The 104,689-nt window shown below is 34.1% G+C and overlaps 1 protein-coding gene and 1 long non-coding RNA gene across 4 annotated transcripts; one reads left to right on the forward strand and one right to left on the reverse strand.

Moving 5' to 3' along the window:
* Positions 1 to 8,950: 8,950 nt before the first annotated feature.
* Positions 8,951 to 15,996, forward strand: LOC149786098 (uncharacterized). Its single transcript, XR_016424875.1, has 3 exons — positions 8,951 to 9,295; positions 11,206 to 11,427; positions 15,712 to 15,996. It is a non-coding gene; the product is annotated as an uncharacterized LOC149786098 (long non-coding RNA).
* A 1,037-nt stretch (positions 15,997 to 17,033) lies between these two features.
* LOC149786099 (coiled-coil domain-containing protein 81-like) lies at positions 17,034 to 95,217 on the reverse strand. Of its 3 annotated transcripts, XM_089976407.1 has the most exons (17): positions 95,032 to 95,217; positions 92,743 to 92,804; positions 91,505 to 91,661; positions 90,599 to 90,855; positions 88,751 to 88,830; positions 81,738 to 81,949; positions 72,368 to 72,496; positions 68,550 to 68,576; positions 56,196 to 56,394; positions 47,882 to 48,164; positions 43,391 to 43,498; positions 41,400 to 41,483; positions 40,656 to 40,741; positions 37,439 to 37,517; positions 33,138 to 33,299; positions 27,561 to 27,781; positions 17,034 to 21,184 (listed from the first exon to the last, which is right to left on the reverse strand). In XM_089976407.1, exons 1-17 carry the CDS (start codon positions 95,111 to 95,113, stop codon positions 20,920 to 20,922), a joined length of 2,493 nt encoding a protein of 830 aa, XP_089832533.1. In that variant the 5' UTR covers positions 95,114 to 95,217; the 3' UTR covers positions 17,034 to 20,919. The 3 variants fall into 3 exon arrangements, with proteins under 3 accessions (XP_089832533.1, XP_089832534.1, XP_089832536.1); XM_089976408.1 differs by lacking the exon at positions 68,550 to 68,576 and having other exon boundaries at positions 95,032 to 95,216; XM_089976410.1 differs by lacking the exon at positions 33,138 to 33,299 and having other exon boundaries at positions 95,032 to 95,216.
* Positions 95,218 to 104,689: the final 9,472 nt, after the last annotated feature.

Here is a 104,689-nt window from a genome sequence, read left to right on the forward strand (position 1 = left end):
AAAACCACAAGGCATTAACATATGCTTTATCGAATCTCACCTCAGACTAGATCAACAATTAATCATCAGATAAGGCTATTACGGTTTCTGTCACGCATGCGTACACATCGAAATTCCCACACACTTCTTGCAGGGTAAACAATGGCGTAATAACACGGTATAAGCGAATTGTCATACAGACATCAATACATTGCGTCACATCAGTATATACACATATATATTTTAATCTCATTGTACTACAATATGACAACAATCAGACGCATGTTTGTACATTACACTCCCACAAGCGTACACAAATATTCAACAATGGCAAAATCTATAATCACATGAACACATGTGCTAGTCTACTATAAAATACCGACATAGCGAATTACGATATTAACTCTTACGACGGCTAGCAGGCTATATAATTCTTTACAAATATCAACTCATTTCTTCAAAATATGCAAACATATTAACACCACAAAGTAATTCTTCGTACTACGATTCTAGTAATAATAAAGTATACATACGACCTACAATTAAAAATGCAGTCGCATTCCGCAAAGACCGAACAACTAGCTCAATGACCTTATTTGAAGCTGTCTGTACTTAGAATTTCCTGTTCTAAGATATTCCCGCCAATAACGAATGGCTGTTCGGAGTTACTCTATCCTCTTCTGGGCAATCTCTCTAGCGAACTAATTCTTGCCGGAAGACGCGGAGATCTCATTCTAGCTAAATCAGGGTCTCTCCCTTATCTCGATTCTGATTGGGTGGCGCTGTGACCCTGTCCAATCGTCTTAGCGGCCAGTTCAACCTGGCTGTCTGTCTGCATGGAAAAAAAGTTAAGACACTCCCACTTCTTCGGGCAACTTCTTTTGATCTGGACAAACGTTTCCACATCTAGGTGATAATTGACTATCTGGCGGCCTCGCAGCTCCTATGTCTGGCTCTCCACTTCTAGCCACGGCAATCTTACCTAAGGGATTAGTGCTAGCCTGCGGCAATGTTTAACATCAAACAATGGCTTGTCAGAATTACCTTGATTATACATGTTTCAAACTGGGGCTACTCTGGGTCGGGGTAAACGTGACACTTTGGCCCGAATGAAAACGGTGCCAGGCTGACAGCCCGTATGTGTACCACATAAGATAATTTGAAAATCGTGTGACTGTTGATGGTTTCATTATTAAACAGTTAAAAGGAAAAAAATGGTCCGTTCCAGTGTCTCTTGTTTACACAATACAGCCATTATGTCGAAAATGAAACTGGTATGAGTTGCGTAGAAATCATTTCCCTATTAGCATCCCACTGGTCTATTGCCTGTTTGAACCATGGTCGTAATACCAGTTCGTCTTGGATCAAATTGTAATATGAGTTTTGCACTATCTACTAATGATCTTGGGGCCCCGAGTGGTCTAAAGCGCTCTCCGTTACGGATCACTGTCATCTCACCTCTATCTGCGTCGGTTTGAGTCTCGAATTCAGCCAACGTGGGTATGTGAGAAAGCTTGCCAGCTTGCCAGTAGCTTCTCTTGGATCGGTGGTTCTTTCCTGGGTTTTCCCGGGTTCTTCCTCCACCATTAATACTGGCCGCCATGTATAGCCTATCGTGTGCTGAAAAATGGCGTTAAACCCCACAACAACAACAACAACTACTAATGCTCTTTGCAGAACTAGTATGTAAAACTTGTCTTAGATAATCAGTGTTCAATTACAACCATATTTCTCCTTCGAATACATTCACCGATAAGCCCTAATAACTCCCGAATCCAGCTCTTTCAAAGTCAAAATTTCGTGTTTATATATATATATATATATATATATATATATATATATATATATATATATATATATATATATATATATATATATATATATATAGACGGGGGGGGGGCAATAGCTCATGTCTATTATCTCACTTGCCAGCTACAGGTGGCACTAGTATATGCTTTTGCTAGTGAACTGACAGACGTCGTTCACTTCGCCTCTCGAAACCATGAGGATATTATTTTAATTCCATCTATTGAAGATTACAATATTTTAGGATACTGCGTCTGATTCTAGGGCCCCGAATGGCAGAGTGGTCTAGAGTGCTCACCGTTCCGGATCACTGCCATCTCACCTCTCTCTGCGTGGATTCGAGTCTCAGGCTCGGCTAACGTGAAAACGCGAGAAAGCTTGCCAGGAGATTCTCGTGGGTCGGTGGTTCTTCCCGGGATTTTCCAGGGTTCTTCCTCCACCAGTTATACTGGCCGCCACGTATAGCCTATCATGTGCTGAAAAATGGCATTAAATCCTACAAGAACAACGTCTGATTCTACAGGTCGCATGCTGTATTTCTTTTTCAACTTCGACCACATTTATGTGAATTTTCTTCACCTTCGTGGACATCGGCTTTACGTTGGTCCCCACGTAATAGAAAAACGTGTTTATATTTTGTGTTCGGTGCACGTTATTTAACAACCCTGACAAAACGGGTGTCTCTGACATTATTAACATAGTTAGCTATAATTATTTTTACTTCTTTCTTTGTTCCTTTGTCGTTTCAGAACATAAATGTGGACTAAATGAAAAAGGTCAAAGCCAGCAATGATTCTCATGATCCATGCATCACAAGTACCAAGTCAACATCATCAAGGAGCTATGTGAAAAATCAAAGGCTGAAAATACTGATTATTGAGGATTCATTCTAATACGGAGTCTGTCCAGCCTGGCCGGTGACGCCATTGGCCACACCCTTTCCCCCAACGAAGAAACGTTGAACCTTACCTACTGTTAATGGAGAACTGGATAAAGCTGCAAGGTCTCTGTCTATGCAATAGCTTGAGTGCATCTTTTGGTACAGCATGCAACGACAGAGTTGATTCGTTCTCGCCACCTTTATCCCTTCCTTCCATCTTCATTCGTAGCTGATAATTTCAACACTATGGGGAAGTTTCTTCTCACTTCTACGCAGACCAATGGATGTAAGTTTCTCCGCGTGTCTGAGCATAGCTTTAGGGGAAGTCCGGCGCATGGGTGTTTTAATGATTTAAATGAGCTGCACCTGTTTGATGCAATATTGACTGCCAGACATCCGGGCCATGATCCATACCGAGCAGTTCCATCGTATTCCATACCACGTCTCATGATGTAGAGCCTTGGAACGCTTTGTCATTGATCTTATTGATAAATCCGGCGTACACTTGTCAGTACCACTTCGCTGGCAATGCCACTGTCTACACTACCGACCATACGATCGAGTCCAGTATCGACCGATTTTGATTTTGGCAAGCCTTCCGTAACGATCCGACAACTCCTTCTAACGGATACGAAGTCATTTACTTGCGGATTACCCTCTGGAACGATATCGTGATAGCCTTAGAGAAGACGGTCACACCTTGTGTATACCTCCTGGTAATGGTATACATTATACAGATGTAGATCTTCATCACGACCAGAATGACCCACACACTGAATGTGGGGATAAACCTGATGATAGTTCACATTCACATCCCACCATGGAGAGGACTGAGTAAAGCTTTAAAGCGACTATAGAGAGAAGTGATCGGGTGTTGTCGTACTCATTATGTCCGACATCTTCCACTTTACACCGACATATAGGATCAGGACCTAAATCGATATTGACAACGGCAAAAGTTAGCTCTTCCCTTCGTCTTCTCCCGCAGTCGGGGAAAGCAATCAAGGAAATTACCGAGAGACTTTCTGCAAAGATCAGTGACCCACGTAACTCTAAAGGCTTATTAGAGTCAAATGCAGGCGTCCTTTATAGCTCGCTGCTATAGGACTCATTCCAACGTCTTCCCTACGGTTCTTCCGAAGTTAGCCAAGAACTACGCTGAGGAGTTATGCACGACACTTCGAAGCTCGTTCACAACATCGTGGCCACGTCTTCGTTGGCAGACTTGGCGCTGCTGAAGATTTTCCAACAGGCAGACAAAATCGGCAGTTAACACGCCTGTGAGTCAACGGCTAGAATATCAAAGTATTTTCACGGTGTTTCTAACGTCTGTCTTAAATGCATTTTAAACATTCGTCGAAGCCATCAGTGACTTTTCTACCAGTACAGGAGGGAAATCAGGATACCTCTTCCCAACCTATGGCCTCTTGGTTCAAGTGGTTTTATTGTACTTGGTATATTTGGAGACCTCACTGAACCAGATATATTTCCTGAAGATACCGGCATATGAGATCATAACCATCCATGCAAATTTTGTATTCAACACAACTGTTCAATTTTTAAATTATTATTGATGCTGTCGGCTGGCATGCACATTTGAGTATCTTCAGTTTTTTCCATTGGAGTTGGCATAACAGAATACTGTCTATCTTGTGGGCCCAGTGGAGGCTGCCATGTTGATTTACAGTACAACCTCATCACATCCTCAGTGGCGTTACTTTGAACTTCCCTCTGGTATGCTGCTTCTTTGTTAGGAGAATGGTCTAACCTTTATATTACTTGGCCAATTACATTATATCCTCCCACACTTTTCCAAATATCAGATTCCTCATTGATGCATCATGCAATTCTAAACAATGAAAGTGTATCACTGTAGTTTAAACTGATGAACACCTCGTATTTGGGTAGCGACCTACCAGAGATGGGGGTAATTATGCATACCTTCCATATTCCCAGACAGGTGTTGGACGATTGCTGACACTCAAAAGTGTTTTGTGGTCCCAAGGGTGGTCAGTGCGCTTGACACATACCCCAGCCCACCCCCCAAAAAACGTAAAGCTGAGAATAAGCAGTCCGTTCATATAAACCACTATAAAATTATTGGAAATTCAAATAGAAGGACTTGATTGTTTTCTTTTGAGCATTTACTTCACTTTCAGACTTACACGTATAGACTACGCATTGTCAAATACCTATGTGCAAACATTCACATAATCACACTACCAAACTGACATTAAATAAAATAAAACATCAAGTGTCTGTCCTTAAAATCCATTGGATGGCAAAGCAAAACATAGGCATAATCTGATGCAGTCTTTGCTGCTTTCAATAGTTCAGGAAGCGGTTTGAAGGTAATGCAGGTGTCATTAGTGTTCATCTTTGCACTCACTAGAGACTAGATGGTAATATTGTTCAACTTCCCTGATTGATTCTCTAAGCGAATCATGGTCGGAACTGAGCTACTCATGATGACCATAACGTTAGCATTGTCATAACTATATTTGATGCAGTTTGACCACGAGATAAGCATCTCTCTCTCTCTCTCTCTCTCTCTCTCTCTCTCTCTCTCTCTCTCTATATATATATATATATATATATATATATATATATATATATATATATATATATATATTCATATGCATACATTTTCGACTGACCATTTCATTGCGGAATGTGGGAGAACATAATATTTAAAGTTTAATGAGGCCTTTACGGTTAATATAGCAGCAATAAACACTGCCCATTTAGGTGTTAATGCTTATGAACACAAATCAACTGTGAAATGCTTAGTATTACCTTTCAATCAATCTACTTCATGGGTAAAATCACCATGAAAGCATTGGTCAATTAATTGTTTGGATTCTAACAAGAGTAAGAAAACAAATAATAATAACTAATCTGAATGTTCAATTCAACGTGCAGGTGGTGCTTATATTTCGACGGACGTGGTCCACTTATATCAGTATGTTATTTGCAAAATGTGCAAAGAATTAAATGTTTCATCTTGTTGCCGTGTTTGACAAAGTAAAAACTCTATCAACCTACAGTTTTGAAATTTATTTTTGCTGGGGTTTGCTGATAGACTGATGCTTCCTGAATCAAACTCATCAGAAATGAGTTAGACTTAAACACTATTTCAACAACTGAAATAATCGTGTTTTTCATTTTATATTTGGAGTAAATGTCCGACTTCAAAGAAATGTTGCCACTATCACAAATTATATCCAAGTTAGTTTCAACATTTTCATGCAATGCTACGATCTGATATAACATTAGTATTCTCCCCCACGTCTCTTTGATGTCTGAAGATAACGTCAGACAAAGTAGCTTGTTATATTTGTGTACTTCACATATGCAACTAAGCTAAGTGGACTCTTTTATATACCTTTCTCAATCGGGAAATACAGAAAATACAATTAAATTAGAAGACAAATTGGGACAATAAATCAAAACACTCGCATATATACACGGAAAACACAAATACTAAGTAAATTTACAATAAAATATTGAACTATATTTTTTTTTAAATAATGAATGAAAGAAAGGATTATATGTTTCATCACGCCAACGAAAATAGTTAAACTTGTGAAAGCAGGTACCTGAAAAGGAAGCTTGATAAAAATACACAGGGACCCTGGTCACTAGGGTGACTACCAAAACGAGACAGGAGAAGGCGAGACCTATATCTCTTCCCCAGAGATACCCGAAAATGAAGAAAAGGAAGGTACTCTGTCTTTCTCAAATTATCTGTCTCTATAAGAAGAACTAAAAATAAATCAAAAACATGGTTTTAATTATGTCCACGGGTACTAAAACTAGATCTACAAGTATATAAGAATGACGACAACCTATTAATACTGATAGTGATGCAGCATCTCAGAATAAATAGCAATACCCTTTTATTGCGACACTAAAAAGAAAGCGATAAGGTATGACAATGATGGTTAACTACCATGAAGAAGGAGTGACCTTAAAAAGACCCTCAAGTCATACCTCATTGATGTATGGCAACTCTTAACAGCTAACCTTCTCGTTAGTTTACAACTTTTCTTTATTCACAAATGGCCTACAATACAAATTTCACAGCTCTGCTACTTTCTGCTAGTTACTGCTCGACCACTGCTACCTCAAAATGTTTTCTACGGACGATAGGATACGGGTGCACAATGACCCATTCCCACGAGGTCTAAGATGAACACCATCGGAACCCAAATAGATTCGATGGAACCTAGAATATTGTCAAAACTTCACATAGGGGATGCTGCCTAATTCTCTCGCAAGCATTCGGTTAACGCGCCCTGCAATTCGACGTCCTGACGACACTCACATATCGTGGATTTGATCGGAGCAACATTGAACCCACACAAACTGCTGAAACTCCTAAAGTTCTATGTCATAAGTCAACGATTACACGAACAACCACATCTGGTGCATGAAGTCCAAAGTCATTCTCACCAGACTGATAACAGATCACACGTGAAACTGTTGCCGAGATGGGTGAATTATCAAAAAAGTATGAAACTCTACACCTTCATGGTATATCTGGAGCTACACCTCCATGGTATATCTGGAGCTAAAGTTTCATACTGATTAGACCATTCACCCCATGTTGGGAACAGTTCCACGTGTGATCTTCCACTTAACCCTCCAATCGGGATGCTGCCAACACAAAAAGGCAGTTTGACAAGGCGATTGAGATGTACAATTATGCCATGTATACACAGTAAGAGATGCATCCTCATCAAACTGTGGTAAAAATACTAAATGAAGGAAACAAAAGAAAACTGAAGAATATATGCAAAGGTTTAATTAGGTCTGTGTTAAACGTTAAACCAAATTTCAATCCTCTCAATAACTTTATAATTTTTAAAAATTATAAAAATATACGCTAAGGAGCTAAGACCAAAGCACAGTTTGACAAATGAAATCTTTAAAAACGCAATAAGCACAAGTACATTAAAAAAATTGCAAAGATCGAATTTAAAACCAATGTACAGTAACAGAAACCTTTATACATAAAACATCATAAGAAATGGATTGGAAAAGATAATGATGTTTTCAAATACGTCTGCGTGAAACGATATTTTAATCTCAAACGTCATTAGGTCTACAAATGAGACTAACGTGTGCACTAAGATGCACAAAACAAAACTAAGGATGATCTAGAGAACTCGTATGTTTTCTGGTTGTCACGTTCCTTGCCCGCGATGACGTAAGTCAAGAACAAAGGAATTGGTTAGAAGCCATGTATATATATATATTAGACCCCGCGGCTATAGTGGTCCTGTTCGTAATTATTATCAAAACCAGCTTTGTTGGGTGTCAAAAATCACATGTGGAAGTTGAAAGCTTTGTTTAAGAACAAAGGACCCTTTATGGCGTCGTAAATCTCACCTCGTTGACAGACGGCCGGAGCACTGTCTGCTAAGTTGAATAGAACAGGTTAGAATCTATATCCAATCGGAATTGAGAGAGAGTGAGGTCACCAATTCAACCCAAATTTAACTGAGTAATTTAGACTAGAAACTTCAGTAATTGTGAAACATCGCGCTGGAAGGTTAAATCAATAATTCCGGGAAAGCCATTCGTAAATTGGCTGGAAAACTTAGGAAATTCTAAGGAAAGAAGAAGTTTCGTAATGGTCAGTGAGCTATTTGCTCGATTATTGCAGAATATTACGTCATTGTAATGGTAATTATTTGCAGTATCTATACTTCATTACCAGAATCGTTAGTACGTAGAATTACCTTTGTAGTGTTTAATTTACATGCGTATTTGAGAAATGAGCTATGATTATGTAAAGAATTATGTAGATTGCTAGCTCTTGGTTAGAATTAATATTGTAATTCGCTATTTGGTTACTTCGTAGTAAACTAGTGCATTTATTCGTGTGATATTCTAGATTTTGCAACTGTTGAATCGAATTGTAACTTTGGAAAATGGTTGCAGTATGTAAAATTAGTTAATATGGACATTTAAATATTCGTGTACACTTGTGGGGGTGTAATGTACAGAAATGCGTCTGATTGCTGTGCTATTGTTCAGTATAATGAGATTAAGAATATATATATATATATATATATATATATATATATATATATATATATATATATATATATATATATATATATTGTAATAACCTGCATTTAGGGAGTGAGATATGCATATATACGGTAAACACTATTCATACAAGCCGTCCAATTCGGTATAGATTTTTTTTTTAAAATTATAAATCTGTGCATTAGCAGTGAATTGCTCAAATGAGTCGACATTACTATTTTCTAGGATCCTGTGTTTTGTTTACTTGTCGACTAATAGTTAGCTGGTATAGTCTACGTGTTTTTGTGATAGCGAAAATAGGGAGTATCATGCCGGCGGCTGGCATCCTTGATAATTCGATTAATGGCTATTTCTAGTTAACAGCTTAAGACTGTACACTACATACTCAATGTGTTTATAGTCCCTGGGGTTTCATTTGTATACGTCATCGCATTTAAGTTTGTTTTTCCTCTTCTTTGTTTCTTTGGTACATATAACTGTTGACTACCCTTTCATGCGGTCTACCTCGGTAATATTGTAAGAGTGCATAACACGGTTTCCGAACCATTGCTATAGCGACAGGCTAACACGGTATGTGCCGCGAAATGCAAAACTGAATTTTTTTCTTTTTCTATTTTTACTTATGGCAATTCATTCGCAATGTAGCAATGTGTAAAATATCCCGCTGGTAATTTCCATAAATAATCACTGTGAAAATTAACTAAATATACACATTCAATACTAGCGCATGATGGTTTGAACATTCCAACAAGGATTGTGGGTTTTGTGGGCTTTGTGGGTATTGTGGGTTTTGTGGGCGTTGTGGGTTTTGTGGGTATTGTGGGTTTTGTGGGCGTTGTGGGTTTTTGGGGTTTTCTCAGGAGTATATAAGGCTTTGTGGGCTGCTTGAGGGGGTTCAGTCATCTAGCAGCCATCAAACTAGGTACATCACAGTTATTGTGAGTTTTATTTTTTTTAATTTTTTTTATTATTTTGTTTTGTTTAGTTTATTAGAGAATTATGTAACTTTAGGCAATATTTTGGACAGTAAATATTTTTTTTATAAAGTTTATTTAAGTGCAAATCAATTTTTATTTAAGTTATTTTTTTATTATTTTTAATTCCTTTCTCTCTTCCAACTTATACACATTCTAGTCATTTCTAATTTATTTTACAAGCAACATAGATATTGTTTTATCATTTGTTATTTGAAATTCAGTTATATGGTCAGGTGAGTGTTGTCCTCACAGACCAGTACTTTTATTCATTTCTTTATTTATTTTCTTTATTTAATTAGTTTTATGAAGCTAAAGACACACAGAAAAGTTCTGCTACACTACAAAATATATAATTCTTTTTTTTCTTTTTTTATTAAATTATAGGTCCAACAAAGTTCTTAGGGAAATAAAATGTCTAAGTCATTGTGAGTGTTTTCCTCACCAACTTGACATTCTAACTTCAATTCAACAATACTTGATTATTCTAGCAATCTATAAAACACAAGTTATTTGTCGATTTTATAATTTACTAGTTGTCTTTGTCATTGTGAGTGTTTTCCTCACCGACTTGACATTCTAAATTCAATTCAACAATACTTGATTATTCTAGCAATCTATAAAACACAAGTTATTTGTCTATTTTATAATTTACTAGTTGTCTAAGTCACTGTGAGTGTTTTCCTCACCGACTTGACAGCCAATTTACTTCCATTTATACCAATACACTTCAAATAAGTATTACGCGAAGGTTGAAGTGTAAAGTCAAGCAAGTGTTTTCCTTGCAGATTTTTACATTTCACGATTACAATCAAATCATAGTTTCTCTTCTGTAGTAACCTTTAATGCAACTAAATTCACATATGGTAACTCTAATATAATCTTTACTCATCAGAAGAAATAATATAATGAACTAATAGCATAGTGCTAATGTGTATCCTGACCTTGCATGAAATTATCATATACCATACAGTACCTTCAAACAATGATAATATTTTGGCTTAGGACAAAACAACAAGACTGTCATGGTCATGAACTGGCTTTATTCGCTGTTTCTTAATAAATGAATCATCTTGTGTTATGGTTGAAAAGAAATCAAGAGTTCGAGTTTACTTCATTCTCCCCCTCCTCAGTCAGCTGATAAGAAGCATACTCATCCCTGGTGCGATACTCCAAGATAGTATAATCAGGACCTAGCTTGGCCGTTACAATATATATATATATATATATATATATATATATATATATATATATATATATATATATATATATATATATATATATATATATATACTGAGGTAACGCAATTTATTGCTGTCTGTATGATAAGTAGTTGATACCGTGCTTTTATTACGACGTTGTTTACCATACAAGAGCTTATGGGTATTTCGATGTGCACGAATGCGTGACCGGAAAATGTACTAGCCTTTATTTGATGATTGATTGTTGGTTTAGTGTGATACAAGATGGCTAAGGAAATATGCTAACGTCCCTGTGTTTTCACAGGAAGCTTTTAGGGGACAGACTTCCGGTGTGGTTTAGTCCCGAGTCTCTAGGAGAGAGACGGAATAGAGACTAGTGGAGAAAAAGTCGATTGTGAATCGATGGCTAGTCGGAGAGCAGAGTCAATGAGGAAGAAGAAAATGAGTCGATGAGGAGGAATTGGGAAAGGAGCAGTCTAGGAGAAAAAGTTAGATGGAAGTCGAAAGAGAAGAAGAAATTGACGAGGTAAGATACAGATAGGCAGAAACAAGGACAGGTGGAAAAGCGATCTCACACTATAAATCAAAGGATGCAATAGGCTATCACTTGGTCGAGAGGAATGAGAGTGATTGGGAAATTAGTATCATCTGAATATTGAATTGCATTAAATTGTTATTCTTTTGAATTTCACCTTTTGTGATCTCAATAATTCAACCGTCAGCACTGCTGACTGGGGGCTCAGAGCCTTACCTCTCTCTAACACTAATTTCACTCCCTACAAAATCGAGCCCAGGGTGGGACTTATATGGTAATTTAAATAATATATTGGGAGCACCCCTCCCCAACCCTACCAAACGCCACACTAGATAATGGACGATATATTCAATTAAGTACACGCTACAAACTATTTCGATCCCTTTCTACCTACGAAAATTGAAACGGGCACAATATATTTTGTCTAGAGACAAATAGATGTTCATATAGTATCCAGTTTGGTATAAACATAACAAGAAGGAAATGGATGTTTACATTTCCGTCTGCTTTCTAGAAAATACTAATCCCATCTCGAAAAGTAAGCATGCATTGATTAATTCTATACATTAGCAACTCTACAATCATACTGCTTAAGATGTGCACTAATGTCAACAAAACAAATTAGGTCTAAGCTACAAAATATTTAAATCCATTTCTACCTATTAAGATTGATTTTTTTTTAAGTACAACTACACAATTGAATGATTTGGTAAAAACATAACAAGAAGGAAATGAATGTTTATATTTACGTCCGCTTCTTAGAAAGTTTCTATCCTGTTTTAAGTAGTAAGCCATATTTGGAAATTTATATTAAAGAAACAGACTAAATCAAAACTAGAATAAAAAAGAAGTTTCACAAATATGACATAAAAAAAACTTCCTAAAGGGGTGGGGGAGGGAAACACACATGCACACAAAACAATAACATAATCACGCTTAGACGCTTTCTTTATTGTGTTTTAAGGCCTTGTTTTATAAATCTATGGGTGAAGATTGCCTTTTTCCCCAAAAATGATAGGAAAGCAAACTGAAGAAACATGATCTAGATAGTGCCAGTCCTCATTATAGAAAAAGCTCAAGCAACACTAGCATACTTATATCTTACAACACTAGGACAAAATGAAAATAAAGGCTGACAAAAGTCACTAAAACCAAAGCAACTCGTATAAGGGAAAAGGGGCAAGAAACTAGCCCTAATGGTTTTGTGTCCGAAGGGAGGATAGTACAAGCCCAGATTCAATTATGCAAGGGCTCGGGGTTGGGAAATCGTCACAATAGTGGCAGTATTGATCAAAAGTACGAACCCAGGCCGGAGCAACAATAGGGATAAAGACACTCATTCATATGACTGAATAAAACAAAGAGCAACCTCGACAAAATTATCATAAAAATGTCACAATAAAAACACAAAAAGAATGGACAATGGAAACACTTTTTTTCCTAACATTTAAACATTAGAAACACTAGGAAACATCTTCTAAGTCCTAACCAATAATATATGCTGGGAAGTGGCTAAAACGGTTTTCTGTTTTTGAGATAACTTTGGGGTTAAGATCCTGAAAATCGTTGTTTTCTAAACACGCCCCCATGTTGGGGTACGGGTGGAGTCCAAAATCATGTTTTTTGTGTGACAGCGTGTTATGGCAGGTGTGATTACACATCACATCTGAAGAATGTCTCTTCATATATGCTATAATTAAAGTCTATATGGGATACAAATGAGAAATACAGAATGTTTAATCTTTCCGGGAGGGCTGGATTCGGAAAGTAATATAAATGAATTCCTCTAATACATATGATTGGATAAATATTTTCAGAGAACACATTTTATGATAAAATTTCATTTCTAGTAAGGTCCGCTGGAATGTCTTCCATTACCTTATGAGATTGCTTAAAACATGTCATTGCTACTTAATTTAGCAAGTAGTTAAACATTTTTGACTGGATTTAAGTGAATCATGGGATTGTGTAATGCTTCACAATAAGGTCAAATACCGTTATTGTTCACAGATGAGAGAGCCAATTAATGACTTCAATATAATTAGAGTGCAGACTCTCTTGTTGCGCATGTTTGCTGCCAAGCTACTTGCTCAGTTACCTGGAAATTAATTACCTCTTAGTCTCCATTCATGTGAAGAAGGAATGGAAAGCTATTGGAAAAGGTTGTTTTTCAAAAACCCAAAACTGCACAACAATGCCTTTATTTACTTTTGTCATCACCAAGTGCTGATACAGGTAAATGTGATAAAGTTTACAAAAATGTCAAAAACTTATCTTGTTGAAGAACTAATGATGCAAACCTGAAATTGATGATTTATTTATCTGCCATTTTTGTAGCCTCTTATTATTTTGTACTGAGTTAATTTACAACAAAATCTTGTATACTAAAACTTACTTCGTCATTGCAAGAATTCGGATATATGGCTGTGGCATGGCTCCAAAATGTTAACAACCTCCTCAATGATTTCTCCCAGTTTATTGAATTACTACAAAGTGTCATTGCTACAGTAAACACAAATTGTATTTGTTAATCTGGCAAGATGTATTTTATATATATCAAGTAAGATTTTATTTTGTTTAAATTAAGATACTAAATGTTACTATCTGTTGAATGTTAGTGAATTCGTGCAAATCTGTCAATAGGATGTCACTAGACTTTGTTGTTAGTCGTGTCATTTAAAAAAATGCCAGATCTTAAGATACCTTATAATTGTTATTCTAATTTGAATGGGACTATTAACAATGAAGTCAATCATTCTTTTTGTGTTTGTCTTTATTGGACCGTATGTAACTGTTGTTCACTCCAAGTCAAACAATAGACTACCAAAGCTAGTTCACTCAAAAGACGTACACACCCATGTACCAAACAATGCAATTATTAAAATCATGGTATCACTCACATTGATAAATAATGATCAGATATTTATTTCCTTTCATTTTTATATGAGAATTTCAAGATACAAGTAATGTCACTGTAGGTCACATGACTTTAGAACACATCCATTTAAGTTAAAGGGTCGGATGAGTTTGCTGCTATATTAAACATGATACTCTCAGTTTCAGCTGTATGACAATTCAAAGCCATATATTTATCAACATATTTTCAGTTAATATACTGGGCTAAGTTAATTCTATACTTCCTATTTCGTTTAGAAAATAACTGTTTGTTATAGATATCTTTCTACCAATGTAATTTAATGGTTACTTAAAACTGGATACAGTGATTACGTTGTACTGTTTACAAGGATAAGTTTAAGCAATTTCACCCCTGTTAAAATGAAACTCTTAACTACAATATGAGGTCAATACCCACATATGAGTTTCAACCATAACAAATAATTTTCTTGTTAAAGTCTCCCCATGTCCATTTAGGTTACCTTACTGTTGATAAACATTCAGTTCCATCAGGCATGTGCAGTATATATGAATATTTTTAAAAGACCTGATTTGCAGTGTTTCATAAGTTACTCTGTGTTTATTAGCAGGGATACAAGTAATTAGATTCAAATGGAATATAGCAGAAAAAATTCTAGACTACATTTATTACTGACCTTGAAAAATATCCATGTTCCTACTGAAATCTATGTGTGCAATATATTTCCTTGTTATTCTAATAATAGAGTGTGTATTAAATTCAAGTGCTTGATGACCCCTCATAGGATGATTCAAATGTTGCTTCTTTGTGCATATTTTTAAAAGAATTATTAAGGATTCATTGTTTCTGTTAGAAATACAATGATAATGTTGATAAGTACACTATTCATACTATTCATTTGCCAATTTCTTAAACATGTATGTACCAGCACATTATTCTCTGAAAAAAACATTCAATATTTAGCATGCAATTTTTTTTCTTCTAATTATTTTTCAATTAATATGCATAAATTTAATTTCATAGCTGTGTCTTGTACAGCAAGATGATAAAAATGCAACATTTTTTTCTCAGTTAACTGACTTGTTTCAATATTGCATGATATTACCTGTACAAGCATCATTCAATACTTACTAATAAAAGTGTGACATATGGGTGGCCACCTAAATGGGATGGTGGAGGTAATTATATGGCAGTGATGTGTTGCAACTGGTCAGCCTTGAGATAGCTGCCTAGATGTCCACCAGACCTTGTTCATTCCAGCAAAACCTCACCACAGACATTGGTTTCCAACTGTTCATGGATTCACCCTGAAATAGTTTTCAGTGAGGAAACCTCATAAATTTTTTGCCATCTAGTTAAAGATTTATGGAGTGTTGCACAATTTCATATTTATTCCACAGGTGTGCGGCCTCTACATTAGAATAATGATCTCATCCTGCAGATGAGGATCCCTATTATCACCCACCCACCCCACTTGGTTACCAGGATGAAAGCTGGATGCTGTTACATGATAATCCTCCTCTTCTTACCAATTCTTCTCTCACAAATGTGATTGAGTAATGTCTTTGACAGAGAAAGGAAATTTTATTGCAAATTATAATTCTTCATGAATATAGCCAATCACATTAAACCCTCCCTCATCTTTTCACAGATGTGTGCATCCTCTTTAATGCATATTACTTTGTACTCTAAATATATTTTATTTTTGTAGATACTACTTTCATAGTTCACGCAATCTTAAAAAAATCCTTGAATTTATGGACTGTCTTGAGGACTCTGAATTTTCAAAACTTATCTTTATTCTTTGTTTTTGAATTTGGCTCAAAACTCCTTAAATTTATGTGGGAATACAAAATGGTCAAAATAAAAAACTTCAAAATTGCTTTATATTTTTTGTTTAAAGTAATAAATAAGTAAATTGTGATAAAACTAGATGGACAAAAATACACAACACTGGTAGTTACCATAGGGAGTAGCATCCCTTTGCTGCATTATGTATTTTACTTCTACTTTTGTACTTATTTATGCATAAATAAAGTAGCTTTTAGAAAAATTCAATATCCATAAAGAAAAAATACTCATTAAAAACTTTCAGAAAATCCTTGAAAAGTCCTTAAAAACTCTGCAAAAAATAAGTATCCACCCATATTAAATCAATTCATGAATTGGCTGAAGGGGTCCACTACTTTTCATAAAGGTATCATTGTTCATTGGTATATTTAAATTTGTGGCTTGGAGCAACTTTAAAATCTATGAAAATTGGTGCTTGCCCCCTCACCAAAACAAATTGTACTGACAAAAAAATAGCAAATTCACAGTAGTTTTCTTCTAGTTGAATTTTCTGTACATGAATTTTTGTAAAAAGATTTGTCTATTCTTATAAAATTGCTAAGTTTTGTATAAAGAATTTTGTACTCTTATAAAGAATTTTGCAAACTCATAAAATTGTCAAATATTTGTACCAAGAATTTTGCTTTGTCATAAATTTCCCAATTGTTTGTGGAAAGAATTTTGCATTTTCATAAACTTGCCATTTTATGTATAAAGAACTCTGCAATAACATAAGATTGTCACTTCTTGTACAAAAAATTAAGTATTTTCACAAATCTTTAAGCACCCCCAATAATGTCAGCAATACAGTTCTTTACAAACTTAGAACTACTGACTAAACACAAATGCTTCCTGTATTGTTGCAAATTACAAAAACAAACAAAAAAAGGCATTTGAGTTCAACATTGTTGTTTTATTCATCATTCTGCATGTCAAATGAAGAATTTATATACTTCACAAGTTAGTTAACAATTTCTTCATCTTGCATAGCACAATCTAGGCTGTATCTACATTAACTCTACTTAAATATAATAATGTAACTGGTCCTATGCACAAACTAGGCATAATATATATTAATTATATTTAAATATTGTAATGCAACTCATCCTAAACACAACAAGAATTAAACAGCTAACAGTTATCATTATATCACAGGTTACAGCTTTAAATTGGGCTGTCTATCACATCAAGATAAACCATCTATTATGAGATTTTGAAACTTTTGAACCGCTTGAAAGTTTCCATGTGAAATAACAACAGATAGGTCAACATTTTAAAACATCTTTTTATATTGCCTAGAAATACCAGCTTAGATTGTTTTATATGTCGGAAACAAATGAGTCTCCTGGTGTTCATAAGTAAACATCATAAAATTGATTAGACAGAATGTTACTCATGCTAAGTATGCTTCATTAATTTCATGTTGAAGGCATACTCTGGCTTGTTCCACAAAAATTCACAAACTTTTGGGTATAGAATATAAAACGACAAAAAAATAAGAATCATCACAAGAGATCCATAAGTACTGTAAATATGTTTAAAAGCAGATGTGGTTATTATAAACAACATTTAAAGAAGAGTTATTTTTTCTCTTAAAAAAATGGTAAGGTTTTGTACAATGATTTACAATTATAGCAATATTCTCTTGTGCATACAATGTACAAAATTTGGAGGAAAAAAAAGATCTCAACAAAATGGTACAAAAAGTTCCTTAGGGCTGATTATTATTATCTGTAGTTGATGGATATAAATAAGATATGCCTTGAAACTAAGTATTCCTAAATTTTATATTTTTTTGATCTTGATTATATATTAACTGAGATTGGAAAATACAATAGAGGAACTATGAACTCAAAATTCATTTATGTAAGACTAGGGCTGCAGTGTTTACCAAAATATCTAAACATGTACATGGTGTAAGAAATTAAAATCATTATAAACTCAGTCTTTCCCCTCTCTACCCATTAAGTTTGCTTAGCTTACAGAACAGCTGACAGCTATTGTAATGTGCATACTGTACTTCATTCTAACTGCACTTGTTTCATTGCTGTACATCTTTAACTGCATATTATGACAGAATTAATTTTGTAAGACAAGTTTTTGTTGAATGTATCTGACAATTTTATTATGATGTCCCTAGAATCACTGTGATACTGTTTCCAGCTGTTACATGTATGTCCTTGATTAAACAAATCAATAATGCAATAGGACATGTGCATGGGATACTTTGGTGGCAAGCACAATGACTAAGAAACTATGTAGTGGCTTACAATTGAAATGGTATTCATTAAATGAAACATTCCTAATCAAAGGATCTGTTAGCAAAAATTGTTTTCAAAGGTAGATTATATATAGTTTTTAAAAAGTCAGCATCATCAGTAAACCAACCTGATGTGCAATGTTGTTTAATGTGCAGTGCAACCGTCATCTACATTTGCTTTTTCCCCAGTGATACCACATTCAATGTGAAAATCATACATGCTTCAGAAAAAGAATTAACAGAAAAATCCCACTCATCCATCCTCTTTAGTAGGATGTGGAAATATAAAATTATATTGAAATCAGTAGTTCTGTCACTGACTGCCACAAGCATGTTTGTTTATATGTTTACTGATTTTGTAAATATTTAAAAGCAATAAACTAAACTAAGCCATTTATATGTGTAAATGTTGTGGTCTTACTTTAATGACTAAAAGTATTAAGAGTGTAACAATGTATAGATTTACTGGTAAATTGCAATACAAAGTGCTGTATATTGTATATAATGATATGAGAATAATAATAGTGGAATACTGTTGTTTTTTTGTCTTGAACTATATCTATGTATTAAGAACTTATTTTGAGTGCATCTCTATGTCTCGTTAGGCTTAGAATTATATTCACTACCTAATGTTATGAAAAACCCTTGATGAAAGAGCTCAATTTGGAAATCTTTTTCAGTGGAATTAGTGACCGATACATCTGACAAAGCCTGAGATCTTTCTGATCTATGCAAAACAATAATCAATACATCTGCAGGAGAGATGACAAATTGGCAACACATTTAAGGTGTCACCAGTCATCAGTAGTATCCTAATATGAACACAAATCCCAGCACAACTGTGAAAAAAATGTCAAATGTTGCAGGTTGGAAACTTACGATCATAACCATACTAGGTGTACAGAATAAATACAAATCTTCATCATGTAAGCCATAGCCAATTTTGTTATTCATGATTTACATCCTTGCTCTGACATGTCTAACAAGAGCTTCATAACATGGTGTCGGTACTTAATCTATGACAGACTGTACCAACTAGACACATCTTTGAGAATCATCACAGATATGTACTTACATATCACAGTAGATGTAAAATCATGATTTTTCCTTTTTCATTCATCTATTGACAAAAGACTTTGGTCATAATCACACATTATTGTTTATTTTAATCCCTTGATATGGTTTGCTGCAAGATTTACAGTTTTGTATTATTTTAATTGTAAAGTCCGTAAAAAGCTGGCAAAATCATCTTGATTTGTTTTCTCAATTTTGCCCCACTGCTGGCATTTGTTTTCACTCATGTTCATATTTATTTTTTTCTAAATCAAGGATGTGATTTATTGTATTCAGTGTTTGTTTTTGTGAAATGAAAAGCAATATGTTTTTGTTTTCTTGTTAATTTTTATTACTTGTAAGGAATTTGCTATTATTTCAATACATAATATGCAAAAACAACATTTGGAATATAAATGCTGTAAACGAACAATGTGAATTAATGTGTACTGCAATACATATATGCCATATTGCAATAAATCACAATTCAGTTTTTGCAGGCAATCCCCACCCCTAACAAGTATACAAATTCATGACTGGAGTTTAGAGTGCCTTATAGTACTATATAGAAATGAAAATGTCAACTTATGTCTTGTTAACACATCACTGTGCTGTACAGTCTATATAGAAGTGCAAATGTCAACTTGTGTCTTATGTACACACCACCTGTCCCTTAGAAGCCAAGTAAAAGAAAAATAGGAAAATAACAAAGAAAATCAATAAATACAAAACTCACAGGCATACCACATTAAGCAACCTATAAGCAACAACACTGTAATACTGGAAGGGTCAAGAGGGAAATTCCAGATGTAAATTCATATACTGGTAGGGTCAAGATGGAAATTCCTGATGTAAATTCATTGACTGGTGATGTCAAGATGGAAATTCCAGATGTAAATTCATAGACTGGTAATGTCAAGAGGGAAATTCTTGATGTAGATTTATATGTTAGTAGAGTCAAGATGTAAATTCCAGATATAAATTCATATACTGGCATGGTCAAGATGGAAATTCTTCATGTAAATTCATAAACTGACACTAGTACATAATAGTAAAGAGATCAAAATTCCCTCTAATATCACAGTTTTATGCTTTTAATATCATTAATCTTCATGGAATTTGTTGATGAACTAAAATATTAAAATACATCTTGGGAATTGTAAGTTTTGAAATATTTTCTGTTGAAAACATGAAATTATGCTGGCAGTATCTGAACAACATCTACAAATATATATGTTTCACTTCCTCTATAAATAGAACTTGGAAAAAGGTAAGTTGAAAATGCATTATATATATGACTAAACCTGAAACACTTCAAAACATAACATGCATAAAAATAAATTAGATTGTCAGATCAGAAAAATATGTTGACTTGAAAAATATCAAACTTGTTTCCATATTGAATGTAGGGTAGGTGAGAAAGACAGACTATGCACATTTAAATTTTCATCCTCAACTATTTTATTCACACCATTAAACGAGACCCTGGTATATATCGAGATTCACTCCAGATGTTAGACTCTCCACAGTTGTTTATTTTTCGTTGACACTGTCGACAGCGATGGTATTTATCACACTGCTCATGCAGTAAAATTCCTGGGCTCATAGCTCGGATTCTTTCTTCCATTTCACGATTCTGTCGGTACAATGCAGCCTGTGCCCACTCATTTTCAAGGCGCTTTCTTGCATCAAGCCGTCTTGAGTATCTGGCTGCCCTATCTTCAAGTACACTGAAAGAAAAAAGAAGACATTTTATTATAAGTGCAAAGTAATTCCTAATGTCTTTATGAAATACTACTGGGTTTTTAAGATTACAAACCAAATGTGGCAGTCATTTTGTATCAGCTATCCTTTGTTAATAATCAACTAAAGTTGATGCCATTTATAATTTGGAAAATGCATCTTTTATTTGTATGCCAATGATTTTTAATTGACCTAGATACTAACATTTATCCACATTTGCAAAAACTTCTTGAAATGTAATTGGCTTTAAAATAACCCCAGCAAATTTTTCCATATTCTGATGAATATGGAATTTAAGAAAAAAAAGGAAAATAATATGGCACCCACATTTGATAAACTCTTTATATCATACTTCTTGTTTTGGAAGCAAGAAATCAGAAGCTTTATTTGTCACTCACAAATGCATCTGTATCTTTTGCTGTTTCCTTTTTCAGTCATAACTGGCCGCAGTAGGGGATTAATATTTCTAGGAGAGGGGTTCAGTCCTAACTCGCCATTGTGGGGATAAATATTGCTCTGTTTTTCTTCAGTCACAACTGGCCATGGTTGGGGATTAATATTGCTGAAAATTTTTACTGTCACAACTGGCCATGATTCCAGTCATAACTAGCCAAGGTGGGGAATAAATATTGCTTGATTTTTTCAGACCTAACTGTCCATCATAGGGGATAAATATTGCTGGCTTTTTACAGTCATAACTGGCCAATGTGGGGGGATTAATATCTCTGGCATTTTTTTAAGTCAAAACTGGCCATGGTGAGGGATTAATATTGGATGGGGGGTTTCTCAGTCAAAACTGTCCATGGTGGGGATTAATATTACTGGGGGATTTTTCAGTCAAAACTGTCCTTGGTGGGGATTAATATCACTGGGGGATTTTTCAGTCAAAAAACTGGCCATGGTAGGGATTAATATTACTGGGGGATTTTTCAGTCAAAACTGGCCATGGTGGGGATTAATATTCCTGGGGGATTTTTCAGTCAAAACTGGCCATGGTGAGGGATTAATATTACTGGGGGATTTTTCAGTCAAAACTGTCCATAGTGGGGAAATAATATTAGTGGGGGATTTTTCAGTCAAAACTGGCCATGGTGGGGGAGTAATATTACTGGGGGATTTTTCAGTCAATACTGTCCATGGTGGGGGATTAATATTACTGGGGGATTTTTCAGTCATAACGGGCCATGGTGGGAGCGGGATAATATTGCTGTATTTTTTTTGTTGAGTCATAACTGGCCATGGTGGGTGATAAGTACTGCTGTGTTTTTTCCAGTCCTAACTGCCATAATTGTTACTGGTTTGAACTGCAATCACAAACCCTTCTGGATCAATTAGTCCATGTTAGGATCACTGAACCTGCATTCATTCAAACCAATCTTCAGACATATCTACACATCAAATTTTATAAAATTCCATTCATACTTGCTTCTGTTATAATGTGCATTTTGCCATGGCAGATAAAGAAAACTCAATTAATGACCTTTGATCTTGAAATCAATGTCATGATGGCAACCTGTTTACTGAAATGAAGCCAAATAAAGGCTGCCTAAAATCTATTAGTATATTTGACAGAGGCATGATCTTCATAATTTTCATTTAGAACCTATGTTTTCTTGTCATATGTCCTTCAGTGAAAATTCCATGACAATAAACTCTTCTTCAGAAGTAGCAATAACACCATTTTCAAAATGTCTATCATCGCAAGTATGCTGGAGGTTACATGATCAACAACTGTTTCCAACTAATACCAACCGCACAATGAAGTTGGTGATATAGCAAAAGTCTGATGTCAATACAACCATGTGTTTGAGAAAAGTAACTATAACACGATTTTCAAGATGGGCAATAATACATTCACAATGTTGGAGGTCAAATTGGCACAATTTTTATCTATGACCTACTACACACATTAATATAAAAATGTTTTAGTGAAAACCCCATGTCAATGTAACAATCAATTCAGAAGGAGTATTGACAGCAATATTTTCAAGATGGCTACTATGTCGGCCATTTCACAGTTCATTTTAGCCTTCTTCTTTTGTAGTACACCAAGTGTTTTCTTGAAATCTTCATGTAGACATGACATTCCATTTAGATAGAATAGTGAAAACAGCATTACAAAGATTGTTGCTATGGTAGCCATGCTGGAGATCAGAACAGAACCAAATTCATGTAGGACAAATTATATTAAAATTGTTTTCATGAAAATTGCATGTTGACATTACCATCCATTCAGGAGTAATGATAATAAGATTTTCAACATGGGTGCAAAGGTGGCCAAGTTGAAGGTCAAATTGATACCATTTTAATTTAGGACCAATTAAATAAAATAAAATGTGTTTTATCAACAACAACAAAAACATTTCAGTATCACCTCTGTTCTGGATACGTAGCAATAAAAAGATTTTCAAGATTTTCACAAAGGCTATTGTGGTGGCCATACTGGACCCATTCTGATTTAAAACAAACTTCATATCATTAATATGTTCATTTTATGATAGCTCCATGCTGATATGACTTCTATTAAGCATAAAAAGATCTTCAAGATGACCTCTGTGGTGGCCATAATTGACTTTTGAAGGGCACCAATTTCAATTAAGACCAATAAGACCTCTATTTAAATGTGTTTGCGAAGTTTCATCACTTTTCTCCATGTAGTTTAGAACAGCAGTGATGAAAATGAATGAATGATGCAGTCTTTAACAAGCAGAAGTGAGTTTATACTGTTTTAGCATCAGGCAAGATAGTCCAAGATCAGGGGTAGCCTCCCTTTATATGTTCTCTCTAAAGTGGGACAAAGCAGTTTGTCTCATATTGAGGGATGAAATTATACCATTTAGGTGGCGCTATACAGTTTCGCATTTTGCATAGGGTTAGGAATTTAAAGAAAAAGAATGTCCCCGGCTTTCCTCACTGGTTATACTGGCTATTTAAAAAAGACCTTGTATATCTTAGGTATAATGCAAAGAACCTTTAATTCCCTTTATTTTGGTGTATGATTGATGGGTGTACTATGGGTTATAGAGTATACAGCTTGGCCTTACTTCAAATGTGCACCTTTCAAAAAAGTGCTAGCTCTACTTGGTCATTTTCACTTCCTGAACTTCAGAGGTCAATTGTATAAAAAAGAGCCGATAACTTTTTTTACATTTTATATATTTGGTAATTCATTCATTGCACTTTCAGACGCTGGTATTGTCTAGTCTGGCAAAATTCATTTTCCCTATTTTAATAGCTGCTATGTATAGTGTACTTTAGACTAATTCAGACTGATTTTTTAACACAAGGGAGCAGTCATTTTAGTTAGCAGTGTGCTTAAATCATGTAAAATTTCCAAAAGTACAATATCCAAAAGAAATATCATCCACATTACATTAATGTAGCATAGAGGTATGCAAACATTCTCTCCACTGTGCATGTTTTAAATGCGAACTACTTCACCTTACATACGTCACTCTCTCAAAAGTACATATTATCTGGTGAGCGCCACCATAAAGAAGATGTAGGTATTATTTTTTTATGATTTAATTATGTTTATATGGCTGAAACATTTAAGTCGCAAGCATCAAAACAATCCTTATGAATAATTCTCCTGCCTTTTTCCCCACAGAACAGTATTTATGAGTGTCAGAGTCTCTAACAAGTCCAGCCTACCCACCCCCATGATAAAAGTGAGCTATTTTAAGAATGCACATTACATTTTGTAAACATAGCAACCAATGTTATGCTGAATGATAGGAACATGAAACTAGCCAGAATTATTTCTGAGATATCAACAACGAATTTTACAATTAGAAAAGGGAGGTAACTCATCAGCTTCATAAAGGTCAAAGGTCAAAGTGTAAAATATTTGCCTATTGTTTAATATGGAAGAAGCGAATTCACTTTCTCATCATTTATTTTTTTATTTCATTGCAAATAAATGAAAAGAAACATTTTCACCATATATTTCTGTCACTTATTGCAACAGTTTTAAATTTAAGTTGACTCTATTCCTATATTCTAAGTCTTCTAATTTCCCCATAATTAAGGTCACTACTCACACAAAAATACCTCATGGCAAATTATGTAAGCAAGAGAAAAATGATCATAATTAGCTTATTTTCATGCTTAAATGCAATATGAATGTACCATTTTATTCAGAACATCATACATAATTATATGAAAATAAAAAAAAATAATTGCAAACATTTTTTTATTTTCTTTAAGGTGGTGCTATACAGTTTCGCATTTTGCATAGGGTTAGGAATTTAAAGAAAAAGAATGTCCCCGGCTTTCCTCACTGGTTATACTGGCTATTTAAAAAAGACCTTGTATATCTTAGGTATAATGCAAAGAACCTTTAATTCCCTTTATTTTGGTGTATGATTGATGGGTGTACTATGGGTTATAGAGTATACAGCTTGGCCTTACTTCAAATGTGCACCTTTCAAAAAAGTGCTAGCTCTACTTGGTCATTTTCACTTCCTGAACTTCAGAGGTCAATTGTATAAAAAAGAGCCGATAACTTTTTTTACATTTTATATATTTGGTAATTCATTCATTGCACTTTCAGACGCTGGTATTGTCTAGTCTGGCAAAATTCATTTTCCCTATTTTAATAGCTGCTATGTATAGTGTACTTTAGACTAATTCAGACTGATTTTTTAACACAAGGGAGCAGTCATTTTAGTTAGCAGTGTGCTTAAATCATGTAAAATTTCCAAAAGTACAATATCCAAAAGAAATATCATCCACATTACATTAATGTAGCATAGAGGTATGCAAACATTCTCTCCACTGTGCATGTTTTAAATGCGAACTACTTCACCTTACATACGTCACTCTCTCAAAAGTACATATTATCTGGTGAGCGCCACCATAAAGAAGATGTAGGTATTATTTTTTTATGATTTAATTATGTTTATATGGCTGAAACATTTAAGTCGCAAGCATCAAAACAATCCTTATGAATAATTCTCCTGCCTTTTTCCCCACAGAACAGTATTTATGAGTGTCAGAGTCTCTAACAAGTCCAGCCTACCCCCCCCCATGATAAAAGTGAGCTATTTTAAGAATGCACATTACATTTTGTAAACATAGCAACCAATGTTATGCTGAATGATAGGAACATGAAACTAGCCAGAATTATTTCTGAGATATCAACAACGAATTTTACAATTAGAAAAGGGAGGTAACTCATCAGCTTCATAAAGGTCAAAGGTCAAAGTGTAAAATATTTGCCTATTGTTTAATATGGAAGAAGCGAATTCACTTTCTCATCATTTATTTTTTTATTTCATTGCAAATAAATGAAAAGAAACATTTTCACCATATATTTCTGTCACTTATTGCAACAGTTTTAAATTTAAGTTGACTCTATTCCTATATTCTAAGTCTTCTAATTTCCCCATAATTAAGGTCACTACTCACACAAAAATACCTCATGGCAAATTATGTAAGCAAGAGAAAAATGATCATAATTAGCTTATTTTCATGCTTAAATGCAATATGAATGTACCATTTTATTCAGAACATCATACATAATTATATGAAAATAAAAAAAAATAATTGCAAACATTTTTTTATTTTCTTTAAGGTGGCGCTATACAGTTTCGCATTTTGCATAGGGTTAGGAATTTAAAGAAAAAGAATGTCCCCGGCTTTCCTCACTGGTTATACTGGCTATTTAAAAAAGACCTTGTATATCTTAGGTATAATGCAAAGAACCTTTAATTCCCTTTATTTTGGTGTATGATTGATGGGTGTACTATGGGTTATAGAGTATACAGCTTGGCCTTACTTCAAATGTGCACCTTTCAAAAAAGTGCTAGCTCTACTTGGTCATTTTCACTTCCTGAACTTCAGAGGTCAATTGTATAAAATAGAGCCGATAACTTTTTTTACATTTTATATATTTGGTAATTCATTCATTGCACTTTCAGACGCTGGTATTGTCTAGTCTGGCAAAATTCATTTTCCCTATTTTAATAGCTGCTATGTATAGTGTACTTTAGACTAATTCAGACTGATTTTTTAACACAAGGGAGCAGTCATTTTAGTTAGCAGTGTGCTTAAATCATGTAAAATTTCCAAAAGTACAATATCCAAAAGAAATATCATCCACATTACATTAATGTAGCATAGAGGTATGCAAACATTCTCTCCACTGTGCATGTTTTAAATGCGAACTACTTCACCTTACATACGTCACTCTCTCAAAAGTACATATTATCTGGTGAGCGCCACCTTAAAACCCCATAAGAAGATTTTCACTCTGGTGGCCATATTGGAGCTTAGATAGGGACCATTTCCATCTCTGAACCAGCTAAAGATCATCAGAGTTTTGTCTGAAAATGTGCTAAAAGTTAAAGTCACACATACTCTTTCTTTGTTTGATCCAGCACATCCTCTTCTTCTCTCTGTTCTGCAAGTCGCTTTAAGATTGCCTCCCTTTTCTTATGTGCTACCAGGTCCTGCTGCTCTTGGAATAAATCATATGCTCGCCTTCTGCGCTCTGCCATTTTTTCATTGGTCATATCATTCTTCCCAAAGACCTCATTGTCTGGCTCACGGGGTGGAACTTGCAGAGGCTTGAAACGCAGCTAGGAAAAGTATAAAAGTATTACAATGTATTACTAAATTACATGAGAACTACAAATAAAAACAAACAATATAAAATTGTACAGGATCTAGCCATACTTTGGATTTAGAAAACTCTGCTTTGCAATTTATTAAAAACATTTTTTGAAACTAAAATCATCATCTTTCTGTAATTAATTATGATGATGGAAAAATAATGTCAGCAACTGCAATGAAGTTGAAAAATTGTAAATGAATGGACATTTTTATATGATACAGCTTCAATAAACAGGCTGATGTGTTAATCATGCTAGCTATTGGAATTACAAGTATTTAACAAACACTTATTACAGTTTATTATCAATCTTCAAATTGTGGGTGATATGTAAATAATTCATTCATTTTGTGATTGAGCATACAAATAAGCTCAGATGTTAAGCACTTTCCAGAATACATGGAAAAGACAGAGTTCTTGTGCTTTACTGGGGCCTTTATTATCTCTTGTGGAACTTAGTGTGTTGTGTTGTGCTTTTCTATACCTCCAAGATATATATTAAGATCTATATAAGAAAAAAGAGGATATATATATATATATATATATATATATATATATATATATATATATATATATATATATGTATGTATGTATGTATGTATGTATGTATGTATATATATATATATATATATATATATATATATATATATATATATATATATATATATATATATATATATATATATAATGGACTCTAATACCAGGTAATTCTTACATGTGTTGCTGAAGTTTAGAGTCAGGGAACAGTATTCTTTCCCATTTTTGTGTTTGTATTTACCATGCAAATGCTTCTAATTTTGCCAACATTTTTTGACAATAAAATACAGCAAATTTCTAATGATAAAAAAATAATAATATGTGTTGGATATTACATATAATTTATGTCAACTGTCTGTAGTCAACTGCCTGGATTCAAGATAAAAACAACAACTGTAAGTTTTAGACTAAAACTTGTTAAAAGTCTTGAGTTCCACTGAGAATACTTGAAAAATGAATACTAAGCAAATGTAAGTATATATCACTATGATCAACACTCAGAAAGTTAATTGATCTGGGGCACAGGAAAATGGATAGAATTATTAGTTACATGGCTTGTCAGTACTCTAGTAAAGAGTGATGCTAAGTCAGTGGTAAATGTAATGGCAAGGCCTCTGCACCAAGTCCAAGTAATTTTTCTACTGATCCAGATACATTCCATACCTGAATCACTAACATATCAAGTAACAACTTTACCCCACCTATGACAATTATTTAATCTTATTCCTATTATTTTCATATGATTCTGATGTGGAGGCAACACTGATGAACATCAAGTGACTCAGTGCTGAAATGATATCACATGGTAACTGTTATGGCATGCCTTCCAGGATTTATCTTGCTGGCAGTTTATTGTTTCATACCCAGTCTCCTTAAGACACACTTTAAACAATGAAAAATGCAAGAAACTTGAAAGAGGTAAGGTGAAAATACAACTGAATTATCACAGCAATGAAACATAGGAATCTGCTTTTGCAATAAAATCAGAATGCAGGAAGTGGTTTACTGAAAAAGTTAAAATGATTTTTATAAAGGTAAAAGCTATGCTTATGAAAGCTATGGTTATAAAAGATAAAAGCTGACTGGAATAACAGGTTTTGTCAACTAAGCTGAGAGGATATATTTATATCAATACATAGATACAGTGCTATCCCATTTAAATACAGTGCTAACATTGAACCAGTTCTTCAATAAGCCTTTGATAAGAAGCACTTATTGTTCATAAACAGGAAATCAATCAAATTTATCTTGACTATGAAGAATTGGTAAGGATCTCAATGTGAGATCCAAATTCATTTTTATAATGTGCGCCTATGTCCAGTATAATTATGAAGTGAATAAAACATCAAGATACAAAAACTGAGACTGGCTGACTTTGAAATTCTATACTGAGCGCAAAGTACAAATAGAGCCTGGCTCACCATAAAATTCTATACTGAGAAAAAATAGAGGCCTGGCTAACTCAAAAATTCTATTTTGTGTTCAGACAGAGCATGGCTAACAAATGAATTCTATAAAGAGCACAAACAGAGCCTGGCAAACCCTGAAAATTTATACTGAGAGGCATAAACAAATAAACAAGTTCACAAAATTAAAAAGCATGTCAGGCCAAGAAAATTTCTCAGAAATGTTTGATATATATATATATATATATATATATATATATATATATATATATATATATATATATATATATACCATCCTTAGTTTACATGGTTGCTCAGTTAGGCAGCCCTCAACATAAAAGCCAACAATCTATTAAGGTCAATTTAGGCAGTCACAAAGTTGACAACTATACACAACTCTTTCATTGAGTAACTAATAAGAAATTAATAAGCACTTTCCATTTACAGTAATTTTTTGTATGTTCTGTTTATGGATAATTTGTACACAGATTGAGTAAAACCAATCATTTTACCTCCCAGATTGAAAGTAAATCCTAATTATGTTTCATCATGTATCACATTTTAAAATTAGAAAATTCTAATTTCGAAGGATTGCTGGAGCTGTTTTACCTAACATTATATAGGAAACACTCTTATACTCTTAGTACCACATTAGCTGGGATTAATAAGTAGTATTGAAATGTTTATTCATTTTAGACAAACAAAATGACCTTGGAGTTAGTTTCCTGATTGGTAACCTTGAAAATGCAGCTGTTTTTCCTCTATATCTAAACAAATATAAAAATTCTTATATATGTTAGAAAGGACTCATTTTGATTCAATTTTCACCAATCTGAACTCTAAAGATTAATAACAGAAAAGTCTGTAATAATTTGATTGTACAGATATGTAATCTAGAGATGATTTTAATTTTTTTGACAGGAAAACTAATGATTTCATTATTATCATCTTTCACTGTATATTTTGAAGAAAGGAAAGATACATTATGAACAGTCACTGCAGCGTGGAATAGAACTTTCAAATATCTGTCACAAAAAAATTTAAATATTCAAATCTTCCACTTGATATCGTCTTTCAAAAGAGAGGTCCAAATAAACCTGAGATCATGTAATGGCTCAAACAAGAGGCCCAAGAAGTCCTGAGATCACTCAACAGAATCAAGCAAGAGGCTCAAGAAGGCCTAAGATCACTCAGCTGGATCAAACAAGAGATCCAAGTAGGTCTTAGATAACCCAATTCACTCACATTAATCTTACTGCCAAATGTAACAATTATTGGCCAGATAATCTTGGTAGAAATATTTTCCACCTATTTACTATGGAAGTGTAATGGTTGCTAGGAAGGATTAAAATCTCAAACTAGGTAGAATATTAGAACATATAACAAATATTTCCATTAGAATTTGTTGAGATCGGCAAAGTAGTATTAAAAGGTGTTACAAATATAATAATTCACCTGGTTTGGCACAACTCTAGCAAAGCTTATCATGTGGAAAATTTCTACAAAGTCTTAGCAAAACTGGCTAAAGAGCAAAGAGTTTAAGAGAAGTCAAAAATATGTTTAGGACTTGGTTATGATACAAACCAAACAGATACACCATGGGAGGCCATATGCTGCATGAAAAATGTCCACAAACAAGAACAAATCCAGATCAGTACTTTGAAGAAAATGTTTGAAGAAATACATTATCTACCTACTTACTAAATAGTTGCTATGGAGGGAACAAAAATAGTTTAAAAGAATGCATTATAAAAATTATTCCTGGAAAGTCTCATTAAAATCATTCCTATGTTCTTTTTCCAGAACTGTCACAACTATATTTTCCACCTGGATTGCATGGAAGCCCAAACGGTTGCTTGAAATAAGTTCAACAGAAAAATTAAGGAGACATAATCAGCACATTTTAAGCAGACTTTCGTGAAGAACTAACAGAATCTGTGGACTGAAAGCAGACACATGCAAATGGGTTTTTAAAACCCAATTCAAATGGAAAGAACCGAACCAACTGAAATCAAGCAGAGCTCTGAATTAATTGCTTAGTGGTGTTTTAGTAAATATAAGCAGAATTTGTGGAATCTTGGACAGTCATTATGGATACACATAAAATCCTAGTTTTATTAAAGTTTGCTTTGGCACAATTCAATGCTAATAAATATTATTGGGATACATTCAAATGAGATCAATACTGACAGGGGTGAATCTGTTTAGAGAATTCATTAGAACTGTTATGACCATCTATATAAATGAATATTTATTTGTTTTAAATTTTTTCAAAAAGATGTATTGGTATTAAAGTTTAAATTATGAACTAATATAATGACTTTTGTATACACATGTTCTCTCCATAATCAAATGCAACCATTTGCAATATATTTTCATTGATTTACTAAGGTGACATTTCAAAAGGTTCAGGAACAGCCACTTATTTCTAACCGGGACAACACAATGCTATATTCTTCTTGGTAGAAAAAAAACCATAACATTAAATGACATATTCTGACAATACAGATAAGTTTACATTAAAAAAAGACAACATTTATTTGTAGTTTGGTACAAAGAACTTTATAATCTTTAGAAACCACAAACAGTTCCTGAGAGCTAAAAATGTTCAAATTAATGCATGCAAATATATAGATTACGGTTGCTTTATAGTAGCTTTCAATATGACATACATGTACCAATAAATAATGTATCCAGCATTATCTAAGGCACCTGAAAATCAACTTACTATAAAGAAGCTCTCAAATTTCTCAAAGGCAATTTAATGAACTTAAGTGAAAAAGTCCACTTATTATGAAGAAGTTCTCTAATTTCTTTGAGGCAATCCAGTGGACTTTCAATGGAAAAGTCAAACGACTTTAAGCAATCTCCCTAATTTCTCAAAAGGCAATTTAGTGGACTCTCAATAAAGAAGTCCACAGACTGTAAAGAACTTCTCTAATTTCTCTGATGCGATTCAGTGGACTTTCAATTGAAAAATCCAAAGTGTGAAGAAGTTCTCTAATTTCTCCAAGGAAACTCAATGGACTTTCAATGGAAAATAACTGAAATCAAGCATGATAGGACTAATAACTAAATTCTGAATGAAATATGAATTATTACCAGTAAAACAGTTACTTTTTTAGCATTGTACTTAATTTTTGCTTCAGTGGAATATCAGCAGAAAATAAGATGAAAAAAAGATGTGCTGAATCGTGTCAGCATCACTGAATATTTGTATGTGACGTTTGAAGGAACACACTTACAAAGTTTGAAAATATACCTCCATTTATTTTGATTTTTTTAAACATACAAAAAATGTCAACTGTTGACAGAAGTATAATGCATTGGCCCATGCCATAAGGAAAGTAGTGAAAACAAAATGTAACAAAAAAATGATACCCTTCCTTGAATGGATTTAAGATTCTCATTTAATCTTTGCAACTTCAAGTCACCAAATGGCTGCACAACAGTGGAGGTGGGAATTATGGGTAATCGCATGGGCATCTGGGATTGCAATTGGTGGTATTCAGCAAACATATCATATTTGGCTTTAATAAGTCTCTATTTCACACAGCAATAGATGGTGGGAGAAAGAAAAAAAAATGCATTAATATGGCAGAAAAATATATGTATGAGCATGCTTTGAACTAAAAGAAGAGATATATGCAATCAAAAGCAAATTTTTAATTCATGATTAAAGATGCAATCAGCATATTTTCTCCTGTTTTTTTAAAAAAAAATTAGAACAATTCTTTTTTTAAATAAGTGTCTCTCAAAGAAACTGACACTCTAATTCAAAAAAACACCATTTCTTATTTGTAGCTGTTGAGTGCTGAAACCATCTCTGATGTTCTTGAGCAAAAGGGTTTTCAAACTGGTGAATGTGGCAGCCAAACTTGATGTAAGATCTGCAACATCTTCAGTTAGATAAAACTAGACACCATTTGAAGACTTTTGATGAATAATCCATGCCAATATGACCATTTATTCTGGAGACCTAGTAGCAAGATTTCAGTATGTTCACTGTGGTAGCCATACTGGATGCCTGCATGGCACCATTTTGATTTAGGGCCAACAAGATATAATAAAAAGTCTTGGTGAAAATCCTATGACAATTCTGAGAAGTAGGAATAACAAGGTCTTCAAGATGACCACCACTGTGTCCATATTGGATTTCAAATCACAAATAAATTTCTGCCAGGACCAACCAGACACCCTAAGAAATATTCAGTATAAACCTCATATCAATATGACTTTCAGTTTGGGAGGTGTTCAAGTTGGTAGCCATTGTGGTCATATAGGATGGTACTCTTTTCATTTAGTGCCAACCATACAGTGTAAGTATTCTGGTGAAAACCCAATGTTGATATTAATTTCAATCTATGTGGAGTAGCAATAAAATGTTTGAGATGCCAATGTGATGGCGATAGTGATATCAGATAGGCACAATTTTATTTAAGATCATCTAGACTTCATAAAAAGTCTTCAAGTGAAAACCCAACTAGACTTCATAAGAAGTCTTCAAGTGAAAACCCAACTAGACTCCATAAGAAGTCTTCAAGTGAAAACCCATCTAGACTTCATAAGAAGTCTTCAAGTGAAAACCCAACTAGACTTCATAAAAAGTCTTCAAGCAAAAACCCCATGCTGATAGGACTTTCCAGAGGAGCACCAAGAAGAAGATTCTCAAGATGGCTGCTTGGTAACCATACTGAATGTCAGATCAGCACTTTTTTCATTCTGAATCAATAAGACATCATAAAAGTCTTTTCCTGGAAATCTCATGTTGGTTTTGTTGACACTCCCTAGTTCCATCCCAGCATGTATGGCTGGTTAGAACTTAGAAGTGACACCCTGTTGGTATCACCATCTATTCACACTAAGCAGTGATAGAAAGATTTTCAAGATGGCCACTGTATGTGTCTACATGGCACCGCTTTCATTTTAGACTAACTAGACATCATAAGAAGTCTTCTGGTGAAAACTATGCACTTATGACTTTGCTTTCAGGTGGAATAGTGATAACAATATTTTCAACATGATTGCAGTAGGAAGCCATATTGGACATAAAATTGGAACCATTGTCATTTAGAACTTACCAAACACCACAAGGAGTCTTTTAGTAAATACATTATGTTGATATGTCCAACCATTCATGATGAGTAGTGATAACAAGATTTTACAGTTGTGGCCATATTGCGTGTTCAAGTTTGTGCGTGTGTGTGATTTGGATTTTTAATGTAGCTTTAACAGTTTTTCAGTCATATCACTACGATGTCTGCAGTGTGGCAGTTTATAGTGACATCTAGCACTGGGGCATCATGCCGCAGATGTGTAGCATGATGTCCCACCTAGTCACATTATCCTGACACCAGGCCAACCAGGCCTAACACTAACCACTTAATGCTGAGTGCCAAGCATGGCAGCTGTTAGTACCTTTTTTAGAAGTCTTTGGTATGACTCGGCCAGGGTTCAAACCCATGTTCAAGTTTAATAATTTTCTTTCAGGACCAATTAGACATAATAAGAAGTCTTCAGGTGAAATCTCCATATCAAGATGACTTTCTATTCAGGATGAGTAATGAAGACATGCATTTAATGATGGCTGCTGCATTGGCTCTACTTGGTTTCTGAGCAGCACCATTTTCATTTATGACCAACTAGACAAAGGGATAGGTGTATGTGTAAAGTTTCAGGCAATGCTCCAAGTAGTTTAGGAGGAGGAGCAAGAACAAACTTGTGGCTGGACAGATAACAGAAAATAGATGCTGGATTACAGATGACAAACAATGGACAACAGCCATCCCGTAAGTTTTTCTGGTCTATGACCATCAAAGCTAAAAAGGGTCTATTAAGTTTCATCTGTCAAAAATAAAAGTATTTCCAACAGGAGTCATGGTGATTAAATGCAGAAAAATGGAATGTACTGAATAGTTATAAAGTTTCTGAACTGACAATGTGCTTTTGACTGCCTCTGCATATGTTTATGTTTGGCATTAAACAAAAACATACACAACAATCAAGAATAAAAAATGCTATTAATTAAGCAAGTAAGCAAGTGCAGTACAAGAATAAATAGCAATAAGAAAATTACAGGAATACTGTTAACTTGATAATTATGCTCTCATAAAAGTCATATAATGTATTAATCTTTTGTGCCCCTCCATACCTGTCTTAATCTTGTCAATTTCAGCAAGCTGGTGTGTTCCGAAGGTTGTTCCTTGCTTACGTAACATGGCATGATGCCAGTCTTATCAGGTTAGAAACACTGCATTATAAAGGCTTTTCAAAGCCAATATGCCACAGCAAGATGTCAGTCAAGTCAGGTAAGACACATTGTGTTACACAGGCTATTCAATACCAATGTGCCACAGCAAGATGTCAGTCAAGTCAGGTAAGACACATTGTGTAACACAGGCTTTTCAAAGCCAATATGCCACAGCAAGATGTCAGTCAAGTCAGGTAAGACACATTGTGTTACACAGGCTTTTCAAAGCCAATATGCCACAGCAAGATGTCAGTCAAGTCAGGTAAGACACATTGTGTTACACAGGCTATTCAAAGCCAATATGCCACAGCAAGATGTCAGTCAAGTCAGGTAAGACACATTGTGTTACACAGGCTATTCAATACCAAGGTGCCTCAGCAAGATGTCAGTCAAGTCAGGTAAGACACACTGTTACACAGGCTATTCAATACCAATTTGCCTCATGTCAGTCAAGTCAGGTAAGACACATTGTGTTACACAGGATATTCAATAACAATGTGCCACAGTGAGATGTCAATCTTGTCAGGTTAGATACATTGCGTTACACAGGCTATTCAATACCAATGTGCCACAGTGAGATGTCAGTCTTGTCAGGTTAAATACATGTAAGGATCAATGTACATGGCTATGGTAGTATGCTTCACAGCAAAGTTAACAGTATTCTGCCCACATACTATTAGTGATTATGAAATTATGTTCATACTTAACAGACAAGACCTGACTTTACATTCAAATTAGAATAGTAAGTCATCAAATCCATTAAATTTTAAAACCTACAGTTTGTTTTTGTAAGTTAATTTCCTTCATGGATTTCTATGATCTAAATAAGCTGTATGATTGACGAATTCTTATTAAAGACTTTAAACTTGAGATCAGGATTAGAATTAGCTTTTGTTTAAAATTTAAAGAAACTGTCGTTAGTTCACAAAAGTAATTCACAAAATAAGTCAATAATTTTGTTTACAATAACTTTTTGCCTCACATACAGACTCTGTTATCTCAAATGATGAGGTCAGGAACTCAAAGAACATTATTAATTTCTTTGTATATTTCTCCCATCTAAACAAAAAAGCATTGTCTGGAATTTGTAAACAAACTGAGTGATGTGAAGAAAATTTTTATTTTCTGCAGAAAAGAGGCTGATATGCAATTCATTACTGTTATATTCTATATGTAAATTAATATTTTCTATACTGTTATATTTTATATTTAAATTAATATTTTCTGACTTCAGTGGAATCAGATTAAAGCCTACATCTTTTAATAATGACAGCAACATAGGATCCTAAAAGAGTTAGTGAATGGAACAGCAACCACACAGCAAACATAAAAACAATAAATAATTAGCAAGCAAAACACTTTATAACACAAAGACCTTTCAGCAGATTACTGGCTACATAAGTAAGACATATACTAAATGTTGTAAACAAACCTGGGCCTCTAGTGCCTGTTTGTACTTGTCCATCTCCTCTGCCTGTGCCCTTAGGTACTGCTCTCTCTGGGCAGCCAGACTGTAAGGGAAATAATGGCTACTATAATTTAGTACAGAGAGTATCTTGTAGCTGTATATAATATGTGATGTTTTACTCAAATAGTGTTCTTTATAAGCGACCAAGTTACAAAAATCAAGAAAGAACATTGAATGTGTGGTGATATCTAAGGATATTGTACAATCTGTCAAAATTGCATGTGTAGTGATATCTAAGGATATTGTACAATCTGTCAAAATTGCATGTGTAGTGATATCTAAGGTATTGTACAATCTGTCAAAATTGCCTGTGTAGTAATATCTAAGGATATTGTACAATCTGTCAAAATTGCCTGTGTAGTGATATCTAAAGGTATTGTACAGTCTGTTAAAACTGCATGTGTAGTGATATCTAAGGATATTGTACAATCTGTCAAAATTGGCTCTGTAATGATATCTAAGAATATTGTACAATCTGTCAAATATGACATGCTTTATGATGTATTCCTAATCATTAAGACTCATCAAATTCTAACAACTTCTGTGCCTGACGCAAAAAATATAAAAAGTTCAGATTTTTGTGCATCTTTTAAGTGCTTTAATAGTTATAAATTTAAAATTATTAAAGTCTTTCTGCTTATTCTGGTGTTAAATAGACAATTAATTCCATATTAAAATGCATCCTAATTTCTCAGTACTATCAGCATTTGTTGCCTGTCACAAATGGATCTCCAAACCCTACCTATCTACCAGCCAAATGACATATCCCTAAATTCCATCTATCTACCACAAGCTGCCCATAAACTGACATATACCCAAACAGGACCTATCTACCACCAGTAGTCAGACTAAAAATCCACAAACTCCACCTAACACTAGCTGCCTGTCAACTCTTCAATTTCAAAGTTCCCCCTAACTACCACCAGCTGTCAATCAAATGATGAATATCCAATCTCCCCCAACTGCCAGTCAAATGACACACCCCTGAACTCACTTATCTACCACCAGCTGTCAGTCAAATGATGAATATCCAATCTTCCCCAGCTGCCAGTCAAATGACACATTCCAGTAACTCACTTATCTACCACCAGCTGTCAGTCAAATGATGAATATCCAATCTTCCCCAGCTGCCAGTCAAATGACACACCCCTGAACTCACTTATCTACCACCAGCTGTTAGTCAAATGACAAACATCCAATCTCCCCCAGCTGCCAGTCAAATGACACATCCCTGAACTCACTTATCTACCACCAGCTGTCAGCCAAATGATGAATATCCAATCTCCCCCAGCTGCCAGTCAAATGACATATCCCTGAACTCACTTATCTACCACCAGCTGTCAGTTTGAAAATTCCACAAACTCCACCTATTGCCAGCTGCCAGTCAATTGATGCATCTCTGAATTCCACCTATCTACCATTAGCTGCCAGTAACTGAAAAATACACAAACTCCACCTATCTACCACCAGCTGTCAGCTATTTTTGTTATTTATTCAAAATTCTAATGAACCACTAGCCCATCTTTTCTCAGGCAACAAGATGTCCGCTAAACAATGACAACTGTTGAGCTTCACATCACAAACTAAAAGAACATGCACTGCTTTTGTGATTAGACACCTGAACAGTTCACAGTATATATCAGGTATAAATTCAGTGTGTAATAACTTCATTGTTGCTCATCCAAAATGAGTTAAATTGTTACTTTAACTAACAAATGCATCCGTGAAAAATTTAACGAGAAAAACACCAGCTGTACAGAAAATGCTATGATAATGAATATTAATGGTTATCTAAGTACTGGCTACTAGTCAATTCTTGACAATATTTAGAAACAAACATACTGTAGTAATTCTGAAAGAATAAAGTAACAAGAGTACTGTGAATTACACATTATATGCCCATCACATTTTTAATAGTCCTCAATACTGGCACTAGTAGGGAATGCTTAACTATGGAGATTATTTACTAATGGGTTTCAATGTCAAACTATGGTCAAGGCATGAAGTCTTCAACTGAATTTAAATGTGCAGAATATTTCCTTTTTTTATTAGACTGACCATGACCTCTGATCTTTAGAACTTAGAATCGATAGCTTTCATTATTACCCAAGTGCAAGAAATCTGCAAAGTTTGACCAAGGAAGTTATTCTAGACCAAATGTTATTTTCAAAAGCCCCCTATTCTTCAAGCCACAGTGACCTTGACCTTTGTTATTTGAACCACAAAATCAATAGGTATCTTGTATACCTTAACTGCAAGACCTCTACAAGCATTGGTAAATATACATGGTCTAGAACTCAAGTTATTTTTTTCTTAAAAACATTTTTCTTCTAGTATTCACAGTGGCCTTGACCTTTGACCTGTTGACCCCACAGTCAATTGGATTTATCCTTGCCAAATGTGAACCTCATCCACAAACTTTAGTAAAGGTACATAATTAATAATTTTTTATAGGCTTCTTCTTTACCATATGTGGAAGATATCCACAGAATTTCGTGCCAGTTTGTGATGTAAAACTAATATTATTCTGCGAAAACAAATTTTCTTTTTCCAGTCCTAGTGACCTACACTTTTGACCTTTTAACCCTAAAATCAATAGGATTCTGGTAAATGTGAATTATGGGGGAACTCAAGTGAATATACAGAAGAAAAAGATCTTTCAGTTATAGTCACCTTGATGTTTTACCACAAAATCAATAAGGTTTAACTCTGCTCCAAGTGCAAGTCATCCACAATGTTAGGTATATAAAGATCAGGAAGAACTGGATTTACTGTGCATACACTATTTGCTTTCTTTCAGTTACAGGAATTTTAAATGACTGACCTATATACCCCAAAATTGATAGAATTCTACCATGCCCCATATGTAAGCCTTAGCAATTCAAAATGTTTCATAAATGCTGATGACAAAAACCTGAGTTATTGTGTTCAAACCATTTTTCTTCTTTCACTTGCAATGACTTGGATATTGACCTTGAGACCATAAAATCAATAGGTTTCTTCCTTAGTCCATATATAATTTCGAACTGTAAATGATAGACTACTCTAGTTATATTTCAGAAACAAAACTGGTAACAGATGGATGGATAGACAGAGAGATGGACAGACATATGGACAGACAGGCAACATTAAAATATAAAATATGCTCCACCTTATGGCAGACATACTGAATGACACTTACTCCTCTGCTAACTGCACCTGCTCCAATCTTTCCAGGAACTCATCATCTGACTTCTTCTTTCTCCTCAAATCATCCTTCTCCCTCACCTGCAGGAACAATGACAGCAAGTTCACTTAATCACTGCTGCAAGTCATGAACCATTTAACTATAAATGGTTCCATAATTTATTGGTCATGATTTATGACATGTCAATGTAATACATGTAGGACTAAAATAAAATGGAATAATTCTAAATTATACCATACATATCTAAGCAGATGTGTGGGCAGTGATGGGGTACATACAAATTCATCAGATGGATTATGTATGCTGTATCTACATAAATCAGGTTCAAATGCAAACTACACAGACCCAGATCAGCAGTTCTATATTGAATTGGCAGATCGGCATCTATTAAATTTGTCTGGAGTAATCAGTAGAACAAACAAACAAACATACACTATCTTCCAGCACATTATGTGACAACATATATGGTTCTATGTTGTTTGAAGTTAGATCTCACTTATAACCAAGTATATATGGTACCATCTTGAATGGAAGTAAGGACATAAAAAGGAAGGCACACGTTTCACAGACGTTACTGCTGAAGATAGCACAGATAATAAATTAATATTAACTGATCATAAAATCAACCACAATTTTCAGAGATTCAAATCAGATATGCAATACATTAACTTTCTATCAATGACAGCATTAACACTTTGAAAATAAAGTGAAGAGTTGAATTCTGGATTCTGATCTTACTTGTTTTGCCAGATCTCCTGAATATTCTTCTTGTTTGCGGAACCTGGGTGGTGTAAGGGGCCTTCGTTGAAAAATGTAAGATTTCTGTAAGAAGAAATATTATTAATGCAACATATTAGTACTTGCAACAAAAATGAACAGGTAAATGATAGCAAGTATTCTAGAACTTAAGTATGCCACCTTTCCTTTTTATATTAAGTGATTGCTCATTAAAGACTGAATCATCCAATTCCTAAAACATTTTGTTTTGTTTTAGTATCATCTAAATGGTCTCTAACAGCTCCCGCACAAATCAGTCATTGCAAAATACTCTGACATTTGAAGAAAAACTTGCAAAAAATGTTGAACTTCAAACTGAAGCCAATAAACACATTAAACTGGGCCTGACATTACTTAATAAGCCAAATAAATACATCCATATCATTTGCCACTACATCTGCAAACCTCAATTCAACTTTTTTTCATCTGCAACAGGCACCACATTTAGGATAATATTCAAAATTGCAGACTCCACTTGGCTTTGAGGACTCAAAACTGACATTACCAACACTGGGAAAAAGACTCTATTCAAAATCGCAGACTCAACTTCGCCTTGAGGACTCAAAACCAACATTGTCAAACTTGGAAAGTAAAATGCTAAAACTTCACATTGATATCACTTTTATTAAACTACACATACATAGCTTGAAATGTACGTGTTGATCAAAATTAAGTCACATCAAAGTGTTCACACTTTGCTAAAAGTCATGTGTACAGGATTTGTATATATATATATATATATATATATATATATATATATATATATATATATATATATATATATATATATATATATATGTATATTCAAAGATACAAGTCACTTGTGTTACTTTCAAGAAAGTCTTACTTCAGTGGAACAATGTCACAGGTTTCTTAGATGAAACTTGCTGAATAACAACATATATCCTCATGCATATATCTGCAAACTGCACAAACCAAGACCTAGTGTTACAACTCTATGGTCTTAAAGTAAGTAACAGAAAAGAGTGAAACCAACAATTTAAGGAAATTTCAACAAATAATTTATTGATCAAGAATACAAAAGTGACAATTTAAAAGAAATTTACAATACCATGAACTGAATAAAAAATGATCCCAAAAGTTCTATCACAAGTCCAAAAATATAGACTGTTCTGAATGAACCCCAGTGGTGTTCCAAATGAACTCCAATTTTGAATGTGCTTATGTGCCAATAACCTTGAATGTGCTAATATACTACTAGTTTTGATGTATCTCAATGATATAATCCATAATGTCCTTGAATGAAATCACAATAATTCCAAAACAGTGATTTAGTCCTAAAGTCAATGAGCACATTGTAATTCCTATGAATAATTTAAATAAATAAATCCTCTCAACTAAAAGACTTTTCCACTAGAAATAGAAAAAAATGCTTATACGTTAAAATAGGAATAAATAATTCTGATGAAAGCAACCTTATACACATATCCACTTGACCTATGATGCAATAACCTTTTCTGAAGAAAAAAACCTTCATCATCTTAATGGAATCTTACCTAAGCTGTAAACAAATTCTTTTCTAGAATCTCCTAAGGCAATAATCAAGTCTGGGTTTGGAACTCAAACCCAAGTAAACAACCTACAAGCTTACTAACAAGAAAAGAGAATGTACACACCAAACCTCTATTTTCAATCATTGACGAAGGGCAAGCACTCAAAATTAATTAAATATATATAAAAACCAGACAATATCATTGAATAATGCTTCTGCAGATCTGGGTCAATGCAGTTTGTTAGGAGTAATCAGTATAACAAACAGTATAACAAACAACAAAAGACCCTGATCTGCCACCACATTATGCAATGACACCTCAGGATCTATGTTTTTTGTAGTTCAATCCAACTTATTAGCAAGCACATATGGTACTTGAGTTTCTAATTCAGATTCCCATCTAAGAGTGCTTGTTACATTACTAATTAACTCCCCTTACATGAAATTCTTTATCTCTGGAGCGCTTTTTGGAATGAAGAGCTTCAGCCACTCCTATATTAAATGCAGCCATCTTCTGAAGGTTTTGTCTCATTGCCAGATGGTTTTCCTGATGAGAGAGATACATTTCAATTCATAAATTGATACAACTTTGATGTTATATGGATTTCTGTACCACATTGGGTTGGTTTGTTACATATGGGTTTGTATGCTAACATATGTTTGTAGGCTTACATATCTATGTGTGTGCAAAACATGTGTGTTTGTGTGCTACATATGCATTTGTGTACAATATATGGATTTATGTACTACATATGGGTTTGTATACTAACATATGTTTGTATGCTAAGATTATTGGTTTGTATGCTAGGATATGGGGTTGAGCATAATATATGGGTTTGTGTGTTACATATGGGTTTGTATGCTAACATTATGGGTTTGTGTGATACATATGTACTATACAGTGATACATGACTACATTGTGAGAAAAAAGAATTGACATTTAAACTCTATTAATTACTATACAAATACATACAATGTAATATAAATGGTGTACATTTAATGTACACTATAACTGATGCATTACTTTTTTCTACTTAAAAACTAGTATATACATTTATAATGTTTTGCCATTTCTCCTACATCCAAGATCATCAGGTATAACCCTGATAAGGATACAAGTCAGAGAATTACATTTTCCCTTGCAGTGGCCTTGACTAACGGGCATAGTTAGGGTACATGACATAAGGTCTAGTCATGATATATACTTAGGCAAAGTTCCATTAACCCTTTACCTCATAGAGCATAGTGACAAAGTGCAGCACGCTATAAACAAAACACTTGTTACCTAGTCGACAGCATAGTATGCATAGGCCTGCCTGTGAATTATTAAGCAATGTAGTGATGTTACGTTTAACAGCAGTTTTAACCATTTCACCTTTTTGGTACACATCTATTATATGTGGAAGAATTTAAGAGTAAAGTCTGATTGTTATAGCTGTGTAATTATTTTTCACGGAAGAATTTTTATGTGCTTTAAAATCGAGATAGAACTCGTTCACCGTCATGTTAGTGAGACCGCGTGACCAACCGTAGCTGCCATTTCCTATACTCGAAATTTACATGTTTTTCATCTGTGTCTATATCACTAAGTCATCTAAATTTGATAATCAATAAAACTAATTGCTGCCTACATAAATATGAGAGCCTTTACCTAAGTTATTGAATCTTTCATAGCTGTGATTCTAATCATGAAAACTTCGTAAGTACTGAATGAAATCCTGCCTGTGAACTGTTAAGCAATGTAGTGATGTTACGTATAACAGCAATTTTAACCATTTTACATTTTTTATACACATATATTATATGTGGAAAAATTTAAGAGTGAAGTCCGATTGTTATAGCTGTGTAATTATTTTTCACGCCATCATGTCAGTGAGGCCGCATGACCAACCGTTGCTGCCATTTCTGATACTCGAACTTTACAAGGTTTTCGTGTGCGTCTACATCACTAAGTTGTCTGAATTTGATAATTTATAAAAACTAATTGCTGCCTACATCAATATCAGAGACTTTACCTAATTTATTGAATCTTTCATGGTTGTGATTCTAATCATGAAAACTTTGTACGTACTGAATGAAATCTGCGGCGGGCATTTTGGAGAGTGGAGATTATGACCCAGTTACTTTAAATAGCAGATATCGACCAGTGCATGAATAGCGACCACATGATCTGACATTAATTGTCATTCGCAGAAATGAATGTAGTATCTAATAGGCTGATGTTTACAGCAGGCGTCAAAAGGTGCTTCCATGCAAATCTTGTAGAGGCGTCAAAAGGCGCTTCCATGCAAAAGGAGTAGAGGCTTCCAAGACGCTTGCATGAGGTAAAGGGTTTAAATATCTTCACTGGTTAAAAACTATACTCCATACAAGGATACAAGTTAATGAATTGCATGCTCCCTTGCATTAACCTTGACCTTTAGATAAAGGGATGGCTAGTTGAGATATATGTGTTTGCAAAGCTTCAATAAATATCTTCAGTCTTTCAAATGTTATATGACTCACAGAATTACATTTTACTTCATGTGACCTTGATCTTGAGGCAGAGGACATGGCTACTGATATGGAACAAACCAACTAGTCCAGAACGGCATTTTCCTTTACTGTAACTTTGACCTTGAGGAAGGGGGAATCACTATGGTACACATTGAATAGTCATGATATATATATTTTGGAAAAATTTCATTAAAATTACTTCATTGGTTCAAAAATTATACTCTGGACAAGGATACCAGTCACATGATTATGTTACCACTCTGTGACCTTGACCTTTAGGTAGAGGCATTGCTATAATACACAACACAATATATAGCCATGAAATAGGCTTGAGCAAAGTTTCATGAAAATCTAGCCATTTATTACAAACTTGTGGACCAGATAATACATTGTTAATCAACAGACAGATGCACAGAACCATGCACACACAGATGGACAGATGGACAATGCCATAAATTGGCACAAAATGGACAACAGCATTTACAAAAATGGGGGAAGCACAGTGATTTGTTAATATGTTCAACTTTGGATAATGACAATACTAAGTAGCATGCTTAACACTGACCCATGCAAGACTGCAAAACAGGTACCAATTCACTGCAAGACAGGTACCAATTCACAAAATGGTGTCATATACTGCATTCAACCACAAGACAAAAAAGTAATAATGCAAACAAAAAGTGCAACAGCACAATAATTGGACCACTGGCACATCTTCAGATAATAACCATAATATTACACAACAATGAACAAAACATTTATAAAATTTCAAAGCGGCACATTAACAAATGAGACTACGTGTGTTTGGAAAATTCTGTCATTCACCAAATCCAGTTTCAAGTCAAAAAGGTCAATAGCTCATATTTCACATAGGCTTAGCTTTTATGGGAATAGAATTTCCCAGGTTTTGCTCACTGGTTATCCTTACTATTTAAAAAAGACCTTGTATATCTTAGGTATTGTTAAAAGAACTTTTCCCTTTATTTTTTGTGTATGATTGTAATTTGGGTAATAGAGTATACAGTTTCGTCTTACTTCACATGTGCACTGATTAAAAACCTGCTAGCTACACTTTCATTTTCACTTCCTGGACTCAAATATAAACTGTAAACAAGCAAGCTGACAACTTTTATTTATTTTTTATATATTCTGTAATTCTTTCATTGCACTTTCAGAAGCCGACTCTGGCATTTTTTCCCTCATTTTTTTATTTGCTGAAGATAGTGTACTTTAGACTAATTCATGTTGATTTGTCAAGCACAGGGGTTCAGCCACATTGGTTAGCTGTGTGCTTAGACCATGCACAATGTCCACAAGTAAAGAAATTTCTCTCAGTCAATAAAAGCAGCACAGAGGAATGCCAACATTCATTCCAGTGTGCATCTGCAAATGCAAACAAATTTACCATGCACCAGTCACTCTCAGACGTAAATATCTGCAGAACACCTTTTATGTGCATCTTTAGATAAGATTTATCAAGTTTCATAGAAATCCACACATAAATGTCAGAGTAGTTGTATTAAAAAAATTGGCATACACTGCAATCAGTTGCAAGACAAATAGGGTCACAAAAAAATGTGAAGAAGCACATTGATTTGCAGACATGCACATCTTCTGGTGAAGGTCATAACACTTAACAAGTTTCATGGCAATCCAGTAAGAAGAGTACCATGAATGGCACATTGTACAAATGCTGAATGGCACTAGTATGGTATGGTTGGCAAGAGATTACTGTTTAAGAAGGCTCAATAACCTAAACCTTTGGTCAAGATATGTGGTCTTGAACTAAACTTAATGCGTATAAACTGTTATTTTCTTACTGGACTTATCACAGCCATAACCTCTGATCTTTAGGCCTCAGAATCTACAGGTTTCTTTACTACCTTAAGTGCAAGCCTTCCACAAAGTTTGGTAAGTGTAGATGGTAGAGAACTTAAGCTTTTGTGCAGAAACCATATTTTAATTCTTGCAGCCAGTGAAATTTACCTTTGACCTTTTGACACCGAAACTAAATGGCTTCTTCATTAGGTCAAGTGCAAGCCATTCAAAAGGTTTGGCAACCAGGTGGTAGAGGACTCAGATTATTGTGCAGAAACAAAATTGGTATCAGACCAACCGTTGGCTGACTGGATAACATCCTAATAAAATATACTACACCTTTTATGAAGGGTAATTAAAAACTGTAGGACTAATTACATTCACAAGATTGTATGATGGATGGTATGTGAGAAAGCTTGCCAGTAGCTTCTCTCGGGTCGGTGGTTCTTTCGGGGTTTTCCCAGGTTCTTCCTCCACCATTAATACTGGCCGCTATGTATAGCCTATCGTGTGCTGAAAAATGGCGTTAAAACCCTACAACAACAACATGATGGATGGACAGATGGACACATGATTCCTGACACAAAAAATACATTGTAATGCATTTATAATTCACCTGTTCTGTTAGAACATCTTCTGCATCCTTCATAGCCTGATATTGTTGTACCAATTTTTCTTCCTCCTCATCCCGCCTCTTTTTCTCCTCGGCAAATGACACTGGGATGTTCCGTCGTGATCGCTGATGACAGAGGTAACACAGCTCCTGTCCAGCATTGGGGTGGCCACAGGCAGAGCCTGGGGGTGTGGCAACTTTATCCCCTGGCTTCAGCTGATCCAGACTGTGAGATCTTTGTAATGGCTGCAGCTTTGGAGATGGAGGTTTGGGTTTGAATGGAAGACTGGAAAAACAGACACTGATATGACTTATTATTTTTCAACACTTAATTTTTACAAGCAACTTTATTTTTAGGTAATATAATAACCAATTGTAAATGGAAAATATGTACCAAGTAAAGTTTACATTAACATCATTTCTTGCAAAATGAGCAAAAATGAACCCAAATAAAACCCCTTTTGAAAGATTCAGATAAGAAACTCAACAGAAACTTCCAGAAAAATCTGACCAGAGACAGTACAGTGATATGAGAGTTCCACTGCATATAATACAGTTATTGGATTACTTCACCTCAGACATGACATAATTAGGATTACTAAACTGCAGACAAGACAGTAACTGGATTTCAGACAGTACAGTAAATGGATTACTCCAATGTCAGACAATACAGTAATTGGATTTCAGACAATACAATGAATGTATTACTCCCAAATAAAACCCAAATAAAACCCCTTTTGAAAGATTCAGATAAGAAACTCAACAGAAACTTCCAGAAAAATCTGACCATAGACAGTACAGTGATATGAGAGTTCCACTGCATATAATACAGTTATTGGATTACTTCACCTCAGACATGACATAATTAGGATTACTAAACTGCAGACAAGACAGTAACTGGATTTCAGACAATACAGTAAATGGATTACTCCAATGTCAGACAATACAGTAATTGGATTTCAGACAATACAATAAATGTATTACTCCACTGTCAGACAATACAGAAATTGGATTTCAGACAATACAGTAAATGGATTACTCCACTGTCAGATAATACAGTAATTGGATTTCAGACAATACAGTAAATGGATTACTCCACTGTCAGACAATACAGTAATTGGATTTCAGACAATACAGTAAATGGATTACTCCACTGTTAGACAATACAGTAATTGGATTTCAGACAATACAGTAAATGGATTACTCCACTGTCAGACAATACAGTAATTGGATTTCTGACAATACAGTAAATGGATTACTCCACTGTCAGATAATACAGTAATTGGATTTCAGACAATACAGTAAATGGATTACTCCACTGTCAGACAATACAGTAATTGGATTTCAGACAATACAGTAAATGGATTACTCCACTGTCAGACAATACAGTAATTGGATTTCAGACAATACAGTAAATGGATTACTCCACTGTCAGACAATACAGTAACTGGATTTCTGACAGTACAGTAAATGGATTACTCCACTGTCAGACAATACAGTAATTGGATTTCTGACAATACAGTAAATGGATTACTCCACTGTCAGACAATACAGTAATTGGATTTCAGACAATACAGTAAATGGATTACTCCACTGTCAGACAATACAGTAATTGGATTTCAGACAATACAGTAAATGGATTACTCCACTGTCAGACAATACAGTAACTGGATTTCTGACAATACAGTAAATGGATTAATCTGCTGTCAGACAATAAAGTAATTGGATTGTTCCACTACAGACAATATAATAACTGGATTTTTCCATTGCAAATAATAATGATTGGATAGCTACACTGAAGAAAATACAGTAATCAGATTGCTCCATTGAAGAAAATACAGAAATCAGACTACTCCATTGAAGACAATACAGAAATCAGACTGCTCCACTGAAGACAATAGTGTTATTAGATTGCTCAACTGTCAGACAATACAGTAATTGCAATGCTCCAATGACAGTAATTGCATTGCTCCACTGAAAACAATTCAATAATCAGATTGCTCAACTGAAGGCAATACAGTAATTCAGATTGCTCATATGCAGGTAATACAGTGATTAGACTGTTCCACTACAGTCTTGATGTATTTCACTGATTATTTTATTTGTCAACCATCAACTGTTTCCAAGTCTGAAACATACCATCAGATCAGCTTGGGTCCACAAGTTTCGTGTATCCTTGGCAAGGCACTTTATTCCAACTGCCTTGTTACTAAATAACCAACATGTGTTGGTGTGCCTTAAAACCCCAATCAAAACCAAAATCTACCTGTCAAGTCATATTCAATTCATGCGCCACAATGAAAATAAACAAAGTAATTATTGCTGACTCCATGAAGCCTTTCTTTTCAGACTGATCTCTATGATACATTCTGTTCTCAAAACAGAAGATTTGCCAATTGTTCCAGTTGTCTTCTTCTACTTTCTGGCAAAAATGCCAGTGAACTAAAAAAAATGGTGAAAAATCTCCCTTTGCAACCAAAGTATTAAGGGCATGCAATTGTACCTAGTATTTGAATTCTGATAAATCAATCTTTCTGAATGAAAATTAAATACCTTAATGCCATGAGGAAGGCAATTAAAAATGTCAAATTCAAAAGACGGCTGTTAGAAAGTATGCATTAATTCCAAAATAATGAGGAAGAACTAAAGCTGATGTCTGCATCACATCAATAAATTACAGAATAATGGACTAACCATTTAATCTCTGCTGAGGAGCTCATATTTTCTTTCCAACCATTATATTTTTTCTTTTGTCTTAAAATAATTTTTTATCAACTAAAATAATTGACAAACTTTTTCTTTTTGTCCAAAAAACAGAGCAGGAGTATGGTTTTTCAATCTACTGGTAGCCAGAAATTTTAATCCTCAAAAGTCTGAGCCCACCCACCTCCAATTAAATGATCACCCTCTATGATCATGTCATGTATAATATCAACCTAGTAACAAATTCCAGTACTAAAGAACTGGTAAATGTTTAACCATCTGTGTCTAGTCTCTTCTGTGACAACAAACTGTATCCTTGAAAGGTTAGGAACAAGTTCATTCAAAGACCTCACCTATCTGACTATGATACAATGTGTCCATTTCACATTCCATAAACTGTTAGTGTAACTCCAATCCCTGACCTTCTAATTCATCAATTTTAACAGAAAATAATAAAGAACCCAAGAAACCTGGACACTGAATACTGGTGACAAAAAGAGGAATTTCCAAATATTGCCAGACTCATATATCCTGGGAAGGAGTGGGGGTGAGGGTTGTAAATGAGTGTATGAGATAAACAGAAACCTCTTACCTTCTTGACAAAAAGTTCTTTGTCAGGCCAAACTATTTCAAGTCCCTCTTTTTAAACTAAAATCAGAAGTTTGATATATGACCTTGACCTAAAAATTTTCCTGTTCTTAACAGCGTGATTATACAATATTCTTAGGTTTATCTTAAAAGTGAATGATTTTTTTGAAAAATGACAGACATGATCTAAACTTAAACAATTATTAAATACCAAAAGACTTGTAGCAGTCATGAAACTAATGTTACAAAGGTACAGTTGATCATTAATTCAAAACACTGATGGGCAAAACGCCTTTAAAAGAAAGACTTTGAGATATCAGGGGATTGAACATAAAGCATGCAGATTAGACTGGGATTAGGCACTTTGACAATATAAGACAAAACTTGCAACAAGCATTGAGCAGCTTTCATGAAATGACAGGCCAGATCCTTTACAAAATGCAAAATGGATTAGTATCTATACCATCACAGATCCTGAATGACAAGAGGTTCAAGCAAAAAAGTACATGTAAAACACTGAATTGGTTATCTCGATCATACAGCTCAATGTACAGTACAAAGTGAAATACAACTCCAATGAAAACTCAAAGAAGAATGTTAATTTTATGTTTCCACAGGATATAAAATACAAAAACATGTGGAAGAATTTGTTTCATGTTTCCACAGTATATAAAATACAAAGTCCTAACAAAACACAAGGAAGGATTTTTTCCTGTTTCCACAATTTATAAAATACAAAAGTACTAAGAAAACACAAGAAAGGATTTTTTTCATGTTTCCATAAGGTATAAAATACAAAGACTAAGAAAACATAAGTAAGGATTTTTTCATGTTTCCACAAGATATAAAATACAAAGACTAAGACAACACAAGGAAGGATTTTTTCATGTTTCCACAGTATATAGTAACAAAAGACTAAAGTGTTGACTGATGTACAAAATGGAAATACACACATATGCCAAAATGATTGCCATGGGGATAGGAGCTTTCAATAATGTGGGCTCATCAATAAAAACCACAAATTGAGAGATTCGAAACTTAAGAATCTCTACTTTCATTGACTTCTGCCTACTTGCCATGGCCACAGCTGCAATATCCTGTAACACTGGACTCAGACCACAATTACCTCCCTTTAAGATTTACCATCATCAAGGAATTATTCTGAATAGTACCAAGATAAAACTGTGTGTTGACATGCCTGATTGATTATAAAATATTATAAGTTATGTTGACAACAAAACTGCAGGCTTCAAAACTTGACACAACTGCATATATCTTGTTAAAACTGCATACTCTGTAATGAACACAATTGTGTGGAAAGTCACTTTGTTTGCTATAGTTACAAACAAAACTGACCCAGTCCACTCCAACAAAAACTTTCAGGATTTCATGCACTAATGTGAGCTAATGAGGGTAGAAATTTACACAGATCAATCAGTTATACTAACAAAAGTACAGTGACGAGTGGATATATGTAAAATATAATGAAAATATTATTTTGAGCTCACTAATGAAGCCACAAAACTATAAATTCTCATATTTGTTGCTTTTGCATTTCAAAAATTTACAATTTTACAACCTGATAATTTGGGAAAAACTAAATTTAAAATTTTAAACTTTAAATTGGAAAATTTTAATTTTGCAATCTTTGGAATATTTATAACTTATCAGTGTGATTTCTGACATTGCCACTAATTCTCAAGGCCTTTTTGTCAATATTTAACTTGAAAATTGGAGTAAGGATCTTTATTCCAAATATGTAAAGACATCATTTGAGTTGATTTATAACTGGGTGTGATTTGCTCTGTTCACTAGGGGTCCAAGAGGTCAGTTTCAGATATGAAATTAATCAATCTAATGACATTATTATGCAGACCAAGAATTATTTAATAATTGCATTCCATTCTATGTCTGATCAACACTTCCCTGACAACTTGTCTGATAAACATAACTTACCTGATGACTTTCAGAAATGTCTAATAACCACTTGTTGGACATGTCTAATCAATATGACTTGCCTGATGACTTGTCCAACATGTCTTATTAACACCTGTCTGATAAATACTTGTCTGATGACATGTCTGATCAAGATGACTTTATGATTTTATTGATCATGCAACTGCCAAGGCTTGGCATTTCTACATGATGTTATACAATTATAGGCTTTTAAACAGCTTGGAACACAGGTTATCAGTAAAGTAACTTGATCTAGGTGCTTGCATTGCATTGAATTTGATAGTGAAAGGACATCAGCTTTTGTGAAACCCCAAAGGGTCAAGCATGATTAACTGTCCTTCCATTAATAAATTATATGTGATACAAGCATGATGATGCATTTATAACAGATTATACACAATTACTGCATAACGAACACAAGATTGTATGTAAAGTTGTTTTACTTTTACTCTGATTCCATCCAATCCCTTCATGTGACCATTGTTAGGTGACATCATTCCTGACAGCAATGAATCTAAATCTGTATAAAAATGGCATCTGATACAAGGTTTCAGATCAACCACATGAAAAGTAGCCTTTATCATGCGATGTCTAATGACAGGTATTTAATAAATGGTTTACTGACCTGTTCCCATCAGACAATATCTATATTTCACAGCACAATAATTCAATGTATCCTCACAACATAGTATTTGGAGAGTTGAAATTACTGTTTCATACCATGATCTAAAAATATTCCTAAGTGAATATATTGTTTTGTGGTGCTGAGTTACTGCGAGAAAACATGCATTATTACTATGCACATGTAAACTGTTATGCTAAAAAAAAAGCCTAATTTTCATGAAAGACATTTTATATTGGTAAGTGCTATTTCCCAGTATGGCATTATGATTTGGTACCCAGTATGGCATTATGATTTGGTATTCTAATACTATTAAATTTGTAAAGTCAAGAATTTTTAATCACGTCAATGGCACTAAAAATTATCATGGTATGCAACAAATGATAATGCTGATGCTTTGATATGCCACAAATGATAATACCCATCTTTTGATATGAAACAAATGATAATAACCATGCTTTGATATGAAACAAATCATAATACCCATGCTTTGATATGAAACAAATGATAACACCCATGCTTTGATATGCCACAAATGATAATACCAATGCTTTGATATGCCATAAATGATAATACAGATGCTTTGATATGCCACAAATGATAAAACCCATGCCTTGATATGCAACAAATGATAATACCAATGCTTAGATATGCCACAAACAATAATACCCATGCTTTGATATGCCACAAATGATAATACCCATGCTTTGATTTGCCACAAATGATAATACCCATGCTTTGATATGCCACAAATGATAATACCCATGCTTTGATGTGCCACAAATTATAATACCCATGCTTTGATATGCAACAAATGATAATACCCATGCTTTGATATGCCCACAAATGATAATACTGATGCTTTGATGTGCCACAAATGATAACACCCATGCTTTGATATGCCACAAATGATAATACCAATGCTTAGAGATGCAACAAATGATAATACCCATGCTTTGATATGCCACAAATGATAATACCCATGCTTTGATATGCCACAAATGATAATACCCATGCTTTGATGCGCCATAAATGATAATACCAATGCTTTGATGTGCCACAAATTATAATACAGATGCTTTGATATGCCACAAATGACAATAACAATGATCAGATAGATCTCCACTATATAAATGTAAAATATCAACATTATTAATATTAGAAAAAGATGATATGTTTTTTATACATAATTATTGCCTTTTTTATACTGTCTGCTTTTTCATTGTCTGTTTTTTTATTGTCTGTTTTTCATTTTATTTGTTTTCATTGTCTGTTTGCTCATCTGGGACATTAGACTGAAAAGTATTTGATTGCACAAATGTTTTACTGAATCCAAGCAATGTCTGACTAAAGGTATTTAGGCAGTCACAATCACATAACAAAGGTTACTCTGCAAGAAAAAACATACAAGTACAAACAAGCCTGTTGGTATTTAAAAAAAGAGAAAGCAATGTGGGCTGCACAAAATGTGTTGGAAGATAGCATGTAGCCCACTGGCCATAACTGTTCACCCCTGGTAAATAGGGTCACTGCAAGTATTTGAACTGGACGAAAAGGTGCTCCGGGCAAGTGTTGCCTTCAACACCCACCAACTTCAGAAAAACCACAGCAAACTGTTTATGTTTAGATGTCTTAATAGCCATGTGAATAATAACTAAACATTTGGATGAAATAGCTGTGTTCATTTAAGTAAATAGAGAATGATCCACAATCTCCCTTTAAACTTAGTCGAACTGGTACAGATCAATACTATTATTAGTCTCTTTTTTTTATTCAGTGGAAGTCTTTGATGGAAATTTTTTAAAAAATCTAAAACTGCATAGTAAACCTTATATATGGTATCATGGAGTCTCTCAGTAATATGTAAGAATTCATTACCTATAAAATGAGTTTATCCAAATCAAGCTCCTACCCTGCTATTATTAACGTACTTCACTCTCCATTAATTATTAACCAAGCTACTGTTTGCTTGAAAACTTTTCTTGTATCCTAAGGAGTTGTGACAGTTGAATATACCCTAAATAACATGAACACTAAATCACTGGAGAGCTGAAGTTACACTGTTGAATAACATGGACAATAAATCATTAGACACTGAAGTTATACCACGAAATAACATGAACACTAAATCACTGGAGAGCTGAAGTTACACTGTTGAATAACATGGACAATAAATCATTAGACAGCTGAAGTTATACCATGAAATAACATGAACACTAAATCATTGCTCATCTGGGAGCATACATCTTGCCTGAAGATGACAATCCTTTAAAAAAAAGTTTTCATTGACACTCAACACCAGTAAAATATAACATTACAAGTGTAAAATTGTTTATGTTGGCTAAGAGATTTAAAGATTAATTAAAGAAACTTTACCGCTTCTCTGCCAGATGCAATTACATTTATTAAAAGATGTTACAACTAAAAACAAAAGTAATTATGACTTGCCTATCACCAGCAGCATTGTCAAGAAGGTGACCTGATGGACTCTGGTGTGGCTGATAGCCATAAGCCATGCTGGGAGCAGACTTTGGTGTTTGGGCTGAAGGGTACAGGTCATCCAGAAGACTGACACCAGTAGCTTTTGCCATTGGGACTGCAGTTCTTGAAGCTGAGCGACTAGGTAGAAGGTTAGACTTTTGTGGAGCTGGAAAACATAACATTCCTGAAATTAAGTGCTTTATTTCTTGGAAAAGGTCATGTAATGAGTGATATTGTTAAATGGCATATTTTTTTTAAAACTCTTTGCACACTAACATAAAACAAATGGGAAGAATTTAAACATATTAAAATAAAAACATATGATCTGGGTCAGAGGCTACAAGGCAAAAAAAATTTGCAGCCAAGAGACTTTTGAAAATGAGATGAAAATGTTTTGATCTGAACCCTAATTTCAGACAGATGATTTGAAATGATCACACATATTATGTTTCTTTCCATATACAGTAAGACACAGGCATATTATGTACTGTACACAAACAGTAAGAGACAGGCATTATGTACTGTCCACATACAGTAAGAGATATGCATATTATGTACTGTCCACATACAGTAAGAGACAGGCATATTATGTACTGTACACATACAGTAAGAGACAGGCATTATGTACTGTCCACATACAGTAAGAGATATGCATATTATGTACTGTCCACATACAGTAAGAGATATGCATATTATGTACTGTCCACATACAGTAAGAGACAGGCATATTATGTACTGTTCACATCCAGTAAAAGATAGGCATATTATGTACTGTCCACATACAGTAAGAGACAGGCATTATGTACTGTCCACATACAGTAAGAGATATGCATATTATGTACTGTACTCATACAGTAAGAGATATGCATATTATGTACTGTACTCATACAGTAAGAGATATGCATATTATGTACTGTACTCATACAGTAAGAGATATGCATATTATGTACTGTACTCATACAGTAAGAGACAGGCATTATGTACTGTCCACATACAGTAAGAGATATGCATATTATGTACTGTCCACATACAGTAAGAGATATGCATATATGTACTGTCCACATACAGCAAGAGACAGGCATATTATGTACTGTTCACATACAGTAAGACACATGCATATTATGTACTGTCCACATACAGTAAGACACATGCATATTATGTACTGTCCACATACAGTAAGAGATATGCATACTATGTACAACATACAAGTCACCTCTAATACACAGAAATATATTTCTAAGATAAAACTTAACAAATCTCATATTAGCCACCATATAACAACCAACTCTACATTAGACCCAGTTTTAGCAAGTCCCCAAGATGGCTCTCTTGAACATGTGCAAGTGTATTAATTTTTTTCTCCATTTTTTTTATATAAAAGATGGACCAAGTCACTGTGAAAATTTGTAAAACATGAAAATACAGAATTCCCTCATTATAAAATCAATGTTTGTGAAAGTCCAAAAAGTGGACTGCCTTATAAGTGACAATAACTTATACTGAGGTAGTTTATACATATTACTACTAATAATGAAATGACATCCATGACCATGCCCACCTTATGACAGTAACTACTTTATATTGGCCACTTAAAGTGAAGAAGCACTGTACCATTACATTAGTTACAAAACTGATTATCATATCAATATTGTTTACACATCAACTTAAAACCATTACCTGAAGTTAGGCACTATACAGTATTTCTAACAACAACATTAACACAACTGTACAATATAATTATGATATAGATAACTGCATCAAAGAATCATTTATGAAATAGACAACTGTACAATGTATAATTACTGATGGTATAGACTACTGTGCAATAAACTTACTTATCAACTAATCTACAATATAAATACTTACGATAAGGACTACATCCTATGAATGTTATAGACATTGTTGCTGCCTTTTGATCAAAAGCAAGTTAAATTTCTCTGATAGAAATATAAGGTTCTTCTGGAACTGATCAGGATATTAAATTCCAATATTTTTGGCAGAAAAAAAGTATACTCAACAGTGAAAAACTATAACAGATATCTGAAATTGTTTCAATTTGAAACTGAAGTAAAACCCCACATCCCGTTTCTCATAATCTTGAATAATTTAATGGATGTTTCTACTGCTGCCCAGTTTCAAAATTCTCTAAGGCAACAGAATCACAACTTTGATCAGGGCAACAGTATCATCAGCAAGGATCTGCCAAGGCTGCTCATCAATCTATAGGCTGTTTCCAAATTTCTCTGCATGGTTATTAGTGGATAATGAGTCTACCTGTTGATTTCCATTGATTTCAAAAGAAGTGGAAAGAATCTCCATGACAAGACATGATTAATCCATTAATTATGCCAATCTCCCATCTTATGGCTCTAGACCATCATTGAAATGTATAATCATAACCTGAATGTTCCTTTTGCTTTTAAATTTAAAGTAACTTTTTTCTGCACTCCAGTGAAAAAATAGGCGTAAGAAGTCAGCAGGTCATTAATGCTAGCTCAAACAGATTTCACTGAATAATACATGTAATGAAGTAGGGAATCATTGATGGGCTTTTCTTATTCAATATTTATGGTTTATGTTCTTTCATCTTAGTTTGCTGTGAAATAAATTGGAACATGAAACACATATTTACCAGAACTATGGGAGAGAATATCTGGTGCTATATGTTAGAATCAATCTCAGAATTATTCACATTCTATAATTTAACTTAGACAAAACTCTAAACAATAGAGTTTTAAGAACATTCTTCACTTTATTTCTGTATATGCCAAATAATGGCAACTCAGCATCACCACATGGACGATTTCTTATGTGGGATTTGAAATAATTAACTTTCTTTACTCTAAAACTTTTAAAAATGTATAAACCGGTCTGTGTTACTGTGATGTGATTTGGATTTTTAACGTAGCTTTAACAATTTTTCAGTCATCTCGCTAGATGTCTGCAATGTGGTAGTTTATAGTGATGTCTAGCACTGGGGCATCATGCCACAGACATGTAGCATGATGTCCCACCCAGTCACATTATCCTGACACCGGGCCGACCAGTTCTAACACTAACCTCTTAATGCTGAGTGCCAAGCGAGGCAGCTGTTAGTACCATTTTTGTAAGTCTTTGGTATGACTCGGCCGGGGATCGAACCCATGACCTTCCGCATCTGAGGCAGATGCTCAAACCACTAGGCCACTGAAGCGGTTGTGTTACTGTCAAATTTTTTATTTAAAATGTTCATTTTGGTACAGTTGAATCATTTAAAAGATATGTGGTCTTCAAATTTTTATTAACATTTTCAAGGTCTTTAATTTTCTCTTTGCTAAACTTTGTGCATATGTCTCAGAATACTACCGGTATTTTTCATTTGGAAGTGTATACAGGAGATAAAGTATAGTTCTTATGTTTTCTTATACAGTAAACAATTAGACATTATTTTAAATTAGAAGAGGGTTTCTTTTTACGTGTCTCAGGAACAAAGTTTTAGTAATATAAAATAATAAATTTTATAGAACAAGAATTTTGTTTTCTACTTGAAAGTTTCAGAAAAATACATTGAGTCAAAGTGGTAGACATCTGAACAGACTATAAACTGTAGTACTTTCAAACGGCCAATTCTATTAAAATATTTATGTGTTTCCACTCAACCTGCAAGTCTCTATGGCTGTGTATATATCAATACCCATACATGTACCATCCAACTTAGCCTTTATTTCAGTTACTAATAGGATGACAATCTGGATGCATTCCACTGATGTAAATTTTTAATCAGTTCAATTAAGTAGCATATAAACTCTAACACTACTGCCAAGGCAACAGCAAGTAAAATGGAATGTACGATGAGCTATAAATATATATATATATATATACATACAAACTTATGTTGAGTGCAATGGATTTAGCTATGTAAATCACATCTATTTTAGTTTCCAACTATTCATTTTTGCAAACTGAAGCTCACATTTCTTGCCAAATTTAAAAGTAAATTTTTTATGTTGTATTGAATGAAATTACTTTAGTTCGACTAAAATCAAGAGCCCAGGTGGCTGAGTGGTCTAATGTTGTATTAAATGAAATTACTTTAGTTTGACTAAAATCAAGAGCCCAGGTGGCTGAGTGGTCTAATGGTGTATTGAATGAAATTACTTTAGTTTGACTAAAATCAAGAGCCCAGGTAGCTGAGTGGTCTAATGTTCTAATGAATGAAATTACTTTAGTTTGACTAAAACAAGAACCCAGGTGGCTGAGTGGTCTAAGGCACTAACCTTTGCAGATCACTCACCTCTGTAATTCACACATGTCCAAGTTTTGGCTCAATGGGGTATGTGAGAAAGCTTGTTAGCAGCTTCCCTTGGGTCAGTGGTTTTTCCCAAGCTACTTCCTGGCTCTTCTTCCACCAAATATACTGGCCACTGTGTATAGCCTATCATGAACTGAAAAATGGCATTAAATCTGACAAAACTGAACCAATCAGAAACAAGACTATATTGATTGCACACTACACCAAGTGTAATATTTTATTACAAGTAACTCCAGAGTAATAACTCAGGGAAATATTTCTGCAAATTGTGGATTTTTCACTGAGTTTGCAGATTTTTTTAATAATTTTAAAATTTGTGGAATTCCTTAAATTGATCAAATTTTCAGTGTTTCTGGTCACTAAATATGAACATTTCAGCCCCAGGTACTTTGATATGACTTACAAGTAGAACATTGATACTAAATTATATGATGATACTGCTAGGTTTCAAACAATGTAAAATGTTTTGGGAGAAGATGAACTTGCACTTTATGCCAGTTTTTAAAAACAATGGACTTTGCATGAAACAAATAGCTTTACTTATTAGATAATGGATTCTCATGGATTTGGGGGTAAAGAAGGTATTTTTATAAAGTTTTCTGGTCACTATGTAACCATTATGAAGTTCAAAAAGTATTCTGACTGGTACCTCTGATTTGTATAATAATCACACTGGTATGCAGAAGTGTTGAGTCACATGTATGATCACATTGGGACTGGTTACAGTCATTATTTTATAACCTATATGATAGCAGACTCACGGTACTAATTCAACTCCAGTAGTAAACATATGGAAACACTATCATATTCAAAATTCAATAACTTAAAATTTCTGGGTGCTGATGATGAGACCTATAATTCTCCATGAACACCTAACCTTGGTGCAAGCTTATGTGTGGAGAACACCATATGAGCCGCAGCATTTTGTTTATTTACATGTGCATGAAACACATGTTATTGATTCTGCACCAAACGAATCAGGTGCTACTTTCATTATTGAGTACTCCTGAGTCAAGCCTGCAAAAATACTAAAATTGCATCAGTAGAAATTTGTCTATATTTTTTAAAAATTACATACTGTATAGGATAAGCTCTCAAAAGATATTTTTACTAAAATTTAATTTTCATTATTAACCAATTATGGACCACCAAACCCGTAAATACTCTATTATTTGTTCGCCCATTTCTAGACTGGTTCACAGTTCTTCCATATAATTTGTACCATGTGTCCTAGTGGTAGCTAATATTTACTCAACTAAACAAGGCTAAACAACCAGTCTATATTATAACCATTCATATCAAATTTATTGACACAGTTACAAACTTTCCATAAATTAACATGTAACTATAAGAACTGACTGTGATATACTTTGACATGAATGTAATGTCATATTTTTCAAAACAAAGTACTTCTTGTATTTATTATCCTAGTAACTTTTGATTAATATTAACCCCTTACAAGCCCAGCAATTGCTGCATGGTTTGGACAGCAACTCCTTACAAACCTTGTTGTCACTGCATGGTTTTGACAGTACCCCACCATAATCCTTGTAATCACTGCATGGTTTTGACAGTAACCAACATCAATTCCCATAATCACTATTAGGTTTTAATAGTAACCACTTACAAGCCCTGTAATAACTGCATGGTTCTGACAGTAACCCTCTAAAAGCCCTGTAGTTATTGCATGGTATTGACAGTAACCCTCTAAAAGCCCTGTAATTATTGCATGGTTCTGACAGTAACCCTCTAAAAGCCCTGTAGTTATTGCATGGTATTGACAGTAACCCTCTAAAAGCCCTGTAGTTATTGCATGGTTCTGACAGTAACCCTCTAAAAGCCCTGTAGTTAATGCATGGTATTGACAGTAACCCTCTAAAAGCCCTGTAGTTATTGCATGGTTTGGACAGTAAGCCCTGTAGTTATTGCTTGGTTTTAACATGCCTACTTTACAGTTTAAAATGACATAATCATTACATTATATCATTGACATAACTTCCTTTTTTTGCCTGGGAATATCACTGTGCTAAAAGTTCAGAGTGAGAACGGGCATGAAACGAGACAGTTGCAACTTCTGCCTCTTATTAAATAATGAAAGAGAAAAATCACTCTGCAATTATAATTGCTATAACAGCCCTGTGAAATACAATAATTAATTTAATGAAAAGTATACAAGACCTAGGGCATCCATTAGCAATTACAACATGCTGTAAATCAGCTGTACATGCCTTCTGTTGCAAAAAACAATATGATTTCAATATCAGTGTGGCATTGATATAATTCACTCACCAACATGTATCTTTCATTTGTACTGACAAGAGAGGACTATGACCTTCAAACTGGAATTACTACATACTTACTGAGTTATTATTTGATGGGCAGATGGTGACAGAACTTTTCTATCCTCATCTATGTGCAGACTATATTTGGAGATGCATAATAAACTAATAACTGAACAAGAAAATGCACACAAACCTGTGTTTTTGAGATTGCATGTAAGATACCTATTTAAATATATAAACTTATTAAAAAAATGAAATACTCCAACACTCATTTGCAATCATCCTTAATTATATTTTGTGTTAAATTCTTACAGTGTTGTGCCTTAGGCTTGCCTGATGGATATTTGCCCGCTTACAAATAACTATGTCACTCCCAATTTCATGAATCCTTCTATTTTTAATAATTAAATGAATAAAAGCTCAGAAATTATCTCCCAAACTGTTCAAACCAGGCATGTTACACTTTCCTTATCCAAAATCTCTTTTCTTAACTCCTTTCTGGTGATGAGGTCTTTGCTTGGGATGAGTGAAACATGCTTCTGAAGACCGATTAATGGCATAATAAATATTTGGATAAAGAAATACTTTTCAATCTCAATGTTGTAGTAAACCATATATTTGTATCTTACATAAGTTACTTTTTTAATATTTACGATGTTTGAAAACATTGAAAACTTCTTTTTTACAAGACAGAAAGATTATGGCACCTTAATTAAGACTGTGTTAAAGTATAACTAATACATGAAGATACTAAACCTGGAAATCAAGAAAGAGAAAGGATCATGTTTCTTGAGTTATAATGTCTGTTTTTATGAAAATGAAACAGACCCAATACACTTGCAGTTATCACAGCATGTCTGAATCTATGTGCCTGACATGATGTCATTATTCTGTTGATTTTGTGAGATTTGACGATGTTTTTGTTTTTCTTCTATACAGTCTCATTAGCACTGGATAAAAATTCATAGAGATCTAAGAAAATATTAGAGATCCAAGCAGACTGGTTCTGATACTGTACAACAGGCATTGTGTAAAACCCTTACACAAATACCTAACTTCAGTTCCAGTAATATCATTAAAATTTTATAAGTATGCAGCAACACAAAAGGTGTGACAGTCTATTTAAATCCTGACAACTCCACATTCACCCATCAGATCATTATTGACAATATGAGTCACCATGTAGTGTAAGACTGGTTTGGACTATGCTATTTACACATGGATTACCTGTATATATGCTATTTACACATGGATTACCTGTATATATGCTATTTACACATGGATTACCCAAATATATGCTATTTACACATAGATTACATGTATATACTAGGGCAAATTATTTTACTTAGATAAAGTAACATTCTAAAAGAACTCAATCTTAACACACATGGCAGCATATCCTAGCTATGGTATGAGCAGTAAAAATTCCGTTATTATTCAGAGATACAGAAAAATTCGCCTTTCTCTTAAAATAGGTAAAATGAGAACCATATGCAGACAACATTGATTATTAGCATTCAAGCCCACCACCATTGAAATTGTTAAATCTACCTTAACTCTGTATGAAAGTGAGCATTAAATAAACATGACTACACTAGAATGTTTTGAATTGTCAGTACAAGTGGAGAATGGCTGACCCTTAACAATCGGGAAACACAGAAGGATCATACTTGTTGTATCTAACATTACCAGCTGATCAGAGGTTATGTTACACTCAGTAAATTGCAACCAATATCAACTGTGCTAAATATCTGTATTTACCCTTCAACAGAATGAACTTTTATAATGTTCACATAGAATAAAAGTGTCTACAGGACACAGATACCACTGCCAATACAGAATAACAGGAAAAGAGTCATTTCTTTATTTATATCATCCAAATTTTAATTCAAATCAAATTTTACTGAGACTATATTATAAGTTCCATACCAAATTTGGATTGTGCAATCTTTCAATGGTTGTTTAGTGAAAACAAAATTTTTTACATATGGAAACTCTGATATAGACAGCACTATAATCCTCAACACAGAATAATTAAGTCCCGGTAGCTCTGATATAGAAAATGCTATAATACCCCTACATAGAGTAATGTAGAGTAACTCTGATATAAACAAAGTTATGTTATCCCTGCATAGAGTAAGCTAGGGTAACTCTTATATAGACAATGCTATAATTAAACCCATGCATAACATAAAGCAGGGTAACCCTAATACAGTGAAAACTATAATACCACCAAATAGAATATGATAGAAACACAAACAATAAGCTATAAAGATCTGTTTACTATAAGAAAAACGTAAAAATATCACATGAACATAAAGCCAAGCCTAATGGGTTGCAGAAAACATATAAACAATTCAGGTTTAGAAAATATGCAAGAAGAATCAGATAGGTTTATGCATGGAAATGGTTATTTTTCAAGTACTAGTGAGAATCCCTTACACAGTCAGGGTTATGCATGGAAATGGTTATTTTTCAAGTACTAGTGAGAATCCCTTACACAGTCAGGGTTATGCATGGAAATGGTTATTTTTCAAGTACTAGTGAGAATCCCTTACACAGTCAGGGTTATGCATGGAAATGGTTATTTTTCAAGTACTAGTGAGAATCCCTTACACAGTCATGGTTATGCATGGAAATGGTTATTTTTCAAGTACTAGTGAGAATCCCTTACACAGTCAGGGTTATGCATAGAAATGGATGTTTTAGCGACATGGTCTGTCTATGTTCTCCAGTCAAGCTCAAATGTTATATTTACAGAGACTCTCTAATCTACATACATGGAGAACTGTTAAGAAAAACATTTAAAACCAGAAACAAATATTTAATGATTATATAAAGTTATAATAATAACAATGAAAATTATTTTAATTATAGGGTCAAAACTTAACCCGAAAATATTTGTTAAAATAAAATCTGAATTTGCAGTTATTTTCAGTTTGATAGTCTTCAAAATGATTTTACTATAATCTTTTGTAAAACATGGGGACAGTTTGTCAAAATTTTTAAGCTTTGTTAGGAAATATTTAAAAAATGAATACAAAGCTGGAGGGGGTGCAGATGAGCCCCCAATATCAATAAATTCTTCCCAATGTAATACATGTAGTGGAAACAAGTAAACTGCAATTTTCCTGAATTTCCTTAAGAAAATTTGCAAGGTAATGTGTTTTTAATTAAAGCTGGGTACATCGAGCTGAATCATATTCCACAATATCAAAAGGATGAACTGCAGAATAAACAAACTGGTTTTACTTAATAATGGGACATCAAGAGCATTGAAAGAATTCACGGGAGGGTTAAGGAAATATAAAAAATTTCAACTTGAACAAAAACCTTAATGTGATCTCAGTGACCATGATCTTCACCTAAGGGTCGAATGCTTTACAGAATGAATCATCTTTGCTTTATAATGATTCAGTCAAAATAGGAACAGAATCCGTCATGGGTTAAGGAAATATAAACTAATGAAAAACTTAAACCAAAATTGTAGACATAACTTTCTGTCCTTGCCCTTGACTCAAAAGTCAGTTGGGTGAATGAGGTGTTGCAAAATTTGTTTCAAAATGTGCCATCCCATTTATAGACCGAATCCATCATGGGGTTTAGGAAATATAAGCAACTGAAAATCTTAAACCGATTGTTTTCATATGATTTTTCTCTGGCTGTAACCTTGACCCTAAGGTCAATGGGGCAAGAGGGAGTGTTGTATAATGAATTATCATTGTTACATAATGATTCATTCCCGGTATGAACAGATTCCATCATGTGGTTTGAAAAGTATATGCAAATGAAAAACTTTAACCACAACTTTACAAAACTGTTGCAGATACTGATGCTGATCTTACAAGACAGATTCCAACACACAGCCCAACATAAGCCCATAGAGTGGAATTCCTTCCCCACTCACCCCAAATATTTCTTTGAATTTACCAACTGGTTGGCATTTTTAAAAAATGTGATGATAGGTAATGCATCTACATTTGCACACTCTGGTGAATGAATCAACTGAAGTTGTGTTAGGGTGAATATATTGGAAGCTGAACAGCAAGTATGTTGCTTGTTTGCAAAATTATATCTCAGTAAAATACTTTTCTGTTAAAAACCATCATAAAATGACTTTTCCCCAGGGTAAAATCAGTCTCTATTTTAATGTATTTTGGGGAAATGGTTTTAGAATAGTATTTCCCACTTGACACAAACAGGACTCTAGTGTTTAACCAAGAAAAATGGTTCTTAGAGGAGGAAAGAGAAGTTCTATGAGAAATTTTCCCACTGGAGGGCCAAGGAAAGGGTGAAAATCTACACGAAAGGAAATTTTCTCTCACCCATTACTAATCTTGCTTTTTAACTAAAGCGTGCTGGACAAGAAATGATCCAAGGTATAACTGGATCTATAGACAGGATGATATATTCTTCAGGATGCAAATGTCAGACACAGTGTACAGGGAAATGACATGGTGAATGTGGAATGTCTGACACAGTGTATAGGGAAATGTCTGACAGTGTACAGGAAAGTGTGTGTGTGTGTGTGTGTGTGTTTATGTCTGTATCTGTGTGTTTTAGTGCCTGTGTGTGTTTTGGATTTTTAACAAAGCCTTAACTATTTTTCAGTCATACTGCTACGATGTCTGTGTTGTGACAGCTTATAGTGATGTCTAGCACTGAAGCATGATGCCGCAGACACGAAGCATCATGTTGCTCCCAGTCACATTATCCTGATACCAGGCCAACCAATCTCCTGATACCAGGCCAAACAATCTTAACACTAACCTCTTAATGTTGGGCATCAAGTGAGGCAGCTTCTAGTACCATTTTTATAAGACTTTGGTATGGCTCAGCTGGGATTTTAATCTCTCCTAAAGAAATTCAAGCTATTTACTGTTTCACCAGATTTCACTGTTTGTGTAGGTCTCTTTACAAATGTAACATTGTTATGGCAGTTATCTCCAACTAAAATTAATATGTGCTTCAGATTAAATTTCATGGATTTTACTTAATATGCATTTAATTAGATTTCTTGCTTACATTTTACTGTATCTCAGTAACTCAAGAAGTGGAATTATTCAAAGCTGAATATTAATTGTTTTCATACTTATAAGTTTAATTTGTTTGAATACATTCAATGAATTCAACATTGATTCAAACACAAAATAAAAGAAACACAATGGTTAATTTAATATAATCAAACTAGAAAATAAAATCCATGAAAATGAAATCTATATCTGTGTCCAGTTTTTAAAGATCCCAAGACATACTTTTTGAGAAATATGTATGTTCTACATAATAAACAGCCATTTCCTATATAGTCCAAATTGCTCTCAGTACAAATTGGCTTTCTATTTACAAACATATGACATGTCTTGATATTGGTACAATTTGCAACCATAGTATCAGAAACTAATACAAAATTTTCTTGTGCAAAATCATGAAACAGTGAATGAACATTTCAATACATATGACATAAAATCGGTGACTCCAATTCAAATCAAACACAAAACTGAAAACAGGAAATGTTTGTCTTAAAATTAATAATCAAAAAGGACCAGATATGTTTGGTTTTTATTTCTGATTTAGGTTAGTGTAATGCATTATTTTTACCCAATCACCAACTTTTATTACAAAACCAAAACACTGATATTTACACAGCAATTTGACAAACATGCATATTTCTCAAATTAAAAATCATATGTAACTGTTTTGTTAGATTGACAGTTTCCACTGGATATTCAATCATACAAACATACTTACACACTTTTATCTCAGGTAAAAAGGATCCTAGAAGGAAATGGGGGAGGATATATGTCAAATAAATGAACAACAATAATGGCACATATCCCCGTATATTATGTCCTAATTGATGCATGATTTGCTATTAATGTTAAATATCCCAATTCTGACCATCACCAATTTCTAGTGAGACAGAGACTGAAACATTCCATCTTAATATCATGTAGATACAAAGTCAAGCTTTTGGTGACCATGACTTATAAATTATATTAATAACCAGAAACGACTAAAAACATTGATCTAAGCTAAAAGGTTATGAAGTAGATGAAAAAGATGTAACAAAGTACCTAAATACAATAAAACCATTAAAAACAAGGTACCTAAATGATTAATGAAATAAAACCATTATATAAAACAAGGTCCCAAATAACTAATGATATAAAATCATAAAATACAAGGTACTTAAATGCAGACTATTGAAATAAGACCATTAAAAAAACAAGGTACCTAAATGACTAATGAAACAAAAACCATTAAAAAACAAGGTACCTAAATAACTAATGAAATAAAACCATCAAAATATAAGGTATCTAAATGCAGACTAATGAAATAAAACCATTAAAAAACTGGGTATCTAATTAACTAATGAACTAAAACCATTAAAACAACAGAGTTGGAGCCCTGAGTGGCCGAGTGGTCTAAAGCATTCTCCGTTACGGATCATTCCATCTCACCTCTGTCTGCATGTGTTCAAGTCTCGGATTCAGCCAATGTGGGTATGTGAGAAAGCCTGCCAGTAGCTTCTCGTGGGTCGGTGGTTCTTTCCGGGTTTTTCCCGGGTTCTTCCTCCACCATTAATACTGGCCACCATGTATAGCCTATCGTGTGCTGAAAAATGGCATTAAATCCTTCAACAACAACAACATAGAGTTAAAATAGCATGATAATATTAGTTCCTGTTATGAATAATAATTGTATAGGATGGAAAATAAGTATACATAATCACTCTCACAATTAGAGGGAAAAACAGTTAAATTAATTATATACTGAAGAATAATGCTTGACTGATCTATTATTGTTTTGAAGAAATGTATTTGGTACCTGAAAAATCAAAACAATTGGAGTGACTGATATAAAGCCATTACAATACTACCAACCTGAAATAAAAAGTGCCATCAGATCAGTATGAATTTTCATGATATCTTTGTTTATAGATTACAGAGTTTACAGGTTCAATTAATCACAGCAAACAAAATTCTGAATGTGTTTGTGTGTGTGTGTGTGTGATTTAGATCTTTAACGTAGCTTTAATAATTTTAGTCATATTGCTATGATGTCTGCAATGTGGTAGTTTATAGTGATGTCTAGCACTGGGGTTTCATGCTGCAGACATGTAGCATCATATCCCACCCAGTCATATTATCCAGATGCCACGCTAACCAGCCCTAACACTAGCCTCTCAATGCTGAGCACCAAGCGAGTCAGCTGCTAGTACCATTTCTATAAGTCTTTGGTATGACTTGGATAAGGTTTGAACCTGCAACCTCTCATATCCGAGGCAGATGCTCTAACCACTTTGGCCACCAGTGTGGTATTCTGTATATGAGAGGTTTAATTATTATTATATCTGCCCAAAAATATATAAAAATGATACAGGGCTTTCTTTTATTATGCATGTTATGTGCACAGCCCATGTTTAACAGTCTTCTGTGTATGCACTAGTATGGTATGACTGACTCTGGAAATTACTGAATCTCAATTACTGGTATGTGTTCTTGGACTAAACATCCTGTGCAGATACTAGTATTTTCTTATTGGACTTATGGTGGTCATGACCTCAGACCTTTATACCCCGGTATCAACAAGTTTCTTTATTATTCTTAATGCAAGCCATGCACAAAATTTGGTCAAGAAACTTATCCTAGAACAAAAGTTATTTTGCAAAATACATTTTATATTTCTCTGAGCCAGAATGACTTTAACCTTTGCACCTTTTACCCCCAAAATCAACAGGTTTCTTCCATACCTTAATTGCAAGCACTTCACAAACCTTGGCATGTGGCCTGGAAGTAAAGTGATTAGGCAAAACCCATTTTTCTTCTTTCTGTCACAGTTACCTTAATGTCTGACCTTTTGACCCTTAAATCAACAAGCTCTTTTATTATACATGTAAACTGTCCACAAACTTTGGTAACGGTACATGGTCAAGTACTGAAATGTTTATGCAAAAGTCATTTTTTCTTTTTCTACATACAATGACCTTGACAACTAACCTGTTAAATCCAAACCTGACAAATTTCTTCCTTACTCCAAGTACAAACTATCCACACAGTTTTTGTATAGGTCTGTGTTGTAGAACTAATGTAACTGCAGAAGTAATTTGTCTTTTTCCAGTCAGAGTGACCTTGACCTTTGATCTCATGATGTGAAATATTTAAACAGGTTTCTTTCTTAGCAACAAGCTAGAACTTATGTTATTGCCTATAAGTATTTTCTTCTTTCAGCCACAATGACCTTGACTTTTGAAATAATGGCTCAAAATAAATAAGTTTTTCCTTAACACAAGCACAAGCCATTCACAATGTTTGGTCCTGGTCTGCAATATAGTACTAATGTTATTGTATGAGAGCCGTTTTTCTTCTTTCAGTCAAAGTAACCATGGATTACAACCTGCTGACTTGATATGAATGAAAAAGGTTCTTTCTATCATCAAGACAAACTTGCATGTAAAGTTTGGCAAAGGTGGGTACCGTAGAACATAAGCATAGTGCAGATATTAAAAAGTGAACACAGTTGAACAGAAAAATGGATATAGTGATTGCCAGAAATGTAAATGGACAGACAGGATCATAGCATAATATGCTCCACCACATGATACCACTACTAAAACAAGACAGGCCCAACCAATGATGTCTACACAAGAATAAAGAAATAATGTTAACAAGAGTACCATGCCTGACACATTATATGCCAACCCAGTGTTGTATAGTCCTCTGTGTAGGCACTAACAGGACATGAATGGCTCTGGAAATTACTGTCAATGAGTCTCAATGGCCTTGACATTTCATCAAGATATAAGGTCTTGAACTAAATTTACATTGCAAAAATCATTTTTTTCTTGTCTGACTTACCATGACTGTTACTGCAAAACTTCAGACCCAAGAATCTAAATATTTCTTAATTACACTATATGCAAGCTATCCACAAAGTTTGGTCAAGAAAACTGTCCTAGAACAAAAGTTATTCAGCAAAAACTCATGACTATGACCTTGACTTTTAGATGTAAAAATCAATAAGCCTCCAGTGCAAGAGCTCTACAAACTCTGGTCTAGAAAAAAAATTATAATGTAGAGAAAAAAAATTCTTCTTTCAGTCAGTGACTTTGACCTTTGACCTTTTGATCCAAAATCAATAGGTTTCTTGTTTCCCAGCATGTAAGCCATCCACAAAGTCTGTCTTTGTTTGTGATGCAGGTCAGCCTGGTAAACAATATTTGCATAAAATCAGTTAAGATAATCAATAGCATTGATGCTGAGTTGTCTAAGCCTAGAGTGTTCACAGCTGATTTACATTATGTGACTGCAAATCAAAGTCTATACTGTTTCAATTGAGTTCACATTATGTGACAATATATCTGTACTATTCAAAGTTGTTCACAATATTTGACAGTGGATCAAATTCAACACTATTCATACCTGAGTTTACATTATGTGACAGCAGATTTAAGTCAACACTGCTCACAGTTCTGAATTCACATTATGTGACAGTATATTTAAGTCTACACTGTCAGCATTTCAGTTGACATTACACACATATTTATTTTCCTCACAAATACTGACCAGGTCTTTGCTCTGTGTCAGTGGGGACATGTGGCATGTGGGCAAGGGGACCAGGCATATCCATTGGCTCTCCAGTGTACTCAATGTTTCTAATGGCAGCAGCTGTAGCCACATCTCCAAACTCTGGTTCTGGAAAATAAAATCAATACCTGGATCAGAAAATGAAACTGTTAATAAAAATAACATTAAAAAATATATTAATGTGGACTGTTGGATAACACAATTTGACATGAGAAATAGGGCTATAAGTTAACCATTATAAAGCTTTCATCTGTATCTTCAAAAATGAAAATTCTAAGAATCCTGAACAAAAATCTTGCAGAAAATTAATGGGCAGAATGTAGGTTGTTGTAAATATATTAGTCCTACAAAAATTATATCAGCAATCCACCATGACAATGGCAGGAATAGGGTGAAATCCACCTGGAATTTTATTTTCTTGCTGGAACTTAGGCATATATGGCAGATCTGTTAAATTCCTGCTTTTAGTTTTATACTTGGCCAAAATCATGGCAGAATAAACAGAATTTAATTATTCTGGCTCATGGTTTTGCTTATAGCTAAAATAGTGAACTTTGACAGGATTCAAACAGAAGTTGGAAACTTAGAACCAGACTGAATACAGCAGAAATAGAACACCAGCAGGAATTACTGCTATCGCTGGAATAGGAAACTTTATTAATATATTACAAGCAGCAATTTTAAAACTTAGACAATGGATAGTGGACATGTATACAGTATGTATTAGACTTTAACAGCACAATAATGATTATATGGTGCTAATTGGAAATGAATTTCTAAAGATGTTACAATAAATAATTGCACAAAAGTTTAGGAAGATAAAGCCATATAAAACAATAATTACTACAAAATAAATGGCAAAGTTGTCAAAATTATGTATTATGTACCTAAAACTGTAACAAAATCCTTAAAATAAACATTCAAAATTTGTCATATAAAGAGCATCCTCTCAAAAAGTCCACAACTCTTTGGAGTGATACATCATTATACATTTTCTTGATCAAATTCAGGATAGTGGAAAACACTCCAGAAATGTGCTTAAAATATATACCAGATAAAACGGACATGTTTTAATTAGCACAGAGAAATGAGTTTTCAAATATTAATATCACTGTTTTTGAAATTGTTGCAGATCACAGATTGTAAATGTACACACTACAGCTGTAGTGCATAACACTTTTAGTTAGACACCAAATCCTTTGATTCATGATCTACTCTACTAGTTTTATGAAAACATTTGGTTGTAGATTTGTCTCTGTTTATTATGGGTTTTTCTATTTCCGATGACGATTACATTTAAAAAGTTTTTCCAGTTAAATTTAAATATTAAATATTGGAAACTTATTACATGTATTTCTTGAACATAATTTATAGTGAAAACTTTGGTTCCCTAACATTCACACTCACAAAATGTTACCAACTTTAAATCTGGTATGCATTATATTTGCATTTTTTGTTTTTTAAAAGGAAAATACCATCTTCACAACTTACATTGATAGAATTATGCTTGTGTTCATCATATTTTTGGATCTTTTTAGAGTACTATCAGTAAAGATTTAGCAACAAATGTCATCAGTGTAGGTATATATCTGAGGTAATATCAAATCTGGAAGTGGTATAGTGGAAACAAAAATAATTTTGAATTGCCTACATCAAATACTGAATCCTGGTCTCAACAGCATTTCTTTCCTTCAAAATATATTTATGTATTATTTCATGAGGTCAGTGCACTTGCACAAGTATCCACACACACTACACAGTTTCTAGGAATGCCTAACCTTCAAACCAAAAACTGTAAAGTCAAGTTATTCTCTTTCTGCCCTGCTCTGAAGAATTCATGCAGACCAGAAAATTCAGTGTTAATTCCGAACCAATTTTCCACTGTTGTGGGGATGGGCAGTTGCTGTACAGTTAAATATAGATTTTGAAATTCTGTACAATATGTCAGGAATCAATAAAATAGCTTCATAAATATAGAATCTTTTAAATATTTTCAAATGATATATACTGTCAACTGCAAGATGAGAAATGCAGATTGTGACTTGGAAATTTCAAATAACATAAAGTAAAAGCTGACAATTTATTACTATCAAGATATATAGAGAGTGAATGTGGCAGAAAACCGACAGTTAAAAATTTCAATATGCTTCATATAAGCTTTATTTTGGTTTCTGGCCAAACTTCACTCCCAATATGCTGCCATTAAATTAGAGTAATCCTATTTTTTTTAATTGCCCTATGCTTTCAAATGAATGGCAATTTGCAAATAATCAGTGGTTTTATTAAGTATTTTACGATAATTACAAACAATCTAAAATAAAAAGATCATGGATTTAAGTACTTTTGAAGTTCCATAATTTCTTTTACAAATGCTTCAAACAATCTTAACTGTACAAATCACAATACAGCAATAATTGTCCTCAAAGCCAAATCACAAAGACTGGTTCAGGAATTTAGTTGCAGTTTACCATTACATGTATCTGTAAACACCAAACTGATAACATCCAGACTGAGGTTATCAAAAGGGAAATCAACAATTGAATGGACCTGAGATTAAATGAACATGTGAAAGTCATATATCAATGATATTGACTGATTTATCAGAAATAAATGTAAATGCAGTTTTATTTGCTGGAAAAGAGAAAAACAAAGATGATAACCTGCATAATTTATGTTGAAACACTTTAACCCACATACAAGTTAATCCACTAATATACAAGTCATCAGGTTCAGAACCTTCAAAACATTTTTCTTCACTAATATCAGCATCAAAGAGGGATTCTAAAATGTCAGCCTTCAGAATAGATGGTCATCCTTTGGACCTTGACCTTACCCTGCCTGTGCACTCTTGAAATTTCTCTGAGGCATAAATCAAATATGTACCATAATTTGCTTGGATAGTGAAGAGATCCATTAGGGTGTATCATCACGTCTCTCTTGATAATCAGTAAGTTTCTGCATCTTATCTTGCATGTAATTTTCCATGACTGAGAAATTAAAATGGCTTATCAATATAAACATCCAACCAGCCTTCCTACCAGTGGATTAGTGTCCAAGCATTATAATTTCTGCACTATTTACATTGTTTTAAGAACAATGTGATTATATATGCATAGAATCTATGACATAACTTTGTGTTGTTTTTCAACTATAAAAGGCACCCAGCACTGGGTATAGATTTCTTGCCAATTCTCTGAACAGGCAGAGAAAAATCTGTATTATTTCAGTCACAAAGGGTTCTTTTAGAAATACTATGCTCTGCAGCTGTTGCTCTTATGCTAGCTGTCTCACACTTCACTGATATTGTCGATTTTGGTATTTTCCATGAATTTTCTTAACATCCACAATTTTAAGTCATACTTCCATATCAGAAATATCCCTGGTATAATCACACATGGCAATTTCTGAAACATGTTCAGGTTTGGCACTGTAACTTTCAGCCACTGAGGCATTTTGCTGGTTGAACCGGTCCATTTTTTCTTCTTTTTGGAAGCTCTAAAGAGGATTTCAATAGTGGTAGAGTAAATACTTTTCCCTTATAGAGCAGTGAAAATAAAATGTTGTCCTGGTAGTTTTGATTTTACTAAACTAATAAAGTGAGTGCTGTTGTTCTACCCATAATTATGTTTTCAACCAACACATGTTTGGGCTGGATGTATCTGCCTAGTACAACAAAGGTATTACACTGGATAAAGTTTCTTAACAAGGATCAAAATTTATTTAACACATGCTTATTGTTCAACTTAAATACGACAATAAACATAAATTTAAAGACAATTACAATTAATTACATCACTTGGTAATGGTTTCCTTTGATGGTACTCAAATTGTATAAAATTATATCTGCATGACTGCTATGTCTCCCTTTGTATGATCTCCAGCAGTTAACTTCAATGCTCACAATCACATTTCAGCTTAATGTATGTTATGCTGATGATCATTCATTGTACAGTTATCACATTCATTGTACAGTTATCACAGTGATGATCATTCATTGTACAGTTATCACAGTGATGATCATTCATTGTACAGTTATCACAGTGATCATCATTCACTGCAAAGTTATCACAGTGATCATCATTCTTTGTACAGTTATCACAATGGTGATCATTAATTGCACAGTTATCATGTTGATTTACTGAACAATGCCAACCATTGTCTTGAGATGAGCTTGCAACTGGTGTTGTTTATGTTAACTTCTTCGTCACAAGTCGTGGAGAATATCAACTATTTTTATTGCTTAGGGAAAATGAGTGACTGGATGTGGAGGTATTCCCTACTGTCTGCTGGGATGTTCTGGTTGCCCTGTCTATCTTTATTGTTTCTTATTGACAACACCTTCAGTTAATCATAAAGATAATTAGTAAATCAAAGCAGTTTCACAGACTGAGAATTGACTACTCAATCACCTTTTTGGTTCAGGCAAAGCATTCCTCAGTGTAAGTTTCATCCCAAATTGTCTTGGTATCCAAACAATTTACAGTATGTACTGTTCACAATTATGAAACATTTCAAAATAGAGTGTCATGAAAGCTGGAGGATGTTGATTATTTAGGTTAATTACATTAGCCAAGAACAATAGCATACTACTTTGCAACTTTTCTCTCTTTTCTGCATAAATTTATATTTGCTTATTCTTGATGGACTTTGCATTTTTTTTGTACCAGAAATTTTTATGTACTGATGTATTATCAGACTAGAAAAAAACAAGTTATTCCACCTCACTTTTGGGTGCTACAATGGCCAAGTGGTCAGTGAGCCAGACTCATGACCAAAAGGGTGAGCTTGAACCATACCATCAGATCAGCCCAGGTCAGTCATAGAGGTGCTTTCCTTGCCACTAAGTAACCTATTTGTGTTGATGCGCTATAAAACACTAACAAAACCAAAAGCATCAAATTTTCCAGGTGGTTCCTGCCACATTCCAGGTGTGTTCCATTTAGACTACAGTTCAGACTTTAAATTTCTTGGTATAGAAATTGTCTGCATTAAATTATTAATGCAGGGAATTCAATTTACAGTAAATTTCATGTGGAAATCATGTTAATGTGGCTGAGCTATTTCAGAAAAGGAGACAAACATATAATTTAGCTTTTAGAATCATTTTTGGGTAGATTGTGATGGAAAAAGGAAATTTAGAAGTAAAAGTACTGAGGAAAATGAATTTATGCCATAAACCAGGGGTCTCAAACATCCGACCCATCAAACCTTATCCTGTGGTCTGCAAAATGATTGGCATCACAAGGTGTTATGAAAGATAACAAAGGTTAGCAAAGGTAGTGTGGCCCTTGGCCATAAAAAATGCCCTCATGCAGCCCTCAGATTGGTTTGAGCTTGAGACCGCTGCTATAAACATTAACATATTAACCCCTGGTGATGAGTTTAAGTGGCAGGAGGTAGTAGCCTACTGCCAAGCTCTCATTTTTTGGACCAGATTTTTTTCTACCCAAAATTCACCCATGGTCGGAATCTGATTTTGTGTCCAGATTTTAGACTTTTTGGTCTCAGATCTAAGGCAGACCAGTATGAACTGCAAACAGACAGATGAACCTTTGCAAAAAGTAAGATAAGATGGGCATCTGGAATAAATAGTGGTCTCGATACGAAAATGAAGGGTCTGTTAAGAAACCAAAAAAAAGAACTCCAACTTTTACCCTTCTGCTCATGCATGAGCCAAATAGCTAATGAAAAATGATGTTTCTAACATAACTAGGCAGTATGTTATTGGATGATCACCAGGGGTTAATGTGTTAAGGTCCAATATAGAAACCATTAAAAGTTGGGGAAATATATTTAACAAAAATATCCTATGTGGTTTTTTAACATGGCCTTTTGGGCCAACCATTAATCATAAAGGAAATAATAAGGGCTATTGTTGTGTCAAAAAAAGTGAAAAAACATCTGAATAAATTGAGCTAGAATTGCTTTTTGACTATCATATGGGAAATATAAAAGTAATAATTATTACATTGTTACTGAAGTATCTTCTGATAAGGGTAATGGAAACTCACTCTTGGATACACCTGGGGACTGATTTCTACCATTTATATTCATATAATCATCATTCTGTATGTAGTTTTCAAGTTTTATACTCCTACAATCTGATAAATGCAGCACATAAGAATGACAATGGTGACCCAGTCCACATAAAAAGTGTATGGCCCTGTGTTTTGATCCTTAAGAGTGGTACACGTAAGCTACAGCTTGCAAAAATAGATCAATTTATATAATTGTATGGAATATACCAGTATGTGCATCATATTTCAAACATTGTCTATAGTGGTTGAAATATCAGTTCAGTGTTATTAAGCCCTGCATAATCATAGGTGCTACATAAGCTATACAATAACACAGCAGTGGTTGTTAAAGTATGCAATCCAGGAGCTGCAGGGTTGAAGAAAGCAATTTTCCCAACATATTTCTTGACAACCAACTGCAATAAGAATGGGCTGTGCTACGTGAGACCCTGTATTATGATATCAGCATAGGCCATAAACTCTGTTACTGGTTACAATATGATGACATTATCAAGAACCAGTCTATGGAAGCCCTAGAGTTGAATAACAAAGTTCAGTCATGTATGACAGATTAATCAATACTCAAGTTTGAATAACACTGAGCCTTTGTTAAATAGCAACCTTATCAGGTATATTATGTCTACCAATGTCAATAAAATAATAATGGTCATATTCATAGGTCTTTTTTTCTTACTGTTTATTAAAGCAAACACCTTTTCAAAACACAGTATTCAATGTTTATATTACATTTCAGACTTCTATCCATAGTGGAGCTATGGTGATTAAATGGTTGGCAAGCTAAACTTACAACCAGAAGGTTGCAGATTTGAATTCGGCAAAGACAGATCTACGTCTACACATTTCATTCAACTAATAACACAGACCATGGTCAACAGGATCAGTATGTGAAGGCAAATCTAGGTCTACACAATTCATTTCACTAACAAATAGGACCGTGACTCAACAGGCTCCTTATGTGAAGGTAGCATAGGTCTAAACTTATAATTCATTCCACTAGCAACACAGATTCTGATCAAAAGGTTCATTATGTGAAGGCATATCTAGGTCTACACTATTCATGCCACTAGCAATACAGACCTTGACCAAAAGGTTTATTATATAAAGGCTGCTCTAGGTCTACATTATTCATTTCCACTAGCAATACAGACCTTGACCAAATGGTTCATTATAGGAAGGCATATATGGGTCTACATTATTCATTCAATTAACATGATGTGGACCATTATTAACAGTGATCATTGTGTGAAGGCAGATCTAGACCTACCACTATTCATTCCCCTAGCAATATCATTCCATTAACAACACAAATCTTGATCAGCAGGGTCCTTATGTGATTTAGGTCTACACTTTTGTTCCAGTAGCAATACAGACCCTGATGAACAGGATCATTATGTGAAGGCAGATCTTAGTCTACACAATTAATTCCACCATCATTACATGAATCAATAATAAGAGGACTCATTATGTAAAGGCAGACCTGGATCTACTACTATTCATTCTCTAACATCAAAGACCCTGATCAACAGGATCATTATGTGAAGGCAGATCTTAGTCTACACAATTAATTCCACCATCATTACATGAATCAATAATAAGAGGCCTCATTATGTAAAGGCAGACCTGGATCTACTACTATTCATTCTCTAACATCAAAGACCCTGATCAACAGGATCATTATGTGAAGGCAGATCTTAGTCTACACAATTATTTCCACCATCATTACATGAATCAATAATAAGAGGACTCATTATGTAAAGGCAGATCTGGATCTACTACTATTCATTCTCTAACATCAAAGACTCTGATCAAAGGGATCATTATGTGAAGGCAGATCTAGGTCTGCATGATTCATTCCACTAGCAATACAGACCCTGGCCAAAATGTTCAATAGGTGAAGGCTGATCTAGTTCTACACTAATCGTTCTACTAACATTACAAGGACCATTATTAATAGGAATCATTGTGTGAAGGCAGATCTAGACCTATCACTATTCATTCCACTAGCAACATCAATCTTGATCAGCAGGGTGATCATTATGTAAAGGTAGTTCTAGGTCTACACTTTCATTCCAATAGCAATACAGACCCTTATCAAAAGGATCATTATGTGAATGCAGATCTTGGTCTACACTAATAATTCCACCAACATTACATGAATCATTATCAACAGGAATCATTGTGTGAAGGCAGATCTATCACTATCCATTCCACTAACTACACAAACCCTGATTGACAGGACCATCATGCAAAGGCAGATCTAAGTCTACACTATTAATTCTACTAACTACACAAACCCTGATTGACAGAACCATCATGTAAAGGCAGATCTAAGTCTACACTATTCATTCCACTAACTACACAACCCCGGATTGACAGGACCATCATGTAAAGGCAGATCTAAGTCTACACTATTAATTCTACTAACTACACAAACCCTGATTGACAGAACCATCATGTAAAGGCAGATCTAAGTCTACACTATTCATTCCACTAACTACACAACCCCTGATTGACAGGACCATCATGTAAAGGAAGATCTAAGTCTACACTATTAATTCTACTAACTACACAATTTACCCTGATTGACAGGACCATCACGTAAAGGCAGATCTAAGTCAACACTATTCATTCTACTAACTACACAATTTACCCTGATTGACAGGACCATTATGCAAAGGCAGATCTAGGTCTACACTATGTTTAGTTGAGTATGCATTATACATGGAGACTTTGTTCTTGTAGTAGCTACAAATTGAAATCCAAATGTATTATGACAGGAAATGGAAGCAGATATAATGGAGTCTATTTGTGTCATCATGAACCGTTTCCTGATTTAGAGTTTTGCCTTAGTAATTGCACATTCCAGATAAATGTATACATCAGGAAAAACTCTAAAATACAATGAAAAAAGTTTTAAAAACAGTTCCTTCAAGTAAATTATTCAGACATATTAGTAGATAGGGGTTTTATATGTGTAATAATATAATGAAAAATATGTAGGTTATAGAAACAACCATATGTTTTGATGTTCTAAACTCACATTATTTTTGTCTTCCAAAGCATAAACCTGGTATTTTTTAATGAAAACATTAAATTTTTATTTGTAAAATTCCATTTCTTGTTTCTATTATATTTTCTTTCTTAAACCATTTCTTGATAACCCAAATTATTACCTCATGTTTTATGGCATCATCTAGCTTAGTACTATGACATAAGCCTTATATGACCTTTGTGCTTGGAATGGCTCAACACACTTTTAAGTCACTGACATTGTACACTGTTAAAAAAAAGGCACATCTGTACAGACTTACCCTCTATTCCTTCTGCTGTGTTATATACATATGGTGCAGCTCCTGAGTTTGGCATCACAAAGTCCTCCATGGGAGGTGCATTACCTTGTGACCACCCTTGTAATTCTGTTGGTATTGGCATATCCTGGGAATCCCCATTTCTAACCCCAATTTCATTTTCATCCAGCTCAACCACTGGAGCCAGGCCACCACCACCCTCCTTAATAGGAATTCTGAAGAAAAAATCCAAAAATGTATACAGTACATTTAACTCTAGATCATCTTTTCATTACATGCTGCTATTACACTGAGAACCTTGCCAACATTTTCAAGCAAGACCCTAATAATTACAGTACTGAAATTATTGGTGTCTCAATAAAAATTCTCTGTAAAGAAGGTGATAGTGACCCAGATTCCACAGGTCACAGTCACCTACTTTTCACATGAATGTTTTTTTAAAAAAAGCAGAAGTATAAATTTGATCAGAAAAGCTAGAGTCAACTGAATACTGCTGAGTCTTGTAATGGGAAAGAATTCAAACATCTTTACATGAATAAGGAACACTGCCTGCAAGGTACTGTACTCTTATGGGCATACCAATAAATATAATTTTACAATCAGTTTTGAAAGGTTCTGAATATTTTATCATATTTCTTTTGTTTCTTTGAACCTGTAGATATATTTAATACCAATCAATAGTCAAAATAATGTTCCATAAAATGGTCCACATCTGCATGACCAGCATGCTTGTGACATAATATATATAATGACAGCAACCTAAAAATGTCATAATAGGAGAACAATTCTCCTAGTGCACACAGAAAGTACTGTAAAATCGAGATGCTCTTAAGGTATTCTCTAGCTGATATCAAGTTGACTTGGACGGAGTTTATGGATACAATTCTCTATCATACCCTTCAATTTTGAGGTGTCTTCATTGTTATAAAGAGGGGCCCCAAGTGGCCAAGTGGTCTAAAGCGCTTTCCGTTATGGATCACTGCCATCTCACCTCTGTCGGTGTGGGTTTCGAGTCTCAGATTTGGCCAATGTGGGTATGTGAGAAAGCTTGCCAGTAGCTTCTTGAGGGTCGGTGGTTCTTTCTGGGGATTTCCAGAGTTCTTCCTCCACCATTAATAATGGCGGCCATGTATAGCCTATCGTGTGCTGAAAAATGGCATTAAACCCTACAACAACAACAACAACATTGTTATAAAGATGGTTGCAAATCCACAGAAGATGACCCATAGTCTGGAAGACCAGTGTCTGCAATTGGTGAGTAGGAAGTGGTAGCTGAGAAGGGGAAGTGGTAGCTATGATGGGGACAACTGATGAAGATGCTTGATACAGTCAGTGGAAGATGCTTCTATTATTGCAGGTATTAATTTGTTGGCTGGTTTTAGCATATTCAATAATCATCTGATTCTTATCTCAAAAATGTTTATTCATGATATGTCCTGCATTTGTTAATGGCTGATTAAAAGTACAGACTCAGGCTGAAATCGTCAAACAGCTACTTACTTTGACCAGATGTTTGAATGAGATTGTTACAGTAATGTTAACAAAGCATGGATTTACTTTTTTAATCAGACTCCATATAAAATAATAAAGTCAAGAACATTTTGACAAAATTTAAAATGCTCAGCATAGTTGGATCGTCAAGTTGTACAAATGTTTTGTTTGTGCAAAAGGATTGGTCATCCATGTAACTGTGTCTGACTTGGCCAGTATCACTGGATATTTGTATGCCTCCAAACCACACACCAGTACCCATGGTACCCATCTCTTCCGTGACAACACACATGAAGAAGCACAGCATCCAAACTTTGGCACATCCTTTATACAGCCCTGATTTAGCTCCAAATGACTTTTGTCTGAATCCAAATATTAAAGATTTGCTATGGTGCAGATGATTTGAAAGCCACCATGCAGCTGAAAGTGCAGTTCTCTAGTTTATGAACAACATACCAAAAAGTGAATTCAAAAAGGCATCTAATACTTGGACAATCAGACTGATAAAGTGTGTGGAGGTGAATTAGGAATACTTTGAGGAGATGCACTCATGTAACACACACTAATAAAGAATTCTGTTACATAGTGCATAACATTAAGAACTTTTTATATACCCCTCATATATAGCATGTAAACATCAGTGTGGCCATGATTTAAACCCAGAGCTCTAATCTGAGTCAATCAAATGAGGGCCCAGTGACCTTCTTTGTTTGTAATTAATTTTTAAGTTTCATGCAACTAACATGAAAAGTACCTTAGAAATAAACTTAAACCAAAGTATATAGCAAACATCACTGATCCATGAAATTCAGGTCACAGAGACATACTTTGAGATTATAAAAGAGTACTTCTAAAAGATACACCAGCTCTGCAAGTTTAATTATGCTATGTTGAATAGTAGTTGCTAGCAAGCAAAACACATGTGGTCATGAACTAAACAGAAAACTTAATCAAAGCTTGTAAAGAGTAACCTTTGCTGTTGTAAGGATTTTACACAGCCAAATGAAGCCTAATCAACCACCTGTTAATGTTAGTTGGTTATAGAAAAGGACAATTAGCCTTCTCAGTGCACCATGAGATTGGCCAACAGGTGTTTTCTTATTTACACCTTACTGGATACACCTAGGTAACTAGATCCCACAAAGTCAACCAATTCCTAAACATCAAATGCTACCACTACCCGTCACGAATGTGGGACAGATTATGAACCTCTGACTTTAATAAATTTAGGACAACAAAGAAGAAAATACAGCACTGCTTTCCTCTTCCTATTATTCATTCTAGAGATATTTTCACTTATTATTTTTAGACAACAAAATTTTCAAAATGATTGTTGTTTTGCAAATTCAAAATACTGAAAATGTTGCCATAAGAATTAACTTTCATTGTTCAATGTCAGATAAAGAAATATTACTTACCTAGCTACTTGTTTACTTATTTAGCTGGAAATTTAAAACTCTCCTGCATCTTTAAAAGTATAAGATGAGGATTATGGTTTAGGCTACTAGAAATCCATAAAATGACTGACTTCAAGCTCTTGTTAATTTTTTTTTTTCATTCAGCTCCTTGGTCAAATCACACATTTTTTAATAATTCAATTATTCTGCTTTGAAGATGACTTGAAAATTATATTTTTAAAAAGAATAAACTGCAATGATATATTTGAGAGTAAATGTAAGTAGAAAACTTGTGTGAAAACAGCTTCTTGGGAATTCAGCTTTGCAAAAGCTGTTATCTAAATGTTTTAGTTCAACGTCAACACAGAATAATGGTTAGAACTATAAACTGAGTCTAGTTTATGTCATCCATTGCCAAAAATGATATTAATCATTTTAATACAGTATCCAACCTAATAAATGAACCACCCATATATGCACCCTAACACCCTTTTGTGACAATTTTCAGCAACAGGCAGAGTTGTTGTTGTTGTTGTTGTTGTGGGGTTTAACGCCATTTTTCAGCACGATAGGCTATACATGGCGGCCAGTATTAATGGTGGAGGAAGAACCCGGAAAACCCCGGAAAGAACCACCGACCCACGAGAAGCTACTGGCAAGCTTTCTCACATGCCCACATTGGCTGAGCAACAGGCAGAAGGTCATATGAAAGGCTTTACTTCTTATTCCAAACTTCAAATAGAAAACAGGTTTTTTTAACAGATTTCCCTCTATCAAATTTTCATGTAGCATGATTAGGCTTACCATATATACGTACTTATAAGATGAGTCAAACTGCAAGAACTAAAGATCCTGATCTGCCATAGCATATTATGTCTGCAAATCAGGGTCTATGTTGTTTGTTACACTGGTTATTCCTAACAAACTGCACAGACCCAAATCTGCCAGTGCACTATGCAACAACCATAGATCTAGGTCTGTGCAGTTTGAAGTTGGACTCATCTTGTAAGCAAGTATATAGGATATATGGTAGAGTTACTAGGCAGCTATATCTCTGGTACTGCTCATTGAATAGTAACTATTTTGATCAATTACCTCTCCTTGTATTAAAATAACTAGATTAAGGATTATTCATCTGTGGACACTTGTAAATACATGTATTGTCATCTCAAACAAGCTGGATATATAATGATGATCTGGTATGTATACTTAAATTTATCCATTTACTTTCACTCTTCATCACAGCTCAAAATACATTTCTGCACACTGATTTTTTAAGATTTTTTTTAATACTGCTGTAAAGTGATTGGCTTTTTACTTTTGCATTTTCATTACGTACCCAAATTATAATATCCCAACATGATGAAAACAAGGAGTGTTTGAAAGCTTTTGTTTTCTCTTCACATTACAAAGAGTATGTTGGAAAAGCTCACCATGATCTTGACCCCAGACCATTATTAAATATTACACAAAGACAAAAATTGTTTAATAGGACAAAATTGATAAACTAAGAAACTAATTCAGAGGACAGGACACTGAGAATGTGGCATGTCATCAATTTTGAGGTGGTCATGTGGATAGTTTTCTACAATGGAATGATCAGTCAAAGCATACAAGTTCTAAGGAAAAACATTTACATTAATTTCTAAGATATGGAATATCATGATATGTGAAAACAAGGATTCTCTGTTATAATGCTCATATTCAACACATCTGGACTACTGTTTCATTATTCAGAGAAACAGTTCCAAACACAATACTGTGTAATGTTTGAGCTATAAAAGAATGCAGCTCAAATTGCACCAAGCAAATCTCTCTTCCAATTTTTGAAATGACTGAATTTATCTGCAAGGACTGGTTAACAAACAAGCATTTAAGTGTATAAATCTCTTTATGAAACTGCTAACCAGTATCTCCAGGGATTATTCCTAACAAATTCATCTGAATATGGATTAAAATTTAGTCATGATGTATTACGAATCTCATCTTTAAGTAACAGAAGGAAGTGAAACCAACAAGATTATTAAAATTATCAAAAAATATTTTTTCTCTAAGTTACAAAGTGAAAGTTTAGGAGGAACTTACAATATTGTGAATTAAATCCCAAATAATCCTAAATGTTCAAAAAGAAGGTTCTGAATGAATTCCAATAATCTTGAATATACTGATGTACCAATATTCTTGATGCATCACAAAGATATAATCCAGAATGTCTTCGAATCAATCTACAATAATCCCTAAGCAGTGTTTAAGTCCGAAAAAGTCAATAAGCACTTTTTAAGTCCAGTGAATAATTTAAACAAATGATTCATCTCAAATTATATCTGAACACAACAGTAAATAAAATTCCACAGACTGAACTTAAAAGAGGAATGAATAATTTTGTTTACCTCATCCTATATATACTAATTTCACTTGACTTAAGACACTATAAAATGCATAGAAAATGGGTCATTTTAAATGGAAAATTCCATGAAACTGTAAAGAAGTTAAGTTCTAGAACAGTCTAAATTAATAAATAAGGTAAGGCCTTGAACTCCAATCAATGGAAACATCTTTTAAAAAATGACAAAAGTCAGGTAGGTTAAACTTCTACCTTCAATAACGGACAAAGGTCAAACACACAATACAAATTAAGTATACAAAACAGATGTTAATCTTTGACTTCCAAAGCCAAAGTTAGAAACCTTTAAAAATGCTAAGGTGCTTTCATAGCAAACAGTATATCAGAACATCAAAATGAGTGATAATCTGTTTTTTTTAAATAATTAAAAAATAAAAGAAAAGTATTTTTCTTACGTGTTTAACATCTGTTTATTGTCATACTAAAATTTATCATGTTGCAAATATTTTGTATAATTTTTCCACCATTTAAGCAAAGTCTGTGAGGGAGAATGTTATTATATTGAGTTATCTTTTATTAAACATTATAATAATAATAATAATAATAATAATAATAATAATAACAATAATAATAATAATTATTATTATTACTATTATTATTATTATTATTATTATTATTATTATTATGACTTAGTCTATGACTGCCTCACAACTGCATACAGTTATTGGTCTGCTTTCATATAATCTACAATGATGAGTAATGGCCTGAATGTGTTTTTTCTTCTGAATTAAATGTTATTCATCAAATGATAATGATAAAGTGTTTTTAAGGTAAATAATGTAGTTTTAAAACATATCAAGCAGCTTAATTTAGTTTCATCCAACTAGTATTGCAGATTGTGCATTACTCCCAATTCTCATTGGCTATTTCTCTACACTGGCAAAGCTACACATTCATATAGGAGATCTATTCTATGGAATATAATATTGCTGATTTTAACTGAACAAAATAAAATTCATAAGTATCTGAAAAACACTGAAATTTGAACTGATACCCGAAAAATAAAATTATTTTTCTCCTTAATTTTCCATGAGTCAAGTTTCAAAGGAATTAAATTTAGACAGGTGTTACCATATCAAGATGAATTCTGTAAAATAGTTTCATGATTCTAGATAGGGTTGCAGGCATTTAGTATGCACTCACAATTATGGTCATAAACTTAATGAAAAAACTTATTCAAAGCCAGTAAATTGTGACAAATAGATCAAAGTGACCATTTTTTCATAAAAGTCTAATACTGATAGAGATGCAAACAAGAATCAAGTTTCATAACACCAGCATGACCAGTGCATGAGCAATTATTTTTCAGCAAAATTTAAACAAAGTTCATAAAACATCAAAACTGGTCATGCTGACCTACCTGTATAATAATAGAGTAGTACTTACTGGGATGCATCCTCTTACCAAGTTTCAAGATTAAAGGTAAAATAGTATACAGAACAAAACAAACTACATGTACTTGGTTATGATTTTAATGCAAATTTTACATTTTAGCCCATGGACTCTCACCCACTCCTCTGGGGATGATACCATGATAGCCACTCTAAAATGTTCTCTATGAACTTGGAAAGAAAGAATGGCTGACTCATTGTGGCTGTACATATGTGTATATGCTTTTAAATTTGTGTATTATGGATCCTAATGCTCAGGTAGTACGATGGCACTCCTCTACTTTCCAGAGGTGAGCTAAGCATGAATGAAACTATTGTTGGTACTTTACTTACCTTGGCAGAATAACTGTATTTACACTGTGAGGTCTGGAAGGAGCTCTATCTGATATCACAGAATCGGTTGTACCAGGACGCTGAAAGAGAAAAGGATTCTTTACTTAACAAGAGCATCTAATTAACTCTGATTCTATTAAATGTTAAATATAGCTGACAGTCACCATGGCTAAATTAGCTGTGTGGAAAAATGGCAGCATTAACCCAAGGAAGAAAATTGTCCTTCAAAATATGGATCAGTGGGTCTAGGTTATGTTCGAATAAGCTTACAGAAACCATTTCTCTATTAGCGCATCATTGAACCTGAACATTTAACCTCACTATCTATACCATACATCTTTGGCATAACTGAAAGTGATCAACAAAGTCTGGAGTAGTTATTTGATTTATACTTTAAATTCTCTTACCAAAAACAGTTAATTGTCTATGCTCTAGTGAACTTGATTTTTGACCTTTTGACTACAAAATCAAAAGGTATGTTCTCTGCTCACAAGCAGAAACTACCTTCCCTCCTTTTTATCTATGCATCAAAGGTCCAGAAAAGATGTGAACTATTGTCACACATACATGAAAGTTTCACCTGAAATTTAGCACAACAATTTGCCTTCCACATGTAGTTTTGGGACACAAAAGTTTCATCTTTCTTAAAATGTAGTTGAAAATGTGATATCAGCTGCATATGAATGTATGGTACATGACTGGTTCTTGTTGTAATACTTTGGAAAAGAATTACTTAAGTTGTACATGTATAATTTTTCACTTTACAATAAAACTTGTTAACTCCTGTTTTAACTATGTAGCAGTACCAAACTGTAGATGGCATTATTGTTTAAAGTCTATTTGGCTTAAGTCATTTATTCTTTATCTGTCTTAAAGAAAGTAACTCAACTCAACTGTTTTTGTTCGAGATCCATCATTTTTAATGTTACTGAATAGTCTATTCTCATATATGGTTCAAGGAGGGAACTAGGTTTCCAAGAACTGTTTACAAAACCCCATGGCACCTGCGTACCTGTTGAAATACACATTTTGTGTATAGTATGAGGTAAATACCTGAGTAACAATTTCAGTTAAAAACAACTATTTTTCAACCCTGAATATGAGTTTCTAAAGCCTGATTTGGACATTTTATCCTTAGTCACAAATTGGTTAGTTCCATCATGCAAGATGCTTTCCAAAGGTTGTACTCAATATGTCTGCCTAGCTGTTGATCTTTTATCACCATCCACATTTATATATTACTTGCAGTTGCATGCCACTGTGCTTAACAGGTAAAGGGGTCAAAGTTGAGGTTGGGTACACATGATTAACAGCATATAACATTTAATGGAAAGAAGGTGTTAACTGTTAATGAAAGAACTTTGAGATAAATGCAGGATAATAAAAAAGTGTTCGGAATTCTAATATATTTGCATGTGCAGAAAAACCAATGGAAACATAAAAATAATTTTACCACATATACTCACATGGACCACTGCTCATATATACCATTGTAAAATGTTTTAGCGAGGGACCACACTGCACACGTATCCCACAAAAGCTATTTTACTGTAGCATTTTATAGTAAGGAAACACATCACATTTATCCCACAAAAGATATTTTACTGTAGCATTTTATAGTAGGGAACACAGCACATCTATCCCACAAAAGCTATTTTACTGTAGCATTTTATAGTGAGGGGCCAAAGCACATATATGCCACAAAAGCTATTTTACTGTAACATTTTAAAGTGAGGGACTTCTGTGTATGTATCCCAGAAAAACTTCTCTACTGCAGTACTTTTTAGATTATCTTTACAACATGTCATAAATTTGTATTAAAACATTATCAGACATGTCATAACTTACATTTTGAAGTGAATCCATGAGCTTTCCACTTCCATCCATCTGAGTGATAAATTCCTTGTAAAATTTCATTTTAACTTTAGATTCCCTGATAGAAAGTCTTCCAATACCATTAAATGTAAGTTCAACATTCTTCTTAGCACCTACAGCCCTTGTGACAGCATTCAGAATTTCACGCACACAGCTCTCCACAGAATCACGATCATAAGGACTTTCAAAAGACAAGGCTGCATAGTTGAGTTGTACAACTGGAATATGACCTGCAAATGGATGTATTTTTTTTATAGTATCCACTGTATTATAATAAGTTTTTGTTCAGGTAAATATAAGAAACACACTGAGTCATAAATGATCTTGATATCTGACTGCATTGTTGATAGCTGTTGACTATAACAGTACTTTTTCCCCTCTGATTAACTTTGTATCTGACTTTATTACATTCAAGTCTTAGTCTATGGCTACTATTTCACCATGAATGTTTTACTCTGGCAACAAAATGATTCAGCTTTACGTTCTGGCAGTACTGAGAAAAGTTGGAGTCATAATACTCAAGGATTGTCCTGTTTAAGAACCACATCATTCGTTCCTCCAAAATTGTTCACAAAGAAATTTAACAATATTCAGAGTGTAGTATTTTATAACTCCTAAAAAAGTCTGTAAAACTGTAATCAATTGCTGATAAATTAAAAGTTTACTGACCTTAGCATGTTTGGTATATCAAGTTATATTGGTTCTAGGGTGCCAGTTTAAGGTGGTGGGGATCTGAACCTATTTTTTGTTCTTTTCTGTAAGGTTTTAATTCTTTCATATTGGAAGGAAATAAAACTTATGTTATAAACTTAGAAAATTATAAGCTATTTTTAAATAAAGCACTCTTACTTAGAAATACTGTTTGATATAAAACATTACCTGGAACATGAGCTTTAACATACTGCAGACCCTGTGATTGAGCAAATTTCTCAGCTATGTTAAAAACTGGTCTCTGAATCAGCAGAAATTTGTTATTTCCTATATCTAATTTCTTCTGTGAGAATGTAAATGTCCCAAGGCCTTGGATCTGAATACCCTGGAAATGAGAACAAGATTTCCTTTCACACAAAAATGCTCTGACAAATAATTTGGTGTCTAATAAAATGTATTGCAATAATGCTAACAAAAAAGGTAACAAAAGTTATCTTTAGTGAAGAAATCAATGATCTTCAGACACACAGTTATTCTTTTCTCACTAATAAGAGTATACTTCAACATATAAACATTGGTTCCTATCACAACCCAAATTGTTTATTGTACAGAACATCTTTCACAAGTCAGTGAACAACAAATGGATCAGATCAAATATGTGCTAAAACTAAGCATGAACAAGCCTGATAGTAGCTTATATGTCTGCTAATATAAACAATGCTGATAGTAGGATAAATTTAATAAAATAAACTGTCAATATTTGAAAGTGACATTTTACCAAAATGTACTTATATGTATAGGTACCCTTAGGTGAAAAGGAAATACTATAAGTTTACCAGTTTGGACTGCAATTATTTCTGGTGGGTGAACAAGAATGTTTAGTCACTTTTGGGGAAAAGTAAAATATAAAAGATGGTATATAAATAATTATTTCCCTGAAACTGTATACTATACACTAATACTACAATGATGCAGGCTTGTTATGGTTCTTCGCTGGTTACTTTTTTTAGTGGATATATATGGAGCTGCATTTAACTGAGGTTTCTTATCTTTCAATATAAGTGTAATTTTAATGGATTTCCCTGTTATGATGTTTAACATAAGAGAGTAAGAGAGTGTCTTTTATAAATATATCCTAATATTTTTAAGAAGAGACATTTATATCTTGAAGACATAGATAATAACCTTGCTGAGGGTCTGTTGACAATTTTTAGTAATGAAGATATGAATACTGGAACCATGGGACTAGACAAATTCATGTTTTCTTGTATAAGACGAAGAATACAGTTAAATGAAAACAATTCAAAAGTAATTGTTTTATTCTTTTGCTAAAATCCACCAGGCATATAAAACACCTTTCTGAAATTTTGCACAAAATGTTTGCCCATCCCCAGTTCTGTACGCAATTTCTGGGCATTAAAGCTTATGATAAGAAATCTAAATTCATTAATTCTTTCTTTCTATACCTTTTGTTGAGACATGGTTTTCTCAATGAAGTTTGATACATTTTCCCAAACTGCTGCGACATCTGAAAATATAAAAATTATAGGAAGCCTAAAAGTAAAATAGATTTGTTTCTGTTTCCTGACATATTTTTTGCCTGCTAACCCTATACATTTTGACAACCAGATGAAATAATTAAAATCAAAATATAAATACCAATTCTACATTTCTGAATGTCAAGACCAGTCCAGACTTAATTTCTTATGCTTTAACAGTATCAGACATAATGCTTGTTAAGACAAGTCAGCTGTTTCTCCCAATATTGTAAGTGCCTTCTGCGCATAAACTAGAAACCTTCAATTCTGTAATGGCTACCTTTGCTAACTGTGGTCACATTAAGATTTACATCATAATGTTCATCATAAATCCATGTATTTATATACAGAGAGAGTTCATACCTATCATATAACATCATATTGAGGAGGAATACTGACTGGGTTTTTCTTAAAGAAATAAAATTATGTCAAAGGGTGGTTAATTTTCACAAATGGAGGTGGAAAAATGAGTAAATAAATATGTCATATTTCCAACAACTGACACCATCTTTTTCTAGCAGGAAACTAGAAAAAATGGATAATACTTGTTGAGGCCTGAATTATTTATTTGGAAATATTCCAAAAACAAACCATGTGTCTAAACATTTAAAATATCCTTATGCATTACTACACACATGTATTTACCTGGATATTTTGTATGACATTCATTGCTGATAATTGCTATGTAATCATAATAATTTTTAATTCTTTTATTAACCTCATGTCAATTTAGTAACTGCATTATGATACTTTATTTAAGTTCTGGTTTATGAATGAAAATGTTCTAATATGTGGACAAACCACTGAGAGAAGTTGACAAATTATTGGTACCTAACCCAGTGCCTCACCTAACCAAGCTGCCCCACAACCCTACACCCCCTAAAGGAAATTATGTCAAGAGAGAATTTGGAAAACTAGCTCCCTTACCCTTTTATCCCCCCCCCATATATATAGGACATATACATGAGGACGATTCCCACCATGAATCAATGATCACCATATTGCTAATATCCTGCAAACTGAAGTGAATTTGACTTGTTACACATACCTTCAAAAGTACCTCACAAAATGATCATAATAAAGATATGTATACTAAGGAAAACAATTCACATCCATTCACAAGACATGACACACATATGACAAAAGCTGTATGCCGAGGGAACTGATCTTATGGTCAGTAGAGTATCTGTACTTCAAGCTGTACTGCAAGTATACTTTAAATGTCACTGAATAAATTATCCAACACTAGAATCAAGTCACTGTCAACATATTAATAAAGCTTGCTGAAACTGCTGAAAAATTAAAGATGGGTAAATCGGCAGTCAGCAGCAAAGATCAACTTCATTACAATGCTGAAAACTATGGATGACTGGATTAAAGCAAAAGAGTTTGGATAAATTATAGACTGCATTATACACTGATTATCAGAAAGCTAATGGTGAACATTCAGGCTGTTCATATGTAATCATCACAGGTATCTATACTTAGCCCAATGCTATTTGTAGTGTTTATAAAATTGGCGGACTCTCTAATGTTATTTGCAAATGACACAGTAGGCTTCATCACCAAAAACTGAGGAATAATAACATCAATAACACTTTACATAAGCTGATACTGAAAACTGGCTCAACAGTAAATATAGTCAATCATATGAAAAACTAACAATTTATGGGTACTAAAACTTTTATTCCAATATACACAACATTAATAAGGGCATGCAAGTTCGGTATGGTCGCCATACAAAGTGACACACATTGAATAATTTCCAAGGATAAGTAGATAGGCTGTGTAAACTTAAATTAGCAAAATTGAGTTACAGATGCTGGCTTTTTGTGCCAACTATTTCTGTAATGTGTGCCATGTTTTATAATCTCAATACACATAACTTTAAATGGCAATTGTTCACTTTATTTTAAATTTCTATACATCCATATGTCTTCAGTGGCTCCATATTTACATGCACAGCGAAATCATAACTGGTACAAGAATGTAAATCTATACGCAATTAAATGATTCCCGTGATGCCGTCCAGATTCAAAATTAGTACTCCGTTAGTCTGAATGGCAATACTTCTGTACAAATAAATACAAGTGTCATTTTCAAATATCGGGAAATTGAGACCAGGCACTTTAAATAGGTTGGTCCTAATTTATTTTGTTAGCGATTTCAGGACAGAGGTCACATATAACAAGTGTTTACTTCAACTTTAAAGCTTACCGTCCTCCGACAGGGTGTCTCGAATTGTAGAAAATTTATTTTTCTTGGCATCTGCCAAGAGTCCTGTCATTGCCTCTCCCATACTGCTGTTTTTCTATTTGTTTCAACAGGCAGTGCTCAGGAGACCATTTTGAGGAGACAGTCGCATCCATGCACAACAGCGTTGCCAGGGACCGCGTGCTGTGATTGGCTATTATATATTTACGTCACAGGTAGCTCTGCCGCTAAATCGTAAGCCTCAGTTTCGCACTTAGACTGGTTAGCGTATGTAAAACTAGTCCAAAATACTAAATTTTCAGTTAAAACCCTTACAACACTGTTGTACTGGATATTGCTTCTCTAATAATATTTTATGACTTTGTATCGATCTCCACAATAGAAACAGGTTTCACGTTGTTCAATGACTCAGTTAAATGTCTGTTACAACGATGTATTTTGATTTCTAATGGGTTATGATAGGCGCTATAGTGCGTCAGGAATGTTTATGAGCGTAGAGGCATGATAACATTCTCTTGATTGAGCTTGTTGTAAATGTATACAGCTTCACCTTATACCTGCCATGCCTTTAGAAATACCTATCAAGTGTCGAGCGGAACCAATGGGATTGGGCTACACAACTTAAAAGACGCCCTTTCTATACAAAGGGTTCTATATAATTATACGTCGATAGAGGCAATAGAATATTACAGGGTAGTACTAAAGAAACAAAAAAGATATTAAGTTTTATTACTCCATTCAGTTTAAAACAAGTATAAGGAGGAATACGTGTAAATACGCTTTAGAAATTAGGTAATAAGAAGTGTGTACGCTAAAATCTCATAGGAAAAATAAGATATAGGAGAACAAAACACATTAGCAAAAATTACTGCATTTGATTTCTCATGAATACATCGAGTACATAACATTACTCTGAGTTACTCTTTCCTAGCACAACTTGTTTTAGGTCTGAAATAATAATAATAATAATAATAATAATAATAATGAGGACTTGGTATAGCGCCTAATCTTTAGAAGCTCTAAGAGCTTTACAACATTAGACAACACATATAAGATTTTTAAAAAAACATATATTATATGATTACAAACACAAACACCATGACATTAGAAAACAGAAAAAAAACATGCTGAGAATATTTAAGGTAGGGCACATTATTAGGTCTTTAAGTTTGTTCTTGCAGTCGAAATAAGTGAGTTTTGAGAGCACTCTTGAATGTGATCACTGTGTCTTTGTGTCTAAGTTCAGTGGGAAATTCATTCCACGTTGCTGGGCCCTGGTATGCAAAAGAACGCTCTCAATATGACTTTATTTTCATAGTGGAAATAATGAGTATACGATTGTCAGAAGAGGAGCGTAAGTATCTTGCTGGTGTATACACATCGGTGAGGTCGGATAGGTATGTTGGACTAGAGTCCGTCATTGAAACATAGCACAGAGAACAAATTTTGTGTTTGATTCTGGATCGAATGGATAAACAGTGTAGGGTACAGAGCAGAGGGGAGGTGTGATCTGATCGTGGTATGTCAATTATGTGACTACCCGACATCTGTTGAATTTTAGGTACAACTTGTTACTTTGTTCACTGCCTAAATAATTGTGCAAAACACTGCTCTATTGTCCTCAGTCAACAAGGGGTTTGTTTGGGGTTTGTTTTTGTTTTTTTTTGTTTTGGTTTTTGTGCAAATTTAAAAAGGCCTTTTATCCTACATAGCACACGCGTAACAAATAAAATCAATTGCCAGTTCTGTCATCACTAACCTACTCAGTATCCTCATGTTCATACACCATAGATATATCCTATTTTAACTTTCCTTTCTAGATACATTTTGTGTATAACATCATTGTTTTATGTTGTGTTCCGTTACGCAGAATTCAAGGTCAACTGATTTCTTGTTTATCATCAAATCATTGTAAAACATAATGTCTACATTTAGTCGAATTCTTTTCAAAGAATTTTGTGGAAAAGTTATTTTAATGTGTTTCCATTTTTAGTTACATTGGTCATACATTATGGCGAATTAGCATACTTTTGTCCAGAATTTAATTTTTTTTTTGGCTACCAGAATGCTTTCTCTTAAATTTGGTTCATTTCTTTGATGAAGTTTTCTAGAAGAACTTGTTTAAATGTAGTTTTTATGGGTTTGGTATGAGTAGCATTAAAAGTTAAGTTATGGAGAAGATATCTTCGCTAGCCAAGGATCCAATATGTTAATTTTATCTACATCTTGGCGGATCGATCAGATATTTAATGCTTCGGGTCTGTGAAGTTCACTGGATGCCGTGGCAAGCTACCGCATCCAATAAAAATAAAGTATCTCAAATTTGAATACTGTTCCTGCATGATCGATACAAGGGGAGCACACAACTGGGCTGGACTCATAAATAAGCAATTTTCCACTAATGGTCCGTGTTAGTACATGTGCATCCTTTACCTCAAATACACCTGTAAAAGCTTCTCTCTGGTGCCTTGCCATAATTTCGATGTTAAACTGACAAAGTATCTTTTGAAATCAATTGCTTCCACCATTTTCTGCCCATGTACAATGTATCGCTATTACACGCGGTTGATTAGTTGCATTAAATACTAAGGGAGACAACTCATGACATCCAATACATGTAACTAGGACAAAGCACTGGACTATTTGATCGATCCGCCAAGGTGTAAATAGGGTTCAGAACCATGGCTAGCGAAGATGTGAAGAAGCATAATGTCATAGCACAATAGTATAGGTACAAAAAACACTAAATATACAAATCAGCATTGTTAGCATAATAGAAATTGTTCCCCCAAACACACTCATATAGGAAAAGGTAACATTCAAATGAAGGCTGCAGATTCCTGTGGATTATAAGATTTTCCCTGCAGCACACTCGCAGTAGCTGTTATTTTAGGAGTCGCAGCAATCTTGTTTAACATACATATCCAATTGTTTGGCATTGGGGCAACTTTAATCGAATTTGTTGCAAAAGTGTACAAGAAAAAGTTGATATACAGAAAAATTGAAAACATGATGAGGAAGTGACCTCTACAATAAGCTATTATGTTTGTCAATTTGTAATCCTTATGATTTTGTGTAGTTGTTCTGTGAACTGTCTGATGCATCAAAATCCATCTGAACCGTTGATCGTCGTTTAATTGGAAACTGTTTTCTTTATTTTATCAACCTAGCAACTTTGCAATTCTTGGCAAAAATAAAATGTTTCTCGTCATTGCTCGGTATTGGCAAAAATAAAATGTTTCTCGTCATTGTTCGGTATAAAAGTTGCCTCTTCATTTTTGTATGGGTGGTGTGTTTTGTTTCTAATTATCTTGATGAACAAGAGACTGTAATAAGCGGACAAGTTATAAGTTAACAATTATATGTATTTGGTTAATAAGCGGACAAGTTATAAATTAATAGTTATATGTATTTGGTTAATAAGAGGACAATTTATAAATTAATAATTATATCTATCTGGTTAATAAGCGGACAAGTTATAAATAAATAATTATATGTATTTGGTTAATAAGCGGACAAGTTATAAATAAATAATTATATGTATTTGGTTAATAAGCGGACAAGTTATAAATTAATAATTATATGTATTTGGTTAATAAGCGGACAAGTTATAAATTAATAATTATATGTATTTGGTTAATAAGCGGACAAGTTATAAATTAATAATTATATGTATTTGGTTTATATACGTGAATCACGATTGCATTCCATATGTGAGTGACTTTTATACATGCCTGTTAAGTAATCATTTTGTATTTCAGTATTTTTTTCTTACAGATTTGGTATGTATTTGTTGAATTAATTTTATTGCATCACAGTTTCTTTTTCGTTTCTCGGTATTAATTCTCCTTACAGTAGTTTTACAGTCTTACCTAACGCATTGTAAAATACTTCAGTACATCTTATGCCTCCATATGATATTGGTTTGTCTCTCGAATGAGCTGATTCAATGTAAAGAAGATAAGCTCGGAATGAATGTGTTTGGCTGCTTATTTTGTCTAAGCCAGTTTATTAAGCCGTGAGTCATTTACAAGTATTCTGATACTTTTGAAGTCAAGACAATTAGCATACGGAACCTTTTATTGGATGCTGATTGTTAATTAACTTTTAAATAGAATTCTCAGTGTAACGCATTATTTTGTCTTCTGACATTTTACCTTGTGTATTTCAAAATTTAAGCATATTTGTCGTACCGAGTTCGTTATTTTAATGATTATTTGTCGGTAATGAGTACAATTTATAATTTTGTTAGTTTCTAACATAAATGTTCTTTCTGGTTTTTAGTCGCCAAGTCCATCATCATGAAATATGTTTAGCTTGTCAACATGCCTTTCTCGCGCATTTTCAGTTGTTCTAACAGTCTGAATGTAGTTTCTCTCAATGCTGCTACCTGTACCTGCCAATAATACATACCCATTTTTTATTTTCCTAATTTTATAGATTTTTATGGATATGTATCATGCGAACAAAACTGTACGTATCTAAATTGTAATGTGAAGGTCTGTTCAGGTTATCACTTTGTGTATTGAACACAGATTCGTTAGCATAAATACACGTTACTTTTCACATTGATCTATGTTTGTCTTCCTAATCAGTTCAGGCAAATCTTCATACAAGTTACCTAAAAGCTGCTGATAGCTATCTTTGTGCAGTGTTAATTATACAATCTTGTTAAACATCCATCTTGTTCTTTAGTTTATTGTCTCTCCAAATTTGGTTGATAAAAAAAAGTACACATAAAGCTCAATAGCATATTCAACTTATGCTCTATTTAATATAAAGGATTGTCGGTTCTGAGGTCAATATTTATATGTTCAGGTTTATAAATTCTTTTCCAGAAAACTTCTTCTCTTAAACTTATTCATCAATTTATTTGAGACTTTTTATGAGAATCTCAACACTCACATTATTTGATTGCAATACCGACTAGAAGTGCTGAACTTTAATAATATACCCACCCACCCACCCACCCTAAAAAATAACATGCATACAACTTATTACCAACTGCAATTTTAACGTCTGCCAGATCGGCCTTTACCAAACAACCGCGCATTAAACAAAGTTGGTAGAGCGTCATTCTTGTAAAACAAGGTTCGCCAGACAGACCATGTCGTCTTCCTTAGTGTGTATAGTGACAATACACTTGTTTGTCACAAGTGATTTATTTACTTATTTATTTATTTATTTATTTATTTACTTATTTAAACCAGCTAAAGATAAACATATGCCTTCACTGATGGCCCTCAAATTGCGAATCTGCCGACCCAAAAGACATGCTGAACGAATTGTTGTTAGATTTAAGCTCCTTATTTCTACGTTAAACTGTGATGCATTTGAGGAAGTGTATCGATTTAAAAATCCATTTCACTATTTATTTATTTTTCCCAAAAATATACTTGCATTAAAGTACTTTCAACTGTATACAAATGATTCTGATACGTTGTCCAATACGGCTGATGTTAATAATAAACTAATGAAACCTTAAAAAAACCGTTTCATAACCAATCAACAAAACGTATTTGAACAGAGTTTGAAAGTGGCTATCCTTCTACGTTCATGCTCCTGACTGTTTTTGACCTTGATCATTAAACAGATGCCAGCAGGTGAGAATTGTCGGGTCCAATTATGCTTCTTTCTTTAAAGAGCCAATCATTACGGATGCGTACCCGTATTTTCGTTCTTGCACTTGAGCTAGTTTGCATATGAATTATCAGTTTTGTCTGAGGAATTTTTGTATCTCGATTCTTCATCAAATATATTGAAGCATAATATTACGATATTTAACTATTCTTTTTAGATCTACTGCAGCGAATGTTCCTCTACGTGATTTCCCACTCTCTGACTAAGAAGACAACCAGAGAGCTTCACACTAATATAGAAAATGTACAGAAAATATATTTTTCCCTTCTGCTTTATTTTCCTGTTATTCTTTCCCTTTGCTTTATTTTGTCTCTTGCTTAAACCTGTGCACATTTGTGCCGTTTTGTTGACGTTATGTTTTCCGTACCGTTCTGTTGTCGTTACGTATACTCTATGCCGTTTTGTTGACTTGATGTTTATTCAGTTTTATTTTGTTGATAACGTTATTCTATGCCGTTTTGTTCACTTTATGTGTATTCTATGCTGTTTTGTTGACTTGGGGTTTTTTTGGAGGGGGAGGGGGTGTAAAAAAAATTCTGTGAAGTTTTAGAAGTTTTAGTTACAGCAAAGGTAATAGGTAAGGTCAATAATATGGAAAACAAGAAGTCAAGGGAGTTAACTGAAATTCGGGTCCAAGAATGGATTGACACGAGTTAGTTGTTGCTTGTAGTAGCTAGTTGCCCTACTGGTATTCGGAACTGTCAATATAGAAAGAAAATGTCAGAATAGCTGAGAAAAATGACAGCTAAGAAAGTCTTATACGAATATACAATGGTGAATCTCTGTATAGGATTTTTTTTTTAAATTCTAAGATATGCTGATATTTTCTTACTACGGTGACTGAGTTTCAATAGCATGTGCTCGAGGAGGAGAAGTATATCCAAATTTCGCTTTGTTTTGTTTTGCTGAGGTACTGACTTTCACGAAAATGAATCTGGCATACAAATTATTGTTCAAGTGAAAATACATACGAAATATGGAAATAAATTGAATTTAAAAAAAAAATAAAAGCATCTAACGGGGTAATAAATTATAAAACGGCTGATGCAGATGTAAAACAGTTTTCTATAGTATATTTTAAAAGAAACAAGGACGCCGACACAATAAATGCTGACGGGGGTGGGAGACATTCTCCACAGCAAAAGCTCTGTGTAATCCGCAAGTCTGATATTGTTTCCAAAGTTTCATATATATATATATATATATATATATATATATATATATATATATATATATATATATAGAGAGAGAGAGAGAGAGAGAGAGAGAGAGAGAGAGAGAGAGAGAGAGAGAGAGAGTCAAATGGCTTTTGAGCAATGCCATGTACACATGTACAACGATTAGATTTTGGAACGATTAGATTTTTTTGTTTTTACGTGTGCATGCAAACTTAAAAATACTGGAAAGTGTTAGATGCGTATACCAAATTTTTAAATAAAAATTACAAATGTATATTACACAAGTTCCTTGAGTTACACACTGGATATTTTCTAATTTGGATAGCTTGCAATTTATTTCCTAGGGAATATATTTAAAATATTGACATAAAAAAGTTCTCAATAACACAGGTCTAGAATGCAGCAAGTTTCAAGGGGATATTTTAAACAGTAGTTTAGTTAAGCTCCGGAAAAGATCCAATACAGTAGTAACATTTTAATCTTATTTCCATGGCAACGTCAACTTTATTTGAGGCAATGTTTTTCTAGTAAAAGGCACCACAAGACTAGTGTACTAAAATAATGAATATATCAAACAGTTTTTATGTTATGGTCAAGAAACATCAATGTTAATGATCTGGTAAATTTACAAACTTTCTCCTGTGGCAAAATCAAATATGTTCATAGTGAGAGAAAAACATTCCTGCAAAAGGAACATGTAGCACGTGACCTGGATATATGTACCTGTGACGTTCTGTCGTATTGGGGTGGGGTTCTCCCAATATAATTTAATTAAATTAAATTGAAAGTTCCACCCTGGCTCGTTAGGTTAGAAAGTTAAATTAGTGATGATGTAGATTTACAGCTCTGAGCCCCCAGTCAGCAATGCCGACGGTTAAATTATAGAGAACACGAAGATGAAATTCAATCAATAACAATTTAATAAATGTGATAATTTAAAAACGATAACTTCCAATCACTCGTCTTTCCCTCGACCAAGTGACAGCCTAATTCATCCCGTGATTTACAGTGTGAGTTCCATTTTCCCCCTGTCCTTGCATCTACTCATCTATTTCTTCCCGCTGATTCTTTCTTCTTTCCGTTCCTCTAACTCCTTCTTTGTCTCTGTTTCTCTCTCTACTATCTCCTCCTCCAACTTCGCTCCAGACTTCAACTTCTCCTTTCTTCTCCTTTCCCTCTCTATTATCTCCTCCAGTTCCGCTCCCAGACTTCACTCCACCTTCTTCTCCTTCCCTCCTTTCCTCCGTCTCTCTATCCGAGACAACGGGACCAAACTTTAACTGGTCTGTCCCTCAAAGCTTCCTTTTGAAGCTTTCTGTACTTAGAATTTCCCGCTCTAAGATTTTCCCGCCAATAACGAATGGCTATTCGGAGTTACGCTAACCTCTTCTCTGGGTAATTTCTCTCAGCGAACTAACTTTTGCCGGAAAACGCAGGGATATCATTCTACCCAAATCAAGGTCTCCCCCCATCTCGATTCTGATTGGGTGGCGCTGTGCCCCTGTCCAATCGTCTTAGCGGCCAGTTCAACCTGTCTGTCTGTTTGCAGGGGAAAGAAGTTAGGACACTCCCACTTCTTCAGGCAATTTCTTTTGATCTTGGAAACATTTCGACACCTAGGTGATAATTGGCTGTCTGTGACTTTGCAACTCCGATGTCCGGTTCTTCTATTCTAGCCACAACAATCTTACGTAACGGATTAGTGCTAGCCTTCGGCAATGTTCGACATCAAACAATGACCCGTCAGAATTACCTTGATTATACATGTTTCAAACTGGGCTACTCTGGGTCAGGGTAAACATGACAGTACCAAATTTCGAGAACATCTAGAACGAGTTGTTGTTATAGTCCTCAAACGACCGAAGTTTAAGTAATCGTTAGGCTAAAAAATGTTATTTTTTTCTTCGCTGGTTTTGAAATTAGGGTAGGTAGGTCGGGGGGGGGGGGGATGAGGGAAAAAGTGCTAGGGTCGGCAATGAAAAACAGGGACCGTTGGCTGACCGGAAACACGTATTTTTTGTCCTTGCCAGTTTTATTAAAGACATTTTGTCAACCACGCGCGACACTTTGTTTTGGTTAAGTTATTGATTGTCCTTATTAGGATATACAAAATGACGGCATCGAAAAATTCAGTGAATGTTATTTGTACAATTTTTTTGGGGACAAACGAACAAAGAGAATTTGTCATTGTTGATAAAGCGCTGCAAGGCCGTCCGAAAAAATGTGGTGCACCGTTGACAACTGGACGGTATGTATGTATGTATGTATATGTGTGTGTGTGTGTGCGTGCGTGCGTGCGTGTGTGCAATTGTTTTATCCTCACCACACGATACAATCCATATTTTAACATACGGTTTGATTCACCAACAGAGACGGTGCTCAAGGGATTTAAACTGAGTCAATCATCGCTTCGAATGAGCCAACTAACGGTTTCCGATTAGCTATGATAGTGATGATGTAATAGTTAAATTATAAATTTATATTTGTTTATCCAAACTCCAGTGCATGTGAACTATTTCTGTTTCTCCAAAGAGTCCGCATCAACAAGGTTCTTACTTCACTAAGGAGTCCGCATTAACAAGGTTCTTACTCCACTAATGAGTTATAGCAATCAACAATCGTGGTTCTTACTATATCAGTGTTGTGATTAAACAATTTGATGATATCTTCTGTTCAACAAACGGGGGAGGAGAGACTTCTTAGATGATGGTATTTAGTGATGCCCTGCCCGCTTGCATGCATTTTGCAGACCTTGGTGTACATTAGTGGGTGCTACTGTCATGAATTCTAAGCCAACGATTGAATTATCATCTTAGATTAATATGTCAATCATTGGAATTATT

The sequence above is a fragment of the Sinohyriopsis cumingii genome, chromosome 12 (genome assembly GCF_028554795.1).
Source record: "Sinohyriopsis cumingii isolate HCF-2022 chromosome 12, ASM2855479v2, whole genome shotgun sequence".
In the NCBI taxonomy this organism is placed as follows: Eukaryota; Metazoa; Mollusca; class Bivalvia; order Unionida; family Unionidae; genus Sinohyriopsis; species Sinohyriopsis cumingii.

Coding starts and splice junctions, on each gene's coding strand:
- LOC149786099 (XM_089976407.1), bottom strand. CDS start 95,113: ATGGGAGAGGCAATGACAGGACTCTTGGCAGATGCCAAGAAAAATAAA. Junction 43,499..47,881: donor AAGATGTTCTAACAGAACAG/GTGAATTATAAA, acceptor CTCTCTCATCAG/GAAAACCATCTGGCAATGAG. Junction 40,742..41,399: donor CAGGAGATCTGGCAAAACAA/GTAAGATCAGAA, acceptor TTGTTCCTGCAG/GTGAGGGAGAAGGATGATTT.